The 144,179-nt window shown below is 44.6% G+C and overlaps 1 protein-coding gene across 1 annotated transcript; it reads left to right on the top strand.

Moving 5' to 3' along the window:
- Positions 1 to 3,494: 3,494 nt before the first annotated feature.
- OTOA (otoancorin) lies at positions 3,495 to 69,548 on the top strand. The gene is made up of 28 exons (XM_032591623.1): positions 3,495 to 3,585; positions 4,175 to 4,203; positions 4,295 to 4,325; positions 4,442 to 4,469; positions 6,269 to 6,356; positions 9,711 to 9,842; positions 12,150 to 12,385; positions 15,686 to 15,789; positions 20,085 to 20,185; positions 22,272 to 22,411; positions 24,419 to 24,542; positions 27,398 to 27,613; positions 30,351 to 30,518; positions 31,296 to 31,436; positions 35,336 to 35,394; positions 35,832 to 35,949; positions 38,803 to 38,876; positions 41,403 to 41,538; positions 42,733 to 42,923; positions 44,810 to 44,903; positions 47,642 to 47,771; positions 50,947 to 51,134; positions 52,915 to 53,070; positions 60,789 to 60,931; positions 61,610 to 61,746; positions 62,272 to 62,369; positions 66,620 to 66,815; positions 69,247 to 69,548. Exons 1-28 carry the CDS (start codon positions 3,495 to 3,497, stop codon positions 69,315 to 69,317), a joined length of 3,420 nt encoding a protein of 1,139 aa, XP_032447514.1. The 3' UTR covers positions 69,318 to 69,548.
- The last annotated feature ends 74,631 nt before the right edge of the window (positions 69,549 to 144,179 follow it).

Here is a 144,179-nt window from a genome sequence, read left to right on the forward strand (position 1 = left end):
GTGTCCTCTGTGGCCCCCTTTCCTGCACTAGGAGCCATTTCAAGGAAGTCGACTCCAGGCAGCCGCCTGCAGCACTTCGAGGGCCCAGCGTGTTTGTGTTTGTATAAGGGGGAACCTCAGTTTTCACTCCTGAGTAGGGAAACCCAGTTCTCCACCTCCTTCTTTGTTCTTTTTCTTGTGAGTCTTTGAAACCCAGTGTCTCCTTTACCACCCGCACAAAGCACGAGACACGAACACTTTTGACGCTTCTGGTCACCAAAGATGCGGACGTTTTCCTTACACCACGCGATTCCGTAATGCCAGCTGGGTGTCCTGCAGTTTAACTCCGTTCTGACACCATCCACCTGGAGGTACAGTCCTATCCCACAGGTTAAAGGCTCAGTCCCAAAAGACTGGTCACCTCCTGTTCCACTTCAATACCAGCTGCACATAGTAGGTCTCCAGGTTACCTACAACTTCTGTGTGATGTGGCTACATTGCCAGGTGAACTGGGGAGACCCCGGGCCCCTGGGATGTCAACCCAGCCAGACCTGGGTCTAGTCTTGTGGGGATGCCTGGGTGGCTCAGTTGGTTAAGCATCCGACCCTTGATTTTGGCTCAGGTCGTGATGTCATTGTTCCTGAGATGGAGCCCCAGGTAGGGCTTCATTCTAACAGCTCAGAGCCTGCTTGGGATTCTCTCTCTCTCTGTCCCTCCCCCACTTTTGCATGCACGCGCTCTCTCGAAATGAACAAATAAGCTTAGAAAAAAAGAGGTCCTTGTTCTTGTCATGAGAATGAATTCAGGGACAGACACGCAGCACGGCAGATGAGCAACACAAGCGGGAAAGTTTATTAAGGCGAAAGCACACTCGTGAGAAATGAGAGCTGGGAAGCTCAGAGAACAGTACGGCTGGCGGGTTGGGTTTCTATCTTCAATTGGCAGTTGCTAATTTGTGGTGGGGGAGGGGACATATTCATTTCTTGGGGTGGGAAGCAGGGTTTCCCGCTTTTTCTTCCTAATTTGGCCAGGGGTTTCCTGTCATGGCTTCTGCCGTCTTGGGCCTGTCTGGTTGGATCCGGTTTCTTGTGGAGTGCTGCCTGGATGGGGCTCTGACCTTCCCCATGGCTGGCCAGGACTTCCTCGTTGCTGGCCTCCAGGCGTCCTGTCCCAACCTAACTAAGCCTGTTCGAACAGCTACAAATTGGAGGTTCCCACAGCTGCTTCCTCAGGTTTGGTCAGTTTGCTAGAGCAGCTCACAGAACTCAGGGAAACACTGACTTTCACCAGTTTATGGAAAGATCAGACAAAGGATGCAGATAAACAGCTAGATGAAGAGATATGTAGGACAAGGTCTGGGAGGGTCCCAAGAGCAAGAGCTTCTGTCCCTGTGGAGTTGGGATGTGTCACCCTCCTGGTGTGGATGTGTTCATCAACCTCAAAGCTTCCAGACCCTCTACTGTTGAGATCTTATGGAGGCTTCCTCACATAGGCACCATCAATTATTAAGTCCCTTTTCAGCCCTTCTCTCTTCTCTGGAGGATGGGGGTGGGGCTAGAAAATTCCAAGCTTCTAATCATGGCTTGGTTTTTTTTTCTGGTGACCAGTTCCTGGCCAGGAGCCAACCAGGAGCCCACCCAAAGGTGCCTCAATGGAACAAAAGATGCTACTATTACTTTTTCCACTTAGGAATTTACCAAGGTTTTAGGAGCTCTGTGCCAGGAACACAGGGCAGAGACTGATTTTTTTTTTTTTATAATCTCAGTTTCCCTTCTCTCAGGATCTCACCCTTGTTGTTGGCCAATGTCTGAAAACCTTTGCTTCATTATTTTAATTGGTTTTCGAATATTTAAGGCAGGAGGGTTTATCTACTGCCAATTACTTCCACCTGGGAGCAAAAGTCCCAACTTCCTACTTATTGGTGAGTGATTTTCCACTGAATGGTATTTGTTGAAAGTTTCACCTGTGCTTGGACATTTGGGTTGCTTCCAGTTTTTGGCTATTATGAATGAAACTGTACAAGTATTTGTGTAGATGTAAGTTTTAATTTCTCTTGGGTAGATACCTAGCAGTGGAATTCCTGGATCAGAGTATTGCATGTTTAACTTTATAAGACACTGCTGAACAATTTTCCAAAGTGGCTGTGTTAGCAGTGCATGAGTTCTGGTTGCTCCATCATCATCGACCCTTGGTATTGTCAGTCTTTTAAACTTTTAGCCGTTCTAGTGTATGGAGTGGTATCTTTAAAGAGATATTTTATTTTTTTAATGTTTATTTTTGAGAGAGAGAGAGAGAGAGAGAGAGAGAGAGAGGGAGACAGAGTTCAAGCAGGGGAGGGGCAGAGAGAGGGAGACACAGAATCTGAGGCAGGCTCCAGGCTCTGGGCTGTCAACACGGAGCCAGGCACGGGGCTCAAACTCACGAACCGAGAGTTCGTGACCCAGGCTGAAGTCAGTCGCTTAACTAACTGAGCCACCTAGGAGCCCCTAAGATTTTGTTTTTAAGCAATCTCTACATCCAGTATGGGGCTTGAACTCACAACCCCGAGATCAGGCGTCTCGTGCTCTATTGACTGATCCAGCCAGGCGCCCCTATGTAGTGGTATCTAATTGTGAATGTAATTTACATATTCCTGATAACTAATGATGCTGATCATCTTTTATGAGTTTACTGGCCTGTTGTTGTTGTTGTTGTTTAAAATGAAGTTTAGGTTTGTATCTTTTCCCTCTGGCTTATCTTCTAGTTACTGAATTGTAAGAGTTCTTCTTTATAGTCTAGATATAAACCCCTTGTCAGATATAACAGAGCCCACTCCTCTGCTGGATCGAGGAGAAAGGAGCAGGTATAAGAATATAAACAGGCCACTGTTGTCTTCAAGGAGAGAGATGATCATGTCTTCAACAAGCATAGGGGTTTAGATGGAACAAGGTACATGGAATTTAAATTTTATTTTTATTTATTTTAGTTTATTTATTTTGAGAGAGTGTGAGTGAGGGAGGGGCAGAGAGAGAGAGGGAGAGAATCCCAAGCAGGCTCCTTGCTGCCAGCGTGGAGTCTACGCTGGGCTCAAACCCATGAAGTACAAGATCCTGACCTGAGCCAAAATCAATCAGACACACAATCAGATGCCCAACTGACTGAGCCACTCAGGCACCCCTAAAATTAGTTAATTAATTAATATTATTACTATTATTTTAATGTTTTTTTGAGAGTGGGGAGGGACGGAGAGAGAGGGGGATAGAGGATCCAAAGTGGGCTCTGCACTGACAGCAGAGAGCCTGATGGGGGGCTTGAACTCACGAACTGAACTCACAAACTTTGAGATCATGACCTGAGCTGAAGTTGCACACTCAACCTACTGAGCTACCCAGGCGGCCCCCGACTAAAATTTGTTAAAAAGAGCTTCAAGAGATTCTGGATCTATTTGTTTTTCCCTTTTGTCTTCTGAATATTCTTAATTATATTTAAAAAATACAAACCTGAATTACCTCTGTGCTTGCATTAACTACAGGAGGATGTCCCGGGAACCTAGGACATACATTCTTTTCCTGTTCCTTTTTCTGAGCCATGGAATGGCAAGTCATAGAGTTCCAGATTCCAGGCAGGGTAAGTCCTGAGGGAGGAACAATCTGTCATAGTTTCCACACATTTTAGGGAATGTAGTGGGGGTAGATCAACGTAGGTACATGATACTGTGAAGTGTTTTGGGAAGTGTGCATATGTGTGAGTGTGTGTCCATCCACATATATATGTAGGATTTTCAGGATTATTCTAAAAGGGTTTTTCTTTTTTTAAAGTTTATTTATATTTTATTTTGAGAGAGAGAGAGAGATAGAGAGCAAGCAGGGGAGGGTCAGGGAAAGAGGGAGACAGAATCCCAAGCAGGCTCTGCACTAATAGCTCAGAGCCCGACTCAGGGCGCGAACTCATGAACCATGAGATCATGACCTAAGCTGAAGTCAAGAGTCCGATGCTTAACTGACTGAGCCACCCAGGCTCCCCTAAAAGGGTTTATCAAACCAGAGTTTTCTCACACTGGGCATATATTGGCACAGGTAAAATTAAAATTCACTAAAATTTTCCCTCATGAGTGACTCTTTTTTTTGGGGAGGGGGGCTCTTTTCCTAACCCATGTTTATATTTCTGAAGATTATACCATTCAGTTCTAGTTATACCTCCAATGGCTTTCTTACAGATTTATATCCCCTGTTGCAAAAAATGGCGGTGAGTATCCCGTTTTCTTTGAATCAAACTCTCCTTTACTGGAACTGCCAACTTTGGGTGTTTTACTTGACATGATTTCTTTGCCTTTTAGGAAGAAATAATAGATGGAAGCTATCTGAATGGTAATGTCCCTACTCTGTCCCCACTTTGCTGCTTCTAGAAATTTCAGACAGAATGTGCCTGTGATCTCTCTGGAATGATTCTTTTAAAGCTGTCTTTTCATTTTATTCCCATGTAGCCTTACTGGATCTCATACAGTTTCAAAGGTAACCCACCCTAGAGGGGAGGGGAAGGGATGGAATAGATACTTCATAAAAATTCTTAAATGGAAGTCTCTTAATTGTAAAAAGTAATACCTACATACTTATTACAAAAAACATAGCAACCAGTGCACAGGTGTTTGAAAGTAGATACGTTTTCTTCACAAACTTTTATTCCTCTCTGCTCTGGCACAAGTGCTAACCTTTATTGAGGGTTTACTATGTGGCAACAACATTCTTAGTGGTTTGTGCATAGAAACATGTCCAATCCTCACAAGCACCCCCAGGGAGGGTCCTGTTGTTTCTCATTGGACAGAGCAGTGAAAGGGAAGCACAGGAAGGGTGAATCAAGGTCACGTAGCTGGGCAGTGTGGTGGAGCTGAGTTGTACATCCAGCAGTGGGGCTCCAGGATGCATTGCCCTGTCATGTTTTATACTGCATGTGGGCTGGTGTTAGATACTGAGGTTGTGGGGCAGGGCACTAGAGAGTGTTGTGAAAAGACAAATATTAGCAGATAATTCTAATATGATGAGTACTGTGAAGGAGAAGAAATGGGGCTCGGGAGCCCATGACAGGAGCACTCAATTATATTAAAGAGGAGGAGTGCCCATAAACACTCTTCTTCCTAATGTAGCTTTAACTTTAGTTGATAGTTTTGGATATATTCTTTCAGGCTAAAATCTATCTATCTATCTATCTATCTATCTATCTATCTATCTATCTTTGTATTCACTTATTCATTCATCTACTTATTTAATAACAAAAATTTACCAATTGTTTAAGGCAGAAGGATTTATGTGCTGCCCATGACTCCATTACAGCCGGAAGCTGAAGTCCAGCTCATTCCTTTTATATGGTTGGGTGACACTCCATTGAATGGATGCACCATAACATTTCTAAATTTTTTTTAACGTTTATTTATTTTTGAGATAAAGAGACCATGAGTGAGAGGGGGGAGAGGGAGAGGAAGAGAGAGAGAGACAGACAGACACACAGAATTAGAAGGTGGCTCTGGGCTCTGAGCTGTTAGCACAGAGCCCAACATGGGGCTCAAACCCACGAGCGGTGAGATCATGACCCGAGCTGAAGTTGGACGCCCAACTGACTAAGCCACACAGGTGTCCCTGGATGTACCATAACATTTAACAAATGTTAAAACATTTGTGTAACCTTTTACTTGTTGGACATTTGAGTCATTTCCAATTTTTGGATGTTATGAACAAAATTATGCATTTTCTATGTGTTGGGTACTGTTTTAAGCACTTAAGATGTGTGAACAAGTAGAATCCTCACTATTTTTATCTATATTGCATAGAAAGGGAAACTGAGGCAAAGGAAAATTCAGTAAACTGCCTGAGACCACACAATTAAGTGACAGAGCCAGGATTCAAGTCCCAGTTTTGAGCTCACACTCTTAAATTGTGCTATTCCAACCTCTCATGGTATACACTGTTTCTGCTCTTTAAGTTTTATATAGTAAGGACATCTTTCCAAGTGAGTCTTTTTGGAGTGTAGATAACACACGTGGAATGTTATGGGAATTAGAATATTGCACATAGCTCAGAAATTGATAATTGTCTTTGAGAGAATGGGATCCAGGAGGATTCTTAGAATTGGAAACTCCCCCACCAGTGTGCCAGGTTAACAAATCTCCTACCTCCTCCAAACACAAAGTTCCTAGCATTCCTGGCCCATTCCCCACATCCTCTCTTAACTCTGGTCCCCTGGCCTCTTGGCAAGTAGGGAAACTGCTCATCAGGGGAACCTATCATTGTGACCTTCTCCTGCCTGTCTTCAAATGAAGCTCCCATGGGTGGACAGCGGACCTGTCCCACAGAGTCCTGGAGTATCTGAATTCACGGAATGTTGCCTTCACCATCCCCAGCCTGCAGGTGCGTACCTGAGACTCATCCCTATCATATATTCACCTCTCAGTGCTCAGTCAGGAGTTGTAAACTCAAGGGCCTGGTAAGATGGAGAAGTGGGCTAGGTATGGAGATAGTCTTCACTTCTGCAAAGAAACATGTTCTGTCCAGTTGTTTTGAAACTTTTGTGTTTTTCCACCCTTCCACCTTTGATGGAGACTTGGCGTACTAGGGTGTAGGGCGGACCTACTGTAACAAAGAGATCCCAGATTCTAGCAGCGTGAACAGTTTTGTTTGTTTCTTTTTTTTATTTAATTTTTTAAAAGGAATCTCAGCACTCTGGTAGCGCAATCAGTTAGCACGCGGTACTTATAAAAGTAATCTCTACGTGCAACACGGGGCTTGAACTCATGACCCTGAACTCAGGAGTTGCATGCTCTACGGAGCCAGTCAGGCACCCCCAATTTAGTTTCTTTCTATCTCGTGTTATAATTCAGAGCTAGGTGGGAGATCCAGAGAGGAGAGGAAGCTCTATTTCAGAAGACCATCCAGGGGCCCAGGTTCCTTCTGTCTTGTTGCTTTGTCATCCTCTAGGGAGTTGTTGCCCACATGACTGAAACATCACATCCATTCTCCGACCTAGGAGGCGGGGTGGTGGGAAAGAGGAAGTGAAGGGCAAGCATCTTCTCTTTCAAGGACATGAGCTGCAAGTTGCACACTTGGTGCTGCTCACATTCTGTAGGGCTCACAGTCCACAGTCATGCGTTATTGCAGAGAAGTAAGAAGAGAGGCCTTTCTGAGAAGCCATGTAGTCAGCTAAAACTTGTGGGATTCTGTTGCTAAATGGAATTACAGGAGACTGGATCTTTGGGCATAATTATCAGTCTCTTGATCGTGGGTCCAAGAAATGTTTTTCTTCCCTTTTAACTCTATTGTAAGAGAAACAGTAGCACAGGTATGTTAATAGATGGTAATGATATTTGTAGAGCAGTAGGGCATGGTGGGGACTGTGGCAAACTGGACAGCATACCTCATCAGCATGAGCATCAGCCCAGTGTGGTATGTCATATCTTTGCCATTATACTGTGAATAGCACAGAAAATTGAGAAAATATTCTTTTGGTATTCAAAAACTATTTGATTTAGGAAAGAAGTTTGGTCATTGATGAATGAAGTCCTGATGTCTTTATTGTTTCACTTTTTATTTATTTAATTTTTTTAATGTTTATTTTTGAGAGAGAGAGAGAGAGAGAGACAGAGCACAAGTTGGGGAGGGGCAGAGAGAGAGGGAGACACAGAATCAGAAGCAGACTCCAGGCTCTAAGCTGTCAGCACAGAGCCTGATGCGGGGCTCAGACTCACGAACCGTGAGATCATGACCTGAGCTGAAGTCAGACGCTTACCCAACTGAGCCACCCAGGTACACCTTATTTACTTTATAATGAAATGAAAATATCAACCAACATTCACAATGAGAACTACATTCAGAGAGCTGGTTGCTAACTATACCAGGACACCCATTAGCTGGAGGTGGCTGTTGACTTCATGGCATTTGTTTTATTCTGTTCATCAGTCTGTGGCAACCTGAAGGGAATTAATGCCTGCCCCTTTTCTGGCTAGTAGTAAGTTTTCTCATGAGGTGTGTGTGTGTGTGTGTGTGTGTGTGTGTGTGTGTGTGTGTGTATACGTACACATGTATATATACAGTTATATATACATACAGTTATATATATATACATATACAGTTATATATACATATATATATGTACAGTTTATTTATGTTGAGAGAGTGTGCATACACATGCAAGAGAGGGGCAGAGAGAGAGCAAGAAAGAGAATCCTACGCAGGCTCCACACTGCCTGCGCAGAGCCTGATTCAGGGCTTGAAACGCAAGAACCGTGAGATCATGACCTGAGCCGAAATCAAGAGTTTGGATGCTCAACAAGCTGAGCCACCCAGATGCCCCAAGATGTGTATATTTTAACCTGACCAGTAGATATATTCTCTCTCTTGCTATGTATAAATTTATTTATTCATTCAACATCTACTTATCTAGCCTCTATTCTCTTCCAGGCATAGTTCTAGACCTTGGAGACGCAGGAGAACAAGGCAGTCACATTACTACCGACATGGGCCTTTCATTCTAGAGGGACAGTCACAGAGTAAATAATTATTCAACTCATTCAGGATAGGGAATAATGGGTGGCACAAATTGACCACTTACTGTGTGCTAGCCAATATTGAAAATGCTTTACACACACTAATTTAATCCTCATAACAAACCTACATAGTAAGTCTCTATTGTCTCTGTTTTTCAGCTGACAAAATTGAGGTCCCAAAGTACTGTTGCTCATTTAGCAAATAAAAATACAGTGTTCCTGGAGTGCCTGGCTGGCTCAGTCGGTGGTACATGCAACTCTTGAGTTCGGGGTTGTGAGTATAATTCCCATGTTGGGTGTAGAGATTACTTTTAAAAAATATGGTATTCCCCATTAAATTTGATTTGCAGATGAACAATGAATTTTTTTTTTTAGTATATGTCTGTCCCATGCAATATTTGGGACATACTTGGGCTCAAAAATTATTCACTATTTAACTCCAATTCAAATTTAACTGGGCATTCTGTATTTTATCTACCAATGCTAGGTAAGTAACTTGTCCAAGGCCACACAACTGGTTGGTGGCAAAGTGGGGATGTGCACATGGGTTGTCTGGTTTTAGAGCCCACCTTTTGCCCATGACATCACAGTATGCTGCCCTTGTAGAGCACCTTTGTTTAAGAGAGATTTAGAAAATAATTCCCCAGACAGCAGAGTAATCTCTTTTAGGAAAGGCTGCAGACCTCTGCTTCTCACTTTAGAAAGGATACCAAGGGGGAGTTTGTACATGCTGCCTGAATTTTGCTTTTTCTCTGATAGCTTGCAGCGTGGGAGAGGGTTTGAGCAGTGCCAGTCTGGGGGTGGTAAACTTCCTGGACAGAGGCCAGCGGCTCTGGACTTGAAACCTCAAGCACCTATAGGAACCTGGCAGGGCATGGAGAGATCGGCTGGCTGGGTGGGTGGTGAGCAGGAGTGTAATTACAGGGAGCAGCTGGCCCTTGGCTTGCTGATTATCACCAGGAAGAGGATGCATGCCTAGCGTTGCCAAATCTTTGTGTTTTCCAAGAGAAGTTGGAAGTCTGGATTTTTGTGGGGAATCCCTGGACTTCAAAATGTTGGCAGCTAATGAAAAATTTTGGAGCCGGCCAAACCAAACATGGCTGCAAGCTGCCAGCTTGTGGTCTCTGCAGGGAAGTAGGTGGCCTGGCTGGGCTGCTGGCCGTGGTGCTGATCAGATGCTCCTGTCCCATCCTCACTGTATCTCTCAACACTCCCTATCAAGGCAGCCATGGAAAACCACCTGGAGCAGCGTCTGTACCAGCCCCAGAAGCTGCTGGAGGACCTGAAGGAAACAGATGCTCAGCAGTTCCGCACCGCCATGAAATGCCTCTTGGAAGACAAGAAGGACCGCCTGGTGAGGCATTCTTGGCACCCCGGGAGTAGGGGAAGTCCAGGGCCAGTTGACATTTGTTGAGTTGAATCCAACTGAGCCTGACTTAGACCCTTGGCCCTTCTTTATGTCTTCCTTCCACCTTCTCCCTTCGCAACCCCTCCAGGAGCTTGGAGACCTTGGTTTTCTCACTTCCTTTCTCCAAAGTTCAAGTGAAGAGCCTTATAGCTTGTACTTTTATAGGTACTAAGAAATGAGGGGTACTGAGGAGGTTCAATTTATTTGGCCTGATAAACACCCGTGAATAATTACTCTGCATCAGTGGACACTGGGTTCAGAGACAAAGGACTACCCCTGCCCTGAAGGAATTCACAGTCTGGGAGAGGGGGCGGGAGACAAAAAACAGAAATAGACACATTTCCAAAAAAACAAAGTTGGTGATCTAAGAGCATCACAAAGTAAGGCCTATGAGACCCAGGAAATCTTGGGACACAGGTGAGGTTTTGAGTTTTCCTTATCAGACCATTTAGTGCACAACAGTGTTTCCCAAAAGGAGTTGACCCATGTAAACATTTTAATAGTCACATTTTATTTTATAGTGTCTGTTATTAAAATAGAATGGATACATCATTCTATTGAGTGAGTTTGGGAGAGATGTGATGTTTCCTTTTTTGAAATGCATTTAAGTTTAAAAGAAAGAGTCCGTTTAAAAAAATCCTATGAGGTAAATAATAGTAAAGGCAGCACAAAGATGGCAAAAATGAGGATGGTGGTCTATGAAAATGATACATATTTTTAATATTTATTTATTTACTTATTTTTTTTTAAGTTTATTTATTTTGAGAGAGAGAGAGAGAGCGTGTGCGCCAGCGGGGAGGGGGGTTGGGGTGGGGTGGGGTGCAGAGAGAGAGAGAGAGAGAGTGAGAGAGAGAGAGAATCCCAAGCAGACTCTGCACTGTCAGTGTGGAGCCTGACACAGGGCTTGAGCTCACAAACCACGAGATCATGACCTGAGTCAAAATCAAGAGTCAGCTGCTTAACCAACTGAGCCACCCAGGTGCCCCCTAAGCTGCACTCTTACTCACTGTACTGTTTTAGCCCCAGACAGTAAATTACCAAAGTTAAAAAAAAATTTGGTCATGGTTAGAAGTATGGGCTTGAATGCAGATACACCTGTTACAGAACCTAGCTCTGTGTAATTTGGGCAGGTTGCTTATTCTATCTTTTATTTTCATCCCCTGCAATATTGGGATAATAATAGCATGTAACATTTGTTGAGCGTTCACTAGGTGCCAGCCAGTCTACATTCATTATCCTCTTTAATTCTTATGCAAACCTAAGAGATAGGCACTGGTTTTATCTCCATTTTACAGAGAGGGAAACTGAGACTTTAAAAAGGTAAGTGACTTGCTTGGGGACACACAGATAATAAGGGGACGACCTGGGATTTGAACCTAGAATGTCTGGCCTTCGGATCTATGGGGCTTAACCTGTAGGACTGTCATGAGAATTACATGAAAAGAGACATGTTTGCTTCATGCCTGGTATGGTGCCTAGTATGTGGTCATTGCTCAATAAATATTATGTTTGCAGGGTGTGCTGGCTGAAAGACTGAGTGCCAATCAAATTGGGACCAAGCTCTGTCAGCATTCCTGGATTCTGTGGTTCAGAAGAGCCATTCATTCATCCATCCATCCATCCCAATATGCTTTCTCAATGTCTTCTGGGTACCAGGCATTCCACTAGGCACATGGCTGGGGCCTCGAGGACTTTCCTGGCTCAATCCCAGCTGCACACTGCAGTCAGGTGCCTGGGCTCCACCATAGACCAGTTAAATCACTCTGTATGGTGGTGCTGGGATCACTCCCCCAGTGATTCTCATGTGCAGCCAGGGTTGAGAACCATTGTTGTGGAGGAAAGATAGGCCCATAAGCATCTTTAATACATCATAGAGTTGGGCTCAAGGTGATTTGACCAAAGTAGAAGGGCATTCAGGAAGACTTCACCAAGAAGGTGATGACAATTGAGCTTACCCTTGAGGGATGAGCTGGATTTCGCTAGGGGAAGGAGGTGGGGAGAGAATTCTAGCTCCAGCAGTTGCCTGAGGTGTGAGTCACATGGTATATCTGGAAAGTGAGAAGTTGCCTAGTGTGGGTGAAGCAAGTGAAGGCTTCAACTTTGTTCTGTAGGAGAAGTTCTAGAAGGTTTGACTTAGCAGCGTGGTGTTAAACAGTGGTCTTGAAGTTCCCCACTGTTGAGTGTGGTCCCTCTCAGGGCTTCCAAATCCAGAGGCTGCTCTCAAGACAACCCTAGCTTCTTTCTTTACTTTAGGAGCTGGAGGATGTCGTTATTGACTTGGGAGAGATTCGCAAACAAGCCTTGCAGAGCCCTGGCGTGAACCGCAGCCTATTTCTCATCACACTGGAGAGGTGTTTCCAGGTGCTGAACTCCCTGGAGTGTGTGGAGATCCTGGGCAGGGTACTGAAGGGCTCCTCAGGCAGCTTTCTCCAGCCAGACATCCCAGGGAAGCTCCCCCGGCACCTGCAAGAGGATGCTTTCAAGAACCTGTGAGTGCTTCTCCCAGCCCTTGAACCCCACTTCCCATTCCTCAGAGGTGATGCATGGCAGAGGGGCTAAGGCAGGGGGAATAGGTTAACATCTGTGGAGTTTAGAGATGGATGATTAAAACAGTGCCTCCCAAATGTTAGTCATTCTGGTACCATCCTCACAACTTTTGCCCTATGTGTACACCACTTGTACTATTTTTTTTTTTTGCTTATTTGTTTTTGAGAGAGAGAGAGATGGGGAGAGAAAGAGAAGATGGGGGAGAGGCAGAGAGAGAGAGGGAGACAGAGGATCCAAAGCAGGCTCTGCGCTGACCGCAGAGAGCCTGATGTGGGGCTTGAACTCACAAACCATGAGATCATGACCTGAGCCCAAGTTGGATGCTCAACTGACTGAGCCACCCAGGCACCCCCTCCACCCACTGGCACTGTTCTTCATGTTTTTTCTTTATAGTGACTCATTCTTTTTAATTAACATTTATTTAAAAAGTAACTCTGATGGGGTGCCTGGGTGGCTCAGTCGGTTGAGCGTCCGACTTCGGCTCAGGTCACGATCTCACGGTCTGTGAGTTCGAGCCCCGCGTCAGGCTCTGGGCTGATGGCTCAGAGCCTGGAGCCTGCTTCCGATTCTGTGTCTCCCTCTCTCTCTGCCCCTTCCCCGTTCATGCTCTGTCTCTCTCTGTCTCAAAAACAAATAAATGTTAAAAATAAAGTTTATTAAAAATAAATAAATAAAAAGTAACTTTGATATCATTACTATAAGATCAAGTCTTATTTGGACCAAATGGGACTGCTGCATATGACAACAAGGAAGTCGTTGTTGACTGGGGCCACGAGGAGATGTGTGGTGGGGAGGGGACCAGGCTATAGTGGTTAAAGGTGACAAAGACACTTCACACCCAGCAGAGTGTCTATAATCAAAATGTCAGATAAATATTTGCAAATGATATATCTGAGAAAAGGTTAGTATCCAAAATATATAAAAAACTTATAAAACTCAATACCCCCAAACCAAAAGATTCAATTAAAAATGGGCAGAAGAGGGGCTCCTGGGTGGCTCAGTTGGTTAAGCGTCCAACTCTTGGTTTCGGCTCGGGTCATGATCTTAAGGTTTCATGGGTTCAAGCCCCCCCTGTCAGGCACTTCGCTGGCGGCATGGAGCTTGCTTGGGATTCTCTCTCTCTCCCTCTCTCTCTCTGCCCCTCCCCGACTTGCACTGTCTCGGTCTCTCTCAAATAAACTTAAAAAAAAATAGCAGAAGACATGAATAGACATTTTTTCAAAAAGACATACAGATGGCCAAAATACTGACACATGAAAACATGCTTGACATCACTTATCATCAGGGAAATACAAATCAAAACCATAATGAGCTATCACCTCACATGTGTCAGAGTGGCTGAAATCAACAACACAAGAAACACTAAGTGTTGGTGAGGATGCAGAGAAAGAGGAACCCTCTTGCACTGTTGGTGGGAATACAAACTGATGTAGCCACTCTGGAAAATGGTATGGAGGTTCTTCAAAAAGTTAAAACTAGAACTACCCTATGATCCAACAATTGCACTGCTAAGTATTTGCCCAAAGAATACAAAAATACTAATTCAAAGGGATATGGGTACCTGATGTTTATATTTATAGTAGCATTATCTACAATAGCCAAATTATGGAAACAGCCGGTGTCCATCAATTGATGAATGAATAAAGAAAATGTGTGATATATGTATATATCTCTACCTACCTATCTATCTGTCTATCTATAATGGAATATTACTCAGCCATAAAAAAGAATGAAATCTTGCCATTTTCTTTTTTTAAGTATATTTATCTATTTTGAGAGAGAGAGAGAATCCAAAGCAGGGCTTGATCTCATGATCTGTGAGATTGTTACCTGAGCCAAAATCAAGAGTCAGATGCTCAACTGACTGAGCCACCAAGGTGCCCTGAAATCTTAACCATTTTCAATGGTGTGGATGGAGCTAGAGAGTATTATGCTGAGTGAAATAAGTTAGTCAAATAAGGCAAATACCATACGATTTCACTCATATGTGGAATTTAAGAAATAAAACAAACGAGCAAAGGGAAAAAAAAGAGAGAGAGGCAAACCAAGAAACAGACTCTTAAATATAGAGAACACACATAGTTACCAGAGGGCAGGTGAGTGGGGTACGGGTTAAATAGATGATAGGAATTAAGGAGAGCACTTGTGATGAGCACTAGGTGTTGTATGGAAGTGTTGAATCACTATATTGTACACCTTGAAACTAATATTACACTGTATGTTAACTAACTGGAATTTAAATACCCGCCCCCCCCTCCGCCGAATGTCAGATACTAACCAGTGTTGGTGAGGATGTGGAGAAATCAGCACCCTCATACACTGTTGGTCAGAGCATGAAATTGTGTAGCCTCTTTGGACAACAGTCTGGCAGTTCCTAGAAAGGCCAATCACAGAGTTGCCATGTAACCCAGCAATTCCACTCCTGGGTTATCTACCCAAGAGAAATGAAAATGTCTGTCCATACAAAAACTAGTACATGAATGTTTACAATAGCATTATTCATAATAGACAAAAGATGGACACAACTCAGAGGTCCATCAACTGATGAAGAGATAAACAAAATGGGGTGGGATACGGGCAATGGAACATGCACGGACCTTGGAAACATCACACAAAGTGAAAGAAGCCAGACACAAAGCTGGCGTATTACATGCTTCCACTTGTCTGAAATGCCCACAACAGGCAAACTTCGGAGACAGAAAGTAAATTGTGGTTTTTAGGATTTGAGGTGACTGACTAATGGTTGGGAGGTGATAGCCTAAGGACATGGGGTTTCTTTTCAAGATGCTTAAAATGTTCCAAAATTGACCGTGGTGACAGTTGCGCAGTTTGGGAACAACGCCATTGAACTTTACATTTTCAGTGGGTGAATTGTATGGCGTATGAAGTGTATCTCCATAAAACTGTTAGAAAAGAAGAAGAGGAGGAGGAGGAGGAGGAGGAGGAGGAGGAGGGGGAAGAAGAAGGGGAAGAAGAAGTAGCAATAGCAGGAGCAGTAACAGTGGTATCAGTATAGTAGTCGTAGAGTAGTGACCAAGAGTTGAGGAAGTGGAGAGCACTCTTTGGAAGGAAGGCGTTTAGTTGTGAAGGAGAAAGAGAAATGTGAAAATAGCCAAATGCAGCAAGGGAACGAGAAGTCTTGTTAACACAAGACAGACAGTTTTGGGGACACTTGCCGCTTTGACCCATCTCAAGGCCTCCACCTGTTTGTTCCTTAGCTGACGTCCACATTTGTCATTTAGATCTGCGGTGTTCAGAGATCTCTACGACCAAACCTCGGCTCATTCCCAGAGAGCTCTCTACACCTGGATGACTGGGATTTTGCAGACATCCTCCAATGCTACTGGTGAGCCCGGGCTTTGAGGTGGGATCACTTGTCAGGGGGAGCCCATCCTCAAAAGTGGTGCTTCCTCTCTGAAGATAGATTGATTTCATTGTCATGTATGATTTTTCCTCACCCTTCCCACCTTCCAAAAAGGGTTTGATGCGACTTTTGGAATAAAACACATACCCCATTTCATCAATTCACTTTTCACATGCTGAAGGGGTGTCCTGGTTTGCAGGTGGAACAGAAATAATGACCGTATCTTAGCTTCGAAGAGAACTTTTACAGTAGAGTCACAAGTTCAAAATCTGTATCATAAATCTGTATTAAAGTGGGACATGATAAATTTTTAAAAGGAAATCTAAGCAATAAAGCACAGAAATTTAGTGCCGAGTTTCCTGGGAACCAAAGCAGAAATGGGTCAAGATTCATTTATTTTACAGATGTGTATTAGAGGAGTCAAATTCGTGGAGATGGAATGTGGAATGGTGGTTGCCAGGGGCTGGGGTGGGAGGGAGGAATAAGGAGTCGTTGTTTCATGGGGACAGAGTTTCGGTTTTGTGAAATGAAAAAGTTCTGGAAATAGGTGGTGTCGATGGCTGCCAGCAAAGTGAATGCACTTAATGTCACTGAACCATACACTTAAAAATGGTGATGTTAGTAAATTTTAGGTTATGTTTATTTTACTACAATTGAAAAAAGAAAGACAAAAAGGATGGTTATATAGGTTAGTAATGCAGACAGAAACTCATGGCTTCAATTTGCTGAGTATTTTTTTAAAAATTTTTTAATGTTTATTGATTTTTGACAGAGAGAGAGAGACAGAGCATGAACGGAGGAGGTTCAGAGAGAGATGGAGACACAGAATCTGAAGCAGGCTCCAGGCTCCGAGCTGTCAGCACAGAGCCCGACGCGGGGCTCGAACTCACGGACTGTGAGATCATGACCTGAGCCGAAGTCGGACGCTCAACCAACTGAGCCAGCCAGGCGCCCCAATTTGCTGAATATTGTTAAAAGTTTGTTAAAAATTTATTTTGAGAGGGGCACCTGGGTGGCTCAGTAGGTTGAGCGTCCGACTTCGGCTCAGGTCATGATCTCACAGTCCGTGAGTTCGAGCCCCGCGTCGGGCTCTGTGCTGACAGCTCGGAGCCTGGAGCCTGCTTCAGATTCTGTGTCTCCATCTCTCTCTGAACCTCCTCCGTTCATGCTCTCTCTCTCTGTCTCAAAAATCAATAAAGGTTAAAAAAAATTAAAAATAAATTTATTTTGAGAGAGAGAGAGAGAGAGAGAGAGAGAGAGAGAGAGAGATGAGTTGGGTAGGGGCAGAGAGAGAGGAGAGAGCAAGAATCCCAGTGCAGAGCCCAACGTGGGGCTCCATCCCATGAACTGTGAGATCATGACCTAAGCTGAAACTAAGAGTTGGATGCTTAACCAACTGAGCCACACAGGTGCCCAATTTAACGGAAGTAATGTAAACAAAATAAACTTTTTAAACACTTACCAAATTGTATTATGTGTCAGCCACTGGAGATACAAGAGGAAAATAAGACAAAGTCTATGCTCTCATAGAGCTCTTGTTTTATTGGGGGAGAGTAGGTGGAGAAAAGTTTTAAACCAGCAAATTAAAAAGAGAGAGAGAGGGGCGCCTGGGTGGCGCAGTCGGTTAAGCGTCCGACTTCAGCCAGGTCACGATCTCGCGGTCCGTGAGTTCGAGCCCCGCGTCAGGCTCTGGGCTGATGGCTCAGAGCCTGGAGCCTGTTTCCGATTCTGTGTCTCCCTCTCTCTCTGCCCCTTCCCTGTTCACGCTCTGTCTCTCTCTGTCCCAAAAATAAATAAATGTTGAAAAAAAAAAAAAAAAGAGAGAGAGAGAAAGAGAGGAGAGAGAGAGAGAGAGAACTCAGGTACCAGTAGCTGCTATGAAGAAAATAAAATGGATAACGCTATAGAGAGGCTGAGTGTTTTCGACCAGAACAGGGCTTGGCAAACGTTTTCTTTAAAGGGTCAGAGTAAATATTTTAGGGTTTGTGGGCCTGTAGTCTGGCTGAATTATTCAACTCTGATGTTCTGGTGCTAAAGCAAACATTGACAACAGATGAGCAGGAGTGGCCGTGTCCCAGCAAAGCCTTATTTATGGACACTGAAATTGGAATTTCAAAATTGTCACATGTCACAAAATATTCTTCTTCTTTTGATTTTACTTCCAACTATTTTAAAGTGTAAAAACCAAGCTTGCAGCCTTTATAAGAGCAAGTGGTGGGCCAGATTTGACCTGTGGGCTGTAGTTTGCCAGCCTCTGAACTAAGAAATCAGAGTTGACATCTGAATTGAGACCAAAATGAGACATGGAATCAGTCAGGTGAGGCACTGGAGGAAGGGCATGGCAGGCAGGGGAACCAGCAAATACAGAGTCCCCGAGCCAGGAATGAGCTTTGCGATTTGGAGAAACGTAAAGGAAGCCTGTGGGGTTGGAGTGTGCTGAGGGCCAATCAATCCTTTTCCTGGAATTAAGCTCTGAGATTTGTACATAAGGAGCATTCAACAACAGAATAATCAATGTCTTCAGTGCGTAGCAGAATTCCCTCTGCCTGATGCATAATTACGGCCTCTAAATCTCACACTGTGTAACCCTAAGACAGCCACTCAACTCTAGACTTCCAGAATCCTTATTGCCAAAATTTAATTAGAGACAGACTTTCTTCTAAAATTCCTCGACGTTATGTTTCATTATTATACTAAAGTGAATTAAAACAAATTCTGTTTAGACTTCAAGCTTTTTATTTTTCATGAAGTTCCTTGAGGTACCTGGAAATACTTTGAGTGTTAAAAATACTCAAAGTATTTGAGGGGGCACCTGGGTGGCTCAGTCGGTTAAGTGTCTGACTCTTGGTTTTGGCTCAGGTCATGGTCTCATGGTGCATGAGTTCGGGCCCTACATCAGGCTCTGTGCTGACAGTGCAGAGCCTGCTTGGGATTCTCTCTCTCTACCCGTCCCCTGCTAGCTCTCTCTCTCTCTCTCAAAATAAATAAATAAACTTAAAAAAAAAAAAGTCTGCCTCTAAAAAAAGAAAATCCAATCTTGGAGATCCTTGGACTTCAGAAATACAGTTTATGCTTTATAATTAATTTAAAATTAACAACTCACCTTGGTTCTTGATGAATTTAGTGGTTCCCCCCTCTCCCAAACTCTCTAGTCTTCTGGGACCACCCTTCTAATAACCAATTCAGATGTCCAGAGTCTTTATCTCATCTAGGGAATCCTAGGGTGTTTACCTGTGCTCACCCCAACAGCTCTGATTCCTGGGTTGGGGAGACACCCTGTTGTTCTTGTGACCCAGCCCAAGCAGCGGCCGACTTCACCATCTCATCTGGGCATGTGAGTCATTGCCCATGGCTTTTCGCAACAGCTCTTGGTAATGGATTCACTGTGCCTTGAAAATGCTCCCCTGCTTCTTCCATTTCTCCGAAGTGCCACCAACACAATGTTGTTGTGTGTAAAAGTCTTTTACTGGAGGATTAGAGGTAATGGGGGCCGATTCTAGCTTAGTGAAACTTGAAGTCCAGATAGATCCTGAACATGATTGTTCTTGAAGTCCCACTGACATCCCACTGATGAGCAATTTCAAATGCCTGAACAGAGTGACAGAGGGAGTCTTCCGGGATTTCAGAGGGAGAAATTACTGATGGCTGAGGAGACAAGACAAGGCGTTAAGAAAGAGGAAATGTTTGAGGTCGTTTTTGAAGGTAGGATTTCAGAGCGGAAGAGTTAGGGCAGAGGCATTCTGGCTGATAAGAAGGGCGCACGTGAGAGAAGATTTGGAGAACGTTTGGGGTGCATATGAGGAAGGAGAAGTAGTTGGTTTGGCTCAAGTACAGGAACCTGGTGCTAATCAATATGGCTGAATAATGATTGTTACCGGTAGTAAGAAAAGAGAGTCAAATATATTTCAAGTTGTGAGACTATTTAGTAACTAAGTGAACTGAAAGAAAAGCTTATTTTGTGACCTTAACTATTAAAAAATAACCTGCATTTTTAATAAGTTCCCAGGTGATGCTGGTGCTGTTGGTCTGGGGACCACACTGCTGACTTACGAACAAAGCCTCAGATGGCTGGCATCTGTGATTTGCCTGTGTGTAGCATAGCATCTCATAGGTAGGAGGCGCTTCATGAATGGTTATTGAATGAATTAATGAACACAGGAAGGGGGTCCTGACATCAAAGATACTTTTGACTATCACATACCAGTGCAAAAGCTTTTATTTGTTTATTTACTGATTTATTTGTTTATCATATTTCTTCATTTATTTATTTTTTGCAGACGACTCTGTTTCATGGGTCAGTGCAGAAAACTTATGGATTTTGGGCAGATATATGGTTCACCTATCATTTGAAGAAATTACGAAAATTAGTCCTGTAGAAGTAAGTTGGAAAAGTACATTTACATGTCCCCATCACCAAGCCATCTGGGGAAAGGTGTATTCGAAACCTGTCATGTTTAGCCAGCTAGTCCAGGTGCCCTGGAAGATTGGGTACCCACCTCAGCCAATATATCTTGAGCCTCTAGAGAAAACTCTCATGTGGTTGGTCATCAGATTGTGTTTAGTGCAGAAGGGCCAAGAAAAGAATCGCAGACAACCAAGATAGCTCTGATGTGAACAAACATGGTATAAAGAAAATGTTGGCTGTGAACCAAAAGTCATTTTCGGGTATTTGAAGGCCAAGGACGACAGCTATAGAGTCTCCAGTTCTTGGAAGCGTGAACTCAAATCAAATGAAACATAGATTACTAGCAACTTGTATTTATATCTACTTCTACTGATTGCTACTTCAGCATGAGCAATGGTTGGATTTTAACTATAGACTTTACAGTTGAGAAATATGTAAGTTCTAAGGTTACTTAACTCACTGGTCAGCCTGTCTCTGTCTTCCTGATGTTAACCCAATGACACTAAAACCCCTGGGCATCATGATTCTGGAAAGCAGTCTCCAAAACACGCTGCCAACAGAGAGGCATTCATAAAGACTTTGGGGCTTGCCTCCAGTTTTTATCTCGTGTGCCTTGACTTTCTTCTGGCCAGTGAGAGAAGTGTTTGTATCAGATGGCTGGCTTGTTCAAGGGCCAATTGACCCAACGATGTCTGGTTATTATGAAACTGGAGGCAGAGCCAGCTTTTTCTTTTCAAAAATTTTTGAAAAAAAATTTTTTTTTCAACGTTTATTTATTTTTGGGACAGAGAGAGACAGAGCATGAACGGGGGAGGGGCAGAGAGAGAGGGAGACACAGAATCGGAAGCAGGCTCCAGGCTCCGAGCCATCAGCCCAGAGCCTGACGCGGGGCTCGAACTCCCGGACCGCGAGATCGTGACCTGGCTGAAGTCGGACGCTTAACCGACTGCGCCACCCAGGCGCCCCTTGAAAAATTTTTTAATTGCAGTATGGTTGACATATGTAGGTTCCTCTTTTTACCTAGGAGGCTGAGAATACTTCACATAAATTTATATTTATTTATTTACTTATTTGTTTATTATTTTTGAGAGAGAGACACAGAGTGTGAGCAGGGAGGGGCAGAGAGAGAGGGAGACACAGAATCTGAAGCAGGCTCCAGGCTTGGAGCTGTCAGTACGGAGCCCGACGTGGGGCTCAAACCCACGGACTGTGAGATCATGACTGGAGCTGAAATCGGACGCTCAACCAACTGAGCCACCCAGGTGCCCCTAACTTTCAATTTATAATCCTCAGTTATAAAATGCATTAAACCTCGCTTTTACTCTCCCAATATTGAGTGAATTTCCAGAAGTTAGATAGAGATTAAATTTTTATGGAAGCTGGGCCCCTGGGGAGGAATTTCTAAGATCAAGAGGCCATTTGCAACTTTTCTTCATCATCTAAAAGTGTAGAGAAGAGAGGCAAAGCCACAGAGGACCAGCACGAAGGGGGAATTTATCTGGAGAAAGAGTAGAATCCTCAAGGGAGAGACAACTTTATAAGCACAGAGTAGCAGTGCATAGAAAGATAAGACTTCAGCTTGACACCCTTGGACACATAGGCAGAAAATGAACAAGAACAGAAAGAATCTGAATGGTATACGTAATAAAGTTGAATCTATTTATCTATATCTTTCTATATATTTGTATCTTACCGTGGGAACACACACTCTTTTTCATCACCTGAGGCCCATTTGTAAACTCATCTACTTAAAAAAAACCTGATTCCCCAAAGTGAAACATTTGTGGACCACATTCTCTGACCTCCATATAACAAATCTACAAATAAGGGTGCAAATATTAGCTTTCAAAGAGTTCAACTGCTCCGATATTAAAATATAATACTTTCCTAAATAGCATTTGGGTTGAAGAGGAAACCAAAACAGTTGTTACAGACTGTTGAGAAATCAATGACCACAGGAACTGGGCATCTCGGAATCTCTGAGATGGGGTGCAGTGTGGACCGCAAGGGTGGGGCTGTTTGGGGTCACGTCAACCCCCTTCCTGTCCTTGTCTACCAGATTGGGCTGTTTATCAGCTATGACAATGCCACCAAGCAGCTGGACACAGTTTATGACATCACCCCTGACCTGGCCCAGGCGTTTCTGGAGAGGATCAGCTCCTCCAGCTTTGACATGAGGAATACCTCCACCATCCACAGGCAAGGGGTGGGGGCTCTGGGTCCTCGCAGCACTTTCCCAAGATGTGATCTAAGCACCAGCTTCCTCTGAGCAGCAGAAGACCCTGGGAGGGAAGGGAGGTGGCTGGTCTACCTCTTTATATAGCCCCATGTCTTTGTGCATGTGACGGGAGGCGTTTTCCCAAAGAAACACCCTTTGAAAGGGTTGGGAGGTGGGGTGAGGTAGAACAAATGCTTTCTGAGCATCTCCTGTGCCAGACGTTTAATGCAACCTTATCAAGTGCTAAGATTCCAGCTGTGGGCATAGAAATAGAATATTTTAAATACTCAGTACTTGGTCTATTCCAAGGTAAATGTGTGGTTTCCATTAGGGTGGGTAAAGTATTAGAAATAGCTTTTGGCTCCCCATATTTGTGAACCTCTTGTTATCCAGCTTCTCGGGTGGGGAGTCCACAGATGATGTCGGCTCTAGAATTTAGTGATTGTAACATGATCCTCCAGGAATGCTTTCCAGCAGAAGCAGGCCTGGAGCTATGTACTTGGTGACCCCAGAAAGGGTTTGAATGTTAGCCAGAGGGAGCATGCAATGGGGAGTGCTGTTCAACCATCTCTCCATCTCTCAGGGACACATGTCACAGTGCTTCCCCTGACATCACTGTATTATGTTAAATTTTATCAGAGTCGCTTATAGGGAATGTTCTTATATGAAACTATTACACTTTCTTCCCCCATCCTTACTAATTTTTACCCATTAGCTTGGGTCCCCTTTTTAGGGGTACACAAAAATAGCTTACTGGTTAAGAACATGGGACCTGGAGCCAGACTTCCTGGGTTTAATTCTGGCTCTGCCACTTACGAGTTGCGTGATTTTGGCTGTTACTTTACCTCTCTGTGCCTCCACTTCCCCACCTGTAAAATGGGAGATAATAACCTGCCTCCCTTTTCAAGGTCCTTGTAAGGCTCACGCACACCTGACACATAGTAAGTGCTCAGGATAGTAGTTCTTCAGCCTTCACTTCCCTTGAGTATTCTTTTCTCATCCGACACATTTTCAAATCCTTCCTGACCCGGTTGCTCTTCTGTGGACATGTCTGAGCATGTCGCTGTCTTTCTAAGAGGGTGGATCCAGGTTGAGCATGGTCAACCAGGTGGTCCAGCCATGCTGAACTGAATAGATTTCATACTAACTCTAAGAGCATCCATTAATGAATCAGTGTCTGGTGTCTACCGGGAAGGATGCTAATCAATTGGTATGGCTCTTCCCATTGAACTCTCACAGTACTCCTGATGCCTACATTCATCATATTTATTGTGATGTGCTGTGATGAACAAAGCCATCCTCCCTTTTATTAAAGGCTCAGAGAGACAGGTCCACCCTGTACAGTAGTGCACTGTGTGCACTGTTGAACTGTGCAGCAGCCTTGCAGAGAAGTTAAGTAATTTGTTGGCTCAAACATCCCATACAGCTGCGCTTCAAACTCTTGTTGGCCTAAATCTATGCTCTTAACCACAAAATACAGCACCCCCAGCTAGACCAGGGTTCACATCCCCCTTCCGCCCTTACATTGTTATGCTTCCTTTTTCTTTCCTTTCTGGCGGTGTAGGTCATAAACCATCTTGGAAATACATCTGCCTCAGAGAATCCCTCAGGGTGGACAAACCCTTTATCTCCGTGTGGAAAATGGGGAGTTTTCTGTGGCTAACTCAGGACCACACTTTCCTTGTGCCCCTTACTGCCTCGGGAAGAGAGAGCATAGTTGGATGGGTCTCGATTTAAGTCCTGGGGCCATGTCTAGTCTTGGGCCAGTCACTTGACCATGCTGAGTCTGTCTGCCTTTCTGTGAAATGGGGCTCAGAGCATCTGCCTTGTAGGGTTGCTGTGATGGGGTAATCCGGGTACAGGGTTCAGCACAGTCCCTGGCACGTGATAGCTGCTCTGACCGTGACTCTTGGCTCTGTGTGGGAGGGGGCTGTGGTTGTGACCCCCAGCTCTGAGCCCCCTGCCAGCACCCTTATCTTCCCACACAGGCTGGGGCTGCTGGTCTGTTTCTACCATGACCTGGATTTGCTGGACGCCGCGGTGGCTCAAGTCCTCCTTCACCAGATGATCAAGTGCAGCCATCTGAGGGGCTTCCAGGCTGGGGTTCAGAAGGTGCGGATGGGGCACAGGGCCCTGGGGAAATGGCCGGAGAATTGGGGAGCACAGTCCTGCCTGGCCTTTGAGAGAAAATATGTGGGGTTAATCGGGATCTGGGTCCACCCACAGCAGATGGCATCCCATCCCAAATCCTGGGATGAGCTTCAACAGTATCGGGGAAAACCCGGAATAGATCAGAATTCAGAGTGGCCACCTCGAGCTTAACTGTGCATAAGGATCGCCTGGGGATCCTAAATGTGGCTTGTGATTCAGTGGGTCTGAGCGGAGCCCCAAGTGGAGGGAGACTGCACGTCTAACAAGCTTCCAGGTGATGCTGAAGCAGCTGGTCCGGTGACCGTGCTTGGAACAGCAAGGAGATAAAAGCAAGGTTCTCAAACCTGGCTCTGCATTAGCACTCGGCCAGCTCCGTCCCTGGAGATTCTCCAGGTACTGGTCAGAGGTGTGGCCTGGGAATGGTATGTTTTAAAAGTTCCTCACATGATTCTAGTGCAGCCTTGTTTGAGATGCCTGGATTAGAATGTGTTTGTTGAGTTCCTAGACCAAAGCTCTGCACAAACTGACACAGGCTGTTTCTCATGTCCTCTCACCCTCCATCTCTCCTTTCTTCCCTTAAAGTCTCAATTCTGCCCTGCTTCTCTCACTTTTTTGGCCCTTCTCATTTTTTTTTTTTTTTTAATGGAAAAGATGACGTGAGAACAACATTAAAGAAAAGGTTGATAAAACCATCAATAATTCCACAGCAGGTTTTCACATGTAACTATAAAATCCCCAATCCCATTTGACATTTGACAACAGTCATCATTATCTTGATCAGAGCATATTTTTAAAATTAATTAATTAGTTTTTTTAATCTTTATTTTTGAGAGAGACACACACACACAGAGTGCGAGTGGGGGAGGGGCAGAGACAGAGGGAAACACAGAATCCGAAATAGGCTTCAGGCTCTGAGCTGTCAGCACAAAGCCCCATGCGGGGCTGGAACTCACGAACTGCGAGATCATAACCTGAGCTGAAGTCAGACACTTAACTGACTGGGCCACTCAGGTGCCCCTTTAATTTATTTTTTTAAAGTTTGTTTATTTTTGAGAGAGAGAGAGAAGAGAGAATGAGCGGGGGAGGGGCAGAGAGAGAGGGAGACACAGAATCTGAAGCAGGCTCCAGGCTCTGAGCTGTCAGCACAGAGCCCGACATGGGGCTCGAACCCACGAGCCGTGAGATCATGATCTGAGCTGAAGTCAGACGCTTAACCGACTGAAACATCCAGGTGCCTCACATATTTTTATTTCGAAGGAAAAGAATCCCTCCCAAGCAAGCTCAAAGCAAACATAAAAGAAATGTATTTTAAGGCCACAGGTTGCATGTGTAGCCATGGCTGCAAAAAAAGAAAGTCCGAGCAAATGAAGATAGCAGTGTTCCCTTTGGGATCACCTAGCTCAGTACTGCTCAAACCAGAGCGTGCATCAGAGTCACCTGGAGGACTTGTTTTTTTTTTTTTTTTTTAATTTTTTTTTTCAACGTTTTTATTTATTTTTGGGACAGAGAGAGACAGAGCATGAACAGGGGAGGGGCAGGGAGAGAGGGAGACACAGAATCGGAAACAGGCTCCAGGCTCCGAGCCATCAGCCCAGAGCCCGACGCGGGGCTCGAACTCCCGGACCGCGAGATCGTGACCTGGCTGAAGTCGGACGCTTAACCGACTGCGCCACCCAGGCGCCCCTGGAGGACTTGTTAAAATACAGGTTGCTGGGCTTCTTGCCCAGGGTCTCTGGTTCAGGAGGGCGGGAGTAGGGCCTAAGAATCTGCATTTCTAGCAAGCATCCAGGTGACGCTGCTCGTCAAGGACCACAGGGCTTTGAGAAGCGCTGCTGTACCACATGCCTCCGTCTTAACAGACTGGGAAGCTGAATCCTGAGGTAGGACAGCTGCGGAATTTGAAGAACCCAGGGGCTGTGACAGCTGTTTCTTTCACTTCGCTCTGCTGCCCCCAAGTGGCCATTTCAGTATTGCCTGGTGCAGTTGTCTGTGATGAATATATTCCTACAACTTCAGGTGTTAAAACATGAACGGTTTTTTTTTTTTTTTTTTTTTTTTTTTGGTACAGAGCTCATGTTACAATAGATAATTTTATCACCTTTACTGGAAGCAGTTACTGTATCACTAAACAGGTATATTATAATAAAATAATTGTTAAGGATATCCCAGAAATGTGAAAACATGTATAAAAACAGTTTTCAGTAAAAAGCGTAGAACATTGCACTTCCATTCGTATTACAACTATGTGAAAACTACATGCTGTAGTTTACTTATAATGCATATATTTATAAAGGCGTCAGAAATCTTAGACACAAACATGCCCTATTACTTTAATTAATCATAGTTATTTTTATGAGGTAGGATTTTTAGGAGACTTTTACTTTCTTGTTACTGTTGAGAATTATTTTTATGTGGATTACATATTATCATGAAAAACACCATGGATATTTCATGAAAGAAAAACAGACGTGTATGGATGCAGGGTTCAAGGTCACAGAAAGAAAATAAATGCTATGAGAGTGTGGTGGAATTATGGATAAAGTGAACAAAATTTCCTTCTGCCATGTGTTGAGTTTGAGTTAATAGCAAATTAATATTTAAATGAAGCACAAAGTGAATTTGCGGCATGTTAAGGTCAAGGCCAGAGGAGGTGGTGTTCTCAGTGGGCGACTCATTGTCTGGCCAGGGCTTGACGACAGGGTGGAGGGGGTGGGAAGGTAGGGTGGTGGTGGTGTTGTGACAACCCCAGGGTGTAGGCAGAGGGAGCCACTGTCCTGCTTGTTATCGAGCCTCATTTCAGCCTGCTTCCCTTCTAGCTCAAAGCCAACCTCCTGGACATTGCCACGAAGAACCAGACCCTCAATGAGACTCTGGGCTCTTTGTCGGATGCGGTTGTGGGCTTGACCCACAGTCAGCTGGAATCCCTCTCTCCCGAGGCTGTGCATGGCGCCATCTCAACTCTCAACCAGGTCTCAGGCTGGGCCAAGAGCCAGGTCATCATCTTGTCTGCCAAATACTTGGCCCATGAGAAGGTCAGTTGGAGCTTTGAACTCTTTTTTTAATGCTCTGAGACCCAAGGGCCAGTGATACACAGGGAGGGTGGCCAATCAGTAAGAAAATAGTGCCGAGGGGGACTTGCTCTGCCATTTACTAGCTGTGGGACACTGGACGATTGGCTTAAATTCTCTTTGCCTCAGTTTCCCTGTTTGTAAGATGGGGATAACAGTAGCACCTCTGCAGCAGGATGGCTGTAAGGATTCTGAGTCAGTACACAGGAAGGGGTTGGAACATGTGACCTTGAGTATGAGCTCAGGGAGTAGTAGTAGCTACTGTTGTGCTGTTTGCAAAGCGTGGGATCCATCTCAGGATTTCCTTGCTTGTTGTTGAGGCTGCGAACACATCCCTCATCTTGAGATGAGAGATAATGCTATTTTATTCATCTTGGGCTGCAGGGAGGGAATTGTCCTCAGAGGAGATTTTGCTTGGGGGGGACAGGATCCTTTAGTCACGCTCTAGATGCTCCTGGGGTGGGAAATGAGTCTTTTTCCTGGGGAAGCTGTCTCTCTGCCCTGCGCTTGGTAGAAGGAGCTCCAGAGACCTGAGCCCCTAAACATTTTGGTGTCCTGCTTTTTCTGTGTCATAGCCACGTCCCAGGATGCAACTAGTTCATGAGGATTGGATCGGGACCAATTCCAAAATGACAACAATTACAAATATTCATTAAGTACTTATTGTGTGCCAGGTTCGGGTCTAAGTGAGTTAGTTGTTTAGTGTTTCCAACAACTCTGTGAAGTCAGGAGTGTGTTATGACCTTCATTTTCCATATCATTCATGAGAGGCACAGAATGTATAAGGGAATTGCCAAGGTCACATAAAGGGACACAGGATGTCTGGCTTCAGAGTCCACTTGCTTAACTCCCATGCTAACTACCTCCAGCATGGCACCATGACCGTTGTCCGCCCATTGTTACTTTCTGACTCAAGGCCAAGGCTAGCCCATTCTTCTTGTGCCCTCTAGCCTCATGGCATCTTTAGTTTGACATCTTTGCAGCCCTTCTCTGTTTTGACTAGGGCCATCTGAGTCTATCTGGACAGTTCTCTGTGAATGTGATTTTAGGGAGCTGAGGGAGACTGTCTTGTTCCTCCCAACCCTGGACAAAGTGGCTTGTCTTTTTCCTAGTGTCCATCTCTTCCTACAGAGAGGTCAGGCCACTTACGAAGAAGCCAAGAGCTCGAAAGGTCTTGCTTTCCTTGAGGACAGTAGAGACTATCCATTCTGCAGAGCATAACAGGGAAACCATTCAACTGGCTTTTTTGTAGACCTAAGGAATGAGTGTCCCTGTTTGTATGGAAAACCATCTGGCATCTTTACTCTAAAGGAGGGAGAAAAAACAAGCATAGTTTCTGATGGGGCAGACAGCTACAATCCTATTTGTCATAAAATATCAGACCCAGATCCTGAAACATTTCTTTTTTTTTTTTTAATTTTTTAAATGTTTATTTATTTTTTGAGAGAGAGTAGGGGGAGGGGCAGAGAGAGAGGGAGACACAGAATCCAAAGCAGGCTCCAGGCTCTGAGCTGTCAGCACAGAGCCCAACATGGGGCTCGAACCCACGGACCGCGAGATCATGACCTGAGCTGAAGTCAGACACTTAATCTACTGAGCCACCAAGCGCCCCCCCAAAACATTTCTTTATTTCAACTCAGAGCTGCTGCATGGAGATAGATGAACATGGGGCTTTGCTATGTCAGGTGACGTAATGAGAAAAATGGGCTGCCTTGGGCACTGTACAAGTGCGTGGGGCTGGGTAAACTGACAGCCCCACGACCCAGCCTCAAAGGGCACCTGCTGGTCAGTTCTTGCCAATTGTTGCCAACATGGACCCAGTATTGCTTGGCATTCAGATTTTTTAAAAAATCCGACTCAAACCTGGATTTTAATGAAAATTTACCCAATTAAAAAAATTGTTTTAAGTTTATTTATTTATTTTGAGAGAGAGAAAGAGAGAGAGGAGAGAGAGGGGTGGGAAGGGGCAGAGAGAGAGAGAGAGAGAGAGAGAGAGAAACCTAAGTGGCTCCGCACTGTCAGTGGAGAGCCCAACTTGGGGCTCCAACTCATGAACCGAGGGATATGATCTGAGCCGAAATCAAGAGCTGAATGCTTAACCAACTGAGCCACCCAGGTGCCTCCAAATTTCCTCAGTTTAAAAAAAAATTTTTTTAATGTTTATTTGTTTTTGAGAGAGAGAGAGTGTGAGCAGGGGAGGGGCTGAGAGAGAGGGGGACACAGAATCTGAAGCGGGCTCGAGACTCCGAGCTGTCAGAGCCTGATGCAGGGCTTGAACTCACGAACCATGAGATCATGACCTGAGCCCGAAGTCGGGTGCTTAACCGACTGAACCACCCAGGTGCCCTAGTTTCCTCAGTTTTTAAGTGTTGTCAGCCAGTTCAAATTAAACACACACACACACACACAAGCCTATTGCCTGCTCAGCTGTGGTGCACGGATCATCACTTTCTGATATTTGTGCTGTGGCCTCGGACAGCAGGGTACTTCCCCCGGCAGAGCACTTGCCTTCTGTGTTGTGTTTTGATATCACCTCTCTCTTCTGATAGAAGGAAGGAAGAAAGGTCTGGGAGGGCAGCATGTGTCTGTTCACCGTGGTGCCCCGGTACCCATCCCAGATACCCAACATGCAGAGGGGCAAGCGTTGGCCAGGTGAGAAACTAGAACAGAACCTCACGCTCCTCGTGGCCCATCTTGCAAGGTGCTGTCTTTCTACAACGTCAGCCAGATGGGCGTGCTGCTGGCTGGGGTTGGCACCCAGGCCTTCTACAGCATGGATCGCAGGGACCTCTTGCAGGTCCTGAGAAGCACGATCTCCCTGCATGTGTCCGACTTGTCACCTGCCCAGCAGCAAGGCGTCCTCAGCAAGGTGAGAGAAAGACATCTAGTCCTCAGCCGTGTGGCTCACAGAGTATGTGGTTTTGGGGTGTTGTAAGTGGGCTATGACTTTGGGCTGTTGACTCAGGGCTAGGGTTAGCTCAGCCTTTGGTGAGGGAGCATTCTGAACCTAGATGATGCCTTCTCCTGGTGCCCACCTTTCCTCCTTTCCAGAAGGAGCTCCTTGGGTCACACTATATTTCTTCCCAGACCCTGGTGCTTTCCTTCACCAGTTGACTTTGGAAGACTTTAGTTAAATTAGGTTTCTTGATATAATAATTTTTGCAAGTTTTTCAAATCTAAAAACGAATCCTGAAGGTCCCAGAGTGCTTCTGAAAGCCCCTTCCATGATCCGAAGTCACACCTATATTCTCACTTGGCAGTGGGTCTTTGGGTATCCTGTTGTATCAGACCTGCTATGTCCAGTTACAAAATCTGTTAGGAGACCAAACTTAAGGAGTTTGGCTTAAAATATCAACAGCTTGCCGAGAGCAATAGCACGTTTGGTTAAAATTGTATGCGTTCCTGAATAAGACAGACTTGTGCTTGAATCTTTGAATCTTACTTATCAATTTTCAACCAGTTATTTATGAAGCCTCAGTTTTCTTACCTGCAAAATGGGGTAAGGGAAGTCCCCCACCTCACAGGGTTGCTGAGCAGATATGCTGAATCTTATGGCCTGTGAATCACTGACACAGTCCCTGGGCCTTGTGCAAAGTTCAGTGTACCTTCTACGAGGTGGTATTACGTTTATTCTCACTCTTGGCAGATGATCGAAGCAGGAGACACTGTCTCAGGCATTTTGGAAATACAGGGGGCTTTCTTTAAAGAAGTATCTCTCTTCAATTTACGGAGGGAACCCGGATTTAACACAACAGTCCTAAAGGAAAAGGAACTTCGGAGGAGTCAGGTATGACCACTAAGGATTCTGACACCAATTTGGATGTGTGTGTATGTGTGTGTGTTGGGGGTTGGAGGCTCCCACACCAACAAGGAATTCTGCAACATAGCGGAGAATCGTGGGTGTTCCACAATTCAACTCCATTCTGACACTGTATACTGGCGATAGCATCAGATCCCACAGGGTAAGGGTTCAGTCCTGCAATACTATACCCCCTGCCCCTCAACTGCAAGTGCCAGTCACCAGTCTTGGCTGTCCCCTGTGCTTCTGACCTTCCAGTTTTAGATTGAAGGTTCCAATGACCCTGCTGCCCCCACCTTGGTTTGATTAATTTGGTAGAGTGGCTCACAGAATTCAAATATGTTACTTACTAGCTCATCGGCTTATTATAAAAGGATATAACCCAGGAACAGCCAGATTGAAGAGATGCATCGGACAAGGTATATGGGGGAAAGGGTACAGGGCTTCCACGCCCTCTCCAGATGCGCCACCCTCCCAACACCTACACATGTTCACCAACTGAAAGCTCTGTGAACCTGGTGCTTTTGGATTTTTATGGAGGCATTATCATGTAAGCATGGTTGATTAAAACATTGGCCATTGATGATTGGTTCAACATCTAGCCCTTCTCCCCTCCCTGCAGGTTGGGGGTGGGACTGAAAGTTCCAACCCTCCAATCCCGTGTTTGGTTCTTTCTGCAACATCCCTTCTTCCTCAGGTGTTTTCCTGAAGTCATCATTCACATAACAAAAGACACCTTGATGGCTCTCCTCACTTAGGAAATTCCTAGGGTTTTAAGCTAAATGCAGTAGCGGTGCCTGAGTGGCTCAGTTGGTTAAGCATCCAGCTTTGGCTCAGGTCGTGATTTCGTGGTTCATGGGTTTGAGCCCTGCATTGTTGGTCTCTGTGCTGACAGCTCAACCTGCTTCAGATTCTTTATCTCCCTCTCTCTGCCCCTCCTCTGCTCGCAGCGGGAGCATTTCTCAAAAATAAAAATAAAACATTAAAAAAATTAAAAACCAAAACAAAACTAAATACAGTAGAACCTTGGGTTGTGAGTAACTTGTTCTGTGAGGGTCCTGCAAGATGAGCAAAAATTTCTAATAAATTTTAACTTGGTAAAAGAGCAATGTCTTATAATACAAGTAGCACGTGATGCTGAATGTCACATGATCATGACTGAGCCAGTGGTTCTTGAAATTCGCTTTGATATACAAGTGCTTTGGATTACAACCATGTTTCTGGAACAAATTATGCTCGCAAACTAAGACTTTACTGTATATATTTTTTATTAGTAATAAGATGCCCAGATCACTCCTGAATTTTTGAGTCTGCCTTGTGGGAAAGTTCTGTTTAAGGTTAATTTGGTAAAAGAAATTTATTTCCGTGTAATTAAACTCAGGAGGCAAAACAGTGTAGTGTTAAGAAATTGGACAAGACCTGAGTGTGTATTTGGGTGTGGCCATCAGTTAATTTTGGGGTGCTTCTTCTCACTCGGCCTCAGTTTTCTCATGTGCGAAATGGGGATGATTTCATGAGAATCAGTGATGCAAGATGTATCTTTATACTACCAGGCACGTGGCAGTGCGCTCTAACTATTAGCGGTTATCACACGTATTATTAAGGGCTGCTGGTGCTGAGGCTGCTTGGGGACGACTGCGCTTTGGAGGCTGAAGCCTCTTCGAGCTCTCTGGACTTTCATTCAATCAACTCTGCATTTTATCCACTCATCGAAAGTTGATGCCAGGAGCTGTTCACGTTGCTGGGGATGTAGCCGTGAACAAAGTAGACAAAACAGCCTGCCGTCCCAGAATTTCCATCCTGTGAAGGAGGGAGACAGACGAGATACAAGATTAGTGGGTAAAACCCAAGCTGTGCTAGATGATGATGTGTGCTAAGGAGAACCTAAATCAAAATGGGAAAGGGTAGACAGTGGGCTCTTTTGACGGGGGTAGCTGGAGACAACCTCCCTGTGCTCAGAGAGGTTATGGGAGGGGCTGATCTTCAGGACCCCTAGGGACACCGTGAGGACTGCCTTCTACTGTGGGTGACATGAGGAGCTGTTGGGAGGGTTTGAGAAGGGCTGTTCTCTGACTTTCGTTTGCATCGAATCCCACAGCTGCTGCACGGGGACTGAATTGAGAGCAAGAGTGGAAGCAAGGGGACCAGTCAGGAGGCTATTGTGTATTCCAGATAAGACACGTGGCTTGGACTAGGTGGTGGCAACGCGGGTGGTAACCAGTGGTCACATTCTGGACGCATTCTCAAAGGGCTGGGGGCGTCTCTCTCCACCTGTGTATGTTCTCTCCATGTCATGGGCTGAACGGTGCCCCCGCCAAATATACATCCACCCAAAACGTGTGCGTGGGAATGTGGCCTTATTTGGGAAGAAGAGTTTTTGCAGATTTAACTAAGGATTTCAAGATGGGACCAGTCTCAGTTATCTGAGCAGGCCCTAAGTCTAGTGACAAGAGCCCTTATGAGAGGCGACAACCCGGATGGTAGAGAGATGCAGACAAAAGGGATTGGATGTGCATACAGAAGGCCATGTGAAGACGAAGGCAGAAACCCGAGTGATGTAGCCATAAGCCGGAACCGCTTGGAGCCACCAGAAGCTAGAAGAGGGGAGGAAGGATTCTCCCCTACAGCCTTTGGCGGGAGCTCAGCTCTGCTGACTCCTTGATTTCTGACTACTGGCTTCCAGAACTCTGAACGAATGATTTCTATTGTTTTCAGCCACCAAGTTCATGATAATTTGTTACTGCAGCACTAGGAACTGCATGCATTCCCATGCAGGGTGGCTGGCCTTCTGTGGGTGGTTTGGGACTCCCAGGGGAGAGATCCATGAGAAGCTGTGTCACCTTGGTGACCTCGCCTTGGGGAAGTCACATAGCATCACTTTTGCTTTGCTCTATCTGTGGAGGCAGTCACCCAGCCCTGCCCCCAGCTTCATGCAGAGAGGACAAAGATTCTACCTCTTGGTGGGATAGTGGTTCTGGAAGGTTCTAGAAGAGCATAATTTGTGGCCACTTTGGCATCTGCCACAGATGTCCTCCAGCCATTTTTTCTCAGCAACCGCGTTGATGGAGTGGCCGTTTCCTGTGATGGGGAAGACTGTGGGAGGGTCCCAGAACTTGATTCAGCCTGAGGAGATAACTGGGGCTACACACAGAGCTTCAGGAACTTACCTCCCTAGCTGTTCCTTTCTCCTGGGCCTGGCTGCCCTGTCACAGATGCCTCTGCCTAATGCTAGCTCACAATTTATTCTGTTTGGGGAATTACATTCAAAGTTCCAGAGTCTATAAAATAGATGAATGTCATACTTGATCGCATCTGCAAGTTAGGTGTTCTGTAAAATTACGTTCCTTAAAACAAACGGCTCCCCTGCCTGCTAGATATTGTTCTTCTAGAGTGCCCATCTGGGAGGGTTGGAGGGGAGTGAGTGCTGCAAGCAGGAGTTACTTTATTCATGGTACTTTCTAGACTGTCCTGGTCTATTCATCTGTCTCTTCCACTTTTACTTCCTGGGAGCTAGCAGGTGGGCGTGGAAATAGGGGCTACGGAGGGTGCTCACCTGGTCAGCGGCTTCGTAAAGCATAGAAAGTAAAGTTCCAGCCTGCCGTCTGATGGCTTTGCCCTTCATTCGGGTCCTAGAGCATAGGGAATCCCCGGGGTGTGGGAGCGTGGGTTCTGCAATTACTCTGACCCCAGTTCACATCCCAGCTCTACCACCTGGCAATTGTGTGGGCCTGGGTAATAACATAGCCTGTTAAGCCTAAGCCTTCCCCATCTGGAAAATGGGATCATTGTGTGTCTTCCTCCAAGGGCCTCATGGTACTAGGCACACAGTGCTCAGCAGTGAGTAAGTGACTGCTCCATCCGTGCTGGCAACCATTCTCTTCCCTCAGGCCTTGTTCCTGTTTGAGCTTCTGTCAAAGACAACCAGAAGGCCTGAGGAGCTGCTGAGGTAGGCGGGTGTACTTGGTCTGGGGGCTGACAGGCCCTCTTGGAGCCTGATTTCTCAGGAGGGAAAGTTGGCTGTCTGCAGCCTGTGTCCCATCAGACCTGCCTTCTCTAGTCCTTTCCTCTCTCTCCCCAACCCCTTCCTTTTTTTTTCCTTGAGAGAGGGAGAGAGTGCACATGTGCAAGCATGCACACGAGCAGGGGAGGGGCAGAGGGAGAGGGAGAGGGGGAGAGAGAGAGAGAGAGAGAGAGAGAGAGAGAGAGAGAGAGAGAATCCCAAGCAGGCTCCATGCTCAACGCAGAGACTGACTCGGGCTTGATCCCACGACCCTGGGATCATGACCTGAGCCAAAATCAAGAGTCACATGCTTAACTGACTGAGCCACTCAGGCACCCCAGCCCCACCCCCTCTTCTCCCGGGTCCCTTGTTTTGTTTTCCAGCACAGGGCAGCTGGTCAAAGGCGTGACGTGCTCGCACATTGATGCCATGAATGCGGACTCCTTTCTGGCCCATTTCCACTATTTTGAGAACAACCTCTCCCTGCTCTCACCGTATCAGGTACCGTCGTAGCACATTCATGCCTCTCGTTCTCTCTTCTTGCCCCAGTCGTGGGCCTTGATGGACCGTGGTGGCTTAAGATATTTGTGCCAAGATATATATTCCCATGCAGGTGATGACGTGGGGCCAAATACTGAGCCAGGTTTTTCTCCAGTTTCTCTTTTAAAAGCTCCAGATAACCCATCTCTACAGCCAGAGCTTCAACAGATGGGTTATTCCATACTCAGATCTGAACCTTAAAATCCAGTGGTAGGGTATACCATTTCTCATATTCCTAATTATGTCCTCCTGAGACCGAAGGTCGTTCCCTCCTTCCCAGCCTTTCCAGGGGTAACCTGAAATAGAACAATACTCCAAGGAGAGTACTTTCCTTCTTCATTTAATACTTCATTTTCCAAATGGCTAGGGAGGCTCGTTAACTCTTTGGGGAGACCAGAGGCAGACACTGACTTTTTAGTGGATCTAAGCAAGTAAAGATAGGCCTTGGGAACAGCATTTGGACTTGGAAGTGTAAACCGTCAGTGATACAGGGTCCAGAGAGGGTGAGTGGGCAGATGTACAAGGCATCTTCCCAACTCAGGCCCGAGTGTTGCAGATCTGAATGAAAAGTTTCCAACCAACGAATTCTCTTCCCGAGAGCCAGGAAGTAAGAGTAAAGCTTGGTGTATAATCCTTTGAGGTCATTGGAGGACTATGCAAAAATTTCACAAAGCTCTGCCATTCCATTGGATTGTCCATTGTGTCAGTGGTTCCCAAATGTGAGCATCAGCATTACCTGGAAGGCTGGAGTTGTTTGATGGGTATAAAGTTTCAGTGTTGCTAGATGAATAAGTTCTAGAAATCTGCTGTGCAGCGCTGTGCCTGTATTAACAATATGATATTGTGCACTTCAGAATTTGTTAAGAGGGTAGCTCTCACGTTAAGTGCTCTTACCACAAAAACAGAAACAAAGAGACACAAGGAAACTGGGAGGTGTTGGATGTGTCTGTTACCTTGCTTGTCATAATGCCATCACGGTGTTTGCATGTGTCCAAACTCATCACAGTGTACCCGTTAAATGCGTGCAGGTCTTTGCATATCAGTATTCCTCAGTGAAGCTGTTAAAAACACACAGAATAAAAAAAGAAAAGCCAACGCAGATTACAGAGCCTCACTGGCAGTTTCCCTTCCCTTACAGTAAGCCTGGGGTGAAGCCTCCTAATTGACATTTCCAGCAGTTCCCTGGTGAGAACTATTGACCCAGGCAGGGAGGAAAGCAAATTATTTCTGGAACCTGGACCCTGGCATGGTTGTGTCCTTTATACTCATCACACCGATCCAATGGATGGAGGTCAGACCCGCTTTGAGGAAGACCTACACGTTCAAAGAGGAAGAATTGTCCCGACAAATCTCCTGACCTAGAATCCTCCCATTCTCAGGACGTTCAAATACCAGTTAATTAGAAAATTTGCCTTTATTGTTTACATTTTTGCTGAAAATACATAATTATAAAAAAATAAGACAATATAGAGAGAGCAAATTTTCCCCCCATTTCCCCTGGAGCAGTGATTCTCAGAGCACTGTTTGGCCAAATCTGGAGACACTTTGGGTTGTTACTCCCGGGGGAGATGCCACCGGCATCCATTGAGTAGAGGCCAGGGATGCTGCTTCCTAACTACAATGCAGCCCCACACACAAGGACTCTCCAACCCAAAATGGCAAAGGATCTAAGATTGAGAGTCCCTGCTGTTAAGGTAACCACAAGGAAAAGTTTGTTATCAACTTTGAGAGTTGTTTTTTTTTTTTTTTTGGTGTGTATAAAACATATGTACGTGTAATTAAAAAAAAAAAACACAAATGAGTTCATACTATATACACTGTTCTGTTTCGCTCTGTAACACGGGTGTATGTATATAAAATAGGACCTGGCCATCATTCCGGTGTTCACAGATACAAGTCTACCTTATTGAAACAGTTGCACAGCATTCGGTTATGTGGATATACCACAGTTTATGTCACCAATCCCAAACCCAGAGACAGTCAAGTTGTATCTCTGTTAAAAGGTAAACTGAGGAGTATTAAAAATTTTAAGAGTTAATTTGAGCAAAAAATCGATGAGAATTAGGCAGCACCAAATAGGAAGTGGTTTGGAGCGCTCTGGAAAGACTTATAGAGAGAAAGGTGCAGACGCAGAGAAAAGAAATTATTTGACTGGCTGTCGCTTAAAGCCCAGTTGGCTCTTTGTGATGGTTGTCGTCAGTGCTTTGATTTCATAACCTCAAGGCATTTACAGACTTAGATTTTGGTGTGCTCACTGAGGGCACTGTGTCATTAGGGCCACATTAGTCTAATGGCCTTCTTCTTTTTAAAAAAAAAATATTTTTTTAACGTTTATTTATTTTTGAGAGAGACAGAGACAGAATGTGAGTGGGTTAGGGGCAGAGAGAGAGGGAGACACAGAAACCGAAATAGGCTCCAGGCTCTGAGCTGTCAGCACAGAGCCCGACGCGGGGCTCGAACTTGGAAGCCGTGAGATCTTGACCTGACCGAAGTTGGCCGCTCAACCGACTGAGCCACCCAGGTGCCCCTAATGGCCTCCTTCTTTAATTAATCTAATATCTTACTTCCTTGCAGTTGTAAGCAAAACAGGGGAGCATTCTCAGACTTAAATTTTTGTATTCCCTTTGTGATTGCCTCAGTTTTCCCATCCATAAACTGGGCACAGTAGCAGTACCTATGTCGTAGGGTGTTTTATTAAATAGAAAGTAAGCGTATACAGAGCACTTAGCACAGTGCCTGGCCCACAGAAAGCACAGTCTGTATTTGCTCTTATTACTACAGGACTAGATTCCTAGAACTGCTTTAATCTTTCAGGTTAATTGTTTGGCGTGGAAATACTGGGAGGTCTCCAGATCCTCTCTGCCGCCCTTCCTCTTGGCTGCCCTCCCGTAAGTGAACATTGGCTCCCCTCTCTGGCCCAAGAGTGAGATTGGTGGGAGCCATCCAAGTCATCTACCCCCGGGTTTTTGTGAGGAACCAGAGACAGGGTGGAGAGTGTCTTCCACGGTTAAGCCCTTGCAAATCAGGATTTAAATTCTGAGTCCCACGTAAACGTTTCAGACAGACGCTCTTGCTTTTTTTCGGTTATTTAAAAACCAAAGCCAAAGCAACCCAAGCCTGAGTGAATGTCCTTGACACAGGTCCCATCTGGGCTGGCCTCTTAGCTGTGCCAGGCTCCAAAGTGATCAGGGCTGATGTAAGTCATGGGGATTTCTCCTGGTATGTGTGGGCATTCAGACGTGGGAGGGCACAGCCCTGCTTTTCATAGTCTGGACACTCTTTCCTCTTCTCTTTATTTCCCTCTTCCTTCTCTTGCTGTTAATTGCCCTCATTTCTTCAAAAAATATTTACTGAGTGCTTACTGTGTCCTCAAAGATAATTTATTTTCCCCGGTACAAGAGCTTACAATCTTGGGGAGGGGGAATAGACAAGCATGAAGTCAATTATAATGTCAAGTTGCTCTTTGGTTGAAAGTGATAAAGCCTTAGCTCAAACTGGCTTAGACAGTAAAAGGCAGTTTTAGTTCCAGGTAACTGGAAAATCCAGGGATAGACTTCAGGCATGGCTGGATCCAGGGTCTCAGTGGTCATCTATCTGTCTTTTAACCCAGCTTTCCTCTGTAGGCTTCTCTATTAGACAACTTCTTTCTCTGTGGTTGTGTCTGGCCGATTCAAGGTTATATCTTCCTGGTTAACAGACTTTTTCCCCTCATCCTTCTCAATAAGTTTTGAGTCTGACTGAGATTAGGGGAGATGGGTAACTTTGACTGGCTTAGTTTGGTATTACATCCCCGGAGCCAAGAGTGAAGCGGGGTCCACTCCAAACCGCAAGGTTTTCGAGTGAAGCGGGTGGTTCTCTAAGAGAGCCAGGTGCTGCTACCATGGGAAGGAGTGAAAGGCACAGGGCACGGAGGGGGACTTGTCTCCTTCCGACTGGAGAGTCGGAGGAGACTAAAGTAAAGCTCAGAGAAGGAGCTGGCGTTTTGGAGTTCGAGATGGACACTCCAGGCAGGGGCACAAGGGATGTTTGGTTCAGTGAAGCACTCTGGGGAATGCATGGTGTGTGTCTGCAGAGTAGCTGGGAGAGAGAAGGCCAGAGAGGTAAGGGACAGTCCAATCAGGGAGGGCCTCTGTGACACCCTGAGGTATTCCTCCTGTATTCCTGGCACGATCCTCAAGTTTATGTTTCAGAGAGATGGTTACCTCTGTCCATGCAGTGGATGGACAGGGGGCCTGGCTGGAAGGAGGGAGAGAGTGAAAGCTTGTTTCTACAGCCTGGCCCTTGGCATGGCTGTTTCTTTCCACTCATCCACATCCCAGCTTAAATACCTCTGTCTTAGAACGGGCCCCCTAGCTGTCCTTACCATCATTCTCCACTGCAGAACCATTTTCATTTATCCCTGGCTGAAATGGCCTGTTTTATTCACTGGTTTCTGTTGTCTTTACTCTACTAGGATGAAGTATCCTGAGAGCGAGCACCTGCCCCTCATGTCGTGTTCATGCCCAGTACAGTGCCTGGCAGGCAGCAGAGATTTGCTGAATGAATGAAGAGATAAATAAAACCCCAGTACTGTGAATGGAGAGGGGAGAACAGATTTGAGTAATACTAAGTTGGTAGCAATGACAGATTTGGGGTTAAAGGGAAAAAGACATCTGGGATGGCATAGAGGAAGAAGAACCTGTAGAATTTGGTTTTGGAACAGTCTAGTGATCATGATGAGTAGGCCGTATGGGTCTAGAGCAGTCTTTCTCAACTTTTGTTTCATTATTGCCTCCCTAAAGGGAACAATTTAATTTCTCTGGAATGAGAGAATTTATCAGGAATAAGATTTTGTTGAATAGAGTTGAGCTTTAGTGGGTCACAAATCATTGTAATAACTAAGATTTTTTTTTCATTCCCTCTCTCTACCTGAACCGGTTTTTCCCCCTTGGGGGCCATATTGCCTCTGTTAAGAATACATGGTCAAGAGTTTGGGGGATTCTACCCCGGAGCTGCCAGAATTGGGTGTCATTTCTCTTACTTTCTCTGCTCTCTCCTTGTCTTTCTTACTTTCTATTTTATTCTCTCTTCTTTGTCTCTTCTACTTTTTCTCTTTCTTTCCCTTCATCTCCCCTCAGCCAGTCCATCAGTCAACTTATGTTTATGGAGACCCTATTCCCTGATCATTGCTACTGGGGCATAGAAGAGAAGCATGATGGGAGTTTGCTTCCCGCTCATAGGAGAGGGGCATGGTGGGAAGAGGAGCGTGATGGGTGGGAGGCTTGCTACCTGCCAAGAGGAGCCACATCACTGGGGAGAACAAACGTTTAAAGCATGGTCCTGGGATAAGCTCTTGGGCATGTGAAGGCTGATTTCAGGGGCAAATGCAGAACAGCCACTGTTCCCTCCTCTCTCATTCTTCTGTCTCTTTCCAGGGCTCACTACCTGGCTTCTGTCCCAGCTTCCCAGTGTGTGCCCTTTCTGATCAGCCTGGGGAAGAGTCGGTTGGACTCCTTGGTTTTAGATACCCACAAGAAGAATTCAGTCCTTAGGAAGGTACAGCAGTGCCTGGTAAGGAAACTCTTCCTGGTTGGCACTTTCCCTGGGGTCCCTTCCCCTCTGGGTATCTTGGCCATCCTGGGGAGCCCTCAGGGAATCTGGCTGGGATCTTGAGCTTGTGGTGATGGCCAGAAGTCTGACTTGTGGGTCTCAAAGCTGGTCCTGGAGCCCTGGGTGGGACAGTCTTGGCCATTGGTTTTGAGGACTGTCATCCTGGGACTTGAATGATGGGAGGCTGGTGTGGGGACTAGAAAGATCACAGTACACAGACTCTGGGATCTAGACTGGCCTCTGGCAGTGATTGTTTGTGTGGCTTCCAGCAAGCCACTTCCTCTTTCTGAGCCTCAGTCTTCTCATCCCTAAGATGGGTGCAAGAGCACTTCCTGCACAAAGTTATTAAGGGCATGAAATAGGCAATATATTCAGTGCCAAGGCCCAAAGGGCGGACTGTCTGAGTGTAAATCCCAGCCTTGCCACTGGCTGGCAGTTTGTCTTTAAAAAAGTGAATAATGCAGGGGCACCTGGGTGTCTCAGTCGGTTAAGCATCTGACTTTGGCTCAGGTCATGATCTTGCCATTTGTGAGTTCGAGCCCCATGTCGGGTTCTGTGCTGACAGCTCAGAGCCTGGAGTCTGCTTTGGATTCTGTGTCTCCCTCTCTCTGCTCCTCCCCTACTTGCACTTTGTCTCTCAAAAATGAATAAATGTTAAAAAATTTTTTTAAAAAGTGGGTGATATTAGTACTTATCCCTTACAGTTACTTTGAAGATGGAGATTAAGACCTGGCATGTATTAAGCACTCAAATGTTACCTACTTTGGTCACTTGGGGAAAGAGCCTTAGAGGCTTTCTAGTCCCATCCACAGTTTGAGGTGCTGTTTTTACTATTGTTGTAGTATTAGAATGGTTGTTGAACTCTGGGGTAACCTCCCAGCAGTGGCACCAGTGACGACGTCAGCCCTCATTTATGGAGTGTCCACTATGTGCCGAGTCTTCTGCCCTCACCGGCCCCTTGGTGGGGCCTTCTAGCTCCCGAGGCCTGCATCCCTGGGGTAAAATCAGACCCTGTGCTGTCATTACTAGTCCATGGTGGGGCGGGTGATTCAGATCCTGGAAGCTTGACGAGGTTTGGGATCGGGATGGGTTGTTGAGGGGTCACGGTCTTGAACCCTGCTGGATCTTCCCATCAGCTCCACTTGTCGGTTTCAGAACAACTCCATTGCCGACGAGTTCACGGTAGACATCGTGGGGGACCTGCTCTGCCACTTGCCGGCAGCCACCATCCACCACGGGGTCTCCCCCCGGGCCTGGGCCACAGCCCTGCACAGACTCCGAGACTGCCCGCACCTCAGCCCAGAGCAGAAGGCTGCAGTGAGGCTCAGGCTCCTGGAACAGCAGGGGTGAGGAGGGGCTGGGGCTCGCTTTGGGGTGGGGTGCAGGCTCTGGGGCACCGAGCCCCTGGTGCTCCTGGCCTTAAAACAGAGAGAGTCTTGGGGTCCCTGGGTGGCTCAGTCGGTTAAGCCTCTGACTTCGGCTCAGGTCATGATCTCACGGCTCGTGGGTTCAAGCCCCACGTCGGGCTCTGTGCTGACAGCTCAGAGCCTGGAGCCTGCTTCGGGTTCTGTGTCTCCCTCTCTCTCTGCCCCTCCCCAGCTCGCACTCTGTCTCTCTCTCTCTCTCTCTCTCTCTCTCTCAAATAAGTACCATTAAAAAAATTTAAAAATACCCCGAAAAACCCAGAGAGAGTCTCTAGTTTAGGGCAAGGTTAGATGCTTATGTTTGTTCTAGAAGGGTCTGGCTTACATTTATTCTAGAAATGTGACCTTTTTTTGGCCTCAGATGCCCTGTAAAATGACAGTAACAGTGGCCACTCATGTGGTTGTCACCAATACATCTTGGCTTATGTAAAGTGTTTGGAACGATGGCACTTTACAATTGCAGGGAGGTGGCATTATTGTTCTTGTGAAATAACAATGGCAATAATAATAATGCAACTAATTGAACTACTGTCAGCTCAGTGGGGGAGCTCTCTGGGAGAACACAGAACTGTTGTCTCTCATGTAGAGTCTTCTGAAGTTAGGGCAGATATTTGAGTAGGGCCTAACCATCAGTCAGCGGTTAAACAGCAAATGTTTGTGGAGCAATTACCATGTCCCAGGCACTGCCCTTTTATATACAGTTTAAAATCATGGACTCGGAAGGCCGACTCCTTGGGTTAAAATTTTGTTTGTATCATTTATTGTGTGTGTGACCTGGGAAAACCTACTTAATCTTTTGGCACTTTAATTTCCTTTCTTTTAACATTTTTTTTAAAGTTTATTTTTATTTATTTTGAGAGAGAGATAAAGAGCAAGCAGGGGAGGGGCAGAGAGAGAAGGAGACAGAATCCCAAGCAGGCTCTGTGCTGTCAGCTCAGAGCCTGATGTGGGGTCTCAAACTCACGAACCGTGAGATCATGACTTGAGCTGAAGTCAAGAGTCGGATGCTTAACCGACTGAGCCACCCAGGCACCCCATGCACTTTAATGTCTACACCTGTAGGACGGGGACAGTAGTGGAAGAAGAAGGGGAGGAAGGAAAGGTTGTGATATAAATGACAGAAATTCAGCAATTCAATTCAGGCTAACAAAAGGGAATTTACTGAGTTCAGAAATAGAATGTAACTAAAAACTGCAGGGGTATACTTCACACATGACTGGATCCAGAGGCTCAAGCGATGTTGTCGGGAATATGCTCCTCCCATCCCTCAGCTCTGTGTTCCTTGGTGTGGCCTTTATTTTCTGCACTTGGTAACAGGAACCGCTTCCAATGTCCTCTTTACTGCTGGGGATACCAGAAGAAAGAGAGTCTAGTTCCAACAAAATCCCCAAGGGTGGCTCGGTGTCCTGCATGTGATATCCTGCATCACGTGCCTGTTTTCTTGGTCGGGGAAGTGGGACTTGTCCGCGTATGAAATCTGTTCCTGCAAGAAGAGATTGCTGGGAGGGGCACCTGGGTGCCTCAGTCGGTTGAGCGTCTGACTTCAGCTCAGGTTATGATCTCACAGTTTGTGGGTTTGAGCCCCACGTCAGGCTCTGTGCTGACAGCTCAGAGCCTGGAGCCTGCTTCAGAGTCTGTGTCTCCCTCTGTGCCTGCCCCTCCCCCACTCGCGCTCTGTGTCTCTGTCTCAAAAATAATACACATTAAAACACGGTTTTTAAAAATTAAAAAAAAAGAAAAGAAAAGGATGCTGCGAGCCAGGGACAACAGCATGGTTTTTCAGTTCACTGCTTATCATCTCTTCGTAGACTCCCCGGGAACTGGACAGCTGAGACTACGAAGGACTTGGGACCCTTTCTAGTACTTTTCTCAGGAGATGAATTAAGCTCTATTGCCACAAAGGTACTTCTGTGGGGTTTACTGCCCCTTTGCTTTCTGGAACCTATCCTCCCTGCTTCACAGGGCTCAGATGTGTCCAGCTCCACTCCAGGATGTCTGAGGTTTGGGGAAAGGGAGTGAGGCAGCAGCGAATCCAACTCTGGGCTTTTCACATGGCCCTTCAGACAGATGTGCACAGATGGGAGCTGTTAGCTACCACTCTGCTATCCATGAGCTTCCCACATGCATGCCTGTTCAAGGGCTTACACCTTCCAGTGCCATAGGCACATGCACACTTCTGTCCAGTGTGTATAATCACGTGCACAAACACATTTAATCCAGAACCAGAACCTCATGGGGCATTGCCTTTGGACACACGCTTTGCTTGGAGCAACTCTCCAAAATTAGACGGTCTAGACTAAGAGTTATGCCAAATAAGCATAAATGGCTCATCTTTTGTTACATAATGAAGCCACACAAACTCACTGGCATACAGCAATAAGCATTAATTTCTTGCTGACTGGTCTGTGGTCTGACTTGCTGGTCTGACTTGCTGACCAGGACAATTCTGCTTCTGGGCCCAGGCTCCCTGGGGCTCGTTCTTCTCACCATGAAGGTCTGAAACTCCAGAAAAGGGAGCACCGAAGTGCAGTGTTTCTAAAGCCTACACGGGGAAATGGCACACTGTCACTTTCCATTGGTCAAAGCAAGTCACATGACTGAGCCCAACCTCAAGGTGGGGATAGGAAGTAGTCTCCTTCATGCACAAGTGGAGGGTGGGGAGGGAGTGAATGTTTCCTGGACAAGACTCAGATGGACTGCAAGGCACGTCCACGTGCTCTCATCCCTGTACATGCACCTGCAAGATGTACATTGTCACCTGTGCTCAGAAGGACCTGAACGTGGCCTATCACCCAGGTTCACACATATGCACAGCACACATTCCAGTGTCCATGCATGGTAAAATCATCTTCTGGTGTGTCCAAACATATAGTCATAAGCAGCAGATATATACATACATATATATATTATAATATATATATATACACACACACACACACACAGACATATACATATATATATATGATATACTTATATGTGATATACTTACATATTATATACTTATTTTCTAAAGATCAACTTTTGAAATGGAAAAAGTTTTGTCTCCAGATGGTTACATCTCAAAAACACAGTGTAAGGTAGGGTTAAAAAAAGGCAAGTTGCAAAAGAATATGTATAGTAGGATACTAAGTAAATTAGCAGATACTAGTTAAATTTTGTTTTCACTGTGAAAATGCTTTAATGGTGGGTTTTTTTCCCACTGTGGAAATAGTTACATTAATTTTAAGTACATGCAAAACAGTTCTACATGTAAGACAAGTTTAGGAGTGCATGAGAATGGTTAGTGCTCAATTCAGGGTGATGGTTCGTTCCTTCTCTGGAAGGAAGGAGACCAAAGAGTGAGGCAAGGACCCATCAATTATATTTGTGATGTTTAATTTTTAAGCTAGTTTGTGGGTACATGGGTGTTGTGTTGTATTATTCTCTCTACTTTTTTTTTTAATGACTGAAATGTTTAATAAAACAAGTAGTACATGCTCCTGGTTAAGAAATTTCAACTGTACCAGAAGCTACAAGATGACAGGACGTCTCCCTCCCACTCCCCAGCCTGCCTCCCCAAAGACAATTGCTTTTCCTAGATTCTTCTGCATCCTTCCATGAAAACCCTCCTCCTGCTTATATGTGTTCTTCCTTTAAAAAATGCAAAATGGAAAATACCATTCACTCTACTGTGCATTTTGCTTTTTAACAGTTAACCATGTCTCTTGTGAGTTGCATGTGACCTTAGCTGCCCATGAGAATCACTGGAGAGATTCTAAAAGGACACATACATGGCCTCCACCCCAGGCCAATTGTCTTAGAATCTCTGGAGTGGGGCCTGAGTATATGTAGATTTCCCAGGTGATTGTCACCTACAGCCAAGATGGAACTACTGGCTTAGAATGTGACTCAAATTCTGAAGGTTAGAACAGAAAGAGGAACTCTTGAAACCTGAGGTGCATTCTCTTTGGACCGAGTGGGACACAGTGATGCACAGCTGTGTGAGCGAGTTTGACGAATGCTCTGGGCTCATGAACACATCTACCAATGAGATTCTGAGTCTTGACAAATTGCATTGGTTCTAGATTAGAAATGGTACCTTCTCCAGGGTACCTCTGGAAGCCGCTTCATTGCTGGTTTCCACCCAGAATCAGACATAACCCTCTTTTCCTCTTTTTTGATGATAAATAGAAAGTTTAGTAAAAATTTAAAAACAGTACCAGATCAAAATGGGGTAGGCTCACCTACATTTTTAACAGAAATTATCAGGTTGCTCCAGTAATGATGCACCATTTAACAGTCCCATAGAAAAATAAATGTGTGTATTTACTGCATTTGTTCAGCATTAAGTAATAGCACTTTACCTTTTTTTTTTTTTTAAGGTAATATCACTTTATTTTATTTTTGGCAGTCTGATAGGTAAAAAACAATATATATTTGTGTTATTGAACATTTATTGGATGCTATTGAGGTTAAGTATTATTTTATATGATTCTTCGTAGAGAACAAATTAGTTGAGCTAGGAGATAAATTTATATAAGAAGCTGCTATAAAAGAAAAACAACCCCTGAGGGAGTAAGTAGTATCACAGTTTAAGTCTGTGTTTAATGTGCTTTAATTATTATTCATTCCTCCTCCTTCCTCTTCTTCCCCCCACACAGTTTCCTGATATCCTTCAACAAACAGCTTCCAAGATGGCCGGGACTTTGCTCCCCAAAAAATTCCTCTGGGCTGTCTTTGAATCTGTCCGGAACAGCAGTGAGAAGAGCCTCAGCTCTGACCCCAGCCCTGGTGAGTGTTTCCGGGGTGTCTGAGTTGGAGCTATGGCAGCGATGTTTGGGCTGAGTCCCTGGCATGAAGAGGCCTCCTCGTCCAGGGGGCTGGTTGAAACGTTTGCAAGGCAGTGGCATGGCAAAAAGCCATAGACCAAAGAACTACACCTTTGGAAAAGTGATTTGGAATCACGTCTTCCACTCCTTCCCCAGGCCAGTGGGTTAAATGGTGAACGCGTGCAACACACATTTCAAAAAGATTGACTTAAAGGGTCTAAATGGCTGAGTGACTGGTCATTGCAGTGCTGGGGCCAGGCTGGCCGGTGTGAACCTTGGATCTGCTGCTTACTGGCTGTGTGCCTTTGGGTAAGCCCTTTAACCTCTCTGTGCCTCAGTGTTCAACATCTGTAAGATGGGGACAATGAAAGTCTCTACCTCATTAGGTTATTATGAGAGTTAATGGATTTGAACCTGTAAACGTGTTCACAACATTGCCTGGCATGTAGGAAGTGCTCAGTAAGCGTGAGATACTTTTATGACTTTTGTGCACCCACGAAGCACAGACTTGTGCCAGGCAGGAGGAGGCAAGGTTAATCGGACCCAATCATAATTGTAATAATAATCATTGGCAGCCAGTGCTCCCTTGCTTTCCTGCAACAAATAATTACTGAGCGCCGGCTCTGTGAACAAAACAGACAAAAATCCCTGTCCTGGCAGAGCTTACTTTCAAGGGACCTGGGGGGGAGGGCAGGTGCCAGACAGTATAAATCACACACACAGTAAGTAAAAGATGTAGTAGATGGTGTGATGATGAGTGCCAAGAAGGAAGATAAAGCAAGGGAAGGAAGGGGGTCAGGGGGTGTGGGGTGGGGGATTATAATTTGAAAAAAGATTTCAGATTCTGTGTCTCCCTCTCTCTCTGCCCCTCCCCTGTTCATGCTCTGTCTCTCTCTGTCTCAAAAATAAATAAACGTTAAAAAAAATTAAAAAAAAATAATTTGAAAAAAGAACGGTGGATGCGGGTTTCACTGAGAAGCTGACATTTCAGTAGACTCCGGGAGTGTGGGTGTGGACTGTGTGGACATGTAGTGTTGGACTCTTACGGGCAAATAGAAGTGTAACAGGAACGAGAAGGGATGGAAAATGAGAGGCCAGTGTGGCTGGAGCACACGAGAGGCAAGGCCACGTGGGGCCGTATAAAGGAAGTCCTAAGGACTTTGTCTTTGTCCTTGGGTTGGGGTGTCATTGGGGAATCGAGCAAGGAAGTGTCACAGTCTGATGTAGGTTTACCTCGGGTAGTCCTCTCTCCGTGCCCTGTCTCACCTCACCTCTGTACTATGATGTGGGTGCTGTGCTTGCTCCCATTTTCTTGACATGGGAAACTGAGGTTTAGAGGGGATTAAGAGACTTGGCCAAAGTCACTGAGTGAGTAATGGCAGCTCTTGGATTCGTACCCAGAGCCGGTGGTGATCTCCATTAGCTCCTCCTGCCCTCACGACCTAGCAGTGCCCTTGTCAGATGGCAGTGCTCCTACTCTGTGCATGTGGGTGTGCGAAGGTAAGACATGTCACATGCTGGGGAGGAGCCTCTGTTACCAGCACACCATTGGGATTTTCTTTAGTGGTCTGGGTATTAGTTACTGCCGCGCTTATAGTAATTAATGGATTAGCAGACTTACAACTTGGTTTCATTTTAGTTAATTTATATGTATGTGTTGATTCATTCAACAAATATTTGCCAAACACCTACTATGTGCCGGGCCTGGAACACAGCAGTGATAATACCAAGTCCCTGCTGCACTATTTAACCATTCTGTTCCTCTCTAATTCTGTATCACTGGATCCTGTTTTCCTGGGAAAGTGGGGTGGAGTGGGGGAGTCTAGGAAGGAGGTGTCTTTTGTGATAAAGATGCTTGAGGACCACACGTGGTGCCCTTGATCTGGTCTGATTTCCCCTCTTGACCAGAGTCCAGTGAGTTGCCATTGGTAAGGGAATGGCCACAGAGCTTGGGAATGCCCTGGCCCAGGTGGTGCTGGTGAGTCTGCGAGCCTCAGGGATAGACAGCTGCTAAGACAGGAAAGCCAAGATTGCTGTCAAGATAAGGAGCCCTGGTGGCTCTGGGTGGCTCAGTCCGTTGGGTGTCCCACTCTGGATTTCAGCTCGGGTCATGGTCTCACAGTTCATGGCTTTGAGCCCCTCATTGGACTTGCTGCTGGTAGTGTGGAGCGTGCTTCAGATTCTCTCTCTCTTGCTCCATCCCTCTCCACCTCACTGTGTTTCTCAAAGTAAATGAATAAACTTAAAAAAAAAAAGAGAGAGAGAGAGAGAGAGAGAGATGGTATCCTTAAAAAAAAAAAAAAAAAAAAAAAAAGACAAGGAGCGTTTGGTTTTCTCCCAGGTTGGGCATATCTGGGAGAAACATTTCGTTTGCGTGTTGATGATGTGAGCTCATTTGACCAGGTGAGGTTCAACTTATTCCGAGACTGAAATGGACGGGTTTCTCCTGTTGCGAAGAAAACGCAACAGGTCCATTTCTCCTCTCCCTGAGGCAGTGGGAAGGCCATAGCCTCCACGATGATTTTCACGGACGGCACATCATTCATCCTCCCTTCCCACACAAAGAACTGAATGCTCCTTCCTCGTAATTCTGGGAGCTTTAACTCTGGGTTGCAAACTCAAATGTATGCAGGGGGGCTGCGGGTACATAGCTAATAAAGATAGCTAACACGTATTGAGCACTTACTGTATACCTGGCATTGTTCTAAGTGCCTCAGATGTAATAATACATTTAGCCTTCACAGAAGTTCCATGAGGTAATTTTATCCTTATTTTATCGACGAGGGAACTGAGGCAGACAGGGGTTATATAGTTTTGGATTTGAATCTGAAGCCAGAACTGTTCACCACCGGCTCCTACTGTCCTCCAGGCAATTTGGAGCCCCGGTGAAACGTTGCAGAGCTCCTACGGTGTGCGTGTGGTGTGCAAAAAGTTGGCATTTCCGCAATTTCATTACCAGGTAATTAGCAAGAAGTGCCAGAAGTGGGATTCAGGCTGCTCCATGCGTCCCTGCTCTCAGCGTCGACGCTAAGCCGCCTCTCGTGCATAAATCCAACTGGAGAAGGTTACTCGTTTCAATAAAGAAACAGACTAACGTGCCTGAAGCCTTCTTTCTTCTGTTCCTCCCCATTCTTCAGGTTGCCATGGAGTCGTGGCTCCTTCCTCTGGTGACATCTTCACGCTGGCTGAAGCCAATGCCTGCTGGGCCCCCGAGGACCTGCTCTGCATGGAGGAGCACACGTTCATCAGGAACGTGGAACTTCTGGGGGCTGTCAGGGGTTTCGACCAACCTCAGCTGATGACCCTGAAGGAGAAGGCAGTACAGGTAAAGCCCACGTCAGGGTGGGAGCTTTCAACAGAGAGAAAACCCCAGAAGGACGGTCCCAGCGTTTCTGTGGGCAGAGCCCACCCCAGGGGGTTTTCACTTGGTGTTACTGTGTTGCAGTTTCTCCGGATGAACCCAGTGCCGTAGGCGTGCTCTTCGCATCTGACAAATTTCTAGTTCCTCTCTCTTAGGGCTGTGGCAGAGAACAGACATGTGTCTTGGCATCTAATGGATGTTCAGTAAAAAGTTCTGTGGATGTTCTGGTGCCTCTGACTGAGACGGTTTCCGGGAACTGTGCCTTTTCTTTCTCCACATGGAGGACCTCAGTTGCTGCTGACAGCAGGTTTTCTCAGAGGCTGTTGCGATTTTGTTGGAAAACATAGCAGAAAAAAGTGAAAAGAAGACTAGAAGTCATTTTTCATCTTTATAAAAGGGTCCCTTTGAGTGGCTCATTTCAGCCATTAGGATAGTTGTGGAATATATCTAGCTATCCTTGTGGGGTTAAGGCATTAAATTTCTTAAAATTATATTTATAACTCTTTTTTATATAGATGACCCAAGTTTATTGTAGAAAGGTGGGAAAATAATAAAAAAGAAAATCGGTCATAATCTTCTACCTAGAGATAAGCACTGTTAACATTTTGGTATATTCACCTGAAGCTCCCCAGACTTCTGTATATGTGTATAAAATATATTTATATATTTCATGCGTGTATCTCATGTATACTTACACATATATGTTTCAAAAAATAGTATCATGCTCACCCACTATTCAATAACTTGCTGTCCACACCCAACAGTATAAATGCATATTTTTCTTTATCAGAAATATAAATTTATATCAGCATTTTAAATAGCTATATAATATTTCATTTTATGGCTGGTCCTTTTTTTTCCTGGTCCTCATTTATTTAGCAAATTGGTAGACTTTTAGGTTGCTTATATTTTTTTAATGCCTCAAAGTACGTATTTGTACATATTTCTTTGGATACTTGTCTCATTATTTACTTAGGATAAATTCCTAAGGTGGAATTTTGGGGTCAAAGAGTGTAAATATTTGAAAAGCTATTGATACATATGACCAAATTCCTCTCCAAAAAGTACATACCATTTATTTTCTCAACATCCACAAATGAGGGTATCCTTTATCCCATATCTCTTCAACACCATAAATGATCATTCTGTTTATTCCTTGTCAATATGATCAGCTAACATGGTATTCTTTGATTGTTGTTAATGTACAATTTAAAAAGTTATGACTAAGACTGAACTTTTTTCCGTGTTTCTTCTTTTGTGAATTTCTTATTCATGTCTTTTTTTTTTCGAAAATCAGTAAAACTTTGCTTCTGTTCTTTCACCATTAACAGAAAAGTAGGGAAAGCAAAAATGTTTGTGTTTACAAGATAAATGGCCTCTTTACCCAGAAAACATCAAACCCTCAAACTACAACAGGGAAGATAAGAGCACCCTCCCCCACTTCCCCTGAGCTGTCTTTGTCATCTTAGACAAAGCCTTAGTCCACTGGCCAGGGACCCTAGATGTGGCCAATTCAAGACGAGGGCCAAGAAATCAGACCAGTCCGTTCCTGTGATACAAAGTTGTTCTGTTCATGTCTTTTGCATATATATATTTAAGTAAAAACAAGTGTAGTCATATTTTTCTTGTTGATTTTTAAGAGAATTTTATATATTAAAGAGATTTACCCTGTGTCTGTTTAAAATACTATTGGTAATGGTCAGTCTAATCTGGATTTTTTTTTTTTTTTTTTTTTGGCTTGAAGTTTTGGGACGTGCCTTCTTACTGGAAAGAGTACCATATTGTCTCCCTGGGGCGCATTGCTCTGGCTCTTAATGAGAGTGAGCTGGAGCAGCTGGATCTCAGCTCCATTGACACTGTGGCTTCCCTCAGCCAGCAGACAGAATGGACCCCAGGACAGGTAGGTAGATGTTGCTGGATCTTTTAAATATCCCATTTTGGTCTTAATTTTCTGTATATTTTCCTTTATATCTGAACATACAGTATTTATAATAACTGTTTTAAAATCTTTGCTGCCAGGGGTGCCTAGGTGGCTGGGTCAGTTAAGCGTCTGACTTCAGCTCAGGTATGATCTCACGGTTTATGGGTTTGAGCCCCATGTTGGGCTCTGTGCTGACAGCTCAGAGCCTAAAGCCTGCTTCGGATTCTGCGTCTCCCTCTTTCTCTGCGTCTCCCTTGTTCTCTCTCTCTCTCTCTCTCTCTCTCTCTGAAAAATAAATAAACATTAAAAAAAATTTAGGGGCGCCAGTATGGCTCAGTCAGTTGGGCATCTGATTTTGGCTCGGGTCATGATCTCACGGTCTGTGAGTTCGAGCCCCATGTTGTGCTCTGTGCTGACAGCTCAGAGACTGGAGCCTGCTTCGGATTCGGTGTCTCCCTCTCTCTCTGCCCCTCCCCTGCTCACACTCTGTCTCTGTCAAAAATAAATAAATGTTAAAAAAAAATTTTTTTTAAATAAAAAAAATTTTTAAATCTTTGCTGCTAAATTTCCATCATCAGTCATTTCTGAGTTTGTTTCTATGGGCTAATTTTTCTCCTAGTTATGGGTCATGTATAGGTCATGGCTAGTAATTTTGACTGGCTGATAGGCATTGTGAACTTTGTCTTTTTGAGTGCTTGATTTAGTTACACTCCTTTGAAGAGTATTTGGCTTTGTTCCGACATACATTTAAATTACTTTCAAATCAGTTTGGTCCTTCTCAGGCTTCTTTTTGAGTGTAATTAGGGTGAGTCCAGAGTGACCTTAATTCTATAGTTAATTTGTCCCCATTACTCAGACATGATTCTTCTGGGGTCTCTGTCTAATGTGTATGTATTTCAAGACCTTTCTGCTTTGGCTGGTGGGAATGTGTGTTCTCTTTCTAACTCCATACGAGCTCTGAGAATTGTTCAGCCTGCTGCTTTCTGATGCCTCTTCCTGGTATTTATGTGGATTTCACTTCCGGCCTGTGTAGATAGGTCAGTACTGAGCCAGACCGGAGAAGACCTCTCTCTCTTCTGTGAAGTTTCTCTTCTCGTGTTCTGTCTCTCTCTCTGAACTTTCTTATTTTCTAGTACTTTCCCCCACAAATTACTGGTGCCCTGGCCTCCCTGACCTTGGATCTCTGTATTTTCAACTCAGATGGACCACTGGGGTTTTGGGGTCCCTTCCCTGCTCCCTGGACTGCAAGCTGCTTCTGGGCCATAAGCAAGGGTGATTTTCGGACTCTTCTTATTTTCCCTCTTTCAGGATTATAGTCCTATGTTCTCCGTTGTTCAGTGTCTGAATACAATTGTTTCTGTATTTTGTTCAGTGTTCTCATTGTTTACGGTGGGAGGGTGATTCCTGTGTCACTTAATCCTTCATGGTTTAAAGAAGAACTCCCCAGAATTTAATTACTTCAACTGGGAGGGAAGTTAACCCACTGGATTGCTAGAAAGGGGAGTCTTAGCTGCTTCGTGGTATCTTCATTCTCAGGCAGCCCTCCCTCAGTGGTCATTTTCAATACCAGGTTTATATATTATCTACTTAGTAACCCCATAAAAAGAGTGCCTTTTTTGCATTAATTTTTTTTACATTTTTTTAATGTTTATTTTTGAGAGAGAGAGAGACAGAGCACGAGTGGGGGAGGGGCAGAGAGAGAGGGAGACACAGAATCTGAAGCAGGTTCCAGCTCTGAGTTGTCAGCACAGAGCCCGACATGGGGCTCAAACCCATGGACTGGGACATCATGACCTGAGCCAAATTTGGACACCTAACCGACTGAGCCGCCCAGGCGCCCCTTTTCGCACTAATTTTTGAAAAAGTTGCAGCATTGGCTGTAATTGCCCACTGCAAACCATCACTGTAGTCAGGAGTAGAGCAAGTTGGGTGGCCAGGCATGTGTCAGGGAGCGGAGTCCGTCTCAACATGACCCTGTGAACTGACAGTGGAGAATGGGAATGTGGGGGCTGCCTAAAGGCCCCCAAAGACATCTATGCCCCAATCCCTGGAACCTTGGAAGATGTTCCCTTATATGGCAAAAGAGATTTTTCAGAGATGATTAATTTGAGGATTTTGAGGTGGGAAGATTCTCCTGATGAGCCCGATGTAATCACAAGGGTCCTTATGAGAAGGAGGCAGGAGGCCACAGATACACAAGGACACAGAGAAAGATTCGAAGGCCCCAGGCTGCTGGTTCTGAAGAGGGAGGGTGCAGCTACAGGCACCCTGTGGAAGCCAGAAGAGGCAAGGAAACAACATTCTCTCGAGTTTCCGGGAGGAACACACCCTGCCGACCCATTTTAGGACTTAGGGCCTCCGGAAACGTAAGAGAATACATTTGTGTCGTGTGAAACCACTGACTCTGTGGCAATTTGTTACAGCAGCAAGAGGAAACAAATACAGGGCGGTTCACCAAAGGAAAAGCATGGTGTTCTCAAACACAGCCGGGACGGGTGCTGGGCAGGCAAAACCACTGCATGTCCCCCAGTTGTGTGAGCTTTTTGGAATCAGGATTCCAGGATTCCAGGCAGGATTCCAGGATTCCAGGCAGCCATTCCACAGCCATGGCTGTGAGGGTTACACCAGTCAATACATGGGAAACATTTTTTTTTTTTTTTAACGTTTATTTATTTTTGGGACAGAGAGAGACAGAGCATGAACGGGGGAGGGTCACAGAGAGAGGGAGACACAGAATCTGAAACAGGCTCCAGGCTCTGAGCCGTCAGCCCAGAGCCCGACGCGGGGCTCGAACCCACCGACCGCGAGATCGTGACCTGAGCCGAAGTCGGACGCTTAACCGACCAAGCCACCCAGGCGCCCCAATACATGGGAAACATTTTGAACAATGCCTGGCACATAGTGTTCAGTAAAAAGTACTTTTTTTTTTTTTTAATTTTTTTTAACGTTTATTTATTTTTGAGACAGAGACAGAGCATGAACGGGGGAGGGGCAGAGAGAGAGGGAGGCACAGAATCGGAAGCAGGCTCCAGGCTCTGAGCCATCAGCCCAGAGCCCGATGCAGGGCTCGAACTCACGGACCGTGAGATCGTGACCTGAGCTGAAGTCGGAGGCTTAACCGACTGAGCCACCCAGGCGCCCCTATACTTTTTTTTTTTAATGTTTATGTATTTATTTTGAGAGAGAGTGAACGTGAACAAGGGAGGGGCAGAGAGAGGGGGAGAGAGAGAATGCCAAGCAGGCTCTGCACTGTCATGGGGCTCGAACCCCAGAACTGTGAGATCATGACTTGAGTCAAAATCAAGAGTCAGACACTTAACCGACTAAGCCACCCAGGCGGCCCAGAAAGTAATTGTTTTCATTGTCATGGCCATCATCATCATCATCATCACCACACTTCCTCTCTCTGGAAGTTTAAAAGTTGCCTCAAAAAAAGAAAAGAAAAAAATAAGTTGCCTCATTTCCAAGATGGTCTAAACCAAGCAATTGGAGGTTCCTTCTATCCTGACATTCCATAATGACTGGTTTTGACTGGTTTGGGAAGTGCCACCTCAGCCTTCAGATATTAAAATCCTTCTATTTACAGTCCTGGAGAAAACAAATATATATCCAACTTAGAAACTAGAGTATCTCTTTCCCTTTGCACCAGTTTTAATTCCCATGGATGCCAGTGAGATTTATCAATATGTTTGAAGAGGATATGAAAACCTAACATTTGCATAGATCATTTGCAGTCAGTCCCTCAACTTTCGCTCCCAATCAAACCCTTAAATGCATGCTTCTAGATTAATAGACAGACCTGGCGGAACTACATTAACGGAGTTCAGTTTAAAAACCAATATAAGGGGGGGAGGAAACTATTAGAGAAGCCAGAGGGATGAACAGGGAGATTGAAATCTTAGAGCTATTCATTTTTCAGAGGGTTAATATTGCCTCAAAGTGTTAGTATTAATTGTCTGGGAATCATTACAGATACACTGGTCCAGTCATTCAAGTAAATATATTTTGGCTTATCACCTCGCAAGCTGAGCTTGCGTTTTCCGGGTTCCAGCGGTGAGGACAATTTAATACCGCGTCCTCAAAGTAATTTTATTTGAATTGTATTTTTGCGCTTTCATTTTAAAATGGGCACGCCTGATAGTTGAGGAGCACACATCATTATGAGTCATCTAGTGAAACCTGATTTGGGAACCCTTGATAGGAAACGTTCAAAAGCTACCTCGAATCTCTATGTTCTCGTCATACCCAGACATCTTCACAGGCTACGAGTACAGGCTCTGGAGTCAGACTGTGAGCTTTGTAATCACTGAGGGAAGTTTCATGGAGAACCTGATCAGTCTGATTTGCAGGAACATGGGAAATTTTCCCGAAGCCAGTCCATGTGAAGGCAGCAATCCAATGCCATTTCTTTTGTTTTTGTTTTTTTTTTTGACATTTTTAAATGCTTTTTTTTTTTTTTTCCCAACGTTTTTATTTATTTTTGGGACAGAGAGAGACAGAGCATGAACGGGGGAGGGTCACAGAGAGAGGGAGACACAGAATCGGAAACAGGCTCCAGGCTCTGAGCCATCAGCCCAGAGCCTGACGCGGGGCTCAAACTCACGGACCGCGAGATCGTGACCTGGCTGAAGTCGGACGCTTAACCGACTGCGCCACCCAGATGCCCCTAATGCTTTTTTTTTTTATTTGTATTTGAGAGAGAGAGAGAGACAGAGTGCAAGCAGGGGAGGGGGCAGAGAGAGAAGGAGACACAGAATCCGAAGCCGGCTCCAGGCTCTGAGCTGTCAGCATAGAGCCCGACTTGGGGCTCAAACTCACAGACCATGAGATCATGACCAGAGCTGAAGTTGGATGCTTAACCGACTGAGCCACCAGGCGCCCCAATCCAATGCCATTTCAAAGGGGGTACCTATTGCCTACAACTTCTGTAGATCACTCACTCAGATATTCATTCATTCATTTAAAAAGTACTTACTGAACCAAACTGTGTGCCAGGCGTTGTACCAAGCAGTAGGGATTCAATAGTTAGCTGGATATTCTGTGTGTCTTGGGATTCTACGGTGGCACAGACAAAAAAGTGAGCACAGTGACAAACGTTTTAAAAAAAATTTTTTTTTTCAACATTTATTTATTTTTGGGACAGAGAGAGAGACAGAGCATGAACAGGGGAGGGGCAGAGAGAGGGAGACACAGAATCGGAAACAGGCTCCAGGCTCCGAGCTGTCAGCACAGAGCCATCAGCCCAGAGCCTGACGCGGGGCTCGAACTCACAGACCGCGAGATCGTGACCTGGCTGAAGTCGGACGCTTAACCGACTGCGCCACCCAGGCGCCCCAGTGACAAACGTTTTAAAATTGTGATACTTGATGGAGCACCTGGGTGGCTCAGTTAGTTAAGCGTCTGACTTTGGTCCTAATCTCCTGGTTTGTGGGTTTGAGCCCCATGTCGGGCTCAGCACTGATAGCTCAGAGCCTGGAGCCTGCTTCAGATTCTGTGTCTCCCTTTCTTTCTGCCCCTTCCCTGCTTGTGTACTCTCACTCTCTCTCTGTCTCTCTCTCTCAAAAATAAAATGAACATTAAATAAATAAAATGACGATAATTGATAACAGAAAATGGGTAAGGTGCTCATAGAAATAGTCAAGGAAGGAGGCTATTTAAGATAGGTGAATCAGGGGAAGAGGTAGCGTGTAAGCAGACCTGAGGAGGGGTGCCTGGGTGGCTCAATGGGTTAAGCGTCCAACTCTTGATTTCAGCTCACGTCATGATCTTGGGGTTTGTGGGTTTCAGCCCTGTGCTGAACACAGAGCCTGTTTGGGATTCTCTCTCTCCCTCTCTCTCTGCCCCTTCTCAGCTCGCGCTTTCTCTGTCTCTCTCAAAATAAATGAAGTAAATAAACAGACCTGAGGAATGGGGAGGCAGCAGACATGAAAAGTAGAAACCAGTGCAACATTTCACAGTCTTTGTCACTTTCTCTTAAACTGTAATGATTCTTATTGTGTGATAAGGATGAACTAACTATTCTTATTGTGTGATAGGGATGAATTAAAAAGGGATGGCGGGGGTGTCTGGGTGGCTCAGTTGGTTAAGTGTCCAACTCATGATCTCAGCTCAGGTGTTGATCTCAGGGTCGTGAGTTCAAGCTCTACATTGGGCTCCAGACTGGGTGTGAAGTCTACTTTAAAAAGAAGTAAAAGTAAAGGAGATGGGAAGACTCACTATATCCGTGTGACCCTCACTCCCATTCAGATGTTTGTCCTTGGATGTCTCCTCCCTTTCTTTGCCTTGGGAGCTCTTGTCCTCTTGTAATCTTTTGCACCTGCCCCTATGAGCACTGAGGGATCCAGATTTTATTATACAGAGAATCTCCAAAGGCTTGACTTGAATCCTTCCTCAGGTCTGACATAAGTAGATCAAATGAATCAGGGTTCATTTAGTTACAAGTGGCAGAAAAAACAACCCAAAGTGGCTTGACCAAGCAAAGGAATTTATTGGCTCCCTTAACTGAAAAGTTCAGGTAAAGAGTTCAGGTATGGCTGGATTCTGAGTCTTCAACACTATTGTAAAGAATCTGTCTCTCACCATCTTTTGACCCTACTTTCCTTTGCGTTGGCTTCAGTCAGAGGCAGGTTCTTTCCATGCAGTGAATTCTAGCAGGTTCAGGTGTTTATCCTTCCAAGGTCAGTCCAGAGAAAGACTGTCTTATTCCTCTATTTCAATTAGGACATCCCTAATTATTCCAGCTAACGTCCTGGTTGGTTTCGACTGGATCACATGCCCAGTCTAGAACAAATCATGGCAGCCAAGCTGAGGGAAAACTTGACTAGTCGGGACTGGGCCATAGCATCACTTCTGGAACTCAGCAGGCAGTTACTCCAGCTGAACCACATGAAGTAAGAGTGTGGGAGGGGTGGCTCTCCAGGGAAAGTCGTGCACAATGAATGGCTACTGTGGAAGAATTTCAGGGAACCCTACACATCCACACCAACCCCCTTGAATCAAAGCTCACTGAAGAGATTCCTCTGTAATTTTCTACACCAAAGCATTTGATATACTACTCTCTGGAATTGAAGAGAGAAGGACAAACCTATTTCTGTAGGACTTTAGAGAAAGAAAAATTCACTGTGGCCAAGATAGTCAGGGAAGACTTCATGAAGAAAGTGACATTTGACTTGAACCACTGCCCCTCCACCCCCCCACCGTCCCGCCCAAATAAGAAGCTGGTTGGATTATAACAGTTGGGGATGCAGGAAGTACATTTCAGATGGAGGGAATGATTTGAGCAAAGGCAAAGGAGCAGAATATTACAAGGTTTGTGAGACAGTGCTGGAAACAGATGCTGGAAAAGTTTGGATTCTGACACAGGAGAACTTATGTGAGCAAACTATCTGAAGGTCATGAGTGACTGAGGAAAATACGCCAGCAGACACAGACACAGGCACAGGACACAGTTCCTTTCATGCTGGTGAAGGATACGAGAGTTTCACTGCCAGAACACACCTCCCTGGATCAGGGGACACACTCAATGGAAGCAGCACCTCAGGGACACGAACATGGAGGCGGTGGCTAGGATGCTTCGGAATGGGAGTGTGTCCAGAGGAGTACGGGTGGGGGGGTTGGTCCAGAGGCTACTGATCTAGCTCTGTTATTCCCTCCTAGTCTCTGGATGGTTCATCTTTATTCTTCCTCATTTTTTATAGGCTAAATCCATTCTGCAAGGATTCCTGGAGGATGCAGGCTATCGTATCCAGGATCTGAAGAGTTTCCACTTAGTAGGACTTGGTACAACCTTGTGTGCTATGAACATCACTGAAGTCTCACTTATAAAAATCTCAGAATTCAGGTAACCAAACCAGTTGTGTGCACAATGGCAAATGATTGACCAGCTCATGCATCCAGCAACACGTTCTCCGCTTCCTGATGCTTTGCCGCCTTTCTGGGCTAAGATAAGGAGTGGAGTCAGCTGGATCCTTTCTGGATGCTGAGCTTACCTACCTTCTTTTTTTTTTTTTTTTTTTTTAATGTTTGTTATTTATTTGAGAGAGAGCAAGCACGGGAAGGGCAGAGAGAGAATCCCAAGCAGGCCCCATGCTGTCAGCACAGAGCCTGACGCAGGGCTTGATCCCACGAACCATGAGATCATCATGACCTGAGCCGAAACCAAGAGTCAGATGCTTATTTTTTTTTTTTTTAATTTTTTTTCAACGTTTTTTATTTATTTTTGGGACAGAGAGAGACAGAGCATGAACGGGGGAGGGGCAGAGAGAGAGGGAGACACAGAATTGGAAACAGGCTCCAGGCTCCGAGCCATCGGCCCAGAGCCCGACGCGGGGCTCGAACCCACGGACCGCGAGATCGTGACCTGGCTGAAGTCGGACGCTCAACCGACTGCGCCACCCAGGCGCCCCAGTCAGATGCTTATTAACTGAGCCGCTCAGGCCCCGAGCCTGCCTACTTTCTGCACACCAGTTGTGTCAGAAGAGTCTCCCAGGCTCACACTATATTCTTCCCTCTTAATTAGGGTGGTGGTGGCCAGAATCGGAACCCTGCTCTGCAGCCCCCATGTCTTGGCCGAGTTTAAGAGGAAGGCAGAAGTTGTATTTGGGGATCCCGCCAAGTGGTCCGGCCCTGTCTTGCAGGAGCTCGGGACCATTGCAGGTAAGAGGCACCTTGAGCATGCCTTCTCTCCCTTTCCAACCTTTGTCCTGGGGACAAAAGCAAATAATAATAATAATAATAATAATAATAATAATAATAATAGAATCCTTGGCTGTGTGTAGTGAACATCTCTAAGGTTACAGTGGAACCTAGATTCATGACTTGAAGGTGCAGAGGGTGGGGTCTACAAATCTCCCCTTGGTGATTCCTGTGCTCACTAAAGCGGTTTAGGATGTGATTTAATTGACTCCTAACTAGTTTCATACACAGTCTGAAATTGCCTAAAGTTCCTTCTGGGCATACATTTCTTTGTAGGAGACCAATCAGGGCTGCTATGACCCACTTTTTTTTTTTTTTTTGAGTTGATTAAGGAACTTGATTCTCCAGTGTGATTTTTCAGGGCCTTTGGTAAGGAATGCGGCTTGCCGAGAACAGACAGATCTGTACATTAGGCAGCACCATTAATAAAACGAGTAGAGTTCTGATGGCTGGATCTAAACCCTCGTGATTCCTTTTCCTCCTCAGCTGGATTAACTAAGGAAGAGCTCCCAATGCTGGACAAGGATTTGATGCCGTATTTCCAGCCATCAGCAATCAAATGCCTTCCTGATGAGATATTCAAAGTAGGTACCCGGTTCTTCAAGGAGAATAGGAGCTTGACCCCATTTCAAATCACATAGGGGAACAGATGGCAGGCCTCGGATTCTAGAGGCTTGCAACCAGCCTTCTCGGAAAGGGCCAGGGGGGAGCTGCATGCCAACAATGAATGGGTCACATGATAATTCTGCGTTAAAATTTTTTTTTCTTAAAACTTTAATTTATGTTTTAATTGTAGTTATTTTTATGGTTGTCTTCCCTTCATAGCAGGTGGTATTGATTTTCTATTTAGATGGTAGGACAGGTTCATATTTCTTTATCCAGAACCCTTGGGGACAGATATATTTCAGAGTTCAGAATTTTCCAGATTATAAAAAGATCACTCTGTGAATCTACAGTATGTAACTTAACACCCCCAGCAGTGTCTGGGGAAGCACCTTACGCATTAATATTTCTGTGAAGTAATCAATGACGTCACATTAATTGGAATAAATAGAGACTCTAAATGGCCTTCAATCAATTCAGGTTTTGCAGGCAAAGAAGTTTGTCTTAAACTTTGGAAAACACTTTCAGCTTTGAGACGTTTCTGGATTTCAGAATTGCCAATGAGGGATTGTAGACCTATATAACATTTCCTTATTATTTTTATTTTTTAAATTATTTATTTATTTTTAAAAATGGTTATTTACTTATTTTTGAGAGAGAGAGAGGTCGCAAGCTGGGGAGGGGCAGAGAAAGAGGGAGACAGAGAATCCCAAGCAGGCTCTGCATTGTCAACACAGAGCCCGATACGGGGCTTGAACTTACAAACTGTGAGATCATGACCTGAACTGCAATCAAGAATCGGATGCTTAACCAGCTGAGCTCCCAAGGTGCCCCATAACATTTCCCTTTTTTTCTTTTTTTTTTAATTTTCTTTTTTCTTTTTTAAAATTTACCTCCAAATTAGTTAGCATGGAGTGCAACAATGATTTCAGGAGTAGATTCCTTAGTGCCCCTTACCCACTTAGCCCAGCCCCCCTCCCACAACCCCTGCTGTAACCCTCAGTTTATTCTCCATATTTACAAGTCTCTTATGTTTTGTCCCCCTCCCTGTTTTTATAGTATTTTTGTTTCCCTTCCCTTATATTCATCTGTTTTGTCTCTTAAAGTCCTCATATAAGTGAAGTCATAGGATTTTTGTCTTTCTCTGACTAATTTCACTTAGCATAATACCCTCCAGTTCCATCCACGTAGTTGCAAATGGCAAGATTTCATTCTTTTTTGATTGCCGAGTAATACTCCATTGCATATATATACACCACATCTTCTTTATCCATTCATCCATGGATGGACATTTGGGCTCTTTCCATCCTTTGGCTACTGTTGATCATGCTGCTATAAACATGAGGGTGCACGTGTCCCTTCGAAACAGCACACCTGTATCCCTTGGATAAATGCCTAGTAGCGCAATTGCTGGGTTGTAGGGTAGTTCTATTTTTAGTTTTTTGAGGAAACTCCATACTGTTTTCCAGAGTGGCTGCACCAGCTTGTATTCCCACATAACATTTCCCTTTTAAATGAATTTAAGTAAAAATATTTTAGTTGGTTTAAGGAAAAGTGGTAAGAAAACATCAAAGGAGTATGTTAGCTAACGTGACAATAAATTATTAAGGGAAAAAAAAAAAGAAAACCTCAAAGGACAGGTGACGATGCAATGGAAAAAAATTGACAGGGTGGCATTGGGTCAACTGTAGTGGGGTAGTCAGTGAGGGGTCCTTGCTTCGTGTCCCCGTACAAGACTAGTGTTTGGTGGGGACGGTGTGCTCTGATAAGGAGTGGCCCTGGTACTCTTGCTTGCTGGGTAACTTGGAAATACATTCTGTCCACCACAACCATGTAAGACACACAAACGAGGCCGGACAGACTCCCGCGATGCCACATCACTGGTTCATTTCAAGACAGACGGCAGACCTCGAATGACTTCAGAAGACAGGACAGATGCCAGCACAGACAGTTCCCCAGCTGTTTCTGGGAGATAAATCATAGTCCTTGAGGCTACAGAGCTTCCCCTCTGGGGGGCTCTGCATGGGATAGGCAGCTTGGTTCTGGATGTTGCACACTGCTGAGCACTTTCTCCTGGTCTTGTTTGGGATGCACTTTGTGGTTGCTTCCTTGTTTGGGTATTTATTTCAGAAATCCCTACTGACCACCCCCCTGTGGTGGGCTCCGGGAGAGATGCCCCTGGGGTGTAACCCAGTGCATGCTGGGCCTCAGAAGGTAACATGAAAGAGTGCAGTGGCCTGGGTGGAGTCCCAGGTGAACTGTGTAAACTTAGCCCTCTCTAAACGGGGAAGCTGCATCTCGTCTCTGGCACCTCAATGCAGTGTGACAATCTGGGATCACTATTACTGGATCTCCCTTTTTTTAAATTTTATTTTACAGATTCCAGAGGTCTCCATTTTCATGTGAAACCTCCTGATAATTAAATGTTGGCAACCACTTTTAAATTTATTTATTTATTTTTTAAACAGAGTCCGGTAGGCCTAGAGATTCAGCCTGGCCTCTGGGCTGCAAGCCAGCCCCATCGGAAAGATAGATAATTTTCATAGTACAGACTCCATTAATGGTAGATGTAAGGTGTAAGCCAGAAGAGTACCTGTGTTGGGTGTGTTTGTGTGTCTGAGGGAGGAGGTGATGCTGACCTTGTGCGGCAGGTCAGCTAGGTCGGAGGGAGGAACGGTGTGGCACACGGAAGGGCAGGGCAAAGGTGCTGCCTCTCCTGAGGGCTACAAATACGGGCGCTCATTCTCCTGCAGTGAAGAGTCCTGGGGGGAGGCAGCTGCGGAGGTGGGCTTGGCCCAGAGTGTGAAGTCCCCATTGCCCCATTCAGGAGCCGGAACTGTGTCCTGAAAGCGGGGGGCAGGGAAGGGTTCCAAGCAGGGGAACAACACGATTTCAGGGAAGCATCTCCTTAGGGAATAAGAAGAGGGTGAAGGAAAGAAGAGGGGCGGGTGAGGGGGCATAACCCCTTTCCCAGAATCTTTGGGGTCCTTAGAAAATAAGCAACATAACTTTAAAAGCCCCTCTACAAATTCAGAATCCTGCCATCCCATCTCATTCCGGACCCACTGAAACTAGCCACCAAGTCCTCTGAGCTAGAAGCGACTTCAGAAAACATCTTCGTCAGGGTCCTCAAAGACCCTAGTGTCCTTGGCAGAATTTCCCACTTCCAGTGCCCATGGCAGACGTCACTTTCCTCCACTGAGCCCTCGCAGGACCCACCCGCATGGTGTGCAGGCAGTCATCAGAATCCACACAGGAGATGAGTTCTCTGTGCCATTCCACATCTAGTCTAGAGCCCAGAGAGTCTGTGAAACTTGCCTAAGGTCACACAGCAAGTATATGGCAGACATAGATACTAGCCATATGATACTGGCTGGGACACAGATTCAGATCTTTAGCCTTTAGGCTTGTGTTTTCTTCTCTAAATCAGTGTTTCTCAGGTGGGGGACCTGGAGCCTGGAGAAGGAGGTACCTTGCGCTGAATTAAACAACATTAAGTCACACAGTGAGAAAATCGTGACTCTCTTTTCAACTCTCTGTTAATGCTGATTACTTCAAGGAGGAAGTCTCAGTTTGGAGCTAAAACGTCTTTAACACCTCTATAACGCTTAAAGCCTCCTTTTTATTACATTTTAAGAGATGTGGGTTCAGAAATTGTTGGCCCACAACTCTAGCTAGAATTCAGGAAGGTTGTTTCATTTCTTTTGGCCTATTGTTAATGGTTACTGATGGCAAGTCACTCTGGTCTTCCATTTTTGGAAATTTCCACTTAAAATTTTCCATTTTATTTTATTTATTTATTTATTTTTATTTTATTTTTTAAAATATTTATTTATTTTTGAGAGACAAAGTGAGACTGGGGGAGGGGCAGAGAGAGAGGGAGACACAGGATTGGAAACAGGCTCCAGGCTCTGAGCTGTCAGCACAGAGCCTGACGCGGGGCTCGAACCCACAGACTGTGAGATCATGACCTGAGCCGAAGTCGGACGCTCAACCGACTGAGCCACCCAGGCGCCCCAAAATTTTCCATTTTAAAAATAAATTTATTCTAGCAGTGAAAGAGCGAGGAGATTTTAGGGAAAGATCCTCAAGAGGAGCAGAAAGGGTACACGGGTGTGGCAAAGTTGTGCGCGGCCTTGGGCGGGTGACCGAGGTTTGGGAAACCCGCGGAGGGGACCCACTGAGGGCTCTGTCCTTTCCCCCCCCCCCCCCCCCCCCCATCCCGCTGCAGGAGCTGTCCGCGGAGCAGATAGCCTCCTTGGGTCCCGAGAACGCAGCGGCGGTGACCCCAGCCCAGCGCAGGCAGCTCAGCGTGTTGCAGCTGCAAAGCCTCCAGCGGGCGCTAGATGGCGCCAAGACTCGCTCCTGGCTGGACACGCCCCCGAGCGCCAGCCCCACCCGGACCGTCTCCTCAGCTTCTACTCTAGGTGAGTGGGACACTCTCCCTGGTCCTCCTTAGCCGTGTTCCCTGTTCTTGGGCGGGGACCTTCCTAAGATTAAAAGTGGGGTCTCTCACAGTCTTCTGAGACTCTGCATTCAGAGAAAAATCTAAAGTCCGTAGCAAGCGTCTGTAAATGACCCTCAACTCTGCCTGTACTTTGAAGTCACCTGGGGGAACTTAAAAAATTAAAAGAAAAAAATTTTAAGTTTATTTATTTAGAGAGAGAGGGAGAGAGAGAGAGAGTGAGAATGAGAATGAGAATCCCAGTCCCAAGCAGGCTCCACACTGCCAGCCCAGACCGGAGCCAAAAGCAGGAGTTGGACTCAACCTACTGAGCCACCCCAGGTGCCCTGGGGGAACTTTTAAAACAGCCAGTTTCTGGGACCCCATCCAGAACTCGTTGAATCAGAATCTCTCGAGTGTCAATGCATTTCACCGGTTCCTTTGCATCCTACCTCCTTCTCACTGAGCACTATTAATTAATAAATTCGACCAGTATATATTGGGCACCTACTATGCATCAAGCCTGCAGCAGGGGCTGGGCATATGGGGGTGAGCAAGACAGGTGAGGCTGTCTTGTAAATGAACAAGATGATTTCACATCCAGGAAGACCAGGGAGGGAAGGAGGCAGAGGGAGGTGGTGGTGACTAGGGCTCAGCTAGGTTAAAGGGGTCAGGGATGTGTGGCTTTCCTTGCCTTTCTTTTCTCTTCCTTCCCCCTCAGTCTGTCACTTCTTTGTGGCCCCTCCTATCTTTAGTGAGCACCATCTCTGGACAAAGCATGGTGTTGGACTCTGGGGAGATAGCAGAGAGCAAGCCAGATGTGTTCTCCATGCTTACTGAGCTATCAGTTGAGTCTGGGGTTGAGGGAGGGCCTACGTAGCCAGGCGACCATGAGGCAGTATGACAGGTGCTGTGATGGGGAACACAGGCACTGAGGGAACACATGGGTGAAGCAGCTGACGTGGGCTTGGGGGGATCGGGGAGTGCCCATGGCAACCTCCCAAAGATGGTAATGTCTAAACTGGAGCCCAAGCTGGGGAGAAGATAGACTCAGCCCCATGGACAGTGTCCCAGGTAGAGGGAGCAGCGTCAGCAAATATCCAGGGAGTGAGGAGAACTTGGTGCTCAAAACCTCCACTCTGCCTTTTCCTGACCTGAATGTCTCCCTCCGTCTGCCCCAGCCTTCCCTTGGCGGGGGGATGGAGAACTGGGAGAATTCCCAATTTCTGCAACCACAAGTGGCCACAGACGGCACTCACAAACAGGAGCCATGACCTTTGATATACTACTATTATTTTTAAAACTTTTCATTGAAATAGAATATGCATACATTTAAAAATTACTTTTAAATATCGTGTTTTGTGTGTTTCATATAATACACACAAGAGTTAGTACACAGGGTTCAAAACAGGTAAGTAAGGTCTGACAAGGAATACAGTGAAATGTCTCCCTCTGTCTCCTGTCCCATCATCACCTTCCCTTCCCCAGAGGCAAGTGATGTTACCAGCTTCTTGTGTATCTGTCCAGAGATAGTCAGCCTGTGCATGTCCATAGATTATCTCTGCACTTTTATAAAGGGTAGTTGTACCCTTTGTTATGTGTCTGTACATAGGAGCCCGGCAATGGTTGGTTTTCTAGTTGCATCATAACTGCATTTAACCAGATCTCTACAGACGGATAGGTCAGTGTTTTCTTTAAAAATACAAAAACAAAAACAACTTACAAACAAGGCTGCAGGGAATAACCTTTTATCCTTTGCATCTGTTCAAGTATATCTCCAGGATAAAGTCTTCAAAGTGGTATTGCTAGGTCAGAGGGTATGTACATTGGTAATTTTGACGGATATTGCAAAATCCCCTGTAGAGAGGCAGGACTAGTTTTTCCTTGAACCAACAGTGTCAGAAAGTGGTGTCCCTGTGGGACCTTAGATGCCCTACTCCTTGCATTCATCCCACAGGCCCTTCCTGAGGGGAAGACCCTTACTCTCTTGTTTCTTAAACTCGCTTCATTATCAGGACCACCTGGGAGGGATCCTTAAAATACAGATTCCTGGGCCTCGTGTCAGACTTGCTCAATCACAATCGGGGGGGGGGGGGTGGGGGGGGGAGGAGCCTGGGATTTGCATTTTTAACCATCTCCCCAGGCGACTCTTAGGATTAAGGCAGCCCTGGTACCAGCTGATTCACAGAATGACATTGAATTCTCACTTCTCACTTCTCACTTCTCCGGCCCTGCATTCGGGTCATGATTCGGGTCACGTAAGAGAAAAGAGCAAACAAACCTCATTCCGGGGGGAGTCACGTGAATGGGCCAGAGGGAGACTCAGGGAACTGGGCATGATGCATCTACCCACGACCACCCCTCCTCCCCCCGCGGGTTGCTGAGGCCTCCTGTGCATCCCTGTTTCCTTTTAGGAGCCCCCAGCGCCTGGGGTCTTTGGCTCTGCTGTCCTTTGCTGGTTCTTATGGCCGAGACCATGTGGTGAGCAGCGTGTGTGCATCGCCCTTCAGTGCCCAAGCAGCCGGCCCAGGGTGTGTGGAAACAGAGGCACTTCAGACTGTGAGACCCCCTACCCCAATCCACAGCCTCCGCTGGGGCGGGGAGACCCCAGGGCCTTGAAATTTCAAAGGCACCAAAAGGAAGAATAATTGTTAAAATGATTTTAAAAGTTCTCCAGCTGGCTTGTGTCCTCAGCAGAGAGACGTTCTCTGCCCCGTTTCAGCCTCTCTTGCTTTCCAGCTTGGAGACAGAGAAGCTGTGGGTGGGAAGGGTGTTTTCTGTCAAGGGCATGAGGACCTGACGCCCGAGTTCCTGGCATCTCTCCCTGAAGAGAGGGCGGTAACTTGTGCGTAAGGAGTGGCGGGTGCTGGCAGTGGTACCATTTTATCCAGGGCCTGATCTGGCTTCTTCTCTGGCTTAATGTCTCTTCCTCGGAGCTATAGGCTACATTGGATTTCTCCTTCTTAGGTATTTAGCAGAGCCGAAATAAATGAATCCCTCAACAGAAGCCAATATTCCTGCCTGATTGCTGGGACTAATTGATGTTTTGGTGGGCATTGCATTGCCTGGAAATTAAAACATTTAACATGGCTCAACGTTAAATCAATTTTTAAATACATTTTCCAGATGCCTTCCATTTCTTTGGGAGTCAGCTGAATGAATGGCTGTGGAGTTATCCGTTAAGCTTTTAAAACAGTCCTTTTTTGACGAAGGTGGTGGCTCTTCCGGTTTTAAGTTGCCCTGGGCTTTGGGGATGGGTTGAAATAAAAAGGAAATACATAGTGCAAGTCAATCACCCATGTGATTATAGCACGGCAGGGCAAAGTCAGCCCACTGGCCCAATCCTTTTGGAGGCTGGGATGGAGTTACTTCTGGAAATTTGCAGGATGCTCTTGGCCTCGGGCTCAGGAAAGGGCAACGGCAGTGTGGTGTGCCACCTCCCAGGTGTTATGCCGTCTCAAAAATAGCAATCAGAGTCATTTCTCATGACATCCCTTAGGGAGCAAGTTAGACATCCTGGGCACTTCTCTTCTGCCACCAGCACGCCCTGCGTTCTCTTCCTGGTCACGCATCCACAGTAGATGTCTCATCTGGAGATAGGAAGAAAAGCCTGCCTGAGTTTCCAAATATCTCTGGTGTTCCATAAGAGGTGGGTGGATTTTAAAAAGCAGCATGGGTAGGTGTTGTAGAGACTGGTGTATTTTCAGATGTCACATGCAGTTATGATAGAAAATTAAAAGGCTGGCATATGGAAGGTGTGGCCCTGCAGGTGTTGTTTAGGGTCTGATTTGGTTCTTCTCTCATCCTGGCGGGGAAGTGGCAGCTCATGTTCCTTCTCAATCACAGATCATCAATCTTGTTACCAACAGCACCAGCCCCCGGTTTAGCCGGGCCAGACTGGCTGATCTGAGAGGGGCGTTGCGTGAGAATGGGTCTGTGCAGCTTCCGGTTGGGTCCAAGCAGGCTTGGATCCAGCTCAGGACCCACTTTCCTTCGGCCTTGGATTTTCCTGGGGAACAGCAATTAAAACAACTTTCCTTTGGGTCAGGCGTCACGCTGTGTCTCACCTTCCCTTCTGCTCATTTGGTTTTGATTGACTTCCTGGACCCTGCCTGCCATGTTGGATGGCGGCAGTGACTCCTGGAGGGCCAGCTCTGCATCAGGCACTGCTGAAGGGGCTTTGCCTATATCATTAGCTCACTTGGTTGTCATCACAACTCTGCTACGTGGGTGCAGTTGTGAGTCCCATTTTCAGATGAGGGGACTGGGCCCAAGAGGTTAAAGAACTGTGGTCTAAGGCCCCTCAGGTAGGAAGGATTTTTGGATCTTGACTTTTTACCTCACACTGTGCTGCCTCCTAGATGAGTATCTTTTAACTTCTCCAATAAGTTAGATCAGAGAGAGATTCTGTAACTCCCTTCACCTCCTCCTCTGGCGGGAGGCCAGCTTGCCTCACAGCACTTATAATTGGTGATTGCCTCAGGCAGAAAGACAAATCCAGCTTATGCCCCGCAGGACCCCTGGGGTCTCAGGTTGAGATGCGCAGTCCTTTGCACGCAGGGAAGCAGCGGGTCACACTGATAGGTGTTGCTCCTGTTCACCTTTCAGTGTCAACCCGGCCGTTGCGTTCCCAGCCTCCATCTTCTACAACTGGCCCCCCAGGTGGCTGCAGGGATCATGGTCACTAGCCCACAGGTCGCGGTGCCATGGTCCTGATTGGTTGGGACCTGCTCCATATAGGTTGTCAGATATCTGAATATCACCCCCAGCTGGATCCTTTGGCGGAACCCCCACCTTCAGGCCCCGTCCAGATGCTGAGCGTAGCTTGTGGGGGCTGGAAGTGTTCCTGCAACTTCAATGAGACCTAGAAATACATTATTCTCTCTAGTCCTGGTGCCCAGGGAGTCACCACAGTTGCTGGAGATGGGTTGCATTACCAAGGAGAGGTGGCTGCGTCTTGGGGTGTGTGTGTGTGTGTGTGTGTGTGTGTGTGTGTGTGTGTGCGTGTGCATGTGTGTGTTTCCCTGGCTTTACTAAAGGAATGCTGAGAGTGACAACACAGTAAAGAGCTTAGTATTAAATATTCAATATTCCTTTGTCCTTAAGTCTGTTGCCCATTCTTACCTTTAAAAACATCTATATTGTTTCCAAGGAAAACATATATGTAATAAAAAAAATAAAATTAAACACTGCAGAATTACCAGGTCGTAGAGTGAACAGGTGCGACATCTACAAAGTATGTCTTGGGGTGAGTACCCTCTCTATAAATCCATCCCAGCCGTCCAGTGATTCCTGGGATTTTCAGCCACCATAGGAGATTCATTTTATACTTCTCTGCCTTTACTGCTTATTGTTACTGATTATTTCAGAAAGGGGTATGGGCTTGTCTGACCTATGGGGAGAGATCTGCATAGGTGTTGCCCACAGGTGAAGACCTTACTGGCCTTCACCTCCATCCTGGCCTTTGATGACTCAGACTGGACATATGCTGATGAAATCTGGAGGGAGGGGCTGTCCTTAGGAGAAGACTGAGGAATTGCTTTCAGTCTCTGAAATCCTCTGGAACATTCCCATGTGTGTGGTGGACTAGATGACCATCCCCAACTCCTTTGGTTACTTCCTTTATTAGGCTTATACATCCATGTATCTCAACACCGCTGACTTTGGGCTTTGGTTGTTGGAACGTGAGCAGAAATGATAGATTCCACAGCAGTAGTCTTACATGTGCTCACATGATTTGGCCTGACCTGTTGGTAGTTGCTTCTCCACGTGAGGCGATGTATAGATGAGGAGACATAGGGAACAGACATGAACACATCCTGCAGCTTACAGCCAAGCTGAGATCAGCAGAACCCAGCAGAGCCACAGCCAACCTGAATACTCAGGAGCAAGAAATAAATACTTGTTATGGGAAGCCATTGAGACTTTGGGGTTATTTGTCACTGCAGCCAAAGCGGACTTATACACCGTGTCTTCAGCATGCCCTCCTTTGCACAGTGCTTGTCCCATGCTGTGGATTGGAAGATGATACACTTTACCCCAAGTCACACTGACTGAAAAGGAAATGGATGATTCCACAAGAGTTCAGTTACTAAACTGTGGTAGACAGAATTCTAAGGTGGCGCTAAGCTCCTTGGTGTGCACACCCTGTGTAATCTCTTCCCCCTGAGTCCAGGCAGAATCTGTGGGTGTGATGCAGTGCCACTCCTATGACTTTAGTCTTAATTAGCTTTTACTAATTTTTTGACTTAATAAAAAGGTAGATTGGGGTGCCTAGGTGGCTCAGTTCCGACTTCAGCTCAGGTCATGATTTTGTGGTTCATGAGTTTAAGTCCTGCATTGGGCTCTGTGCTGACAGCTCAGAGCCCGGAACCTGCTTTGGATTCTTTCCCCCCTCCCCCCCCCCCGCCCCTCCCAACTCATGCTCTGTCTCTGGCTCTCTCCTCTCTCAAAAACAAATAAGCATTGGGGCACCTGGGTGGCTCAGTTGGTTAAGCATCCAACTTTGGCTCAGGTCATGATCTCACGGTCTCATGAGTTCAAGCCCCACATCAGCCTCTGTGCACTGACCGCATGGAGCCTGTTTGGGATTCTCTGTCTCTCTGCCCCTTCCCCACTCGCACTCTCTCTGTCTCTCTCAATATAAATAAATAATTTAAAATTAAAAATAAATAAACACTAAAAAAAAGGCAGAGTGAGTCATACTTAACTAGCTGTACCATTCAAAGGAACTAGCCCTTCCTGAACTCAGAGGTATTCAGTGTGAGAGAGCCTATGGAGGGGACCACGTGGCAAGGACCTAGCATGGACCTTGGAAGCTTAGAGGTCCCTGGCTGACCGCCAGCAAGAGAATGGGGAGACCTCATCATACAATCATAAGGAACTAAAGTTTGAAAACAGCCTGCAATCTTAGAAGGGGACCCAAGCCTCAGATGGGACCCCAGCCCCAGCATGCTCTCAGCCAGGTGAGACCCTGAGCAGAGAATCCAGCCGAGCCACGCTCCGACTTGTGACCTCCTAAATTGAATACACAGAATAAGGGGAAATGAGTGCAGGGTAGGCAAATGCCAGCCATGTACGAGGAGCTGAGAAACAGGCAGCCATCTCTGACTGAAACAGTCTAGCTCTGGAATGTAAGCTTAGCCCGGAAACCTAACATTGCTGTGGGTGGGCATCCTATTCCTTTTCAGTTCTCCCTCAGGGATCTTTTACTTCTTGTGAGGATGGAGGCCTGGTATGTTTATTTATCTTTAGCACTTACCATTTATAATGACTCAGCATCAATTCCTCCTTCCCCACAAGACTGAATTTCATTTGGAGAAGCATTCCTCTGGGACTGTCACTCGTGGATTAGGTGAGATGAATCCCACCTTCAGCTCCAGGGTGGGCTCTGATTCTCTGAAATCAATCAGCATATCACATTCCTTAAACCATAGGGATTGATTCAGGGATGGGCCAGTGACAGCCAGGATGTGGATTTTTAAAAAATTTTTTTTCTTAATGTTTATTTATTTGTGAGAAGAGAGAGACAGAGCATGAGCGGGGGAGGAGAGAGAAAGAGGGAGACACAGAATCTGAAACAGGCTCCAGGCTCTGAGCTGTCAGCACAGAGCCCAACGCGAGGCTCGAACTCATGGACATGAGATCATGACCTGAGCTGAAGTTGGATACATCCGAAGTCGGACGTGCCCCGGATTTTTTTTTTTTTAACATTTATTTACTTTGAGAGAGAAAGAGAGCATGCACACTGGTACATGTGAGCAGGGGAGGGGCAAAAAGAGGGGGAGAGAGAGAATTCCAAGCTGGCTGTGTGCTGTCAGTGCAGAACCTGATGTGGGGCTCAAACTCAGGAGCCCTGAGATCATGACCTGAGCCAAAATCAAGAGTTGGACACTTAACTGACTAAGCCACCCAGGCACCCCCAGACCATGGATTTTTATTCAACTATTGGAGGGGAAAAGGAGAGAGATGGACAGAAAGACAGAGAGGCAGAGATAAGAGACAGGAAGCGAGGGAGAAAGATTTGCTTTCCTTCTGGACATGAACTGTCCAGCCATCTTGAAATCGTAGGAAGAGAAGCTGTGAAGGAATGGAACTAAGAATTGGTGTGAGCAGGGGCACCTGGGTGGCTCAGTTGGTTAAACGTCTGACTTCGGCTCAGGTCATGATCTCATGGTTGGTGGGTTTGTGTGCTGACAGCCTAGAGCCTGCTTCAAATTATGTGTCTCCCTTTCTCTCTCTGCCCCTCCCCTCCGTGTGTACTCTCTCTCAAAAATAAATAACATTAAAAAAAAAAAAGGGGGGGGGTGAGCAAAACCAGGTTCTGGTAAAAGCTTTTAGAGCCTGGATCAAATCATACCTGTAGATCTGCCCCTGGTCCATTCAGTTATGTGAACAAATTTGGGTTGGATTTTCTTTTTTTTTTTTTAAATTTTTTTTTTCAACGTTTATTTATTTTTGGGACAGAGAGAGACAGAGCATGAACGGGGGAGGGGCAGAGAGAGAGGGAGACACAGAATCGGAAACAGGCTCCAGGCTCTGAAGCATCAGCCCAGAGCCTGACGCGGGGCTCGAACTCACGGACCGCGAGATCGTGACCTGGCTGAAGTCGGACACTTAACCGACTGCGCCACCCAGGCGCCCCAGGGTTGGATTTTCTGATAACCTTCAGCTGGTTAGAATGGCTTCTCTTCTCTGCTTGTCTTAATTTTTGGACATCTGAATATTGTTTTTTATTGTAGGTGCAACTGATCACACAGCGCTATTTTCTCTGTAACAAGTAGAGTGTGGAGATTCTGGCTTCACAGGGCCCCAGAGAGCACCAAGCTTTACCCTGAATTGAGCTCAGATGCACCTGAGCACCTGACAGGTTACAGGGACCCTATTTTTGAAAACTGTCTTTACACAGATGACAAAATAGCACAATAATACTTAAGGCTTTTTCCTTGAGCCCTGGGCTTGTTCTGGAAGTGACTCTCAACCGGGGGTGAGAGGTTTGCTTCTCTGGCCCTCCAGGGGCCTTCCTTGTTTAGGAATTTGGCCTCAGGGAGACTGAGTCATATCCAACTGACTCCAGGTACCCAAGCCTGCTTGTCCAACTGGGCCTATGCCTCCTGTCCCCCAAGGGCAGCCAGTACGGGCTCCTGCTTTTCTTCCTCCTGATTTAGCATCATGCAGGGCAAGAATTCTGGAGTGTGGGGAGGGACCTGTAGTCCCCTTGTATAGTCTGGTGTTGCTCACACAGCAACATGCTCTTTCCAAGTCTCATTTTCTAAGTGGCACCCAGAATCGCCTTGTCACATGACTTCTTGTGAAGGCCCTTCTGATCTCTGTACAGATGCAGGGGGCTTTTCTCTTTGTTGGTGTCTAGTCCATGACCGTTCCCATATTCAAACACCCACACTGGTCTTGTCACTTACTTAGCTATAGAAATGAAAGAACAGAAGCTTGAAGATGATATACAATGATGCTGAACCCCAATACTGATCCCTGTAAACATGCTTTTAAGGTTCTGGCATCCCAGTTCTCCCCAAGGCCTGACACTCTTGTGACCAGCTAATCCAGGCTCAGATTTCTGACCCACGGAAACTGTGAGGTAATAAACATGGACATTTTAAGCCACTGCATTTTGGGGTAACATGTTATGCAGCAATAGATAGCTGATACAGCAGTCTAGACTTCACTGATGATTCCAGTGGGGGGATCAAAGTGGGATTGGCATTGCACGCCTCACAACAAATCACTAACCTATCCAGCAGGCATTCCTGTACATCCTCAGGTCTCGCAGTGGTCAGGAGAGGGATCCTGTCTCTTGCTCTTTCTTTTTTCTTTTAATTTTTTTTAACGTTTATTCATTTTTTGATAGAGTGAGTGGGGGAGGGCCAGAGAGAGCGGGAGACACAGAATCCGAAGCACGCTCCAGGCTCTGAACTGACAGCACAGAGCCCAATGTGGGGCTTGAACTCACGGACCGTGAGATCATGACCTGAGCTGAAGTGGGACGCTTAACTGACTGAGCCACCCGGGTGCCCCGATTACTCCTGTTCTTTCTTGATTTCACTCTTCAATTTTGTGATGCCCAGTCTCAGTGGCTCTTATCTTCCTCTGGGTTTTCAATTCTTTTTCTGTCCATTTCGCAAAGAATTCTAGCTCTTTCTGACTTCCACCCCCAAACTTGTTGACAAACTTGTCCAGATGCCCCCCAGAATAAGGTCTTCTCTGTTATCACAGACCAACTTTCTCAGGGAGCTGTGCTATTTTTGGACATACAAAATATTGATTACATAAGTCTCTCAGCTTCTTATATATATTGCTATTCAATAGCTGAAAGCTATCGAAAAATGCATGCAAACAAAATTTTAATGTAACCAAGAAAATGCCCTTATGACATTGTTCGAATCAAGTTACCATGTCACATATGAAGGAGTATATTCTGTTGGAGAAAAGCTTTTTAAACCCTGTGCTTTTTGACATTTCAACTAGTACATTAGACAAGAAGGCTGCTACAGAAACATCATTAGCAAAATTGTTGGAAAAAATGGGCTAGCAAAGAATTGAACACCTATCCATTGAACTTGATGAAATAATTTTAGAGACTGAGGCCATGAAATCTTTATAGCGAAACTGTAGAGACACTGGAAAGTTCTCATTTTGCAGATTTTGATTTGGTTGGTTCATGCAGGCAAACCCTGGGAGAGCTAAGATTTTGTTAAATTCTAACACGTACCCAGCAAGAAAGATAATCGTAGGTGTTTACATCAAGGTGTTATATCTGTAATCCAATAAGTCGGCAAAAATGCAGTGAAGTAAGTATAGTGATGGTTTAAAAAAGAAAAAGAAGCAGGGGAAGCTTCAGAAGCAGGTTATATAAAAATACATCAGAAAGTGGCCATTTTTGACATGTTTACCCAAGCGTGAGCTGCCAGCCACTCTCACCCGGATCCCTGCAAGAACTCCTTGCTGTTCTCCTTGTCTCAGATGCACCATTCTATTCTATTTTCAACACAGCAATCGGAACAAGCCTTTACAAAGGTAAGTCAGAGTATTATTTATAATAGTCAAAAGGTGGAAACAACCCACATGCCCATCAACTGAAGAATGGATGAACAAATGGGGTACATCCATATGATGCAATGAAATACTGGCACCTGTTACAACATGGATGAATCTTGAAAACGCTACGTTGAATGAATGAAAGGAACCAGTCACGAAAGACCACCTAGTGTACGAATCCATTCATATGAAATGTTTAGAACCCACAGAGACAGAAAGTAAATTAGTGACTACCAGGATTTGGGGGGGAGGACAGAATGGGGAGTGACTATTAATGGGTACAGAGTTTCTTTTTGGGCTGATGGAAATGCACTAACCTTGATCATGGTGATGGTTGCACAACTCTTAATACGCTAAAAACATTGACTTACATACTTTAAATGGGTAAGTTCTATGGGGTGCGAATTGTATTTCAGTGATGGCCATTAAAAAAGAAGGCATGTTTGGAAAAACTTGAATTTTGTAGAGTTGCCAGATTAGCCAGGCACTATCCAGTTTTGAGTAAGAATAAATTTAGTTTACTGATACTGAGGTTCTTTGGGGTTCATCTGTGATGCAACATTTTATTTATCCATGAAATAGCATTAGGCACTTTATAAAATAATCTGTTGAGGGTTGAGTACTCCAGGAAGCATCTGTACTTTAATTTCTTGGTAAAATTAAGAATCAGAAATAATGGGTCTTGTACTTGAATTTATGGAAATGGAATAAGGGTGAAGCGGGGCACCTGGGTGGCTCAGTTGGTTGAGCTCTTGATTTTGGCTCGGGTCATGATCTCAACGGTTCGTGAGTTCGAGTCCCGTATCAGTCTCTGTGCTGATGGCTCAGAGCCTGCTTGGGATTCTCCCTCTCTCCCTCTCTCTCTCTCTCTCTCTCTGCCCCTCCCTCGCTTGTTCTCTCTCTCTCTCTCTCTCTCTCTCAATCTCTCTCTCGAAATAAATAAACTTTAAGAAAAGGGCGCCTGGGTGGCTCATTCGGTTAGGCGTCTGACTTTGGCTCAAGTCATGATCTCATGGCTAGCGAGTTTGAGTCCTGCATCGGGTTCTGTGCTGATAATTCAGAGCCTGGAGCCTGCTTTGGATTCTGTCTCCGTCTTTCTCTCTCCCTCTCCCACTTGCGTAATCTCTCTTTCTCTCTGTCTCTCTGTCTCTCTCAAATATAAATAAACATTAAAAATAGATGGAAAAAAAAAAAAAGAGTGAAGCCTGGGGATAAGAGTAGGGAAGGGCTGGAGCTGAGAGCTGAGGAATTCTGTGGATAAAAGCCTCTACCTACAAGTCATATGTAGATCATCTTAAGGATACAGCCCACAGGTGTGTGATGTCTAGGGCCACAACTGGCACTTATAGTTTTTTTTAGGTGGCTTACAAAGAAGTGCCACTTCCATAAAAAGTGCTTTCTCAGAGTGGTGGGGGAGGGCAAATTACCAAAAAGCATTCCTTCCTTTGTCTAAAGGCCTTCGGACCCAGCCAGATGGCTTAGCTAGTGATCAGAGGGAGGACTGCATTTGTCCCCACTCATCGCCTTGGCCAAGTGCCTTTGTGCAGTGCACACACAGCCCAACTGTCCTTGGAGGCCCTGAGGATACCTGCTATTCCTCCTCATTACAAAATTCAGCAACTCAGCTGAAAGAAGAATTTTAAAATTTAAATGAAGTAAGGTAAATTTGTATATGAATTCTTAGGAATGCCATCCAGGGGAAAGAGGTTATATGTCACTGGTAATAGCTACCTGAATTAGGGTGTAGATGCTTTACCTGAGGTTTGCTTCTCTGGCGACCTGGTTCCTTCCTCAGAGAAAGAATTAAATCGTTTAACTGATTGAATGGGGGCTTGTATGACATTTCAGCAGAATGCGAATGCATGTGTGGATAGTTTAAGGCTGATTTGGAAATTAACATTTGAATATATGTAAGAGGGGCCTACTTGGTTTGAAATAGTCTCTTTTTTTCTTTTTGGTTTATTGGTAACTATGAGTTGATTTATCTCTAAATAGTTCAAAGCCTTTTCTGTTTTAGCTCTCAGAATAATGTTTTTTTTTTTTTCTTTTCAAAGATGTAATATTTCTGCTACCAGAACAGAAAGATAAGGATGAGAACCTTCAGGGCTCTTTGAAGACAAAATGGTATTCTGAATTGGACATTCATTAGAGCAAGGGGATACATCTCTAAATCTGGGTTTCATGATTTTAGGTTTGTTGAACGGATTTCTTTGCTTAAACTTCAGGTGCAAGCACGATAATTTTGAAGAGCAGAGAGATGGACAAATGCTATTTGATTTGCATGTCTTTTCAAAGGCATAAAAAAGTTTGTCTCAGGTTTGGTGATGCTTTTTTTTTTTTTTTCCACACTTTTGGATAAAGGTGGCTGTGATTATTCCTCTCCCTCCACACTTGCGAAAAATGGGGTCGTTTTTCGCTTATAAATTCTTCAGTCTCAGAGGAGGAGGGGCAGAGTTTTTCTAGAAGGGTTAGAAATGAAGGTGGAGGGGGGCCTGGGTGACTCAGTGGGCTAAGTGTATGACTTTGGCTCAGGTCATGATCTCACGGCTTGTGAGTTAGAGCTCTGTGTCAGGCTCTGTGCTGACATCTTCAGCCTGGAGCTTGCTTCGGATTCTGTGTTTCTTCAGTCTCTCTCTGCCCCTCCCCCACTTGTGCTCTCTTTCTCTCTCTCTCTCTCTCTTTCCAAAAAAAAAAAAAAAAAACCATTAAGAAAAGAGAAGTATCCAGTCACTGTTAGCCACTGTTGTTATTGTTAGTATGGCACACAAGCTGATTGGGCATATTTGGGGACATTTGTGCCAGGGCTTATGGGTGGATAAATATGTGGTTGACCTTTTGGCCCAGTGAACTTTTCAGGATTTAGGCTAAGGAAGGTGGGGAGGGCCCAAGGGCTGGATGGCTTGGTGAAACCAAGGTAGGGGATAACCTTGTCACAAGAGCTGGGGAGCGTCACTACCACTCGGGATTCTGGGGTAACTGTCTGGAAACTCAGACTCTGTCAATGGAGGTATTTTTGTAGTGTTGTGTCTACCTGACTTTTCACATGACTTGCATTCTGCTTCTGCAGCTTTGATGACTTGTGAAGCATTTTGTTCTTCCTTAAAGCACGTAGAAGTACAATCATGGAGTGTTTCAAAACTGATTGCCATAATTAACTTTTGAGTTGCATTTGATTTTAAAAATTATAACGTCTTATTTTGATATAGTGTAAGATGAACAACACTTACACAGATTTTCTCTATACCCATCACCCATCTTCCCTCAGTGATATTTACATAACCGTATTACACTGTTAAAACCAGGAGATTGATGTTGGCATGATACCATTCCAATTGATTTTTAAGCTTCATTTACTTATTAAATCCTTAATTGATTTAGTTGGGATGTTATCTGGAAGCAGCTACCACAAACTTTGGAATTCCTAGCCCAAGAAGTTGCAGTTAGTTTCTAGGAGAACAGCTAGCCGCTTATACTTTAGAAATTTCCACGATGACATCACCTTGTTGGGAGGACACAACCTGAGTTTCCCTATCATGGCTTTTCTTTCTTGAGAACCATGCGTATGGGTGACGAGCACATCCACAAGATCTTGTTGGAGGGCATTTTATTCTTCATCTGTTGGAGAAAATGCTTTAGCAACCATGTTGGAGACCGGGGAAACCATATCTAGCTGACTCTGTTGCCCTGCAAAATAATAAAAGCTGAGGGACTGTACCTAAGGGACCTGCGGTAGTGGAAGAGACCCCAGCTTCTTGCTCAGCATTGCAGAAGAAATTGCCGTGGACCTGAAAGTTGATGGCTGGGAGAATTCACGGACTGAGAAGGGGTAACCTCCGTTTTGCTCAAAAGGAAGAGAGAGGAAATTTAGATGGAGGTGAGTGGATGAGCAAAGAGAGGACAATATCTGGTCCACCTGAAGAATAGCAGTATTACCAAAGGGCAAAGATGAAGATACGGGGCAAAAGGGATAATCATAGGAGGGTCATTTCGAGCATTGCCCATTGATGCTTTCCATGCATTGACCCTTTCAATCGGCACAACGACCTGAAAAGGTAAGTAGCAAGGAGCAGTGTTCCTGTTTCATAGAGGAGGAAATTGGGGCTCGCATATGTTGGAGATGGTCAATGAAGACTGGGTTTCTAAAAGGGAGTGTGGTTAGCTGTCCTGCTGACATTCTTTTCTTTTTTTTTTTAATTTTTAAAAATTTATCTTGAGAGAGAGACAGAGACAGCACAAGCAGGGGACGTGGAGAGAGAGAAGAAGAGAGAGAATCCGAAGCAGGTTCTGCACTGTCAGTGCAGGGCCCAATGTGGGGCTCGAGCCCACGAACCCCAAGAACACGACCTGAGCCAAAATCAAGAGTTGGGGGGCGCCTGGGTGGCGCAGTCGGTTAAGCGTCCGACTTCAGCCAGGTCACGATCTCGCGGTCCGGGAGTTCGAGCCCCGCGTCAGGCTCTGGGCTGATGGCTCAGAGCCTGGAGCCTGCTTCCGATTCTGTGTCTCCCTCTCTCTCTCTGCCCCTCCCCCATTCATGCTCTGTCTCTCTCTGTCCCCAAAATAAATAAACATTAAAAAAAAAAAAAAAAAAAAAAAGAGTTGGATGCTTAACCTACTTAGTCACCCAGGTGCCCCTGTTCTACTGACATTCTTGACATTCTCCCTCTCTTCCTCTGCTCTGAACCAGCCACACTCTTCCAAATGTTGTCTGTTCTACCTTCAAAACAGGCCCCTAATTCATCCACTTCTTTCCATCCCCTTGTCCTCACTCTAGGTCACCATCATGTCTCAACTGTACCCCCTCACTTCCTCTTTGCTGCCCGCCTCGTCTGTCCTTTCAACAAAAGCCAGAAGAACCTCAAACAAACACATGTCCACTAAAGTGAGTCCCTCCATTACAATTTTCAAAGGCTTCCTTAAAAGTTACCATTGTGGTCCACATCCCCCACACAGTCTGGTCTCTGCCGTCCTCTCCGGTAGTATCTTCTTCACCCTCCTCAGTCATTGTATCCCCGCCATGTTGACCTTCCTCCAGTTCTTTGACTACATCCTCTCTTTCATTCCCCAGGGTCTTCACTTGTGTTGTTTCCTCTGCTTAAAACACTTTTCCTTCCACTTCGCACCTGTGAGATTACTTATCTGTTGTGGACTGAATGTGTCCACCACCCCCAAAATCCGCATGTTAAAACCCTACCCTCCAATGTGATGGTATTAGGAGGAGGAGGTGGGGCCTTTGGGAGGTGGCTAGAATTAGATGAGGTCATGAAGACGGGGCTTGCCTCCTCTCCGGCTTTTTGCCATGTGAGGACACGAGAAGTTGGCCGTGTCTAACCCGGAAGAAGATCCTCCTCAGAACACGACCATGCTGGCACCCTGATCTTGGACTTCCAATTTCCAGAACTATGAGAAATAAATTTCTGTTGTTTATAAGCCACTCAGTGTCTGGTGATCTGTTACAGCAGCTCAAACAGACCAAGACAAGGTCTTGCCTTAAATGTCCCTTCTCTACTGCTCCAAATTAAAGTAGGTCTCCTATATTCATTTAGAGTAGCATACTTTTCTTCAGAACACTTTTCACAATATATAATTATATGTTTGATGATTTATCTAGCATCTGTATCTCCTATTAAATCATAAGCTCCGTGTTGTCAGGGACTTGTTCTTATGGCTCACCACTGTGTTTCCAGGGCCCTGCACAGTGCCTAACATGCAGATAGGCACTCAATAAATATTTGCTGAATGAATGGGTGAATGAGTGCATGAATGAATGAGTGAAATCTATCTATCTATCTATTAAGGTTGCTGACAATTCTGACTTTTTGGACTTTAGTATTAGTTTTCATTTACTTTTTTTTCCCCCAATATTTATTTTTGAGAGACAGAGCATGAGCAGGGGAGGGGCAGAGAGAGAGGGAGACACAGAATCCGAAACAGGCTCCAGGCTCTGAGCTGTCAGCACAGAGCCCGATGCGGGGCCCGAACTCACAGACCACGAGATCAGGACCTGAGCTGAAGTCGGAGCCCCAACAGACTGAGCCATCCAGGTGCCCCTCGTTTACTTTCTTAAAGAGCAGTAAGCTTACAGTTGTACATCAGCTAAAAGGTTTAAAAATCTGAAGCAAAAGCTTGAAATCAGGGACATGTGCCACCTAATGAATGGATCCCATAGAACCCAAAGTCCTTTAGCTATGAAATGGCATTGCCTCTGAGTTTGCCACAGTGAACTTGACCACGAAGACACTGCATGAACTGCCAGCCACAAGTAACAATTGAGTAGTGTGAGCAGTGGTGTCAATCTTAAAAGCGTAAGATATTCTTAGATGCTTATTTTTGTAATTGGTTTTATTACAGAGTTGCTAAAATGGGCCCGACCATATGTCTCTCCATCAAGAAAAATCTGAGCCCTGATTGCATGCAACAAAACACTCGCAGAGGCATTGGAAAGCCCCTTGTGTGACTTTAGAGGCAAAGCACTAGTGTTTTTTGCAACGCAAAAGAAAAGCCTTGGCTTGGAGCAATGCCTGAGAAGTACAATCAAGCAAACAGATAAAAAATTGTTTGTCTCTTCATTCAAGGTCAGTTCAGAATCACCGTGAAAGATGCATGTAATAATAGAAAACCTGGTGGAGCCTGGAGCTGTAGAAATGGCTGAAATTATTTTGGGTCAAAAAGAGGCAGCCAAGTTGAAAGAGGTGCCCTTTTTGAGTGACACCATCAAATGGGTTCAAAAGACGTGCTGGAGCAATTGGTGGAGAGACCCAGAGGCAACCAGTCCTCTACGTTTTGATGAAAGGGGAAACGTCAGTGACTTGGCCATTTTACCATCTTTAAAATAATGAAGTCTGTGAAGGCATGCTAATTTGCTCAATGTTGCATGATACAGCAGCTGGTGAAGGGATTTTCAGTAAGATACAATTTTCCTCCTTTTCTAGCAAGTATCGGTGTTCACCACGTGGTTCCAGAAATTTACTGTGTCTGTGTTCCTCAAGTACTCTGACCCTGAGAGGGAAAGGAACCTGGTATGTGCTGTCCATGCACCTTGACGGGGGCTGAATTTTCTGAAATTGAAAGACCAATATGATAGTGTCTGGTTAATAGTAATCTGGCAGGGAATTTTTCATTGATTTCTCCTGACGGCAAGTAATTCATTCATCAGAACAATTAACATCTTTGATGATGGTTCATTTCAGAGAGGGTGTAATGACATGCATGTGGTAAAAATTTAAGCAGTACCAAGAGCATTCAGTGAAAATTAGGTCTCTCCCCTCAGTGCCAGCCACAGAACCAGTCTTTCACGGCTCCTTCCGGAGATTTTCCATGCCTTTCTGTGCATACATGCACATAGGTGCATTTCCTTTTTTATTAACACGATGGTAATGCATTGTGTCCTTTCTTTAAAAAATTGACATGAAGTTCACATAACAAAATTAACCATTTTAAAATGTACAATTCCATGGCGTTCAGAACATAGACATTGTTGGGCAACCATCACCTGTACTTGGTTCCAAAACACTGTGCTCTCTTTTGCACTTGATTTATATATTTTTCACTTAACCTATATCCTGGAGACTGTTCCCAGGCAAGTAATATAGATTTATCTCTTTATTGTATGGGTGACTCTTATGTCAGACCCAGGAATGAGTTGTTTAGACTCTCCTTGTAAAAGGGCTCACTGCCTCGCTGAGGACTGGGAAGCTGGCAGCTTTTCCAGGGTTCCCCCTCAGCTGTTGAGTTGGGGTCACGGTCTTCTCCAGGCGGCCCGCAGCCCAAGGCTGGGCAAATGGTGGTGGTACTGGTGATACCAAGGTGAGCCTGGCTATTTCCCTAACAGGCGATCTTTGCTTCCCTCTGGGAGGTGGGGAGACTTTGTTAGCCCTGAACTTTGTTCCAGTGGCAGCCCTCCCCACCCAATTTTATTTCCTCTCCTTTTCCTTCGTAGCTGTGACTCCCCCATATACATCCTGCACTCTGTCTCGACATCTGCTTGTCGGAGACCCCACGCCACACATACCCACATCCCGCATCTCCCAGATCCAGTCTTCTGCTGATTGACGCTCAGGGTGTCTCCAGTCTTGCTTTTGCAAGTAGTGCTGGATGCAAATCTTTGCACACCTGTCTTTCCATGCAGATGCCAGAGTATCCGGAGAGCGAATTCCCAGAGGTCGGTGGCGGCTCAATTTAAATTTTGCGTTTAATCTTTTGATACACATCATCTGATCACCTTCTTCTCCTGTGAGGCTGTACCGGTTTACAGGGAGGAGAGTCCCATCAGGCAGGGAGGAGAGAATTGTTTTTCACACTCTTGTCAACAGAGCGATCACGTTTAAAAATGTTTGCAATTGTATAGGCGAAAGTGTTATGTCGTCGTAGTTTTAATTTGCTTTTCTTTTTATTATGAGTGAGGTCGAACGTATCTCCACCTACCTAAAAATGATAGCAAGCAGATGAAAACATTGTTTCCTATTAAAGTAAGCGGAGCGTTGGGGCACCTGGCTGGCTCAGTCGGTAGAGCATGTGACTATTGATCTCTGGGTTGTGAGTTCGAGCCCCATGTTGGATGTAGAGATTACTAAAAAATAAATAAGTAAACTAGAAAAATAAGTGGAGTCTAAACAATCTGCATTGGAATTTGAAAGTAAAATATAATACTTTAAAGAAATTCCCTGCTTGTGGAATGCTGCTTTATGCTAAATCCAGACATCTTTGGCTACAAATTCTCTTTCCTAGTAGTTAAGGGAACTCTGACAGGAGTGTGAGAAGTTCTGCATGTTGGTGTAGGGAGATTTTCTTACAATTCAGGAGAGCAGGTGTCCATCTGTATATGGGATTTTCAGAATACTGGATCTGTTTAGGTTAAGACATTAAGTACGTTTTAATTTAAAATGTATAAGGAGTTAAAGAATTTTGTTGTGTGACTTGTCATGAGTTGGAGTTTAGAATATTTTTGTTCCTACCATTCATTAAACCTCCAGCCTCAGCATCATAAAGTGAAATGCTAGCAATGGTTATGCACCCTGCTTTCTTGAATGAGTCTTAGCAGGACCCAGGACAGTGAAAGTTAAGCTCTCATTTCTTTTTTTAAATTAAAAAAAAATTTTTAATGTTTATTTATTTCTTGAGAGACAGAGACAGAGTGAGCAGGGTAGGGGCAGAGAGAGACAGAGACACAGAATCCCAAGCTGGCTCCAGGATCTGAGTTGTCAGCACAGAGCCCGACACGGGGCTCAAACCCACAAACTGTGAGATCATGACCTGAGCTGAAGTCAGACACTTAATCGACTGGGCCACCCAGGCGCCTCAAGCCCTTGTTGCTAATGTAAAAGCTGTGAGGGAGAAGGACCCCTGGGAATTTATTCTGCCTGATGACAGGAGCTAGGTGGGAGAATGTGAAGGAACATTGTAAGATTCTGAACTCTGCTCACAGACCAAAGCCGCTGGAGTTGATGTTCTCCATCCGTTTTCCTGTCCTGATTCCCCAAGAACAGGAGACTCGGTGAAGTGTGTTGGTTAGACTATAGGCTGGCTGCTATAACAAAGAAGCCCTAAGCTACAATGTCTCAGACACATGATAAAAACTTCTTTCTTTCCTGTGTTCCCATCCGGGTTAACCCAAGCCTGGGTAGGACAGCTTGGTTCCATGAACTCATCCAGAGTCTTGGGTTCCTTCTGTCTTATTGCTTTGCTATCTTCTGGAGTTTCGCCTTGATTTGTGTGGTTGAAGCTGACTTACCAGCTCGTTCTAGCTCATAGGAAGGGTGAAAGAAAGGGAGCTGAAGACCAGCAGTTTCCTGTTACGAAAATGATGAGGACGCAGATGGACTCACATTGCCTTGGTGAGAATTTAGTTACATCACCATATCTAGTTGCTGAGAAGTGAGATTCCAGTAGGACAACAATGTGCCCTGTTAAAACCACATGGAGGCGTATAAAAGGAAGAAGGAGGGATAGGTATTGGAGGATAATTAGCTTTCTCTGCCACGTGGGTCCAGAGCCGGGAGGAATCTATGTCCATGAAAGGCAATACTGCATATGGAATTAGTCACATCCCTTCCAAATGCCCTGAGCTGGTGCCAGGAATGGGCAAAACAGTGAGGAAAAGGCGTCCCTTTCTTCTTCAGGCCTTCAAATAGGTTCCTTTTCAACAGATCATTAACAGAGCACCTGCTATGTGCCAGGCACTGCCTAGGTGCTGAATGTGGACAGGTCCTCACAGAGCTTCCAGGAGACTGGAGGAAGTAGACATTTAACCCAAGACCCTTAACAACTACATACATAACTACAGATTCTGATACATTCCGTGAAGGAAAAAGTATTCTATGGGAAAGTATGACATAGGGATTTAATTTACATTAGAGATTGAGGGAGGTCTTAGAGGAAGTCCTATTTAAACAGGGGCCAAAAAGTAGATGTGTCAGAGTTGGCTGGCAGGTGAGGGAGGGGGAAGAGGGGTCTAGGTAGAGGGATTAGAACAATGAATGAGGGGGAGAGAAATGAAACATGTGGCTGGAGAGAGAAGCAGGAGAGTTCTCCTACAGTGTCATCGGCCGTGTGTTGCAGTAAGCTGTTGCTGTATATCAAACAAAATGTAGTGGCTTAAAATGACAGGAATGTGTTGGTTCATGATTCAGCCGGTTGGCAATTTAGGCCGGACTCAGCTGGGTGGTTTTGTGATCTAGGCTGAGCTCTCTTTTGTGTCTCTAGTCACCTACAGATCAGTAGGTGCCTCTGCTTCTGGGGGCAGGTTGCCTGCTGGCTGGGGAACCTTAGCCACCCTCCATCTGGTCCCTCATCCTCCATCAGGCTCGCTTGGACAGGCTTGGTCATGTGATGACAAGGTTCTAAGGGAAAGTGGAAGCACGCAAGACCTCTGGACTTACTCAGAACTGCCACTCTGTTATTTCTGCCACAAATATTGGCCAAAGAAGGTCACACAGCCAGCCCATGGGGTGAGGAAATAGACACCAACTCATGACAAGAGGAGCTACAGAGTCACATTGTAAAGAGTGGGGATAGGGAGGGGTGAACGATTGAGGGCATGTTTTGCAACCAAGTAAGGAATTTGTGTGATTGGAAGGCACAGGTGATTTTTAAGCAGCAGCTAGCAATAACAGGGCACACGACCAAGGTGAGTTGTACTGCACCGTGGTGGGAACTGTTGAGAGTTTATGCCTTACCATCTTGGTTGTGATCTCTTTGGATGCGAGGTCTGTGGTATCCTTTCCCGGGACTGGATAGAGCCCATCTGCCAGCTCAACGCCCTGTGGCTGGAAACAAGAATTGAAAGCTTTATGTTTTCAGCACCTCTAGGCTTCCCAGTGAGGTGCCTTTGGGGGTGTTTCGTACAGACAGCTTAGCTTGTTTGGAGTTGCGAAGCTAATACCCTCACCACAAGCTGAGCTGCGAAGAATCCCAGACTTGTCTAAATTATAATTTGTTTGTTGGGCCTTGAGGGGGTCTGGAAAGCCTGTTCCAACTTCTCTCTCTTATAACACACAAGTGTATATGCCCGATCAGGCATTTCTCTTCCGTGCATCTTTTCTGGAAGTATAGTAGTCCCCCCTTATCTGCGGGGTACATGTTCCAAGACCCCCAGTGGATGCCTGAACCCCCAGATATTACCAGACGCTGTATGTACTATGTTTTTTTCCTATATGTACATACCAATAATAGAGTTTAATTTAGAAATCAGGCACAGTAAGAGATTAGCAGTAATATCTAATAATAAAATAGAACAGTTATAACAATATACTATAATAAAAGTTCCGTGAATGTGGTCTCTCTCCCTTAAAACATCTTATTGTACTGTCCTCACCCTTCTTTTTCTGGCCATGCAAGATAACAAAATACCTATGTGATGAGATGAAGTGAGGCAAACGAAGTAGGTGTCGTCACATGGTGGTAGGCTGTACTGACCTGATGATACATCAGAAGGAAGATCGTCTGCTCCTGGACCACGGGTAACTGAAAGCACAGAGAAGGGGGGACTGCTGTATTTTGCCAAGTGTGGTATGCTGGTTGGTAGGGTATCGCCTCTCAACTAACGCATCCTTCTAGGCTCTACTCTGTGATGCTGGGGCTGGGGATCTGTGAGCCACATTTTTCCTTGGCCAGCTGGATGCTCCACGAATAGGGAGACTGGAAGGAAGAAGGAGGAAGAAGGGATGCTTTCCTCTTATCTGCTTGCTCTTCTGGGTATCATCCCTCCAGTAGTACCTGGCCAGGGGCATGTGGTTACACCAGCAGTCATTCCAGTCCCCAGTTTCGTCTCCCGCACTCCCAGAACCAGCCTTGGGAGCCCCATTCGTAGGGACCAGCATTGTCTGGGAATCATCTCTGCCTCAGAGGTCTGAGTCCCAGCTCCAAGGCTTCCTTCTTCCAAGCTTCTGGGTTCTTATAACCCTGTACTCCTCCCTCCGTTCCTTCAGTAACTGCTTCATGCAGTTACTATTTCTGTGTTAACTCAAGCATTCCTTTTTTGCATTTTTAGTTCTCCCATACTATCTAAAAAATTCTAAGATAAACTTGTGCAGTTTCTGTGGTCCTGCCTGAATCTTGACTGTTACATATGGTGTGGTGTATAAGATTATTTTAAATGGTACCAAGTTGAACATTTGAAAAATATTTGAATGGGTATGTAGCATAATGTATATTATGGAAAGTGTATAAATAACACACCAAACTCATTAGCTCTTAGATATTATTGCTTAAGATTAAAAAAACAAGCTAAGAATGAGCTGACTTAAAGAACAATGTTAAGCAAGTCATAGAACAAATGGTACACAGCCAAAATAGTGAAGGTGGTCATGAAAGTTTGAAAGCACTGAAGCCATGTCCATCCTGCCCATTACTCTAATAGCTCTTTAAGCAGGAAAATTACCTTGGTTCCAAAGAAGAATGAATGAAGATGGAGAGATGATAAGTAAATCCATGAAGTCGGATTTCCCACATTCCCTTACATTCCCAAGTCTACATGTGATGTTACCAGGATTGAGGGTTGGGAGGTAGCAGCCAAACCTGGCCTTTCCAGGCACCAGAAGTCCAGCCAATAGTTAGCTTTCTGTTGGATTTGGAGGATGAGGTTTACATAATCAGGTCAACCAGAAACCAAGAAGGTTGACCACCATTTTTGAAAGAAGTTTATTTATTTTGAGAGAGACAGATACAGTGCAAGTGGGGGAGGGACAGAGAGAGAGAGAGAGAGAGAGAGAGAGAATCCCAAGCAGACTCCATGCTGCCAGTGCAGAGCCCAATGCAGGGCTTGAACCCACGAAGCCACAAGATCATGACCTGAGCTGAAACCAAGACTCAGATGCTTAACCTACTGAGCCACCCAGGCACCCTCATTGACCGCCATTTTGAAAGGCCTTCCCTCAGTTAACGTAGAAGCAGAGGTACACAAAAGAAACCAGTGGAGTCGCTAAAGGTGGGGCACCAGATCCCTGCATTCCATCCTCATTAAGTTTCTGGACTCTGAGTCCCTTTGCTGGCGGCACCTTGAAGGTCAGAAGCCAGACTTGGGAGGACGGTGTAGAAAGGTCAGCAGAAGGAGGACCACTCAAATGTCTTACCTGTGGCTAACAAGGAAAACCTGTAATGACATCCGGTTCCGAGAAATCTAACGCCACCTCCTCTTGCTTTAGTGACAAAGATTTGAGGTAGTTATTTTTGTTCCAACCAACCCAGATGGGGAGAAAGTCAACCCACACAGTCTGGAGAGGGGGACTAATCATTCAAGCAAGAGACTTCTCAAACAGTTACAGAGGTGGCCAGGCCTAATGAGGTTACCCCAGTGGGATCTGTGCATCTGAAATACGACTTTTGGATTATGTGAAAATGAGTCGAGACGAAGCACAATGGAGACTTGGTGTGAGACAGGTGTCTCTGGAAACACTTTAGCAGAGGCAGACTTGGGGACATGTCCCTCCATGACTGACACTCAGTGTCATGGGCTTTAATTTTATTTCACTTCTGAGAGAGAAGTTGACAGAGGTGAACTACAGACAGAAAGGAAGGGGATATGAAGAACTATTTCATTTATACCTGAGTGTGACAGCAAAAACTTTTCAATTTAGACAGTCAGTCCCACACAGACTTCTTAATCTGTAGAGAGATTCTGATGTGCTAAAATTTTCTGGTTGAATGTTTTCCTTTAGGAAACAATCCTTTAGGAACAGAGGTCCAGAGTTAGAGGCAAAAGCAATTCAGAACCACAATTTTTCTAAGATAGCTAACAGTTCCACTTGGAATGATCAATATGATATAAAAAAAATGGTTCCTTGGTTTCTGCACTGATTTTAATCTTTTTTGGAATTCTTTCTACACAGTGTCTTAAAAAGGACCAGGCTTTCTATTTTTTGATAGGTTTTCCTGAGTGTATCACTGCCAAAACTTTTTCTAAAAACATTACTTTCTTAATCACCAAAGTTTGCCAAGTGCCCCTGGATGAAGCACATCAGGGTGGCTTTCTTGTTCTGAATTATTTTTGACTTATTCCTTTTCTCTTCCTTACGTCCAGTTAGTTCTCAAATCCCACATCCTGGGTCTATTCATTCCAAAAATGTTTCATTCATTCAAAAAATGTTTATTGAATGCCCAGTGTGTGCCACCTTCTCCCTCGATCAGGAGATGTTTAATCTCTAAGCTTTCATTCAGTGCTCTTTATTGGGAGTTCTTAGCATCCTGTGACATAAAAGATGTGCCATTGGCAAAGAAGTTTCCTGACATCTTTGGCATCAAAGATGTCACTTAGACTAATAGGTTGTCTCTCTTGTATCCAAGCATAAATACGAAAACGGTCAGGTTTACATATATCTGCCAATTTACACAGAGAAATAAAAATGCCACTAACTTCCATTTATTAGACACACAATATGCCAGGAACTATTGCGGTCACCTAGCAAAGATAATGTGGACTGCCCCCCTCCCCCCTGCTGCCCAATTTAATTCAGATGTTAAGATTGATGATGCCACATGTGTACGAAGAGGGTAGGAAGAGGTTTATTTCTTACAACATGAGGCTTTCTAGGGAGAGCAGGGCAGACTCGAGCAGGTCCAAAAATGGCTTGACAGAGCAGGAAGAGGAGACTGGCTTAGCATTTATGGTGGTTAGGGGGGCGGCTGGAGTGAGGGGTCTTGTGTGAGGGGTAGGCTTGGAACTTCCTGCTGGCTCCAAAGGAGAGAGCATCTAGGCTTCCTTATCAGCTTGCTCAGATTTGGGGCAGAGGTAGAAGAGGGAGGGATGACATGTCATCAGTCAAACATCAGAAATGGAGGCAGACTCTTTATTACAATTCACCCTTGATGTCTGACTAATGACTGAAATGTTCTGTGTTTCATTTAATTGAGTTTGAGCTTGTTTAATTAAGCAATAATAGTTCTCTATGAGCCTATATCTTGAGAGCAGTAAGGGAGATGAAATTTCCATTGAATGAATCATTAAAGAGCCCAGCATTGAGTATTTTGAGAATTGAAATGAATGCTTTGGTCAAAACTTGAAAGGAGATTTAAAAAGTGGCTTGATGAGGCCTTCTACTGTGACTTAGGTATATACAGAGACATGTGTGACCTTGATTTGTATTTTGAGGATCTGTGAAGCAAGAGATTCATGGAGTTCTTTACCCCGAAGGGGGCAACCTTGGATAAGGAATTGTTTCTGCTATTGGCAAGACCAATGACCAGATCATGGCAATGGTCCATGAGTCTATAAAAGTGTGCAGATGTTGCTGATAGTTAGCCAGGGTATTCAGTGCTAAGATAACTTTCTGAAGTTCAGTGAATTGTGCTGATCCTTGGGTCCCATCCTTTTTTAAGGATGTCCTGATTAGGGATGAAAAGCAGTAGCTTCCTAGCATGTTCCATCACATTGGTTGTGGTTATGATTTTGCCTGCAAAGATTGTGCAATGGCAGGGGCATTGAGGTACTCTCTGGGTAGCCAGGTAAAGCTGTATTATGTCTCTTTGATGGTGAAGACAAATTGTGAATGACAGACTATTAAACACTGAATAGAAGAGATTCAGTCAAATCTATGACTGCAAAGTGTTTACCAGTTGCTGATTGGATGAAGTCAGTAATTTCAATAATACTGGATAGGGGGGGCTCAGTGGGTGGGACCATGACATTAAGATCACAGTATCTTTAGGAAGGTACTATTCATTCCTTTCAAGGTTAGGAACAGGCCAACTTGGGCTCTTAAATGGAACAGTAATGGGGATAATCATTCCCTTCTTTAAATAGTTCTTGGATAATGTGTTTCAGTCTTAAATACCCTGTTTTTATTTATATTGGGTTTTATTAAATATTTTAACCAGGGGCAGGGAGGTCCATGGGGCTCATTTTTGTTAAGCTGATTGTAAGTGGCAAAGATTTAATTTAATTTTAATTTATCACACTTTGAATCAGAGTGTCCATGCCCACTATGGGATATATTTTAGGGCAATGGACACTTTGACTACGGGGAATTTAGGCAAGGCAATATTTCTGACAGTGAAGGAGAGGCACCGTTTTTGCTCTTGTATTTTATGTTCAGTGACTCCCATAATATTATAGGGAATACCATGTTTATTATTATTTTTTTAAAGATTTTATTTTTCAGTATCTCCATACCCAACATGGGGCTCGAACTCACAACCCTGAGACCAGGAGTTGTGTGCTCCACCAACTGAACCAGCCAGCCACCCTGGGAATACCATGTTTAAATTTAGTGGGATGTCAGGTTTGGCTATAATTTGAGTGGGATCTTCAGGTATAAGTATAATTTGAGTCTCCGTGTTGATTAAGGCCGTGAAGGTCTTCTAACTGGTGTGTCTCAGTAGATGCTAAGGTTAATTCAGAACCCATGCTGTAAAGGTTGTAAAAGCCAATCTACTCCTTTTTATTCTATAAATTCTTTTAGTAAGTTATGGATTTCCAATTGGGCCAAATCTCTGTTTCAGTTGTTTTGTTTCTTTCTCTATCCAGGTGATGCCATCACCATCACCGCCATCACCATCACCATCATCACCATCATCACCATCATCATCATCATCACCATCATCATCACCACCATCATCATCATCATCATCACCTGGTGGTTGTTGCTATATTGCTGGGAGTGGGTCATCTCTACCATGCTCATATTTAGACATTTCTTCCTCCAAAGACCCTCAAATTGGTATTGTCAGGATTAGGGGCCTCCCCCATGGAGATGATTGTTTTATTGAGTTGTAGTACCCATGGCTTATGTAGTATGTATGTATGTATGTATGTATGTATGTATTTATTTATTTTTTAAACGTTTATTTATTTTTGAGACAGAGAGAGACAGAGCATGAACAGGGGAGGGGCAGAGAGAGAGGGAGACACAGAATCTGAAACAGGCTCCAGGCTCTGAGCTGTCAGCACAGAGTCTGATGGGGGGCTCGAACTCACGGACCGTGAGATCGTGACCTGAGCCGAAGTCGGACGCTTAACCGACTAAGCCACCCAGGCGCCCCTGTAGGATTTAAATTAACCCTTTGGCTGTGCCACAGGTGGTGCCGTGTTTTTCCATATAACTGTGAGGTCAAAACTTATTGTGACAGAGGCAAAGGCAGCAGCAAAAGCATTTTGTGGGCCCAAGCATTTTTAGGCGTATGACCTCAGCATGTTCTTCCACATAAGTGACCACCCAGAGGGCAGGCATATTGTGTAGGGTATCAGTCTTTCCCCTGAGCCTTCCGGGGGGCTAAAGCCTGGTTACAACACACACACAATGGTCACAGTGTAGGAGTCATTCCCCTAAACCTAGTGGCAGAATGGCTTATGCTAGAATGGAGATACAGTTCAATCTGAGACACACCTGTGGGTCCAGGCCAAGACACACGACCCAGGGCTACTTTGGGGAGGGCCCCAATCCCATACTCCTGTCCCTAAATGCCAATTGTTACTAAAACTTCTGACTTAGGTTGGTTAAATATGACAGAGCCTTGGAAGAACTCAGCAAATGCAGCACAGCAGCTCAGCTCAGAATGCAAGCTAGCCAGCAGGCAGCACCTTAAAATGCATGCTCTCCAAGGTGGGTAGAAGAGCCAGTTTGCAAACCAAAGAAAGAGAAGAAACACCCCCATTGGTGGGCATTGCCTAGACATGCTGCTAATAGCGCCACTTCTTGTGGTCACCCTGAAGCAGTGGGATGGACTCCATCAGTTACAGTAAGGTTCTTATGCACACACACACACACACACACACACACACACAGGAGGGTATGCCAAGGTGTATTCCTCAAATCACAAGGCTTGCTGGGGGAAAAGCAGGGCAAGCTTCCCAAGCAGGTATAAAATGTCTTGAAAGAGCAAAGAATGGAGATTGTCTTGGCTTTTATGGTGATTAGGGGATATGGCTGGGGTGAGGACTCCTGCCCACATGCCAGGGCTTATGTGGTGTGCACGTCTCCCTGTCACCAAAGGAAGGAACACCCAGGCTCTCTTATCAGCTTGCTGAGATGTGGGTCTGAAGCAGAAGGGGAAAGGGCAGAGTTTGAAGTTTATCAGCAGTCAAAAGAAAAAATGGAGTCAGACTCTTTACTACAGATGTGTTATTTCCTTTAATTTCCAATTTTACAGATGAGGTCACAGCTTTAGAAAGGTTAAATAGGCCACATAGCTCTTAAAGAAGTAAAATAAATAGTGGATCTGGAAGCCAAACCCACGCCCATCTGACTTCCAAACCTGTTCGCTTGACCACTAGGCTACATTGCCTCCCTGGAGGAAAGTAAAGAGTCCTACCTCGAACAATCTGGGCATCTCAAAGTTTACAAAGGGAGTATCAGTCAACACTGGAGGACCCTATCTGTAAATAAGGAGTTGGACAATGTTAGAGTATAAAAATTCAGGAAGGGTGGGAAATATGGGCCCCTTTGGGCTTGAGATATATGTTGACTGTAATTTCTGTCCTTTGGTCTGGTTTCCCAGAACGGCACACTACGATCGCATTCGATTATCTGTACAAGCAGCGGTAGGCCAGTCAATATTAATTGCAGTTTCTTAACCTGGGGCAGAGGAGAGGGGAGGGCCAGATATGGGGCCTGTGGACAAGCAGCAAGTGTTCTGTGAGTCAGACACACACACACGTAGGCATACACATGTGTGCATGGACACACGCACGGTGCTTTTCTTCCAGTTTTCTTTCTGTTATTTGGAATAGAAGTCCTCATCTGTGTTCAAATGATATAATGAAGGTGTTAGTTCATCCCAAATAATTGTGCTGTGGAATGGGATGGTTGCGCAGTAAAGTAATATACTAAGGTTATGATTGTCACATGTCAATACCTAGATGAATTTCTCTGATAGAAATTAAGGAAGGTTTACCTTGCCATAATGCTTAAGGAGAGCATAAGCTTAGCTCATAGGGGAAGTATCATGAAATGAAAGCAGGAAGAAACTTCTGTATCCCCTGTTTCTAGTTTCATTACTGAACATAATGGGTCACTAAAGCCATAATGGTTTTTTGGAATAAGAATGACTTGTCAGCAGGTGCATGGAACAAAGCTGAAAGAGCATGTTCTTTTCAGCATCCTCGTACAGTATCTTGCAGTGTAGGTATATTTCCTGAGAAGAAGATTAGATTTGAAAAGGATGAAACTCCCCCTGAACTTGCCTTTGCTCCTGCCCTAAAGCCAGATGTGGGACCATTCTACATCTCTGCCTCTCACATTGCCAAATAACAGAATATCTGTGTAATAGGGGACATCTTCCAGGGGATACCTGTGCCTTAGCAATGGTCAAGCCAGTTTATGACTTGGAGCAGAGATGTGTCTCCATCAGATAACCTCACCTACCTAAGAGACACACATTTCTTCCTGATAGTTGAAAGCAGAAATCGCAGCTGTTCCTTTCCCTCAGCCTGCAATGGCACGAAAATGCCTACCCTTTTCAGTATGGAGCTACTACTCGCCCTCTGGTGTCATCAGAAGAAACGTTTCCTTTTGGTGGGTCCCTTTGGAGCCGTTAATGGCTGAAAAGTTTTTTTTGTTTTTTTTGGGGGGGCACTTTCACTGGAAAAAAATCCGGGCATGGAAGGGAACATCTGGCATGCTTGACAACACATGGCTTCCTTTCTTTGGTGGAGATGTCACATGCCTCATTACTGTCTACGTTGTCATCAAAGACTGGGCCAAAATCTTGAAAGGAGTCTTGTCTAGTGCCGTAAACGCTGGTCTTTTGAGGAGTTTTTGTCACAAAATGCAAGCGTAATATTATGTTCGTCTTGTTTAAACACAAGTGTGTTGCCTCTCCAGAAAACAAATCCCCAACCTCTTGATTGAATATTGAATGGAATTTTCCCCTGTAGGAGGGGATGAAAAGCCCGCCTGTGGACCATGTGGCAGCACTTTCTTCCACCACAGGCCCTACCCCGAGGGCCTTGCTAGCCAACTGAATAGGGCAGGCGTTTCCACTCAAGGTCCTTCAGTTACCATTACGGATGTTGCAGAAAAGCTGTGAGCTCTTTCAGCCTCTCCAAGGTGTATAAGACTGAAAGAAAGTGCTTCTGCAGACTGGAGTTGAGAATGACAGATCCTTATTCACTTCTTGGTGTGTTAAAATCTGAACACACTTAGGAGCACTGAGGAACTAAATAGGTTCTGGTACCAATTCACCAATGTGTGTGTGTGTGTGTGGGGGGGGGTGGTATTCCCATACCAGCAAGCAATTTTCCAACACCATTTGGGTGTCCTATAATCCAACTCAATTCTGATACTATCTACCTGGAGCTAGCATCAGATGTCACAGGTTAAAGGCTCAGTCATGCAAGACTGCCTCCCCCATCACTTCGGATGCCAGTCTCAAGCCCAGTTGTTGCCTGTACTTCTGATTGAATGGCTAAAAATCAGAGGTTCCTAGGAACCCCTCCTTAACTTTGATTAATTTGCTAAAGTGGCTCGTGGAACTCAGAGAGGCATTTTACTTACTAGATCACAGGTTTATTATAAAAGGATAAAACTCAGGAACAGCCAGATGGAAGGGATGTGTAGGGAAAAATATGGGGAAAGGGGCATGGAGTTTCCGTACCCTGTCTGAGCTTGGCGCTCTACGTGTTCACTAACCCAGAAGCTCTCTGAACCCGGTCCTTTTGTTTTTTTTTTTTTATGGAGGCTTCATTGCACAAATATGACTGATTAAATCATCAGCCATTGGTGATTGTTTCAACCTCCAGCCCCACTCTCCTCCATGTACGTAGGCACCAGGCTGGTTCTCCTGGCAACCAGCTCCCCTCCTCTACGTCCAACTGCCACCTCATTAACATAACAAAAGATACCTTGATTGGTCTCACAATTTAGGAAATTCCAAAGGTTTTAGGAGCTCTGTGCCAGGAATGGGACGAGACCAAATATGTGTTTCTTATTTAAAATTTTTTTTTAAATGCTAATTTTTTTTACGTTTATTTATTTTTGAGACAGAGAGAGACAGAGTATGAACGGGGGAGGGGCAGAGAGAGAGGGAGACACAGAATCGGAAGCAGGCTCCAGGCTCTGAGCCATCAGCCCAGAGCCCGACGCGGGGCTCGAGCTCACGGACCGCGAGATCGTGACCTGAGCTGAAGCCGGACGCTCAACCGACTGAGCCACCCAGGCGCCCCAATGCTAATTTTTTTTTTTTTTTTTGAGAGAGAGAGAGAGAGAGAGAGAGAGAGAGAGAACAAGCGGGGGAGGGGCAGAGAGAGAGAGAGGGAAACAGACGATCTGAAGTAGGCTCTGCACTGACAGCAGAGAGCCCTACATGGGGCCCAAACTCACGAACTGTGAGAGCATGACCTGAGCTGAAGTTGGATGCTAAACTGGCTGAGCCAATGAGGCACCCCAAAGTATATATATATTTCTAATAAATCATAATATCACAGGAACTCAGAGAGTGTGAAAATTACTAAAAGGTAACCTTGTTTAAAATTAAAAAAAAAATTTTTTTTTTGAGAGAGTGAGCGGGAGAGGGGCAGAGAGAGAGGGAGACAGAATCAGAAGCAGGCCTGAGGCTCTGAGCTGACAGCATAGCCCCACACGGGGCTGGAACCTACGAACCATGAGATCATGATCTGGGCGGAAGTTGGCCACTTAACTGACTGAGCCACCCAGGCGCCCCAGGAGGGAATTTTCTTTAGAATGGAGTCATGGAATCGGGAGGCGGGCGGAGCTCTCACACCCTATCGCTTATCAACTGCAGACCCAAAAGGAAGAGATGCATCTTATACACAGATACTATTTCCCTACCCCAGCCGAAGGAAGAGGCTTGCCTCCTCTCCTGGCAACAGCCCAGCCAATGAGAGACTCTCAGCCAATGACAAGCCACTGTACTTAGAACTCCCAGTTTAGTCCAATGGGCTCTTTGTTTATAACAGCCCCTCTAACTCCTCCCCTCTCCTCTATAAAAAAGCTCCTCTCCTTTGTTCTGCCGACTTGCCGTGGCTTTCTTGTCTAGAATAGGCTGCATTTTGATGGTAAGATATCTGTTTTATTATTATTTTTTTTAAAGTTTATATATTTATTTTGAGAGAGAGACAGGGAACCTGAGCTGGGCTGAGCTGGGGAGGGGCAGAGAGCGAGAGAGACACAGAGAATCCCATGCGGGCTCCGCGCTGTCAGCGCAGAGCCCGGTGCAGGCTCACACTCACAAACTGTGAGATTATGACCTGAGCCGAAATCAAGAGTCGTCGCTTAACCAATGGAGCCACCCAGGTGTCCCCCGCTGGCCGTTTTATTTTTAAGGTTAATGTTACTTAGTGATCAGAGTGGGATCCAGAGAAGGACCCCCCCCCCCCCCCCGCCCCCGCCATCAACTCTGAGGCTGGTGAGTGAACAGGTGCCAGCACCCACGGAGCCAACTGAGTTCATTGCTTTCTTGGGGACCCTGGAGTCTGAGGGTAAGTTTTCTCCTGGATATCGAGCTCTGCTCTCTTTGTGTCCAAGCTCTACAGGCTTTATTTAAGGCTTTGTCCTTACTCAGAGTCCTTCTTTGGCTCTTGGTCCGAGTTCTTTTTGGGACCAGACTGTGCCCATTGGAATTGTGTTGGTCTTTGGTCTGGTCCCTCTGGAGCCAGGCTACTCCTGTTGAAACTGCGCCGTTTAGGAATTTTTCTCTTTGCTCTAGAAATCTGCCTCTAAGAAATGGGATCCCAGTTGGGGCGTCTGGTGGATGGCTCAGTCACTTAAGTGTCTGACTCTTGATATCAGCTCAGGTCTTGATTTCATGGCTCTGAGTTCAAGCCCTTTGTTCGGCTCCATGCTGAGTATGAAGCCTACTTGAAAAAAAATGAGATCCCAGTCATCAAAATGCTTGAGGGTAACCTCCTGCTGGGACAATGCTGGCGTTGTTTAAAAACTATGGTCCCTCCTCATGCACATTTCTAACAAAATGGACCAACTCAACAAAAGTAATTTATTTTTTTTTTATGTTTTTTATTTTTTTTTATCTTTGAGACAGAGACAGAGCATTAACGGGGGAGGGTCAGAGAGAGAGAGGGAGACACAGAATCGGAAGCAGGCTCCAGGCTCTGAGCTGCCAGCACAGAGCCCGACACGGGGCTCGAACTCACGAACCATGAGATCATCCCCTGAGCTGAAGTCGGAGGCTCAACCGACTGAGCCACCCAGGCGCCCCTCAACAAAAGTAATTTAGAACATCAATGGCCATTGTGGAGAACTTCTGATCTTCCCAAACTTATTTTACTCAAAATTAAACTAGGAAGCTGTGGCTCCTAAAATAAAAACAAACAACTGAATGCGATTCCTATTTTAAATGGTAACTTGAGGCTTCTAAATGCTTTCTGGATTCGAAGTTTGCCTCTTTGCAAAATAGTACGTTATTTCTAAATTAACTGAGACAGACAATTGAAAGAAGTGGAAATGACTCTGGGGCCTCTTTTCCCCCTCCCGCTTCTCTTGTGTTTCCTGACACAGGGCAGCCACCGTGTGTTCAGTCCCTGCCTCCTGGGCCATTTTCCTCTGTTCTCTGCCAAACTTCCCTTTTCCACTGAACCTCCCCCTGCTCCCTCCTCTCCTGAACCTGTTAAAACCTCCCTTTCAAAGTTAAGTCTTTTGAGAATCCAAATTACCCCCCCCCCCAGGTCTTTATGTTCCCTGGACTAAGGCTGAATTGCAGTCATAGTTCACGAGCTTCCTAACGTAGCTGAGGACTCCCATAGGTTTGCTCAACAATTTAACATAGTTATCCAGACTTCCCAACATGCTTTCTCAGATTTCTAGAAATTAGTCTACATGCTTGTTGCTGAGGGCCAGGCCAACAGTGGATAAAACTAGCCCAGTGGGAACTGGGATTCAGGATTGAAGGGGATTTAGAGAAACCCCTAACTTTTGGCAAGATGTTAGAACACTGGAAATCACCATTGAACAGTTACTGTAGCTTCTTCTAAGCCAAATTCGAGCCTGGAACCAAATTCATTCTTGCACATAAAAGCCTGATGAACCTGTTCATGACTATTACAACCAACTCCAAATTGCCTTTAAAGAAAATTCTGGTCTTTTTTTAGATATTGAACCCACCAGACTGAGTAGCATTTAACACTGTTTATTTTTATTTATTTACTAAAATTTTTTAAATGTTTATTTTTGAGAGAGAGAGAGGAGGGGGGAGGGGAAGAGAGAGAGGGAGACACAGAATCTGAAGCATGCTCCAGGCTCTGAGCTGTCAGCACAGAGCCTGATGTGGGGCTAAAACCCACCAGCCGTGAAATCATGACTTGAGCCGAAGTCAGACACTTCGTCGACTGAACCATCCGGGCTCCCTAAACTGTGTTTATTAATGGGCTGAGTTGGTTTCTTCTTTCTTCTGTTTGGAACAGCCTGCTTCCAGAAGGAATCAGACCAAAGGGTCAGGATAGAATGGGGGGGGGGGGTATTTTGTCCACTTCAATTTAGTTAATTTGGCAACTTGCTTGCTCATATCCTAGATGAGTTGACTAAAAGACTGCTAAAATTCTCCATTTTTTTAACTGCAGCCGATGAAGGGCCTTAAACAAAATAAAAAACCTTCTAGTTTCTCCTGTTATTGTAAAGAGCCAGGGCACTGGTTTAAGATGTTACCAACTTAAGCATTCCAGACACTTTCAGCCTTCTGCTCAGTCTTTCCAGTGTCCTCCCAATTCCCAGTGACAGGCTCTGAGGAACTTCCCAATCCTCACTCTTAATCGGCTCGGAGAAACCATTCTCCAGATTACGAATGAATCTGTCTCTGTCCCTATGTACACTGGAGCTACACTCTCAGTGCCCAGTCCCACTGCTCTAAAGCAGCACCCTGCTCTCGAGTACTAAAACAGTTCAAGTACTAGGGGTCTCTAACAAACCTCAACAGGTTCCTATCTCTGAGTTGATTCCCTTTTGTCTAGGCCCTTTGAAAGATATGCACCCTTTTCTCCTTAGTTCCTCTGTCCCTGTTCGTTTATTGAGCCATAATTTCTTTCCTTTTTTTTCAAGTTTATTTATTTTTGAGAGAAAGAGTGAGCGAGCAGGGTGGGGCAGAGAGAGAGAGAGAGAGAGAGAGAGAGAGAGAGAGAGAGAGAATCCGAAGTAGGCTCCAGGCTCTAAGCTGTCAGCACAGAGCCCAATGCAGGGCTTGAACCCATGAACCATGCGATCATGACCTGAGCCGAAGTTGGATGCTTAACTGACTGAGCCACCCAGGCAGCACTCCTGGGCCAAGATTTCTTAAAAAGTATCTACAATCATGCCAGAATTTCTTTCTCCCAAAAGAGGAAAATAATTCTAGAATTTGAGAGTAGTAACCAAAATAGCCAACCAGGGGGAATTGAATGCCCCTTTGACATCTTTTATTTGTTCTGTCTCTGATGTGGCACTCTAGCTGAGTCTAGGGACACTAATCATTTTATTCCTATTGGGTCAGCTACCATCCTCTTTATGGGCAGAATTCCTATTGGAATCTACTGTGTACCTCCCATCAAGATTCAAGTAGACTCCTCAAAACCTCTTTTCAGAATTCATTAATACCCTATAAATAAAGAAGCCCTTGAAAACAGCAAGCCTATATAGAAGGTTACAACACTCAGGGCCTCCTGAGTCCCTGCACTAGTCCCTGTAACACCCCATTTTACTTGTGAGAAAGTCTAGTAACAGGATGGAAGTTTGTCCTGGACCTGTGAGCAATAAATAACACTTATCCCTCGGCACCCTGTTTTCCTAACCCCCGTTATGGTACCGACATCCATTCCCACTGAAAGCAATTTTTCCATTGCAAATGATATGCATGGTGCATTTTTAGTATTCCTGTTGATAAGGATAGCCAGTATCTTTTTGCTTTCACTTGGGAAGAACAGAAATACATCTGGACAGTAATGCCCCAGAGTTTTACAGAGGCTTTACTTTTCACAAACCTTAAAAGCTGATTTGGTTGATAGAAAGTTTTCTGTAGGCTCTCCTTTGTTGCAATATGCAGATGATTTGCTTCTCTGTTCCTTTCTTAAACCTCTTCACAGGAAACTACATTCACCTATTATGACTTTTGGCTTTAAAGGGACACAGAGTTTCCAAAGAAAAATTGCAGTTAGCTTAAACTCAGGCTCTATACTTAGGGCATCTGATCTTGAAACAAAGACTACATTTGGACCCAGATAAAACCCTTCATGACCACTTAACCCTAATAGATTACCTTTTGACTCCCTGTGGAAATTTACAGGAAACTCCTCTAGCCAATGCAGAATTTTCATGGTATACTGATAGTTTGTTTTTAATGTTTATTTATTTATTTTGAGGGAGAAAGTGTGAGCAGAGGAGGGGCAGAGGGAGAGAGAGAGAGTCCCAAGAACTGCAATGCAGAGCCCGAAGTAGGACTCGATCTTGTGAACCATGAGATCATGATCTGAGCCAAAATCAAGAGTCAGATGTTTAACCGACTGAGCGCCTGGTATACAATAGTTCTTGTTTAAAGGATGAAATGGTAAACATGCTGAGTCTATTATTGCAATTCTTTTTGAAGTCATCGAGATGACAAGTTCACCTTTGGATACTTCAGCCCTGCAGGCTGACTGATATGCCCTTACTTGGGCTTGTACTTTAGCCAAGAAAACCCTAAGCATTTATACCTATAGTCAGCATATCTTTGGAGTAGTTCATGACTTTGGAATATTATGGAAACAACGAGGTTTCCTTATCTCCAGTGGGAATAAAATTTAAAATGGCTCCTATGTCCAAAATTTATTCGATGCCATACTTTTGCTGGCTGCTCTGGCTGTTAAGGTTCCTGGGCATTCTAGACTCTGCTCCTTGGAGACCAAAGTAAACCACCTCCCTGATATTTCTGACAAAAAGCACTGCTTCCAAGGAAACCCACAGCCAAACCTCTGTCATGTTCCAAAGTGATGTTCACCCAAATGATAATTTGGAAAAATTGACCAGAGATACCCAACATTTGGCCCTAGATAGGGAAAAACAGTATTGGAAATCTAATAATTGTTGGTTCAAGAAAAAGAGAGAACTCTGATTTGGATCAAATAACAATCCAGTCCTACAAGAAATTCTAAAATTCCCATTGTTTACCATTGTATATTCATGAAACCATTGGTCTAGTGACAAAATGATAGCATTTATGAACCAGTATTGGTGGGGAAATATTAATAAGGCCCCAGATAGTACCTACATCACTTGCCCCACTGTCCAAAGTATAATCTAGGGAAACCTGATTGTGTAAATAGATTTCATATAGCTTCCCTGTCTCATAGATATAAATATATTTTAGTCATGGTTTCTATGTTTTCTACTGGACCAAAGATTTCTCTTGTAGATAGGCCAGTGTTTCTGTAACTAAATTTCTGTTACCTGGGGAACTTCTCTTGAACTTCATGGTGACCAAGGAACCCATTTACAGGTCAGGTGTGTGCTTTTTGGCTGGTTTTACAACGCTCTCATTGTGTGTACCATCCTCCGTTTTCAAGATTAGTCAAACATACTAATGGCACTATTAGACTCAGTTGGCATAATGTGTAGAGACCCCCAAATATTTTGACCAAAAATACTATCATTGGTCCTTCTAAATCTCAGATCCACCCCCTTTGGAACTCATGGCCTCTCACCCTTTGAGATAGTCCCAGGGCAACCAATGTACTTGGCCCCTGCCTCCTTTGAGCCATACCTGCTAAAAGGAGATATACTTCAATATTATAAAGGCCTGATTGCTGCTATTAAAAATAACCACGCTTTGGTGGAGGAATCTTTTCAGTTGGCTTCCAGGAGACAATGACCTCAGGCATCACATTTTGCTACCTGGAGATTTCATCTATTTGAAAAGACACCTCCCAAAAGATTTCAACCTCAATGAAAAGCACTTATCAGGAACTGCTTTGTGCCACCGAACTCCAGGGGATAGACTCTTGGAGTCACATAAAACATCTAAAGGAAGCACCCAGCCCTGAATGAACCTGCACACCTTCTGGTGACCTGAAAGTTAAGGTTTCCCAGAATTGAACAGGACAGCATCTCATAAGACAGCTTTCCCAAGATGTCGAGACTAGGCCTGTGTACCTTTTCTCAGTGTTGTTTCTTTTCTGTCTTTTGTGGAAAGATAATGCCCTTGTCTGTATTTTCCAAGCCCTGGTGAAAGGGAAAACCTCCTTTCCTTTTTTTTTTTTTTTTTTTTTTTTTGAAAATTTTTAATGTTTAGTTATTTTTGAAAAAGAGAGCAGAAGAGGAGCAGAGAGAGGGAGACAGAATCCGAGCACACTCCAGCCTCTGAGCTGTCAACACAGACCCCGACGTGGGGCTAGAACTCACAAACTGTGAGATCATGACCTGAGTCCAAGTTGGATGCTCAACCCACTGAGCCACCCAGGCAACCCCCTCCTTGTTTTTAAAAAAATGATTATTCATTTTTGAGAGAGAGAGAGAGCATGAGCAGGGGAGGGGCAGAGAAAGGGCGACAGAGGATCCGAAGCGGGCTCTGCGCTGACAGCAGTGACCTGATGCTGGGCTTGAACTCATGAACTGTGAGATCATGATCTGAGCTGAAGTTGTAAGTTCAACTCACTGAGCCACCCAGGCGCCCCAGAAACTTCTTTTCTGATTATGGCCTTTTGGAAATGGCCTCGTCTTGATCTCAGGACAAACTCATCTTTCACTTGCTTTTCCTGAAGGGTTAGAAAGTTCAAAATCTACAAGTCATCTGAACTATTAACCAACTTTGAATTCTTATTCATATTCATGATTTTTTAAATTTATGACTTTACAGACTGTATTATTGATAATATTTGGTGCAGACAGTTATTTTGTGATGAGTACGACTTTAAAATGTCTTTGAAGTTTTGCTCTTTTGCCCAAAGTTCATAAGTGATTGTTTCTTCTTTATACCTGCACTGTATCTTCCCAAATGTACTTGGCTCATTCTTTTTTTTTTTTTTTAATGTTTATTTTATTTATTTATTTATTTATTTATTTTCAACGTTTTTATTTATTTATTTTTTTGGGACAGAGAGAGACAGAGCATGAACGGGGGAGGGGCAGAGAGAGAGGGAGACACAGAATCGGAAACAGGCTCCAGGCTCTGAGCCATCAGCCCAGAGCCGGACGCGGGGCTCGAACTCATGGACCGCGAGATCGTGACCTGGCTGAAGTCGGACGCTTAACCGACTGCGCCACCCAGGCGCCCCAATGTTTATTTATTTTAGAGAGAGAGAGAGAGAGAGAGACAGAGAGACAGAGTGTGAGCAGGGGAGGGGCAGAGAGAGAGGGAGACACAGAATCCGAAGCAGGCTCCAGGCTCTGAGCTGTCAGTACAGAGCCTTACACGGGGCTCGAACTCATGAAATGCAAGTTCATGGCCTGAGCTGAAGTCGGATGCTTAACTGAATGAGCCACTCAGGCACCCCCGACTTGGTTAATTCTTTGAGTGTGCTCTTGCAGCATCCACCACTCTGCTTTCGTGGCTGCTTTAAGTGGAGACTTCTAGAAGGCATACGTGAGTCCAGATTTGCCTCCTTTGGGGGAGCACCTTTATCCCTGAGGTTGGAATAAGTGCCAATAAGTACTTTTTCAGTTGCCTACTTTCAGACCTAGAGTCCTGATTTAGAACCACCATACAATTTGGAATGGTCATGTTAGTATTTCTGGTGTATAATTATTTGAAGTTTTGTATTTTGTTGCCTGTCAAACTTCTTAAAGATAATGTACCCAAGAAGATGTTGGCGCAACATCTCGAGATGGTCTGCAGTGCTTAACCATCTCGACAAAAAATGGACCACAGATGGGAAGGGCCTGAGAGTTTCTCCTTCCTAAGCTTCCTTGTTACTCAAATGTGGCTTTAAGTAGCTTCCGGCTGCTACGCTCGACAACCAGGAAAGGTCTTTATCAGCAGTGCTTTTCAAAGAAAGATCTTTATCAAAGGGGGGGAGATAAGACAAGGTTAATAAAAGGAAACCTTGTTTAGGATGGAGTTGGGAGGCCGGCAGGGGGAGCTCTCATGCTCAGCGCTAGTCGACGACAGAGCCAGCAGGAAGAGACGCACCTTGCACGGGATAGGCTACCTTAGCTAGTACTTTACTGCTCCAGCAGGAGGAAGACCTGGCAACAGCCCAGCCAATGGGAGGCAGTCACAGCTCAGCCAATGAGAAGCCACTGTACTTCAGACTCCCAGTTTCCTCCAGTGGACTTTTCGTTTAGAAGAGCCTTCCCTACTTCCCCCTTTCCCCTAGCAAAGAACATTCCTCTCCTTTGTTCTCCAGACTTGCCTGTGGTTCTGCCGAAGCTTGCTGGTCCTAGATTGTTGCAATTCTCTGCTACTCCCAGATAAACCCATTTTTCCTGGTAAAATAACTGGCACTTTTATTTATGTATTTAAAAGTTTATTTATTTATTTTGTGAGAGAGAGAGAGAGCGAGCACACACGAGTGGGGGAGGGGCAGAGAGAGAGGGAGAGAGAGAATCCCAAGCAGGCTCCGCACTGTCAGCGCAGAGCCTGACTTGGGGCTCAGTGTCACGAACCATGGCACCATGACCTGAGCTGAAGTCAAGAGTCAGATACTTAACCAACAGAACTACTCAGGTGCCCCCTGGCAGTGTTATTTTTAAGGTTAACAAGGGTTACTTATTCTCAGACCATCTTCAAATTTAAACATGATTTGTAAGGATTTCTCTCATTACTTAAAGACAAAACAATTGACACAAATTCAATGTTAAAAGTATTTTGGAGGATTTGGTGTTTATTGACACAAACACAAAGTTGGCGAAGTGAATTACGGGAATATTAATTTTTTCTTTTTCCTGTGCGTTTCGGGGGTTCAGGTTTTTTGACGATGCGGGTGCCATTTAAATGAAAATATGAAGTTGATTTGGTTTTGATACTTGCAAAGACCACTGCACAGTTCCAACTTTCTATTCAAGCCAAGAAATCACAGAAATCTCATTAAAATGAGATTTTGAGAAGAATTGAAATTTTTTGCTTTATGTGCAATTTTAGATCTATTCCCTCTACCACTCAAATAGACCTTGAATCTTAACGTGTTATAAAAAAAATGAGGCCAAGACTTTTTTTAAAAAAAGATTGCTTTTAATTTTTCTTCATGTGTAGAAAATATATTTCCAACATAAAAAAAAATTTAAATGCAAAAGTTTTGGTGTATGTATTTCTGTGCAGTTTTCTGGGAAGGAGGGGCATAGCTTTCTTCAGCTTTTTCGAGGAGTCTGTGGTGCTCATAAAGGAAAGAACTGTAGCATATGGCCGGGTTGGGCACTGTGACCTCTTTTCCACCTGGTTCTAATTACTCCCAATCACTGGTTGGTTAGGCTGCAAGGTTGTCAGTGTGCCTTTGTACCTCAGCCAACTACCCTTTGAGACCCCCCCAAACTCAGGAAGTTTAATCAGTCCGGTCCCTGGCCCTTAAATCAATCAGGACCTCATTGAAGTTCTGCGTGAATCTCCCAAAGGTAAACAGATTTCTATTTAAATGTTATTGCTCTCATTAGCATCAGCTGTTTTCATTATACACGTGCTGAGATGTACTTTCTAATCCAGTTTATAAATTATGCTTACTACTTTGAGATGTTGAAAAATCTATCTATCTATCTATTTATTCATTCATCTCTGAGGAGCCTTTACTACCTCGCTCAGTGGACCCTTTGCCTGTGTGGTCTCTGAGTTCCTGCTCTTAAAACCTGTGGTTTATCTTCTGCCCCCAAGTGTTTCTTCTTTGACTCCTTTACTGGCATGTTTTTCCTCCTTCCATGCTATTGCATGGCTATCCTTCAAGATCCAGTACTAACACATTCTTTTTTTTCTCTCTACACTGGTTCCTGCAGAGTAGCCAGCTACCAAGTTTTCACCATCCTGCCACCTCGGTCCTCGCTTCTGCTTTGTGCACTGCAACCTGGCTTCCTGGGGCGTGGTAAGTACTTTTAGCTGGTCTGTGGTTTATTTCAGTAGTTTCATATTGATTGGAATGTTGCCTTCCACGTATAGCAAGGAATACTGGTTTCCAATTACCTTAGTTGCATGAAGTTTCCTATTTAAAAATGCACTTAAATTAAAAAATGAGTTGATTGAGAGCAGGGATTGACCAACTTTTTCTGTAAAGGGCCAAATAGGAAATATTTTCAGTTTTGTGGGCTACATGGCCTGTATTGCAACTACTCGATTCTGCCGTGGAAGCTTGAAAACGGCTGTAGACGGTCGTACATGAATGGGTGTGGTCAGGTTTGGCCTGCAGCTTGCTGAGCCTTGATTTCAAGGAACTTATTAAAACAAGAATTCAGGGAGTAAGTGGACATAGTAGAAACCTTAAAGCAGAATGTACGTGTTTTAGGATTGAGACACTTGGTTTAAGCTATTCCTTTGTTCAGTATGTGTTCTCTGTTGCAACTACTCTGTGCATTCAGGGTGCTCAGAACATACATCCTCTGTCTTGAAGGGGCTTAGTCCACACAGAGGGACAGACAGAAGAACAGGTAATTACAGTAGGCATATGTGTGCCTGTGCGTGTAGGAAAGGGAATGGCTCTTTTGGTCCTGAACAAACTTCCCTTTTCCCCACCTTCTCTAGATTATTCACCTATACGTTATTATGTACTTTATGCTAGCTTTTGCCCATTTTACAGACAAGGAAACTGAGGTCCAGAGAGGTTAATGAATTGCTGAAGGTCACAGAGCTGGTAAGGGGAGGGAGCGGGATTTGAACCGGATAGTCCGACTCTAAGATCAATGTCCCTAGCCCCCACAGTGCTCCCCTTGCCTCACTTACCTTGACTAAAGAATTAGCTCATCCCACCGGGACTATTTGGTATAGCAGAAACCGGCCTAGTCTCTGAAAAGTTGTCAACCTAGGGAAATGCCCTTGATATCCTCCCTTTCACAATACCCCTGCAAAGGTGACTCAAGCAGTGTAGATGGGAGAAGCTGGTCTCTTCACCTGCACCAGAGGTGGACTGAGGACTTGCTTACCAACCAGAAGCTGTAGGTTGTAGGTTAACAATCACCCTGCACTTCTGTATGAGTCACTAGATATTGGACACTCTCCTAGGCACTTTGCATGGCTTGTCTGTATAATTAATTAATCCTCGTAACAACCATTTGAGGGGGTGTATTAGTTTCCTATGGCTGCTGTAACAAATTGCCACAAACTTGGTTGCTTAAGAGAAATTTTTCTCTCTCTTTGTTCTGGAGGCTGGAAGTCTGAAATCAAGGTGTTGGCTAGGATGTGCTCCCTCTGCAGCCTCTAGGGGATGCCGACTCTCCTGGCGTCTTGTGGCTGCCCCTGCCCCGTCTGGTGACCCCCGCCCCCTCTGCTCCCTGGCTTGGGGCTGCATGACTCCCATTTCTGCCCCCACCATCACATGGCATTTCCCCTGGGTGTCTGTCTCTGTGGCTCCAGATCTCTCTCCTCACGAGGACATTGGTCATCACACTTCGATGCTACCCTAATCCACCAGGATCTTATCTTAATTTGATGATATCTGCAAAGACCCTGTTTCCAAATAAGGTCACATTCACAGATGTTGGGGGTTAGGACTTCCAACTTTTGAGGGAGGACACAATTTGACCCACAACAGGGAGGTACTGTTACTGTTTCCATTTCACAAGTGAGGATCCAAGGCAAGGCATCGTGAAGTTAAGAATCTGTCCAAAGTCAGGCCGCCAGGGTGGCTCAGTCGGTTAAGCGTCCGACTTCAACTCAGGTTACGATCTCGCGGTCTGTGAGTTCCAGCCCCTCTGTGCTGACAGCTCAGAGCCTGGAGCCTGCTTGGGATTCTGTGTCTTTCTTTCTCTGCCCCTCCCCAACTTGTGCGTGCGCACACATGCTGTCTCTCTCAAAAATAAACATTAAAAAAACAAATAAAAGAATCTGTCCAGAATCAAACAGCTTTATTAGCAGAGCCTGGATTTGAACTCAGGTATTCTGAGAGTCTGTGCTCTTAACCACTGTGTTAACAACTGCTTTGCCTGCAGAGCTGCCTGGCTTGGCACTTCAGGCACGCCGGGCCCTCCCTCCCGCGGCATCTGGTGACAACAAACATGCACTGAATTAGCTGAACACAAATGTCTAAAGCCCTGTGGCTGCATCAGGGTGGCTCCCAGGAGCCTGAGGACAGGTGAGGCGCTTGGCTGTGCATGGGGATTCTTGTTTACCTCAACAGGGAATCAGGCTCCCAGTGCGGCCAAGTTGGGCACATGACCAGCTCCTGCTGCCACCCGGGTAATTGGTTTTCTGTGTTCATTTCAATAATGAACGGTATTAAAGGAGGCTGGAGATGCAAGGGAGATACAAGCATTGTGGAAGGAACAAAGAGATTTTAATGTGTTGAGTCGGGTTCTGGGAAAGATGAGGGACATGATAATCGAGTATTAAAACAGAAGAGATTATGCAGTGGTCCTCACACCATCCATCACCGCCCTCGTCCTGGGCGGGTGGCAGAACTGAGTCTGCCGAGATCCCGGCATTATCTCCGCAGTTTATTTACATCTCAAATCAGGTTGCACTGACAGCAGCTAAAGAAATTCCAGGGAAGAGATGTAACTGCATGATCTATTTCCTACAGAAAGTGCAAACACAATACAGACTATCTGGTTAAATATATCATCCCAGAAATGATCCAACCGCCGAATGCTTAAGTCTGTACTTTATATTTCTCGTTGTCGTGAGACCATTACACGCCCTCAGAGACCACCTGCCTCTCCCCTTCTCTACCTTTCTGTCTGCTCCTTGAAGCCCCCTCCTTCCCCCTTGCCTGAGATGTCAGTGCTCCCCAGGGCCTGACTTCCACATTATTTTCTTCTCTCCATATTTGCCTGGACAGTCTCATTTCCTTCAAGGCTTTCACTACCGGCTGGATGTGTACTGATGACTTCCAGACTGACCCTTTGGAGGTGCCCAACACTTGTTTTTCCCTTCTCAGTTATTTACATGGCCCTTCTCAGTTAACTACATCTTCATAGTTAAAACCTAGACAATATGAGGAGTCTGCAAAACACCCCCCCCCTTCTTTGTCCTGTATGTGCCTGGTTCCTGTCTTTATGGGAGAGCAGTGCTGGGTTCTTATGACTCTTTCCAGAGGCTCTTTACATATATAGAAGAAAATACAAATATAAATGCTAATTTTCCCTCGTTTTCTCCTCAAATGTTCTACACATATTCTGCACTTTGCTTTTTTCACTTTTGATCTTTCCATGACAGTATTTAGAGAAGTTCATTTTTTTTTCTTTTTATTTAAAAAAAATTTTTTTTGAGGGGCACCTGGGTGGCTCAGTCGGTTAAGTGTCTGACTTTGGCTCAGGTTCATGACCTCATGGTTCTTGGGTTCAAGCCCTGCATCGGACTCTGTGCTGACGGCTCAGAGCCTGGAGCCTGCTTTAGATTCTGTCTCTCCCTCTGTCTCTGTCCTTCCCCTGCTCACTCTCTGTCTCTCAAAGGTGAATAAATGTTAAAAAATTAAAAAAATTTTTTTTTGGAAATGTTTACTTACATTTGAGAGAGAGTGAGAGTGTGTGAGCAGGGGAAGGGCAGAGAGAGACTGAGACAGAATCTGAAACAGGCTCCAGGCTCTGAGCTGTCAGCACAGAGCCCGATGCGGGGCTCGAACTCACGAGCCATGAGATCATGACCTGACCTGAAGTCAGACACTTAACTGACTGAGCCACCCAGGCACCCCTTTTTTTTCTTTTTTAAATTCACAATTGCACAGTGTCCTATTGTCTGGTGGCTGTCCCATAATTTATTTTGCCAGTCTTCTAACAGTGGACATTTGAGTTGTTTCTAGTCACTTGATGTGATGGTTAATTTTATGTGTCATTTTGTCTGGGCCATAAGGTGCCAAACATTTGGTTAAACATGATTTCTGGGTATGTCTGTGAGGGAGTTTCTGGATGAGATTAGCATTTGATTCAGTAGACTGAGTAAGCACATTGCCCTCCCCAATGTGGGTGGGCCTCATCCAATCAGTTGAAGGCCTGAAGAGAATACAAGGCTGAAGTATTCTCTCTCTGCCTGTCTTCAAGATGAGACATTGGTCTTCCTTGCATTTGAACTCGGACTCAGACTCAGACTGGAACTATACCACTGACTTTCCTGGGTCTGGACTTCTCAGCCTTTATAATTGCATAAGCCAATTCCTTATAATTTCTCTCTCTGGATATAGTTATAGACAGATAAATAGGGAAAGATAGAGATATACAAAGATACAAATCCCAAAGGGGGTATAGATCTATTGCCATGGTTTTCTCAACACATGCCTTTCTAGCACCTCTGATAGGTGAGGGGGAATCCAGAGAGAGAGAGAGAGAGAGAGAGAGAGAGAGAGAGAGAGAGTCGGGGAGGGAGGCTGGTAAAGACTTCCTACCCAGACAGGACAGCAACACTGGCTCAGGGAGAAGGAGGAGAGAGTGTTAGGGAAGGAAGATATAATCCTTGGCTGGGCCTTTTTTTTTTTTTTTTTTTTAAGAGATAGAGTGTGTGAGTAGGGGAGAGGGACAGAGGGAGAGAGAGAATCTTAAACAGGCTCTATGCTCAGTGTAGAGTGTGATGTGGGACTCGATCTCACGAACCTGGGATCATGACCTGAGCTGACTGAGCCACCCAGGTGCCCTCTGGCTGGGCCTTCTTTTATCAAGAGCAATCATGATCTTGACTGATTTGGATTCTGGGCAGAGGAGCTTATGTGCATTGTTATTATAGGGGACAAATCTTGACCCCCTCTTACACACTGAATTGCATTTCCTTAAAATTCATATGTTGAAGGCTTAACCCCCAAAGTGACTGTATGTGGAGGTAGGGCCTTTAGGGAGGGAGGTAGGGTGAAATGACATCATAAGGATGGATCCCTGATCTGATAGGACTGATATCCTTATAAAAAAAAAAAAAGAAGAGACAACAGAGTGCTGTCTTTTTCCCTCCATGAGCACAGAGGAAAAGCATGTGAAGATACAGCAACAGGGCAGCATCTTCAAGCCAGAAGAAAGTCCTCACCAAAACCAACCCTGGAACCTTGATCTTGGACTTCTAACCTCCAGAACAATTAGAAAATACATGTTTGTTGTTTAAGCCACCTAGTCTATGGTATTTTGTTATGGAGGCCCAGCAGACTAATGTACCCATGTTGTTTTAATTAACTTTAGTTAGATAAGTAAGAGTTACTTTGAATCTCCTTGTAAAAAAAAAAAAAAAAATCATTAAAGAGTTTTTAACCAACATCTCCTACCTTGGTTCTTTAACCCGGCAGTTGGAAATCTGTGGCCCACTGTCCCAGTCTGGCTCTCTCTCTGGTTTTGAAATAAAGTTTTATCAGAACACAGCTTATTCATTTATAGATTGTCTGTGGTTGCATTTGACATATCTGTGATTATCTACAGCAGAGACCTTATAAGGCCTGAAAAACCTAAAATATTAACCATCTGGCTCTTTATAAAAGATCACTGACTACTGCGGTAGACCATTTCCAGATGTAAGCAGTGTTACCAGTTTGATGTGGATTATTTCAGTTTAGATGGCACAGCATTACTTGGGGTGTGTGTGTGTGTGTGTGTGTGTGTGTGTGTGTGTGTGTGTTATAGTAATGGTATCCCATCCTTCTGGGGAGTCTTGGATTTGTCCATGTTAGTAGACAGATCTACTTCACAGGTTTAACTGCTGCATGGTATTCAAAAGTATGAACATACTTTTTTATTCCATCATTTTCTCAATGGACGTTTTACTGTTTCCAGTTTCTTCTTCTTTTTTTTTCACCCACCAAAACAGTACCACAATAAATATCCTTTATGCACATGGGTGAGTGATTGTGATTGATACCAAGACTAGAATTGCCAGGCCACGAGGCAGATACGTTTTAAAATTTGGTCATACTTTTTAATAGATTATGCATTTATGTGATTTGAAAATAAAAGATAGGGGCGCCTGGGTGGCGCAGTCGGTTAAGGGTCCGACTTCAGCCAGGTCACGATCTCGCGGTCCGGGAGTTCGAGCCCCGCGTCAGGCTCTGGGCTGGTGGCTCGGAGCCTGGAGCCTGTTTCTGATTCTGTGTCTCCCTCTCTCTCTGCCCCTCCCCCGTTCATGCTCTGTCTCTCTCTGTCCCAAAAATAAATAAACGTTGAAAAAAAAAAAAAAAAAAAAGAAACAGAAAGAAAATAAAAGATATACAAGGTATACATTGCAAAATCTCACCCCTTGTTTTCTAATCTATTTTGCCCTCCCCCACCCCTATAGATATTAGTTTCTTGCATATCCTTCCAGAGTTTCTTTATGAATAGATAAGAATAGGTATTCCTATTTTGTCTTATATATCTTGTATTCTTTTATATCCTTCCAGGGTTTCTTTATGAATAAGGGATAGGTATTCCTATATTGTCTTCTCTCTTACACACAAGGTAGCATCCTATCTATATACTTTTTTTTCTCATGATTTTTCTCACTTGACAGTATATTCTGGAGATCTTCCCGTTACTGTAAATCTCATATAAGTATACGGAGCACATACCCATGCCTTTTTACACAGTATTTAGTTTGCATAGTATCTCTTTATGTGGATGTATGTTATTTACTCCATTATAGAGGATCACTTCCCCCCCCCCCATCTGTTGCTACTGTATAAGCAAGACATGCACATTTTAAATTTCAAGAGGTACAGCCATGTTACCCTTTGAAGGGGCTGTGTAGTTTGCATGCATTTTTAAGGAGCTGAAACAGCAGACAGTTGCATGCACTGTATGCTCCAGCAAGTTCAAACTGTTGTTGGTTCCCAGAACCTGACATATTTTGTCATGTGTCCTTGCTATTCTTTTTATTGGGGCCTCCTTTTCTACGCTTTGTCTGTCTAGCTGACTCTAAAATCTTCTGAGTTTTGTCTTGAAAATCTGGGAAGCCGTCACCAACCCCTGTAAGTACAGTTGATTTATTCCCTTTCTCTGACCACAGACGCTTGCCCACATTCTATTTTTGCACCTTTCACATTGTGATTTTTATTTCTTTACCAGTCGTGTCTCCCTTCTTTCATTGTGGACTACTTGAAGTGAGAGACCATATTTTTAGTCATCTACATATTCCTAAAGCCCAGGACAGTGCCTATTGTGGAATGGCTGTTCAATAAATGTTGGCTGGATGAATGAATTAACAAATGATTGCTACAAACAGAGATGAATCAACCAAACTGAATTTGGACAATGAATCCATGGGTGTGTTTATCCACTAGTCTGCCAATCATGCAGATCAGCTTATCTGCATGTGCCGACGGAATTTCCACGTAATTTGCATGCTGGAGGGGGAGGCTGCCAATTCACAAAGGATTCTTCTAGGCATTTGTCATTCATTAGAGAACATAAGCTTGCACTGGTGTTTATGCAGCACAATGTCAGCCAATTAGAGGGGATTGTAGCTTAGAAACAAACATCTGCTTGATGCTGGGTAAATAATATTTAGAGTCTGGTGTTTTATAACTGCCTATATGATTCATTTGAATCCCATATAATTTAGTATTTGATCATGTGGGACTCATAGAGATCATGCCCGTATGCAAGTTACAGCTGCAAAAACCATACCTGGCATTTCTGACCATGGCCTCAGGTACCAAGAGATGCTTTCTGGTTGAGGTGACACCAGGGACTAGAAGTAAGAGTCTATTCAGTGGTAGCCACCTTCCATAAAGAATAACAGATCGACACCTCTCTCCAAATTCTATCGTGGATAACCCTTCGGTAGACAACTCACGGAGTACTGGGAAAATATGAATGTCTTCTGTCAGCCTTTGACAATTGGTTCTCCCTTTTCCAGGGAGAAGGAGGTTAAAATAAATGTAAGGGAAGTACCACTGATCAAGTTCCTTTTCTATCCCACGTTCTTCTCCAGGTTCCAGGTGCTTTTCTCACCTTTTATCCATCTGCAGCTCACAGCACTATGGGGTCAGAATTTTCAGTTACTATTTTACAAATAAGCAAACTGGGTCGGAGGGACTTGTCCCAGGCCTTCAGCTAGCAGGCAGCTGTGTTGCAAGTGAAAGCTGATCCGCCCAAGCCTCCCAGGATTCCCCCGCCACCCCCCCCCCCCAAAGCCTTCCCAGAGGCTGTGGCCAATGGTATTTGGTAGAGCCATTGGCTGTGACATAGCTCTGATTCTCTGCAGATAGTGCTGGGTGGATTGGCTGTGAAATCTGTCCCCCTTGCTTCCAAATGAGATAATTAAATGCTTTGGTATCTTGGCCCATGGGGTTTTTAAGAACATCATCCAAGTGCTTTGTGTGATAAGATGAGGGACCTGATGAAAGCCTGCTGCAGGTGGATGTGTGCATGTAGCAAATGACAGCCAAGTGGCCAAGAGGGCAGGATCTTTGCTAAGCTAATAATATTGCCTACCAGTTTGCATCACCATCCTCAGAATTTTAACAAATGACTGGGCCACCGGTTTTCAACAGAATCATCTATGGAGCTTAAAAAAATATGCATGTCTGGTCACCACCCACAGATATTCCGATTCCATGGTTATTTTAAACAAGCTTTCCATGCTATTCTGATGCACAGCCAGCTTTTGGAATCTACAATCTAGTCTATGGATCATTTGAGTCATCAGAACTTGAATAAGGATTGCTTTCTTTGGGTACATCTTTTCTTGATCACATCAAATCAATCTCTCCCTCTCTCTCTCCTTCCCTCCCTCCTTCTCTCCTTTTCTCTCTCTTATATATTTTTTGCTAGCAGTGAGAAATTCTTAAAAGCTTTTTGCCACAAAACCATCTGCTGGAGAAATCTCCCACTAGGTTTCAAATGCCAAACTGTTCCCAGTAGCAATTTTCTTTATTATTTTGGGGAAAAGAATGAATTACATTTCTTTCCTATGAAAGAAAATACTTTAGAAATAAAAATGTTCATTATGGACCAGTAGCAGTTGCTTATATTTTTGAAAGAAATAGCTTTAATATTAGACACGTGTTCTGTGAGTTTACTTCAGGTTTCCCTTGCGGGCTTGATTCTTGTCTCAAGGACTAGAAGTATGGGTGACGGCAGTCTGGGGGTGCTCTGGCGGGCAGTGGTAACCCTGAACGGAGACCAGTTTGGTTCAAAGAATTGCAGGATGTTTTTTGACTTCCTGATGCCCACATGCTTTACTGAAGCAGATCATATAATGCTACAAGCCTAGCTTGAAGGTTTATATGGGTGTCACCTTGCATAATCCCGTCCCAGTTCAGACCCTTCCCCCATTACCATGAAAATTCCCATCCTGTGGCAAGTAACAGGAGTGTTCTTAAGAGACTTAGAATAAGCCTGAAAATGCTTCCTTTGCCTCCATTTGGAGATGGTTTTCCTTAAGAGCCTCATTGGATGATCTTCTAAACCTTTGAAATTCATTTGCTATGGCAGATGGCTATCTATCCACCAATATCTCATTATCCCCAGAGTTGCTTCTGGGACCAGGGACCACACAACCCAGCCCCCCTTGCATCAACATGTGGTCACTGGATTAGCCCTTAAAGGGAACATGAGCAGAAGTGACCTATGTCACTTCTGGGTCAGGGTCTTTTCAGAAGTGGGTACCTTTTCCATTCTTTTTCTTTGCTGAGTGCAGGTAATGTCAAAGCCCTCGGGGAAAGTAGAATTATGAGATGGAAAGAACCCAGGCCCCTGAGTCACTGCATGGAATGAAGTTGCCTGCTGACCACAAACACTCCCACTGGGCCTCAATGTGAGTGAGAAATAAGCTCTCATTATGCTAAACCACTGAATTTGGGATTTGCCTATTATAACTGCATGGATTGCCCTCATTAACCATACACTGGCTGATCAGCCAGGTGCTGAAAATCTTCATCTGGCTTAAGGCACTTTGACCTCCTAACACAGGGATGCTGATAAAAGCAGTGACTCCTAATGTCCAGCGTGGAACATAAAGGATAGGTAAGGAACTTTTGTCCTGTAACCACTGTTTGCAGAGAGAAGAGAGTAATGTTTGTTACCAGATAATGGGATGAGTAGAAAAGGATATTAAAGATAAGAGAGGACTGTAAAAGCAATGCCCATTGGGACAGGCAGGCAGACAGACAAATGATTTCTGCTCCTTCAGATGGGGGAGTATTTCCTACCCTGGTCCTGTTTAAGCCACCGATGACAGGATTTGTATCCTCCACCGTGCTAACCCTGTGGGGACAGTTCTGGCGGTAACCAGGGAAGAGGAGCACTTTGCAAATAACACGTTTCAGTATCAATAACAATAAATATCCTTGAAAGTCTCCACAAACCAGGCAGCAGGCTAGGTAGAGCGAGGACAAAAAAATCTGCCAAATTATATGTCTTCAAAGTGCTTACAAAGCAGTCAGGGTGACAGAACATAATAATAATAAATATTAAGGAACAGAGGCCAAGTAGAAAGTGAATGGGGGAGAGGGAGCTGACACAGGTCTTCAGGAAGGAACAACCACATTTGGGCTGTGACAGGCATCAAGCAGAGACTCCTGGCTGGGACTCTCGCTTTGGCAGCTACATCTGGGTGAAGTGCAAATAAGAAACAAAGTCTCAAACCAGCCCTACTTGGTGTTAACCCTTCACCTGCTGGATCACAGGTAGATTGTGGAAGGTTCTTTGCGGGGTGGGGGGATTGTGAGAGTGGCTTTTTCCAACCAATCAGAAGTATTTCATTTTAGCAATCCACACCACTGCACTTGTGCCTACTGGCCAAATACTGACCTGGTATAGAATTATAAAAACCAAAACATTACAGAGAAAATGGAATCTCATCATGATCCCACCCCTCAGAGAGGACTGTTGCTAACAGTTTAGGGTGTATCCTGCCAGACTTTAAATTTTGTGTGCAAACACAAACAAGATCTTACTATGCATTCTGAACCACAGGTTTTCCTTTTCTCCCCTCCCAAAGCAGAGTGTATTGTGAACATTGTGTGATGTGGGCACACAAAAGAATTACCTTATGCTCTTGCTTTTCCTTTTATCTCCTAATTAGAAGTTGTGGACCTAAATCAATACCATTACTGAAGTGTTTTTATGCACTACCAAGCTGCATCCTTCCACTCGCACAGCATTTTAAGCATACGTTGTTGTTTGGTGTTGCTGCAAGCTCCATTACAAGTCCTGTCCTCCAGCTACTCTTCCTCCCATTATCTTCCTGGTTGTTTTTCCAGTCTCTCGCTCCATGTCCTGCAGGGCTCAACCCTGGTCTTGACCTCCTAAGTGTACTTTAGCTTTGGAAGGATCCGTCATGAGTTGTTAATTTCTCGGTCAGATCTCTTGTACCTCTCTCTCTTCCTTCATGCTTTCCCTGGTTTAGTGTTCTGTCTCCTACACCTGGTCAGATGCTGGGAAGATCCTCAGTGGTCTCCAACCCCTACTTTTCCTTAGGCTTGTCTCCCGGCATCTCACACCAGGAGTCAGATGGTGGAAGACTTTAATTCGAGGTTATGTTGTTTGGGTTCTAAGCTGTAAGTAAGAGGAGCAGATGAATTGACAAGTGGAAAGTAGTGTTTGAGGAGGATGGTGGGAGTAGTAAGGGGCAGTATAGAAGGTATGGTGCACAGTAAGTAGAATGACTTAAGCCTAGATTTGTGGGAAGGGCAGCCAGGGATCTGTCTGAGGTGCTATACAGTGCGTGCTGAAACACCACTGGGTATTTAACCACTGGATATTTAAGGTATCTATTTGTATTCTTAAAAAAATTTTAATGTTTGTTTGCGTGTATGAGAGAGAGATGGAGAGAGAGAGAGAGAGAGAGAGAGAGACAGACAGACAGACAAAACAAGAGCAGAGGAGGGGCAGAGAGAGACAGAGAGACAGACACAGAATTCGAAACAGGCTCCAGGCTCTGAGCTGTCAGCACAGAGCCCGATGTGGGGCTTGAACTCATGGACTGCGAGATCATAACCTGAGCCTAAGTCAGGCGCTTAACCAACTGAGCCACACAAGAACCCCATATTTGTATGTTTTTTTTTTTTTTTAATGTTTATTTATCTTTGAGACAGAGACAGACAGAGCATTAACAGGGGAGGGTCAGAGAGAGAGAGGGAGACACAGAATCGGAAGCAGGCTCCAGGCTCTGAGCTGCCAGCACAGAGCCTGACGCGGGGCTCGAACTCACGAACCATGAGATCATCACCTGAGCCGAAGTCGGAGGCTCAACCGACTGAGCCACCCAGGCGCCCCTGTATGTTTTTTTTTAAATGTTTAATGTTTATTCATTTTTGAGAGGCAGAGAGAGACAGCATGAGTGGGGGAGGAGCAGAGAGAGACGGAGACAGAATCTGAAGCAGGCTTCAGGCTCTGAGCTGTCAGCACAGAGCCCGATGCAGGGCTTGAACCCATGAACCATGAGATCATGACTTGAGCTGAAGTCGGATGCTTAACTGACTGAGTCACCCGGGCACCCCATCTATTTGTATGTTTTTATTTGCAGCAGCAGCAGCATGTAGCAGGCAGGACTCATAGGCTGGAAGTTTTTCTTTTCTGGCTATGCCATCTTTATAAGAGTCACAACAAATAACCACCCAGTATAGGGTGCTGACTGGGTTTTCTTTCTGGACGTATGTATTCTCTTGAATATCTTGTAGTCATCTCAGATTCAGAATGTCTTGAAATGAATTCATCACCCTTACTCAGCAAACTTACCCCTCTTCTGCCTTTCCCCATCCCATAAATGACATCATCATTCCCAAAAGGCAGAAGCAGCCTCAATTCTTTCTTTCCTCTCATCCACCTCCTATAGTCTCACCATATTTGGTTGCATCTTCCAAAAACATACTTAGACCCCATCCTCTTCATTTCCATCTTTTTGGCCTCAGGCACCATCCTCTCTGACCTGGACCACTGCAACAGCCTGGACTCAGCTCCTTGTTCTCTTGTGATCCTCCCATCATTCTCCTCACAGCCAACAGAATGATCTTTCAACACTGTCAATCTAATCAAGCCCCTCCTTTGCTTAAACCCCTTAATGGCTCCCCACTGCCTTCAGGAGATAAAAAGAACTCCTTACAGTGACCAGGCCTTATATGATCTGGTGTCTTTGCTTTATTTTACATCACCCTCTCCACTGTTGTACAGTTCGTCTTCAAAACTGACATTCTCTGTCCAGGCTTAAGACCTTTCCTCATGCTGTTCCCTCTGCCTGGAATGATCACCAGTCCCCGCCTTTACTGAGCTAATGCTGCGTCATTTCTTAGCTCAAAGATCACTCATTCCAGGATACCCCACATTGGTTTGGATCTACCAATTACATGCTCCTGAAATACTCTATACGTCTTCCCAGTATCCAGTGAACTTATGCCAAGTTTGTTTCCCTTCTAGATTTTTTTCCCCATCAGGCAAGGTTCTACATCTCTATTGTTTACCATGGTATCATTTATACCCATGCCTGGCACTTAGCAGGTGCTCAGTAAACACTTGCTGAATAAATAACCAGGAGTCCAGGGGCCCAGACTGGATGAGAACTGAACTAAATGCTCTTGAATCTGGGTTCCTGACTGTCCACAGGCTGAAGTGATCTGAGGGGCAAGGGTTACAAGTCTCCAGCAGCTGCATGTTGCTGAGGAAAGGCCAGCAGATGTTCTGACTGCTTCTAGACGTTGCTGGTGGGCTGTGTCAGATGGGGCTGCCAGCTAGGCCTTGCCATGTCAGGAGACCTTGGGGGAAGGAGCAGATCTCAAGCTACAGCAGATGGTAAGTGCTGTCTTTAGTCTTTAACATTTAAGGGAAAGAACTGGGAATAGACACTCGGCTCAGTGGCAGTTATGATGCATTTAAATAAGCTTTGCACATCATTTACAGAAATGCATATGCCTCCAAAATTCTTAATTGCCCTTAGATTATGTAGGAGTTTCCTCTTGTCCATCTTTCTGTTCTCAAAGGCTAGCACAGAGTGTGTCATGGAGCAAGCCCTCCATGCACTGGGTGGGCTGCCTGCCGAAGGCAGGCACAGACTTAGACCTAGTGGCGTTTGGCCTCGGGTAGCTGATTATCTTCTCAGGGAGAGTCACACCCCCTACCAGAGGAGACTGTGTCTTTTGCCTCTTTTTATCCGCCCCCAATTTACTCAGTTGTTCTACCCAAGCCAGTACGGAGGCAGGTGGGTGGATGTCGCCTGCTCTGTTGTATTTTCCTGGAACACAAAGATTTCTGAATAAGGTAAGTAGGTTGTGGATAGGTATTTCCATTGGCTTCCATTTGAAAATGGGAACATGAATATCTACTTCCTAAGACTGTTGTAGAGGTTAAGTGAGACCACATCTGTGGAAGGCCCTGGCCCATGCCTGACCTATGGGAGATAGCCATAAAAAGATAAATTTGAAGATGTCATGGTGGTTATAGTCATAGGGCTTGCAGTCATAGAGCCATGGGTTTAAATCCTGGCTTTGTCACTTACCAACTTTGTGAACTTGACAACTTAACTTTCCCAAACCTCGGCGTCCTCATGGAGGAAATGGCACTAAATAACAGGGTCTAACTCCCAGAGTGTAGGAAGGATTAAATACAGTAATGCATAGAAAGTGCCTGGCTGTACAGTAAGTGCTCAATCAAAAGATAATACTCCTTAACATCATCATTATTCTTGGACAGGGGATGATAATTGGGGTGCCCTGGCTGTTTGAAATCGTCTGGGAAAATTTGGGTTTGGGGGTATATGTAGATACCTGTCATCCTTCCAGTTATTCAAGCTGAAAGCTTGGAATTGCCCTTGAATCTTCTGTTTTTCTCACTCCCTTCAATCCGTGCATCAGGTATTCCTGTTGGTTTTACCTTTAAAATAGAAGCTGGCTACCTTTCTACCCCCTCCCTTGCTGCTACTCTGTCTGGGCCGCTGTCCTTTCACTCCTGGTCACTACTATGGCCTCCTAGCTGTAGCTTCTTTGTTTCCAAGTCTTCTCAGCACAGAGAAGTAAAACACAAGTCTGCCCACATCTCTTCTCTGCTCAGAACCTTCCAGTGGGTCCCCATCTCTCCTAGACTAAAACCCGAAGTCATTCCAGTGACTGATGTGGCCCCATAGCTCTCTCCCTATGTGATCTTCTCCCTCCGCTGTTCTGTCTCCTCACCTCCTACCACTTTCTCCCTCACTCATTCTGTTCCAGCCACATGAGTTTATTTGATGTTTCCTTTTTAAAAAAACTTTATACTTTAATTTTTATTTTAAGTAAACTCTACACCCAGTGTGGTGCTCAAACTCATGACCCCAAGATCAAAACTCGCATGCTCTACCGACCGAGCCGGCCAGGTGCCCCTATTTGCTGTTTCTTGAACACACCAGGCTCACTCCTATTTGGGGCACTTTGCATGGGCTGTTCCTTCTTCCTAGAATCTCTTCTTCCAGGTATTGGCATGGCTTATTCTCTCCTTCAAGTCTCTGCTCAAATGTCCCCTTCTCTGGAGGCCTTCCTCAACCACCCTGTCTAAATATCAATAGGTAGCCCTTTCGCAATTTCTAATTCCCTTTACTCCTACTGTGCTTTTTCTGTCCTTTTTTAGCACGAGTCTAACATACCGTATACTTTACCTATGTATCATGTATATTGCTTTTTGTCAATCTCCCCCATAAGGACAGAGATCTTCATGTTGTTCAGTGTTCTACCTCCAGTGCCTGGAACATTGCCGGGCATACAGTGGGCATTCGTTGAATGTTTGTTAAAAGGAAAAATGAATCAAAGGGAAGAAACAACTTTAAATATCTAGAGACAATTTATAAATGAGAACTCACAATGCCTGCAAAGTATTTAAACATTTAAAAATATTTGCTACCAACTTAAAAAAAAAAACAAACCACATTGTTTGCTAAAGAATGAACTAAGGGGGCGCCTGGGTGGCTCAGTCGGTTGGGCAGCCGACTTTGGCTCAGGTCATGATCTCACGGTCCGTGGGTTCGAGCCCCGCGTCGGGCTCTGTGCTGACAGCTCAGAGCCTGGAGCCTGCTTCGAATTCTGTGTCTCCCGCTCTCTGACCCTCCCCCGTTCATGCTCTGTCTCTCTCTGTCTCAAAAATAAATAAACGTTAAAAAAAAAAAAATTAAAAAAAAAAAAAAGAATGAACTAAGGGGAAGAAACTTTAAAGATCTAGAGAGTCAACTTATACATGAGAAATCACAAGGCCTGAAAAGTATTTAAACACTTAAAAGTATTTGCTACCAGCTCAAAAATAGGGTTTTATTTCTCAGATTACAATCCAAATTTAAAAATTTTAATGAAGACTAAAATGATCTGGTAACATTGGATCCACAGTCCGCAGTGGAAAGTGTGGGTAGAATGGAGAAACAGTCTCCCCTTTGGACCAGGCAGACCTTCTCCAGCTTGCTATGGTCCTAACCCAACCCATTGTCCTCACTTACATTACTGTTTGGCCACCAGAGGCATCTGAATTTGCTTCCTTTGATTAAGTTTGCCAGCAGTTGGAGTGAATGCTCCCATCTCTAAGGCAGGCATTCCTGTGGGTCTGGTATCCCCCCCTGCCTGGGCTCTCTATTCATGTTTTAAGTAATTAGATACTGGGGTGATTGACCATGGAAGATCAGTCCTCAATCACTCCGGAACACATAAAAATATTCGTGAATGCACGAGATGAAAATGTTACTCTGCTGGGAACATTGATCAGAGGGGTGATGTTTATGGAGCATTGTTAATTGGATTTCTACAAGGAGATATTCAGTCATTTGGGGTTTGTCTGATGCATCGTGGGCTGGGACAGTAGCTCTTGGCAATAACTCAGGGTGGCTCCATGGTCAGGGAGCTGGGTGGCCATCTGACCAACAGGCTAGGGAGAGGAAGGAGGGCTGACGAGGTCACTGAGGGGCTCTTATGGTCCAGACTTCTTATCAGTGAGCTGCGCGGAGAACACCATCTCTCAGATTTATCCACAGTTTTAATGACTGTCCTATTTGAGATAATGACGCATATCTGGACTTTCACAAAGCCCTGAAAACACTCCCACGGATTGTGTTTTATCTCAAGTACTACAGTGTGCAGCGTCCAACATTACCAATGATATTATCTTTTGAGAACTCTTTCCCAGGTTCTTTATTAAGGTTTAATTAAATTTTATGTGTTATCAATTAGGATTAATCTACATTTAGTCTGAATTAGAAGGAACCAATTATAAATAACACCACTTCTCATTTATTCCTGAATGCAAAATGAAGGTTTTTAAACTTCTCTTGGAAAAAAAACCCCACAACACAACCCCTCTGAACCAAATGTGCACTTTAAAGAGTTTTATGCCCAGGAGGCAGAAAGTTCTATTAAAATAAAGTAAAAAGAGGAGAATTCTTGTAGACAGGTGTTACACAGAAAATGGGGAGTAGTGAGGGAAAGGAGAGGTAGCCCAAATTGTGAACAAAGCAGACATCTGGGAGGAGTTCTAAGAAACTTGCATTTTCTATTTTTACACATTTACAAAGTATAGATCTTCCTTGACTTAAGATGGGGTTATGTCTCTACAAACCTGTCGCAAGTTGAAAATACCGTTACTCGAAAGTGCATTTAATACACCTAACCCGGTGGATACCCTAGCTTAACCTAGCTGCCTGCAGATGTGCTCAGAACACTTACGTTAGCTGACAGTTGGGCAGAATCATCAAGATAAGAAGCTTCTGTACAGTGAAGGAAATAATCAACAAAATTAAAAGGTTGCAATCTTTGCAATGGGAGAGGATATCTGCAAATGACTTATCTGATAAAGGGTTAGTATCCAAAAACCTGTAAATAACTTATCAAACTCAACCCCCCAAAACCAAATAATCCAGTGAAGAAATGTGCAGAAGACATGGATAGACACTTTTCTAAAGAAGACACCCAGATGACTAACAAACACATGAAAAGATGCTGAGTATCACTCATCATCAGGGAAATACTAGTCAAAACCACGATGAGATACCACCTCATATCTGTCAGAATGGCTAACATTAACAACACAGGAAACAACAGATGTTGGCAAGGATGTGGAGAAAGGGGAACCCTCTTGCACTGTTGGTGGGAATGCAAACTGGAGCAGCCACTCTGGAAAACAGTACGGGCGTTCCTCAACAAATTAAAAATAGATCTACCCTATGACCTAGCAATTACACTTCTAGGTATTTACCCAAAGTACACACAATTACTGCCTTGAAGGGGCACATGCATCCTGATGTTTATAGCAGCATTAGCAACAATAGTCAAATTATGGAAAGAGCCATCGACTCAGTCGATCAGTCCATCGACTGATGAATGGGTAAAGAAGTTACTGGGGCGTCTGGGTGGTTAAGCATCCGACTTTGGCTCAGGTCAAGATCTCATGGTTCGTGAGTTCGAGCCCCGCATTGGGCTCTGTGCTGACAGCTCAGAGCCTGGAGCTTGCTTCAAATTCTGTCTCCCCCTCCCTCTGACCCTGCCCTGCTTGCACTCAGTCTCTCTCTCTCTCAAAAATAAATAAACATTAAAAAAAGAAATATATATATATATATATATATATATATATACACAATTGAATATTACTCAGCCATCAAAAAGAATGAAATCTTGCCATTTGCAATGATGGGAATTATGTGTATTATGCTAAGTGAAATAAATCAGAGAAATACAATATGATTTCACTCGTGTGAAATTTAAGAAACAAAACAGATGAACATGTGGGAAAGAAAAAAAAGGAGAGGGAAGCAAACCATAAGAGAGACTCTTAACTATAGAGGACAAGAGGTGGGTGGGGGGGTGGCCCAAGTGGGTGACGGGCATTAAGGAGGGCACTTGTGATGAGCACTGGGTGTTATATGTAAGTGATGCATCACTAAATCCTACTCCTGAAACTAATACTACACTACATGTTAATTACCTAGAATTGAGGGGCGCCTGGGTGGCTCAGTTGGTTGAGCATCCAACTTTGGTTCAGATCAGGAGCTCATGGTTGTGAGCTCATTGGACTTGCTGCTGTCAGCATGGAGCCTGCTTCCCATCCTCTGTCCCCCTCTCTCTCCGCCCCTTCCCGGCTTGGGTTCTGTCTCCCTCTCAAATAAATAAATATTAAAAACTTAAAAAAAAACCTTGAGACATTAAAAAAAAAAGCCAACGCAAAGCCTATTTTATAGTAAAGTGTTGAATATCTCCTGTATTGATTGAATACTGTACTGCAGGTGGAAAACAGAATGGTCGCAGGTACAGAATGCTTGTTGAACGGGAGCTATGGCTGCTGCCCAGCATCATGAGAGAGGATCTTAACTGCATGTTGCTAGCTTGGGAAAAGATCCAAATTCAGAATTCCAAGAAAGATTTTTATTGAATGAGTCTTGCTTTTGCACCATTGTCAAGTGGAACCATTATAATTCAGGAACTGTCTGCATATGGACACATAGCCACAGGTATTGCAACCGTTTGTTACAAATAGACATTTGGCTGTAGCTCCAGGAGTTTTTCACATAGCATGCAACCTGAAAGATAAATCTGTTTTCCCACCTCTATCCACCGAGTTCTACAAAATCTGAGATCTAAGTCTCATAGCTGTGAGAGCAGCAATAACAATGAAGATGTGGTTATCTGTGTGTAGCTGAGGCAGAGACTTTGAACTTGACAGTGTTAACCTGGAGCAACTGCAGAGAGAGAAACTGAGAGTTCTGGTTTCTGGCGCATTTCTGTTTCTAGAAGAGGCCGGACTGTCTCCTGCTTTGCTGTGTTCAATGAGACCAGTTTCGACCAGTTCAAATATTTCCAGCTCTTTTCCTTCTGGGCACGGGTAGGCTTGAACTCTTCTCCTTCCCCAGCCTTGAATTTGGATGTGAGCACGAGGTTCGTTTGGTCAGTGAAATGCGAGAAGTGAGGGGTGTCAGTTGCTTGTGGAAAAAGCTTGAAGAACGGTTCACTCTGTTTTCCCTATGCAGCAATTGTGGAGAGATGGTTCAGCTACAGCGCCCACTAGTCCAACGTGGGCAAGACCCTCCCTCCCAGCCTGCACTGGTCATGTAGCATGAGCAAAAGTAAACTTTTGTTATGTTAAGGCATTGAGATGTTGAGTGTTTTTTTACTGCAGCATGAAGTAGCCTGTTTTGCCTCACAGAACTTCTCTAAGCTTTGATTTCTTCTAAGCTTTGGTACCTATCTTCTTGGGTTGTTACATGAAGAAAAGAAAATGAATTGACAAAAAGTGCTTCCCTTAGTATCTGGCACACATCAGGTACTTAATAAATGAAAGTGCTTGCTGTTGCTGTTGTTGGGGATGCCTTATGTGTCGTGCATAAATGACTGTACCTGTCATGTTGTGATAGTATGTTCCAAGTTTATGTAAACTGTTAGCATTTCAGTATCTGGCCCTCCCTCCTAATCAGGAGTCCCACAGCCCTTGATTCCTGTCTGTGTAGACAAAACCTTCTAGCATGTAGTTCTAATTACTTTCTCCTTTCCATGACAACACTATCAAATAAACTCATAATATATAGTTTAAGAAAGTATAACATGTGATAAAAGCCCATTCCGGGAGCCACTGTGTTTTCAATGAGCACTTGGACAGGTGGCTTGCACAGGCCTTCAGACTCATCTGTGGACTCAAACGCTCCTTTTCCACAAATATCCAGCAGTTGTAGGAGTAACTTGTGATTTGTTTAACTCGGGCCCCCGCACATTTTCTGGCTTGGGTCTCTCATTTGAGTGTGTCCAGCTTATGTACAGGTGTAAACCAAGTGATTTGTAGAGACGAATTCTTTTGGTGACCAATAAGTAGGTATGCACTGTGAACTCTTCTCATGGGCTTGGGGTGCTGTTGTGCCTCACAACCGCTAGAGGCTGTCACACATAGTAGGAAACCTCAGGAACATTCAGGAACGATGGTGAGGCTGGTTCAGATATTATCTGGACCCAGAATTTAGACTGTCTAGTTCTGTGGGATGGTAGAGTCTTGTTCCAGAATTAGGGTGTGATCCCAGGGTGTGAAAACTCACTATTTCCAGGAATGCTTTGGTTGCAAATGACAGAAACCCAGCGCAAAACCCAAAGAAAATGTACTGGCTGTCTTAATTGGGAAACCGCAATGACTAAACCCTTCCAGCTTCATGTATGGCTTACCTGCGTACTCAGATGCTGTCATTAGCTCTTTCTCTCCCCCACTCTGACTTATTTTCTCTGTATATTGATTTTCCTTTCCTTCACTGTTCACATGGTGGTAATGACAGCACCAGTGCCTCTGGGCTTCCATTGCTCTTGTACCAATGATTTCAACAAAAAAGATGGTGTCACTTTCTTGATAGTTCCAGCAGAAGTACTGGGGAGAGCCCCAGAGTTAATTTTTCTGCTCTACAAAGAACTTCTGCAAACTGAAAAGATTTGTAAAAATCTAATAAAGAAATAGGCAAAAGATAGGAGGAGGTAATTTCAGAAGAGGAAATGCAAATGGCCAATAAGCAAATTAAATTATGCTCATTCTTATGGGGGAAGGGAAAATGTAAATAAAAAGACAATAAGATCATGTTAGAAATTCATTAGTTTGGCCACAATGAGGTGATTTATAATCCATGCGGGGCTCAAACTCATGAACCCTGAGATCATGACCTGAGCCACAGTCGGACGCTCAACCAACTGAGCCACCAGGTGCCCCTGAGCAACAATTATTTTAACCATTCAGAGTAACTTGTGATTTGTTCAACTTAGGCTACTGGTTAAACAAAAATCTGGAAGTAGCTACTAAAATTAAAAATATACATATTCTTTGCAGCCATTTCACTTTGGGCAGACAGAAATAAAAACACCAGATCAATAGAAAAGTGTTTATTGCAACATATTGGATATTTGCAAGAATCTGGAAACCATCCAAATAGGAATACAAAAATAGGAAATTATTGAGTGAATTATATTATTTCATACTCTGGAGTTTTATGTAGCTGTCAGGAAAAAAACATGGAGATATACCTATAAGGTCTTGGGTGGTTTTTTTTTTTTTAACAAGTTTTGTTTATTTTTTAATGTTTTTTTATTATTATTTAGTTTTGAGAGACAGAGACAGGGTGTGAGCAGGGGAGGGGAAGAGAGAGAGGGAGACACAGAACCCGCAGCAGGCTCCAGGCTCTGAGCTGTCAGCATAGAGTCTGACATGGGGTTTGAACTCAAGAATTGTGAGATCATGACCTGAACTGAAGTCGGCACTTAACTGACTGAACTACCCAGGTGCCCCTATTTATTTATTTATTTTAAAATATTTATTTATTTATTTTGAGAGAGAGAGCACAGTGGGAAGAACCAGAGAGAGAGAGAGAGAGAGAGAGAGAGAGAGAGAGAGAGAGAGAGAGAGAATCCCAAGCAGGTTCTGGGCTCTCAGCACAGAGCCTGACACAGGGCTGGACTCACGAACTCTCACAGTTCACATGATCTCACATCATGACCCGAGCCGAAATCAGTATTCAGATGCTTAACCAACTAAGCCACCCAGGTGCCCCTATCTATAAGGTCTTGTTATGTAAAGAAAACAAATTTGTATAGGATGATCTCATTTTTGAAAAAAAATCTATTCACGTGATTTAAAAAAAATTTTTTTAATGTTTTTATTTTATTTTTGAGACAGAGAGAGACAGAGCATGAGCAGGGGAGGGGCAGACAGAAAGGGAGACACAGAATCTGAAGCAGGCTCCAGGCTCCGCGCTGTCAGCACAGAGCCCGATGCGGGGCTTGAACTCACGGACCGCGAGATCATGACCTGAGCCAAAGTCGGACGCTTAACCGACTGAGCCACCCAGGCGCCCCATGTGATTTTTTTATGGATGCATGTTTGTGTTAGCTCAGGAAGAACCCCTAAAGATACATACCAAATAGCTGACATTAGTTACTCTGAAGGGAGGGTTCATGTGAGTATATGTTGCTATTGTAGTTTGAGAGAAAGATTGTCTAACATATGTTTTAAAAAGGACAAGGTGTTATCTATGTCTCTGAAACAAATTCTAACAGTAAGTGGGCTTTGGCATTTAAGAGATTTAAGAGGCATCTTAAATCTCAGGGTAGGTGTGACTGAGGTGTGGGGGGTGGGAATCCGCACGTCCTGTCAAGGATCTCTTTCAGGGATAGCTGGTAAAAGCGCCTGTTGGCCAGTCTTAACTGTGATATTGGTGCTGCCATGCTGTGCCGCAAGGAGGTGGTATCATCCATTGACCTCGGTTATGCTGGACCTTCCATCTGAAGAATGGACACATTAGATGCATGTGGGGGTGGGCATCGCCCATTTCAGCAACTAGGATATCTTGCAGATGGCGAGAGGATGAGATCAGGCCTTGGTTGTCAGGAGGTCTTTGCCTTCATTAGGTCTGAGTGGTTTCATTTGGCTGTGTGAGGCTCCTATTGTGGGTTAGTGTTATCTATAGACAGTATGTGGAGCCTAATATTGAAACTGCGTGATGGGCCAAAAGGCAGATGACTTTGGACTCTGCTTATTTTCCTTTTCATTGCATTGTTATCATTATTTCGACTTTTGGGACATAACTAGGGAGTTGATATTATTTTTCAGAGTTACCAGGCTTTATGTTGCATCACGATCGGTGCATCTGTCTGGTGAACGTTCATATATGGAGTGTTGGGCACTGTGGTAGGCATTTCAATGGCCTTGCTCTTGTACTTTGTGTTTTTCACATTTGTACTGAACAGCTATTACTATATGGAAATAAAGAAAAAAGAACAATTTCCCAAGTAATTATTGAGTCAAAAAAAAATAGAATATATAATCAAAGACTACTTAGAGAATAATGAGAATGTGACTCATACATATGAAAACTTACAGGATATAGCCAAAGCCCTTAAATTGCTTTTTATTGTTGAAAATAAAAATGAATGAAGTTAGCTTTAAAATCAAGAAGTATGAAAATTAGCAAAAAAAATTTTCAGGAAGTAAAGAAAAATAAATCTTTTCAAGAACAAAGCAGAAACCCATGGATTTGAAAACAGAAAAGTTCAAGTTATAACAAATACATCCCAGAAGTGGCCTTTGGAAGAAAACCAATAGTACAGATAAACCTCTGGCATATTGACTAAAGGGAGGGAAAGCAAAACAAAATTATAAATGAGGAAGTCAAAAAGGTACATGGGAGATTAAAACCCAAGATATTCCTATGCACAAGTCTTTCTAAAGAAATGAAAAAAAACCCAACGATGCTGATTTTTGTGCACTCTCAACTATAGAAATTGGCTCGTGCAAAAGTAATGTGTAAAGAGCAGAATAATCATACAAAAATTAAAAAGTTAAAGTGTTACTAAATGGTAGCTCTAAAGTAGCCTCCTTGAACAGAGATTTTTCTAATGTGTTCCCCCCCACCATCTTCCAGTAGCAGATTTTTTCCTATACTTGACTAACGGTTCCAGATTATAGAAAAGCATGGAAAACTCCCTAATTCATTTTATGAGGATGGAACAACCCTGAAATCCAATCTTGAAGAATATAGTGGAGGGGCAGGGGGAGGGGGGGAGAACAGAAGACCAAGGCACTAGATGAAAGACTATAAATAAAATAATAGCAAACAGAATTCAATAATACATTAATAGAATCATTCACCATGACCAAGTAGGATTTAGCCCCAGAATGCAAAGACTTTTGTTTTTCAGATCAATTTCATTAAAAAAGAAATAAAAGAAAATCTCATAGATTAGTTGAGGCAACTTTTTTGCACCCCTCCTGGATTTCATTCTCTCCTCGTCTCCTTCCCTTCTTCCATCCCTCATCCTTTGCAAAAACAACTATTTTGAAGTTGGTATTTATTCTTCTAATCTATGTTTTGTATCTCTACAATTTTTATGTGTCCATAAATATTTAGCTACATATTATTTTGTATGTCCTTAAAATTTCATAACTGGCTTTATTCTAAATGTGTCTCTCTGGAACTTGCTCTCCCCCACCCCCACCCCTTGGCATTATGTTCTCAAGATTTATCCATGTTGATACAAGTAGATCTAGTTGATTCATTATACAAATGCACTATATTTCTCTTTTTTTTTTTTTTTTTTTTTAACACATGGACATTTAGTTTGTTTCCCTTATTTTGGTGGCTGATAAAAGTGCTACCACAAACATGGCACATGTTTCCCCAGGTTATAGCAGTTTCCTCTCCTGACAGCAGGGTGTGAGAGTTCTGTCTTCTACAGCCTTGCTAAGTCTTATGTGGGATAGGCTTCTTGCTTGCTTGCTTGCTTGCTTTTTCTTTCTTTCATGTTTGTTTGTTTGTTTGTTTGTTTTGAGAGAGAGGGAGAGTGCATGTGCAAGCATGCGTGCAAGCAAGGGGGGGAGGGGCAGAGAGAGAGAGACAGAGAGACAGAGAGACAGAGAGAGAGAGACACTGAGAATCCCAAGCAGGCTCCACATTATCATCGCAGAGCCTGATTCAGGGCTCGGTCTCACAAACCGCGAGGTCATGACCTGAGCTGAAGCCAAGAGTCGGATGGATGCTCAACTGATTGAGCCACCCATTTATTACTTTTTAATTTGTGTCTCCCTGATTACTGGCAGGGTGGAGATGTTTCCAGTGTTCATTGATCAAGAGTGTTCCTTTTTCTCTGAATTGTCTGTTTATATCCTTTCTAATTTACACTAGATTTAAAAAATCCTCTTCTTATTGATTTGTAGGATTTCTTTTTATATTCTGAATGTTGATCCAGGACTATTTGATAACAAGGAATCCATTAATATATTACATTGCAGCTTGAGGTTAAAAAAATGCACCATATAAGGGGCACCTGGGTGGCTCAGTCAGTTAAGCTTCCAACTTTGGCTCAGATCATGATCTCATGGTCCATGAATTCGAGCCTTGTGTCAGGCTCTGTGCTGAAAGCTCAGAGCCTGGAACCTGCTTCAGGCTCTGTGTCTCCCTCTTTCTCTGCCCCTCCCCTGCTTGCACTCTGTCTCTCTCTCTCTCTCTCTCTCTCTCTCTCAAAAATAACATAAAAAAAAAAATTAAAGAACATGGTTGGATCTTAGGTAAACATTTAAAAATCAATAGCCAATAAGAAGACTATTATTAAAGTCTTATTCACAGTATCAACAAAAAATAAAATAACCAGGCTGTAAGAGGAAATGTGCATGAAGAAGACTATAAAAATTTACAGAGCAATGCAGATGGCTTAGATAAAGACATGTATCAGTCACCTGAATAGGAGCCTAAAGAGTTTAGGGATTTAAATTCTTCCAAAATTAGCTTACAGATTAACACATGGAATTTACACTGTTTACTACCTTAAAAAAGTAATTCTGTGGTCCAGTGAGGACAGCATGGGAAGGGACTTGAAACACCAGATATAATAACATATTACAAAGCTCTAATGACTAAAACAGAATGGTATGACTCAACACTTCAGAACCGCTTAAGTGGAAGAGCTACTTAACAGCACAGGTGGTAAGTGGAAGACAAATGAAGCCAAGATAATCTTTTAAAAATCAAAGAGGATTGGAAGCTGGAGTAAAGGAACCAGGTAGGGCAGGTAAGTCTGGGCTGGGCTGTGGGTCTAGGGCAGGTAAGGCTGGGCTGGGCTGGGCTGTGGGTCTAGCTGTCGGCCAGTGAGAGAAACAACAGGGCCAGGCCCTGACCCATCTTCCCTTTGCATCTATTCCTGCTGGCTTCGGGGCAGGGCTACAGGATGGTCGGAAGCACCCTCGCCGTTCCATCCTCATTCCCCCTCCCCCTGGCTGCTTAGATGATCTACGACGGCCCTCCCAACCCCCAGTGGAAAGGCTTCATGTAACAGAGATAATGCTTGGGGTGTTTCAAAGAACTCCTACAGGTCAGGGCTTTATGGTTGGCTAGAAAAGTAAACTGTCTCATAAATAACATTCATGCCTTTCAAAAAACCATTCCTGGAGCAGGTCATCCCCCAGTGAGTACTTCGGCTCACTCTCTCAGGTGTAGAACCAGTCTTGGAGGCACAAGGCACCAGGATCCTGCTTGTGGTAATTTAGCCTTCACCCCACCCTCCTCTCAGTACAGAGCATGCAAAGAGGAAGGTTGCCCAGGGTCTTGCCAGGTTAAGTATGAGAGTAGGAGGCATCTGGGTGTCTTATTCAGTGCTCTGGAATAGGCTCTGACTTGTGGAAGTGGCATGAAGGAGTAGGAGAATGCATTAGGAAGTAACACTCCGGTGTGATGTATGATCTAGAACAGGAATTGGCAGACTTTTTCTGTAAAGGGCCGGATAGTAAATATTTTAGGCTCTGTGGGCCATATGGTTTCCGTTGCAACCACTCAGCTCTGTCCTTGGTTGTGAAAGCAGTCATAGGCAGTAGGTGAACAAATGGGCATGAGTATGTTCCAATAAAACTTTATTTACAAAAACAAGTGGTAGCTGGGGTTTTGCCCTCAGGCCATTGTTTGCAGATCCACAGTTCAGATTTTGATTTTGTATTAGACCCATCTCTGCTGCTTCCTTGTATGACACTGGTAAATTATGTTACTTCTTGAGATTCACTTTCTTCATATCTAACAATGGGGGTCATAAGTCTATAGGATTATTGTACATGTAAGTGAAGTGGGAGCTTTGTTGTGTTCTGTTTTTAGCATCATCACTGTGATTGTTTCTTGTGAGGAACAGAGGAGACTCCTGAAGGTCACCCCAGGACAAGCACAATCCCCCATCCTAGCTTAAAAAAAATCAGAACAGTGATTCTACTTAACGCTTCTGTCAGCAGGCACGAGTCTTGAACATTTCCAAGATGCTGTAACATCTGTTGGCAGGTCTTTGGATATACTTCACATCAAATCTGAATTCCTGAAGGACCCATGCTCATTTTTGTAACTTCAAATTGGAAGTTGAACTAGAGGTTTTCACGGAAATCAGACAGGTCAGGACATTATGGTTGTTTAGGAGAATAAGTCACTGTCTCCATAAATAACATCTCACTTCTCAAGGGTCCGCAGTGTGGCCAGACCATCCTTCTGCACTTTGGCTAAATTTCTTTCTCACTCGGCAGTCATTTGTTGCTGGACATTTGGGAAGGAACATACATTTTCCTTCTCCTCTCTGCTCTACTGGAACATACCCAAGTCTCTGCTCTGGGACTTCTGTGGCGACACCAATTTTGTCACTGTCAGGAGCCAACGTGTGGTCTCCGAAAAGCTGGCTGTTATTTGATGGAAGGGCCTCTGGCATTAAGATGTCCAAATTATTTTATCTGATTTGTTTCAGAGCCAATACATCAGTGTCTGAGCTCTGTCTTGCAGCCTTCTCCTATCTGCATCCCCACTGCCCTGATGGGGACCATCATTGTGTCACTTGTGGTGGCCGGACTGGGTTCCTGACTGTCTCTGTGCCTCTCCTCTCATTGGTCCTTGTGCAGCCCTGCATCCATTTCTCCATGCAGCAGCCACAGCGAGCTTGGGAAAATGCAAATTAGATTACAATAAAAAATTTTAATGGCTTCCCACCAATTTTAGAAGAAAATCCAAACTTCTTACCACGGTTTCTAAGGCCTCACATGATCTGGCCTCTGTTTGCCTGTCACCTTGGCATAGGGGTTGGCCCACTAGGTACCAGCCACACTGATGGCCTCATACTTCTCACTAATGCTACAAGGCCCCCACCTTGGAACTGTACACAACTGTTTCCTCTGTGACAATGCTTGTATTCATTTCCTCTGCCTTCTGTAACAAATGACCAGACTTAGTGACCTAAAATAACACACATTTCTTATCTAAAAGTTTTGGAGCTCACAGGTCCCAGACAGGTCTCAGGGGATTAAAATCAAGGTGTATTACTTCGGAGGCTCTAAGGAGAGAATCCATTTCTTTGCTTCTGCCAGAAGTAGAGGCTGTCTGGATTCCTTGGCTCCTGGCCACGTCAGACCTCTGATTTCCTTGGCACACCTTTGATTCTCTTGCCTCCACTTTTCCCTCATGAGGACCCTTCTGGTCAGGGTGGACCCCGTGGAATAATCCAGGATAATCTCCCCACCTTACAATTCTGAACTCGGTCATGTCTGTAAGGCGCCTTCTGCCAACGTAAGGTAACAGTCATAGACTCCAGGGATCAGAACATGGACATCTTTGGTGGGCAGTGGTATTCTGCCAACAGCAGTGTTCTTCCCCATGTAGCTAGCTCTCTAGTCCTGAATCTGATGGACCTCCTCAGAGAGGCCTTTCTACCAATCCCATCTACATAGGTTTCCCCTGATCCTTCCTCTCGTAACACCACGTGACTTTCCCTTATTGGAAATTCCTCAATGAATAGGCCCCATTATTAAACCTCTTTGGGTTGTACACTCTCTTCCCTGCAGCTGAAGGTGTCCTTACTCTATAGACCTTAACAGCCTGCGTCTCCTCCCTGCAAGATCTCTATCCAGATGGGCCCCCTTCTTCCCACCCCCAGGCTTGGTCCTGCCCTGGCCTGGCCTGAGCTGAAATCCGGGAGAAGGAGCAGGTAGAGATGATCTTGGCTTACCCTCAAGACAGTCTTGCCAGCAGACTTCCATGTCCAGTTTGGTTGGGATGCCAGAGGCACAGCCTCTTGACTCCTTTTGCAGGGCACTGGGTCATGGGGCGAAGATTGGAAAGTGGGGGGGTTTAGTGCTCTCTCTTTATAGACAGGGCGCTCTTGCCAGCTTAGAGAGTTACTGGCAGGACCTATCCTCATCTGAACCAGCAAATGGTCTGGCTGGAGTGCTTTCATGCACCAAAATTTATAGTATTAATCAGCTCAGCGGGAAACTTTTCCAGCAGCAGGCTCTCTGTTTTAGGTTGTGCTCCCCAGAAGCAGCCCCTGTGATGCAGATTGTGTAGAGTCATTTATTAGGACTTCTCAGGGGACACGGGTAGAGAAGTAGAGACATGGGGTGGGGACTGGAAGAGGCAAGAAGAGTGTGATATCATCAAGCAAGGTCCCATGGAAGGTCCGCATGGCTCAGTCCCACAGGGGAGCTCCAGCAGCTATACAGGTCACGCCTCACAAAGACAAGAGCTGGTGAGTTTATACACCTGTACCTGTCACTAATTGGTTAAGGAAGGGCTAAAGGGAATTCTCTAAAGGGAATGGGAATTCCTAGATACTTCGTGCTGTTGGCATACCCAGGCAAAGTGAGAGCAGTCCTCTGACAGGACATATGGGTGCTGGCTGAGCTGCACACCTGTGCACACCTGTGCTTGTGTGCTAACAGCAGCGACAGATCTGAGTGTATGTGCAGAGCCCCGGAAGCCCAGCTATGTTCTCCTACTCTTAACTGGACTCATCAATTCACTAAACACATACTCATTCATCTTCAAATCTATGCCAGGCTCTGGGGATGCAGGTGACAAAGGACATGGGCCTAGCCCTCATGAAGTTCAAAGCTGAGTAGGAAAGACAGACTTAATGTTTAAAAATGCCTACAAAATGCCTACAAAAATGAGAAATTACAATTGTGTTCAGTGTTGTGGATGAGAAGGACGAGCTACCACCAGAGCAGACCTGACGTGGTGGACAGGTGGGCATGGAAAGCTTTTCATAACAAGTGATGCCGAGCCAAGAGCTGAAGGATGAGTATAGCTGAACCTGGCTAAAGAGGGAGGAAAGAATGTTGTAAGCCAAGGGAGCATGTGCAAGGGTCCTGAGGCAGGAATCACCAGGAGGAACTGAAAGAAGGCTGGTGTGTCTGGAGTTCCAAGAGTAGGGGGAGTGGTAAGAGACCAGCCTATGGCTTGTTGAGGAACGATTTTTTTCCTGCTTGCCACCTCATTTCTTTCTGATCTTGTCCAGTGTCTTTCACACCCAGATCTGTTGGCCATTCTATAGTGTGTTCTCTGGAAGCCAAAGGGAAATGGGGACATAGAGAAGATGTTAGGTGGGAGAGTCTATTTTCAACTGTTCATATTTTCCCCACTGAAACTTATAGCTGAAATTAATACATAAATTTACAGCCGCAAGTCAGTTGTGATAAATAATCCCAGAAGTGTTCCGATTATTTACATTTTTATGGAATCTTGCCTGAGCAAACCCAGAGAGCTCACTAGGCACTTGAAGAATTATGTCTTGTTCAAAACCAATTTAATAGCAATGGCAAATAAAGCCATCTGTGGGAACTTGTAGAGTAGAGTAGTAATTCTCTGCCAGATGAGCAATATACAAAAAGCACCAAATGAAGCTGAGCACACCGAGCTCAAAGAAGAGTAACAACCACAACTTAACCGTCCGAGGACAGCAGGCCTCCGAGTATCTCTTGCTTACATGTCATCCAGATGAGCATTCTGGTCACGTAGTGATGTGAGCAGAGTCCCTCATGCTAGCCCCGTACACAGCGGCGTGGGCTGGAGGCAGTTCGCACAACAGGGAAGAAAGTTCGCTTAGCGGAGGGGTCAGCAGCATGGGTTTGGGGTCAAAGAGTTGAGGTTCGCATCTGGGTTTTGTCACTTACTAGCTGTGTGACATCAGGCACATCATTATTTCTCACTGTCCTAATGCATAAAATGGGATAATACGTGTTTGTGTTTTTCTCTCTAAACCCAGCTAACAGCATTGGTTTTCTGTTCCTTCTTTCTTTTCTTTCATAGTTTATTGTTTATTTTTAAAAGCTTTATTGAGGCACAATTTATATGCATTGAAATCCACCCATTTTAAATGTACAGTTCGATAAGTTTTTAGTTTTAATTTATATAATTGTGCAATTTCCTCCTCAATCCAGTTTTAGATTCCATCACTCCCCAGAGTTTCCTCATTCCCATTTGTGGTTGATGCCTTCCCCCACCTCCAGCTGTAGGCGACCACCAATGTGTTTCCATCTCTACACTCTTCTTGAAATCTCCTGTCACCTGAATCACATAACACGTAGTCTTCTATGTCCGGCTTCTTTCACTTAGCATAGTGTTCCTGAGATCTGTCCCTGTTGTTGCACGCATCCAGTTTGTTCCCTTTTAATGCCTATTTTATGCATTTACCAGTTGACGGATACTCGGGTTGTCCAGTTTTGGGCTGTTACACTTGCATAGACGTCTTTGTGTGGACACATACTTTTATTTCTCTTAACTAGGTATCTAGGAGAGAAATTGCTGGGTTGTATGCTAAAGTAATTTTTTAAGAAACCGCCAAATCATTTTCCAAAATGGCCATACCATTTTATATTCTCACCATCAGTATGAGTTACCATCAATATGCATTTACTCTCCATCCTCACAAACATTTGATTTGTCCATCGTTTTTATTTAGCCCCTCTAAATATGTTGTGGCATCTCACTGAGGTCTCCGTTTGCATTTCTGTGACGGCCAACGGTGTGTGCACCTTGTCATACACTTAATACCCATTCATATATCTTCTTTGGAGAAGTGTTCATTCACATCTTTTGCCCATTAAAAAAATTGGGTTGTTTGTCTGCATATTATGCAGTTGTAACCATTCGTTATTTTGGATACAGGTCCTTTATCAGGTATGTGTTTGGCAAATGTTTTCTTTCAGTCTGTGGCTTGTCTTTTTCATTTTACTTTGTGCTATATATATATATATATATATATTTTAAGTTTATTTATTTATCTTCAGAGAGAGAGAGCAAGTGGGGTGGGAGCAGAGAGCAAGCGAGCAAGAGGACCCCAGGCAGGCTCCACGCTGTGAGTGCAGAGCCTGATGCCAGGCTCCATCTAACAAACTGTGAGATCATGGCCTGAGCTGGAATCAAGAGTCAGATGCTCAACTGATTGAGCCACCAGGCACCCCAACTTAGTGCTATCTTATAAAGAGCAGAAGTTTTAGGGGTGCCTGGTTGGCTCAGTCGCTTGAGTGTCTGACTCTTGATTTTGACTCAGGTCATGGTCCCAGGATTGTGGGATCGAGCCCCGTATCAGGTTCCATGCTGAGCATGGAGTCTGCTTGGGATTCTCTCTCTCTTTGTCTCTGCCTTCCCTCCCCCACTCGCACACCCTCTCTCTCTCTAAAACATTAAAAAAAAAAAAACCCGAAAGTTTTAAATTTTGATGAAGTCCAATTTGTTAACCTTTTCTTTTATGGATTGTTCTTTTAATGTCAATACTAAGAAATGTTTGCTTAGACCAAGGTCACAAAAGTTTTCTGTTATGTTTTCTTCTAGAAGTTTTAGTTCTTACATTTGGATTATGATCCACTTCCAGTTAATTTTTTTGCACGTGGTGTGAGTTAAGGGTCTAAATTCATTTTTTAACATAAGGATAGCCGATTGTTTTCACACCATTTGTTGGGAGATTACCCTTTTCTCATTGAACTGCCTTGGCCTCCTGTTGAAAATCATTTGACTATTTATGTGTGAGTTAAATTCTAGATTCTCTTACTTTACTTTTGAAGAATCACTTTTCTCTCCCTTGATGCAGGCTCATGGGATAGTAATTGGAGACCCCATCCTCTTCTAGATGTGGAGTGGGCACAGGAACGAAGCTGGTGTATTCTGATGCTTTCTACCTAGGATTTGAATCCTGGGCAGATCAGGTGACAGATAATGGAAGAAATTTGATTTAATGACAAAGGTGGTTTCCTAATCAAACTCATTCTAGTCTCAATTACATCAGCTAACACCCACAGACCACTTATTAAGTGCTCAGCACTGTAGTAAATACTTTAATTATATACACTTATTTAATACAGTAAAGCCATCAGACATGCTCTTATTATCCCCATTTCACAGATGGGAAAGCCAAGGCATGCATAGCCCAAGTAATTTGTGCATCTTAAAGCTAGTAAGTATCAAGAACAGGATTTGAACCCAGGGAGCCTGGTTCTAGAACCCATGCTTTTATTTAATTTTTTAAAAAATGTTTATTTTTGAGAGAGACAGAGAGAGAGAGAGAGAGAGATGAAGACACAGAATCTGAAGCAGGCTCCACGCTCTGAGCTGTCAGCACAGAGCCCACGCAGGGCTTGAACTCATGAACTGTGAGATTGGATGCTTAACCAACTGAGCCACCCAGGTGCCCCAGAATCCATGCTTTTAAATATCGGACTATTCTATCTTTGTTGTGCTTCTTTCTTTCTTTCTTTCTTTCTTTCTTTCTTTCTTTCTTTCT

Source organism: Lynx canadensis, chromosome E3, assembly GCF_007474595.2.
Source record: "Lynx canadensis isolate LIC74 chromosome E3, mLynCan4.pri.v2, whole genome shotgun sequence".
NCBI lineage: Eukaryota > Metazoa > Chordata > Mammalia > Carnivora > Felidae > Lynx > Lynx canadensis.

What these genes read in the sequence shown, in the direction of transcription:
- OTOA (XM_032591623.1), top strand. Translation starts at nt 3,495, where the DNA reads ATGTCCCGGGAACCTAGGACATACATTCTTTTCCTGTTCCTTTTTCTG. An exon ending in AGGCTCCTGGAACAGCAGGG is followed by an intron (nt 42,924 to 44,809) that starts GTGAGGAGGGGC and finishes ATCTCTTCGTAG; the next exon opens with ACTCCCCGGGAACTGGACAG. An exon ending in ATAAAAATCTCAGAATTCAG is followed by an intron (nt 60,932 to 61,609) that starts GTAACCAAACCA and finishes CCTCTTAATTAG; the next exon opens with GGTGGTGGTGGCCAGAATCG.